We start from the raw sequence: 144179 nt of genomic DNA, 5'->3' as shown, positions 1-144179 counted from the left end.
TCGTGTGAGCAGAGGGTCAGAGGGAAAGGCAGAGATAGAATCTTTTTTTTAAATTAACATATAATGTATTATTTGTTTCAGGGATACAGGTATAGGTCTGTGATTCATCAGTCTTAACAATTCACAGTGCTCATCATAGCACATACCCTCCCCAATGTCTGTCACCCAGCCACCCTATCCCTCCCACCCTCTCCACTCCAGCAACCCTCAGTTTGTTTCCTGAGATTAAGAGCTTCTTATGGGTTGTCTCCCTCTCTGGTTTTGTCTTGTTTCATTTTTTCCTGTCTTCCCCTATGATCCTCTGTCTTGGTTCTTAAATTCCACATAGGAGTGAGATCATATGATAATTGTCTTTCTCGGACTTATTTTGCTTAGCATAACACCCTCTAGTTCCAACCATGTTGTTGCAAGTGGCAAAATTTTTTTGATGGCTGAGTAATATTCCATTGTGTATATGTGTGTACATCTGTATCCATATATATCTATACCTGTATCTATAGCTATATCTATATACATCTATATCTCACATCTTCTTTATCCATTCATCTGTCAATGAACATCTGGGCTCTTTCCACACTTCGGCTATTGTGGACATTGCTGCTATAAACATTGGGATGCAGGTGCCCCTTTGGATCACTACGTTTGTACCCGTAGGGTAAGTACCCAGTAGTGCGATTGTTGGGTCGTAGGGTAGCTCTATTTTCAACTTTTTTGAGGAACCTCCATGCTGTTTTCCAGGGTGGCTACACCAACTTGCATTCCCACCAACAGTGTAGGAGGGCTCCCCTTTCTCCGCATCCTCGCCAACACCTGTTGTTTCCTGACTTGTTAATTTTAGCCATTCTGACTGGTATGAGGTGGCATCTCATTGTGGTTTTGATTTGTATTTCCCTGATGCCAAGAGATATTGAGCACTTTTTCATGTGTCTGTTGACTATTTGGATGTGTTCTTTGCAGAAATGTCTGTTCATGTCTTCTGCCCATTTCTCAATGGATTATTTGTTCTTTGGGTGCTGTGTTTGATAAGTTCTTTATAGATTTTGGATAGTAGCCCTTTATCTGATATGTCATTTGGCATATATCTTGGGAAAGAGAGAATCTTAAGCAGGCTCCAATCCCAGCGCAGAGCCGCCATAGGGCTGGATCTCCTGACTCTGAGATCATGACCTGGGTTGAAGTCAAGACCCGGATGCTTAACTGACGGAGCCACTCACGTGCATGAAAAGTGGATTGTTTCTATTTCTGCATTATATAGTTTTTTATATGTATATGTGTGTATATATATATACACACACACACATACACACAGATAATCAGGATACAAGTCCTTTATTATATATACATTTTGCCACACCTTCAGGCTATTGATTGCTTATTTATTTCCTTAATAGTGTTTTTGATAAAAAACATTTAATTTTGAAGAAATATAATTTGTAAATTTTTCTTTTGTGGCGATTGCTTTCTGAATCCAAACTAAAAAATAGTTGCCTATCCCTACTTCATGAATGTACTCTCTTACGTTCTCTTTCTAAAACTTTATAATTTTAACTTTTACGTTTAGATCCAGGCTCTATCTTAAATGAAGTTTTTTTTTTTAATTTTTTTATTTTAATAAACATATAATGTATTTTTATCCCCAGGGGTACAGGTCTGTGAATCGTCTGGTTTACACATTTCACAGCACTCATCATAGCCCATACCCTCCCCAATGTCCATTTCCCCACCACCCTCTCCCCTCCCCCTTCCCCCCCGCAACCCTCAGTCTGTTTAATGTGAGGTATTGGTCTAAGTTCATTTTTTAAAGGTGGTAATCCAGTTATTCCTGCACCATTTGTTGAAAACATTATTGTTTCCTCATTGAATTACCTTGCCCATTTCACAAAAATCAATTGCCCAATAAGTGAGGATCTATTTCTATCCTTATACCACACTTTTCTCTCTTCTGACATTACCACCCTGTTCAGATTGTTGTAGCTTTGTACTGTAAATCTTGAGTCAGATAACTTACATCCTCTACTTTTATTCTTCTTAAAAAACTGTTTTGACAAGTCTAGATCCTTTGCATTTCTATATAGAGTTTAGAAACATCTTGTCAATTTCTACATTAAAAAGCCTGCTGGAATTAAGACTGTGATTGTATTCAGTCTCTACACTACCTGGGGAACACTGACATTTTAACAATATTGAGTCTTCCAATCCATGAATATGGTATCTTTTTCCATTTACTAGAATCTTTTTTTCGGAGAGGGGGAGCAAGACTGAGCCTATGTTTACTTGACAGAAACAAAATTATTATTATTATTATTAAAATTTATTTATTTATTTGAGAGAGAGAGCACAGGGTGGGAGGGGCAGAGGAAGAAGCAGAGAGTTTTAAGCAGAATCCCTGCTGAGCAGGCAGCCTGACACAGGGCTCAATCTCACAACCCTGAGATCATGACCCGAGACGAAACCAAGAGTCAGACACTTAACCAACTGTGCCATCCAGGGGCCCCCAGAGTTATTATTTTTTTAAATAAACAATTATGCTTAGACATAATTGATACCAAAAAAACTCCACATACTTAATGTATACAATTTTATAAGTTTGGACATACCCATATTCCGATACTACCAAACTGGAATCATTAAAAGGAAAATGTTGCCTGAGATATCTTATCCCAAAGTTAAAGATGTTTTCTAATCCATTCTACCCTACTAAAAAACTTATTAGCTATTGTATTATTTTAGTCAGAGATTACCTCAAATAATAGTAATAATTCCAAACAGGAAAAAATGCATTTTTCAAAATGTAAATAAAGGAACTATATAAGCTAATCAAGCAGACGACCACTACTGTGTTAACGCATATTTTTTGTTGTATACTTTTTTAAAAAGTAGCATGTTAAGAGGATGGTCTTATAGGCTATCTAAGAGTATGGGAAATTAGTCACAAGATTTGGGGTCCTGGAGTTGGACAATGTAAGTTAAAAAAAAAAAAAAGAAAGTAGATGCTGGCTAAAAGATAATCAAAAATGGAAACCCCCACTTCCTCATGATAACACAAGACAGCCTCTTTCATTAACTTCTGAAACAGAGTGAAGTGTGATTTGTTAGACAAAAAGCATTGGCTAGAGTGATATGTGGTATCTTATACTCTAGTGTCACAAGTCAACTCTCTTACAACAAAGACCAAGAAGTGACAGTAGAAGTAGTTCTGTAATAGAAGAGGGAAAAGTCTTAGCAGAGAACTAAGAAAGGATGGCTTTGACCTCAGTGGTACTTTTTCTGAGACAAACATCCAGCAATGGTCAAGTCTTCTGAGGCCACATTAATGAGACTACTAAGGTATTAATGACATACAAACTTTGTGATCTAGGCAAATCTTTTTCTTTGTGAATAAAAAGTGCTTCAGAGATAACTGAAGCAAGTTTTAAAACTCCTTTTTCTACTGTGTCGTAGAGAAGATTTTGACTAGACACAGAAGCTTATAGGACAGAATGTCAGTCTTTAATAATTTAAAAAACACCCTAATTCTTGAAATGTATCAGTGTAACTATTAAAAATATCCAGTGCTCATCAGAGGTATCCCAGCTTCAATGGTATAGTGTACATTTTAAATGTATCTGCTATTTAATGCATAATCACCTCAAATTACAATAATTACAAAACCATGACAAATCCTAAAGAGAGATGTGTGTGTGTGTGTGTTGGAGGTAGAGGTGAGGTGAGGGTCACAGAGAGAAAATCCTCTGTTAGGTGTTTTTTAGCACTGTAGTCTTCTCATGTTTTCCCTAAAAGAAGGACTGTGAGAAAATAACTAAAAGAAGTACTTCCAAGTCTAGAGAAACATATGCTGTTGCTTTAAAATGAATATGAAAGAGATGGGTCTGGGTCATGCACTCACATCTATGGATTACTCATGCTCACTTCCAGAGCCTATCCCTGACACAGCTGTGAAGTAGGCAAAATTTATCTTTAGATTCTCCTACTTCCCCTTCTGGGCCACAGTTTTCTCTTCTGCTCAGTGCTTCATGCAGTCCACAGTAGCACCAAACCTAGGCCTGCCCTCCTTGGAATGTGGCCTTTTCCTTAAAGCAGTGTTCTTCCTTTCTCCTCTTGCTCTACTTCTTTCCAGTTTTCCAATAAAGTTGAAGTTAAAATTCCCTTCTTCTCAGTTAATCAGCTGTAAGGAATGTAATGTTGTAAATGAATCCACACTGGCATGTAAATGACTAGTGTTTTTTACTCCTCCCATGTGTACTAGCGTTTTAAAGGTTCATTAAACTAAAGGAATATATTCCTTAGGAGGAAAGCTCAATCTCTAGGCTACCTAAAGAAGAAAATTTGGAAAGGTCTGGGTTTCCTCAAACTTTACAAGTATCATCAGACTGGCAGAATCTTTCATACGCCCAGCCCTTGGCACCCCTAGTAGAGGTAAAGTCACTACACCCATTGACTAGCAGAGGGCTGGTGAAAAACTTTGGTGGATGCATAGATTTTGAAAAATTATTTAAAAGTGAAATGCACATCTAAAAGTAATGCAATTATAACAGTTTCCTCTTCTTTTTTTTTTTTTTTAAAGATTTTATTTATTTATTTGACAGAGAGAGAGAGAGAGATCACAAGTAGGCAGAGAGGCAGGCAGAGAGAGAGGGGGAAGCAGGTTCCTTGCTGAACAGAGAGCCCGATGCGGGGCTCAATCCCAGGACCCTGAGATCATGATCTGAGCTGAAGGCAGAGGCTTAACCCCCTGAGCCACCTAGGCACCCTCAGTTTCCTCTTCTTAACATAAGATAAAACTGAATGATCAACAAAGATGCCAAGACTATCCAATAGGGAAAAGACAGCCTTCAACAAATGGTGCTGGGAAAACTGAAAATCCATATGCAAATGAATGAAACTGCTCCCATACCTTATACCATATACAAAATTAACTCAAAATGCATCAAAGACCTAAAACTCTTAGAAAAAAAAACAGAGCAAAAGCTTCATGGCAATGAATTATTTGATATGACACCAAAACACAGACAACAACAACAAATAAATTGTACTTCATCAAAATTGAAAACTTTTATGTATCAAAGGATACTACCAATAGAGTGAAAAGGCAATCAACAGAATGGGAGAAAAATCTGCAAATCATGTGTCTGATAAGAGATTAATATCCAGAATATATAAGAATTCCTACACTCAACAACAAAAACCCCCAAACAACTCAATTTAAAAATAGGCAAAGGATTAGAGCAGACATTTCTCCAAAGGAGATATACAAATGGTATGTATAACTACATGAAAAGATGCTCAACATCATTAATCATCAGGAAAATACAAATCAAAACCATAATGAGATATCACTTCACACCCATCAGGATGGCTAGAAAGAAAGAAAGGGAGGGAGAAAGGAAGGGGAGAAAGGGGAGGAGGAAGGGAAGGGGGAGGGGAAGGAAGAAGAGAAGGAGGAAAGAGGGAAGGAAGGTGGAAGAAGGAAGGTAGGAAGGAAGGAAGGAAGGAAAAAAGAGGAAAAAGACGAAAGAAGGAAAGAAGGAAGGAAGGGAGAGAGAGAGAAAGAAAGAAAGAAGGAAGGAAAGAAAGGTAGATTGATAAGGTTATAGAGAAACTGGAACTCCTGTGTACTGCTGGTCTGACTGTAAAATGGTACAGACACTGTAGAATACAGTATGATGGTTTCTCAAGAAACTGAAAATATAATTACCAAATGACCCAGCAATTCCACTTCTAGTAGATACCCCAAAGAAGTGAAAGCAGGGACTCAAACAGATACTTTTACATCCATATTCATAGTAGCATTATTCACAAAAGCCAAAAGCTAAAAGTAACTCAAGTGTCCTTTGACAAATGAATGTATAAACAAAATACAATATATACATACAATGGGATATTACTCAGCCTTAAAAAAAGGAAGGAAATTTTGACACATATGAATCTTGAAGACATTATGTTAAGTGAAATAAGCCTGTCATAAAAGGACAAATGTATGGTTCCACTTCTATGAGATGCCTAGAGTAAGTCAAATTCATAGAGACAGAGGGTAGAACAATAGTTGCCACAGACTAAAGGGAGGGGGCAATTGGGAGTTAGTATTTAATCTGGGGATGATGGAAAAGTTCTAGAAATGGATAGTGGTGAATGTGAATGTGCTTTCATGGCACTGAACGGTATACTCAAAAAAAGTTGAAATGAAAAAAAACTTTTTTTAAGTTAAAATGATAAATTTTATGCTTACCACACACACAAAATTGAACAAGCATTTGAGGTGATTACCACACAAGATCGTTTATAATTTAAATATAGTTCCAATTTTTAAAAAAATACATAATAGTAATAAAATGTGATCTGACTTTTCGATTTTGACTCTGAGACATGCAATAATAAGGACTTCCCAGTCTCCCAGGATCTAGTTTTTGTTGTTGTTGTTGTTGTTGTTTTTTAAGTATAACTAACATACAGTGTGATAATAGTTACAGATGTACAATATAATCATTCAAAACGTCTACACATTGGGGCAGCTGGATGGCTCAGTCAGTGGAGCATCAGACTCTTGATCATGGGGTTTTAAGTTTGAGCCCCATTTTGGATGGAGAGTTTACTTAAAAAAACAAAATCTAAAAACAATAACAACATCAACAACAATACTTCTACACATTACTCAGTGCTCATCTTGATTATGCTGTCTATTTCACCCGTCTCCCCCACCCACCTCCCCTCTGGTAACCATCAGTTTCTTCTCTGTATTTAAAAGTCTGGGTTTTTTCTGTCTTTTTCTTTGTTTTGTTTCTTAAATTCCACCTATGAGTGAAAGCATATGGTATTTGTCTTTCTCTGACTTATTTCACCTAACACTATAACTTCCAGGCCCATCTATGTTATTACAAATGGCGAGATCTCATTCTTTTTTATGTTTGAGTAATACTTCACTGTGTGTGTGTGTGTGTGTGTGTGTGTGTGTGTGTGTGTACCTGTGTGTATACACGTATACAAAGTCTTTATCCATTCATCTATCAATGGATAGAGGTTGCTTCTGTATCTTGGCTATTGTAAATAATACTACAATGAACATATGAGTGCATATATCTTTTCAAATTAGTGTTTTTGTTTCTTAGGGGGCAAATAGCCTGGGATGGAATTAGTGGATCATATGCTAATTCTATTTTTAATTTTTTGAGAAACCTTCATACTGTTTTCCACAGTGGCTGCATTAATTTACATTCCCACCAACAGTGCATGAGGGTTCCTTTTTCTCTACATCTTTGCCAACATTTGTTATTTCTTGTCTTTTTTGTTCTAGCTGTTCTGACAGTTGTAAGATGATATCTCACTGTGATTTTGATTTGCATTTCCCTGGTGATTAGTGATGTTGAGGATCTTTTCATGTGTCTGTTAGCCTTCTATCTACATGTCTTTCTCTGAAAAATATCTATTCAGGTCCTCTGCCCATTTATAATCGTATTATTTGTTTTTTTTGGTGTTGAGTTGTACATTATATATTTTAACCCCTTATTGGATATATCATTTGCAAAAATCTTCTCCCCTTCAGTACATTGCCTTTTTGTTGACGGTTTCCTTTGCTGTGGAAAAAGCTTTTTTTTGTTGTAATCTCAATAGTTTACTTTTGCTTTTGTTTCCCTTGCTTGAAGAGACATATCTAGAAAAATGTGTCCATGGCATGGCCAATGCCAAAGATATTACTTCCCATGTTTTCTTCTAGGAGTTTTATGGTTTCAGGTCTCACATTTAGGTCTTCAATCCATTTTGAGTTTATTTTGTGTATGGTGTAAGAAAGTGGTCCAGCTGCTGGACAGGTACATGCAAAAGAATCAAACCGTATTACTTTCTTACACCATATACAACAAATAATCCTTGGATCTAGTTTAACAGCAATTTGTTTGGCTGGACTAGCTGGGGTGGGCCACAGTGAGAAGGTCTGTAAGCTCTGGCTGGCCCAACTGCTGACACTGCTGGCCCTCTGGCAGCATTTGAGGCCACCCTTCAGAAAAGACACACTGGACCCTTACATAGCAACTCTATAAGAATTACTTCCTAAACACAAGTCTGAGAAAGGCTTTGCCCCATCTCTGATTAATTGTACCACAGTATCCACTGCCCCCAACTTTTTAAAGATTTTATTTATTTGAGAGAGAGAGAGAGAGAGTGAGTGAGTGAGCAAGCAAGAGAGAGAGAGCATAAGCAGGGCGAGAGGAAGAAGCAGACTCCCCATGGAGCAGGGAGCCCGACCTGGGACCCTGGGATCATGACCCACGCCAAAGGCAGAAGTTTAACCAACTGAGCCACCTAGGTGCCCCACCCCACTCTCCTTTCTGCAGTGGAAAACAAGATTTAGTACATATGACAAGAATTCTCCTTGACCAAACTTCAGTCAGGTTCCTCGGAAACCTTTTCTCGACTAGGCCTCAGCCATGGCCTTCATCCTTGCTGGCATAGAGTTCCTCATGCCCCACCTTTGATGTGTATGTGTTTGTCCTGCCTTTGGCAAGAATCCTGTTAAGGTGGTTTGGCAAGTTCCCCCATCTTTGATGTCTCCTCTTAGTAATTTTCCATCCACTGACACCTTCTCTCTGTTAAGATACCAGCTGTCTTTATTGTATTTGGAGTTGAGCACCATCTCTCTCCCCTACTGCAATGCTCTTACTACAAGGGTCCTGAATAGAGTATTCTTTACTGTTTTAACAAAAATAAATCTTGGGGCACCTGGGTGACTTAGTTGAACACCTGGCTCTTGATTTCAGCTCAGGTCATGATCTTGGGGTCCTGGGATTGAGTCCTGCATCAGGCTCCCTGCTCAGTGGAGAGTCTGACTCTCTCTCACTCTCTATCTCAAATAAATAAATCTTTAAAATAAATAAAATCTCAAAATAATTTTAAAATTATTTTATAATATATAATTTTACATATTATATACATTTTATTATATTAGTAATATATTAATATACATTAAATATATAATATACTTATATATTTAAATATAGTTTTAAAATTATAATTTATTTTAAGTAAGCTAAAATTTTAAAATTTAGAATAATTCCTCAGAGTAATTTTTAACACATATCAGCAGTAATCTTGGAAGTTTAAAAAAATTAGCATTTCAAAAGTAATAATCCCACAGGAGTCACAGTTACTGGCAAAGTCACCAATAATTTATCTAATCATTTCATTGCATTCGGGTAAATAAAATCTAACAGTGGTTGAGCCCTAGGTTCATAATCTTCTAAAAGAAAATTTAATGATCATACTTGGCTCTCTTGGGAGAATGGAAAAGAAATCATAGGTGGTGATTTAAAAAGCAATACCCAAGGCCTGAAATGCTGTTGTAGGCGATCCAAAATCCTAGACCCATTTACCATCTCCATCAGTCCGCTTCACCCCAGACCCAACACACTTCTACCCACCCTATACCCTCAGCCTCAGCAAAACACACACACCTGCTCTCTTGTTTTGAAATAAGCATCTATTACCCGCTTTTCCCTCCCACTCTGTAGGATCCTCAGACACATGCATGGTTTCTCAGGGCTGTGGTACTAGGCCGTGGCACTCAGAGAAAGTGGAGGAGGCTGCTGAAGTGTAGGCGACGTGGGACGTTGGTGCAATGTAATGTTGCCTGTGCTTAGCAGAGAAAACGCCCTAGATATCAGAGTGTGTCTGCATGCCTCACTGGAGGAGCTGTCTCTTTGGGAGGATGTCGGGAGCAGCCTCTCTGAATTCCATTTGGTGCATTAAGGGATGGACAACCACTTGGAAGAAGCAGGAAGCCAAGGGCCAGAACTTATTCCTGGCACATGACTGCTTTTTGCATTCAGTGGTACAGACTCATTCAGAAGGAAGCAATTCATCCTCTTTACCCGGTGAGAAAGAAGTATGTCTTTGTCCTTTGTCAAGATGTCCCAGGGAAGCCTGTGTGGCTCTCACTAACAGAGAGCAAGTGCCTTTCTAGCCTCCCATATGGTCAATAACAGAAAATACTGTAGAAATATTTCTGGAAACATCTGTTTCATCAGAGATGCTTTACACTTAGTATTAGGAGATCTTCCTTGGACCCAAGGTCATTTGTATTTCCCAAGCAAGTGAGTCATTTGTCTTAATAAACTTTATTATTAACTTCCTGACCTTGGTTATACACCCCACAATTAGTTGGTTTCTAAATGAGAATGGTATTCATTTTTTTTAAATGGCAATGATTTGATTCATCAAGTTTTCTAAGTAAAACAAAACAAAAAAATCTTTCTCGGGGTGCCTGAGTGGCTCAGCGGGTTAAGCCTCTGCCTTCGGCTCAGGTTCTGATCTCAGGGTTCTGGGATCGAGCCCCATATCGGGCTCTCTGCTCAGCAGGGAGCCTGCCTCCCCCACCCTCTCTGCCTGCCTCTCTGCCTACTTGTGATCTCTTTCTGTCGAATAAATAAGTAAATAATCTTAAAAAAAAAAAAAAAGATTGCCCTCTTTATAAAAAAAAAATCTTTCTCACAAAAGTACTATCTACTACTTGGGGATTCTGACTGGTAATTAGCTAACTGTTAATCACCTAAACACATACACCCTCCCCACCCCCATCAAATTCTAATTTAGTATTTTTCCTGTTTAAAAAAAACGAAGTTATTTGCATTGCTCACAGAATATGCCTTTAAATAAATTGTATTTCAAAAAATCTAATAATTCAAAAGTCTCCTGAACCGTGTTCTTTCTGTTTTATTGTCCAAAGAGTTTTCTAAAGTATGACATGAACCATCTCTATATATATCTGCAGCAAAAACAATGCCAAAATCGTGAGTCAGCCAAAGTGAAGATGTTACATGACACCCTATATGACTTCTGTTTTTGGATGAAAAGGTACCATGACAATGATTTTAACTAAACCATATGACATTGCATAAAAATGTATTTCAAAATGAAGAATTTTTTCTTAGCTAACTGTACTACATCATGCAATTTTTTTGTTCCTGGTTAACTAATGTTATCTGTCTTTATATATCTACTGGGTTATTCCCATTGACTAGTATTTTTTGATGAATAGTAATTAATCAAATGTTGCCCTCTGTTTAAAAAAAAAAAAAAAGGAAGAAAAGAGAAGAAAAGATAAAAGAAAAAGCCAAGGTTGCTGTGGGCTAAACCTAGCTCAATTAGTTGTTTTGGTTTTTGATTTTTTAAGATTTATTTATTTATTTATTTATTTGAGGAGGGGACAGAGGGAGAAAGAGAATCTTTTTTTTTTTTTTTTTAAGATTTTATTTATTAGAGAGAGAGAGAGCGAGAGCGAGCACAGGCAGACAGAGTGGCAGGCAGAGGCAGAGGGCGAAGCAGGCTCCCTGCTGAGCAAGGGGCCCGATGTGGGACTCGATCCCAGGACGCTGGGATTATGACCTGAGCTGAAGGCAGCCGCTTAACCAACTGAGCCACCCAGGCATCCCGAGAAATAGAATCTTAAGCCGACTCCCGCTGAGCATGGAGCCCAATGCAGGGCTCCACACAGGGCTTGATCTCACCACCCTGAGATCATGACCTGAGCTGAAATCAAGAGTCAGATGCTGACCTGACTAAGCCATCCAAGTGCCCCTAGCTTAATTAATTTTTTAGAAAATACATTAAGCTGAAGGAAACATATTTTAGAAAAGCCTATTCCCAGTGACCTTAATGTCTTCTCATTAACTTTTCAAAAAACTCAAGCTCTTCGTGTTCTTTTATGTTATGAACTAATTAACTGAAAAGCATATCTGGTTTTAATTGCCAGGCCCAGCTCAATTCAGAAAACCTCTTGGTCACAGAACTTCAGATGCAGGGTCTGTCTTGCCCACTGACTGTGCCCACGGCAAAGATTAGGAAAGCGTATTACAGAAGACAGAACCATAAACTGATTTAGTCAGACATTATTAGTGTATGTGTTTCCTATCTAGAATTTTGTGTGATCCTAATTAAGTCCCAGGAGGAAAATTACATCTTGCATTGATTTATCTCTGACTCTAAGTTTTGTTAAAGCCAACATTAGCTGGACAATTTTCCTAGAAATTTTGCATTAAATTAGTGGCACCTATCTCATACAAGACAAAGAAAGGCTGTGGAAACGTTCCAGAATAGAGAAACATGATAACTTGATCCTCTACTAAAGAAAAAAAATGTTTTATAGGACAATATTAGACCAATGACCACAACTGGAATACAGACTATGGAATAGATGCAAATATTATATCAATATTAAATTTATTTTAGTTGATAATTAGATTATTAAGAGACTCTACCTAGTCTTACAAAATACATACTGATGTATTTCGAAGAGTTATGGTACATACAAGTTACTCTCAGATGGTTCAGAAAAAGAAATGGGGGGTGTGTGTGTGTGTGTGTGTGTGTGTGTGTATGTATATAGGAAGAGAGACAATGTGTGCACAATGACGAAGTTAAATGGGTAAAACAGATGAAGCCCAGTAGAGGGTATATGGGTTTTCTCTGTACTATTCTTTTTTTGAAGATTTAATTTATTTATTTGAGAAAGAAAGTAAGCAAGAGAGAGAGAGAACACAAGCAGGGAGAGGCAGAGGGAGAGAGAAAAAGCAGACTCCCCACTGAGCAGGAAGCCTGAGATGGGTCTCGACATGGGTCTTGATATGGGCTCTATCCTAGGACACCAGGATCATGACCTGAGCCAAAGGCAGACAGATGCTTAAAAGACTGAACCACCCAGGTGCCCCTTCTCTGTACTATTCTTTTTTTTTTTTTTTTGTACTATTCTTTTTCTTGCAACATTTCTGTAAGTTTGAAATTACTTCCAAGTAAAATGTTTTTAAAAATCAATGAATCATGAGTTTAATATGGTTTGGAGAGAGGGTCAATGGCTGACTGATTAATTCTTTAAGGCTCCTCTAAGGAGTTATCACTTGCAGATTGGTAGCCAGATACTTTCTTCAAAGGATTACTATAAGAATGACATAGCCCACTAAAATCTCTTACAATCATATCTATCCTTTAATGCAGATTTTTCATACTCATACTAGAGTTTTCCAGAATAACAGAACCAGTAGGAGAGAATGCGATTTTAAGGGATTGGCTCATGTGATAGTGGGAGGTGACAAGTCCAAAATCTGCAGTGTGGGGGGTTGGGCAGGCAGAAAGGCTAGAAATCTGGGGGAGTTGCTACTGTATCCTTAAGTCTGATGCACAGGGCAGCAAGCTGGAAATCCTGGCAGGGCTTCTAAGCTGCAGTTGGGGAACTTCAGTCTGTCTCCTGGGCCTTCAACTAATTGGATGAGGTTCTCCCACATAATCTGTTTTATTCCATATATCTACTGATTTAAGTGTTGATTACATCTAAAAAATAGTTTCACAGAAACATCCTAACGGTCGTTTGACCGAACAACTGGATGCCATAGCCTAACTACATACTGACACATAAATTAACCATCACAGTACTGGAAACAGGATGTCCAATGATCATCATTGTTTACACCACTGTGGGAAAATGGAGCTAAAACCTGGAAGAAAGGCAAACTGTAGAGACCAACCAGTTCTAAGAACCCATGAAATGACTATAAAATAACATCAAATGACAGAATGAAAGCCTCAGTGCCTAGCTTCAGAGCCTAGGATTCAAGGCAGGTGAGAAGGACCTGGGAAAGGGTTGGGAACAGAGACAAAGGAGTATGGCAGGATTTAAGGGTAAGAAGGGTGAGGGTGGGGGATGAGATGGGAGGTCCAACCAGATGAACTCAATTAACTCTTTTCTCTTCCTGGTCTTTTTTACGTTTGGGGAGTTTTAAAACGAAGAAAACAAGCCCTCAGTAAGTCGCATTATGTTATGTTTAATGCCCTACTAAATGAGCATCCGCAGTTAATAAACCCAGAAGATTTATAGCAGAACTTTCATACTATAAAGAGCTACAGTACTGAAAGCTTGGTTTAAAGTTTTCTAACTGTCTTAATTATTTAAATATGTGGGAAATTTTGTTTGCCTTTCATATGAAAGCCACAGAATTTAATTTTTTAAATTCAGTATTTTTTAGTCTGTTAAAGTTTTTGGACTTTTGGAACTATAATATGGATTTACTATTTTATGACTTTGCATGGTTTTCTTGATTGAAAATCCAAGCATAATTTTAAAAGAGAAAACTAATCACTATATCTAATTACAAAAAAAGGTTTAAGCACTGACATTATTTCATTTAACTGAAATACAACTTTTAAAAATAATGACTCCCAGATGGACAGGAAGTTAGCATTAGAACAGCTGGAGGTGAAAGAAGCTCATGCTTTTAAAGAAGCCCTTTTAAAGATCTCAGCTTAATCCATGTTAACTTTCCAAACTGCATCTATAAACTCAATCTTAAAATATCAGGAAAAATCTTGGAATCCCAGGCCTTTGACTTCTCTCTCTCTCTCTCTTTTTTTTTATTGTTGTTAACACTAAAGAGAGAGAAATAAAGAGAAATAAAATTTTGTGTCTCTGTAGCAAACATCAAACCCTCATTAGCATCTGCATGTGACTGCTTACATGAGTCCATGGGACTCCTCAAGAGGTCCTCTTCTATTACTTCTGCATTTGCAAACAGAGTAAAACCTCGCTCTGCCCAGGGCCTTGCATGTATTAATAAGCATTTACTCATCTAACAGTCATTTAGTACATGCCTACTGGATGCTAAACTCTGCATAAATGTGGAACCTGAATGAGACCGGTAAGCACATGAGCGCAGACCAGGTGCACACATGAAGTTCACTGGAGGCTTGTGAGGTGCCCGAGGGCTCCGTGCAGAAGCTTCTCCGCAGGGTGCTCTTTCAAGTGGCAGGCCTAGCAGTCACTGGCCACATTTCACAGACTCATAAAGTGGCATTTGTCATAAAACAAGGCTGTATTTGACACCTTAATAGTATTGCCTCTACCCTGGGGTCTTCAGATGCCCTGGTTCTTCCTCCTCTGGCTTCTCTCTCCCTGGAGAGCGCTCTCCTCCCCTCATTGCACATACTCTCTCAGGGTGCAGTCATCCATGCTGTCCCTTCAGCATCCTTTGAAGGCAGGCTGGTGACCCCCAAGTCCCCACTTCAACTCAGACCTCTCCTCTGCAGTGTCAGTCCAGGGCAGACACCTCGCAAGTGTCTGTTAAATGTCTCAAAGACCTCTCAAAGGCACCATGTCCAAGGCAGAACTCATTAGGATCCTCTCTGACCCTCCCACCGGCTGCCAACATCCCCTCCCTCCCTCACCCACTGGAGCACCAGGAATGACTCAGTTCTGAAAGTCCCTCTACCACCCCCTCCTGCCCTCTCACAGGCCAGCGGCAAAGACATTTTGTCAGCCACCTAGAAGTGCCTCAAGTCCACTTCCTAGACACTTCTTGAACCTGTCTAACCCTTCCCTCCCCTTTTTAAAAGATTTTATCTATTTGTCAGAGAGAGAAAGAGAGGGAGAGAGAGCACAAGCAAGGGAAACAGCAGGCAGAGGGAGAAACAGGCTCCCAGCCAGCAGGGAGCCTGATGTGGGAGTCTAACCCAGGACCCTGGGATCATGACCTGAGCCGAATGCTTAACCAACTGAGCCACCCAGGCGTTCCTATCTAACCTTTCTATCTTGTGCCTTAGTCCAAGACCTCACCATTCTCTGTCTGGATTATTTCCATTACCTGACACTGTTCTAACTCCAGCTGTGGCCCCTTATGATCACACCTCAACACCAAAGGTCTTTCTAAAACTTACTAAAACTCAGTTGCTTTCAGTGGTTCACTCCTACTATCAAGATAAAGTCTGAAAGAAAGAAAGAAAGAAAGAAGAAAAGAAAGAAACAGGGAGGAAAAAAGTGTGTACGTGCATACGTGTGTGTGTGTGTGTGTGTGTGTGTGTGTGTTAATACTGGATCTCTAAAGACGGGCCCCCACCTACTTTTCAAGGCAGGAATTTATAGGTAGGTCAACTCTGGAGTTGAAATGTCTGGGTTCAAATTTCAAATTTGTAATTTATGAGTAATGTGACCTTGAATATGTTGCTGTCTCTTAGTCTACAAAAGGTATCTCCTACTGCATAACAAATCACCTCAAAGTTTAATAGCTTAAAAACAATGGACACTTATTGAGCTAGAGGTTGTATGGGGTCAGGAATTTGGGAGGGATTTAGCTAGGCAGTTTTGCCTCAGGATTTCTCATGAGTTTGCAGAGAAGGCTGAGGCTACAGTCATTTGAAGGCTTGACTGGGGCTAGAAGATCTTTCCAAATGGCTCCTGCACATAGCCAATGGCAGGAGGCTACAGTTCTTTAATGGCTATTGGCAGGAAGGCTCACTTTCTTGCCATATGGGCCTCTCCATACGGTTGCTTAAGAGTCCTCATCATATGGCAGCTGGCTTCCTCCAGGGTGAAGGATCTGAGAGAGAGCAAGGAGGCCATAATGCTTTTTATGACCTAGTCTCAGAAGTCACAAATCATCACTTCTGCCATATTTTATTAGGTGGAAGCAAGTGATTAACTAACCTACAATCAGGGGGAGAGGAATTAGCATCTACATCTTAAAGGGAAGAGTATCAAAAACTCTGAGGACATGTCCTCCTCCATAAACGTCCTCCTCTATAAAATGGAGATAATGTTAACTATTTCATGGAGTTAGATGAGGATTAAATGAGCTAATACATGCCAAATGTTCAGCAAGGTGCATCATGGCATTCCTGAATTTATTTTCCCTCACTCTTCCCTTATCAACTCCCTCACAAATCCTATTTCCTGACCTTTCTGAATACTTGCCATTCCCTGAACAAGTTAAGCCCACACCTCTGCTCTGTCTTTCTGGAAGACTCTCCGACTCCGTATCTTTTCTCCAACCCTCAGTGGGTCCATCTCCAAGCAGCTTTTTAGAATCTCTCAGGCTGGCTAAGTACCCTGCACTCCGCCAGCACTTCTACCTACACCTGCCTTCTCTCTCACTCGATTATGATCATTATGGCAGGTGTATATTTCTCCAGGAATCATTCCCACTACAGGCAGGTCTTCCTTGACATTCCCAGGCAGAACCAGGAGCTCCCTCCCATGAGACTTCTTGAAACTTCAAGCATATATTTGTTTGGGCATCTTTTGTTGCAACTGTCTTTGTCTTCCACTGAGTTTTGTCTTACTCAAGCTCTGGTCAAAGTCATGCTATACTATATATCTGGGATGCTCAGAATTCTGTTTTCTTAGAATCTACTTTTGTCTTCATAACTAATTAATATAAGCTGTTTAAAATGATAAATTTATGTTATAAGCTAAAACCATCACTATGTTTATAAACTATGAATAGGTCTAAGAACTCTGAGATAAAATAAAGCCTGTTCATTGTTTATAGTTTACAATGCCAAGGCATAGAAATATCCCCTATACTTAATACATTTTCATAATCTCTTATTTAAAAACTTAATTATTACCTTTATATGTAGTTGTTTAACAAGGCACCAAGAGATAAATATAAGTTTCCCTATAAACACACTTATGGCCAAAAATGGAATATGATTCAGATAAAAAAATAATTTTATTTTTTAAAAGATTTTATTTATTTGACAGCAAGAGAGAGATCACAAGCAGTCAGAGAGGCAGGCAGAGAGACGGGGAGGGTGGGGAAGCAGGCTCCCCGCTGAGCAGAGAGCCCAATGCGGGTCTCGATCCCAGGACCCTGAGATCATGACCTGAGCCAAAGGCAGGGTTTAACCCACTGAGCCACCCAGGTGCCCTCAAAAAATCATTTTAAAAACAGGCACAAAGTAAAGCTTAACCTGAAGTCTATTTTTCAACAGCAACTCAAACATGAACAAATTGAGAGAGGACTTATTAGAGAGACAGAGAGGGAGAGAAAGCGCATGCAAGTGGAGGAGGAGAAGCAAAGGGAGAAAGAGAATCTAACACAGGCCCCACAGTCAGCACAGAGTCCTATGAAGGGTTCAATCTCACAACTCTGAGATCACGACCTGAGCCAAAATCAAGAGTCAAACATTTAAACAACGGAGCCACCCAGGCACCCCTGTGACTTACATTAAAGCATGGTACACTTGATAACATAGGAATGACTAAAGAGAATGTGAAATGGGAAGATGCAAATGTGTCATTCATGGTGTTTTCATTTGAACTTGACCTATTATAACCCTATGAGTGCTCCTTGTCCTCCTAAGGTTAGATTTCTTTCCATTTTTTGAGAGGTGTGTTTTTAAAGCATTTGTGGCAGCTTTCAAGAGACAAAAGTCAGCTCAATAAAACTGGACTAGAAGCAGTGGAGTAGGTGTTTTTGGATGAAGCACACTGGCTGGCATGCCCTCAAATCATAATTTGTGCAGGTAGCCAGCTATTTATTCCATCGACGTTAAAGCAGGCCCTGGATGAAGAGGATTAGGGGATTGTTACACACTAGAGTTTCTACTAATATTTCCCTGCGCAAAACAAAAATGTACAAACATCTGTGCATGTGGTTGCTATACTCTCCCAGATGTGTTCATGGCTGTGGCTGACACACAGCATTATTTTAGGAGTTTGGTAGCAGCTTCTACGCCTCTGGCTCCAATGATTAAGCACTGCCTTATCCGAGTAACTAAGAAAACAGAAGCCAGCAGTGCCTCTAAAGTATGGGATCTGGGATCAAGCTTGAGAGGCAAGAGTCCAGAATGTTCCTTGCTAAAGATGCTGTTATGAAAGTACACTGTGAGCAGAAAAGCATTTCAAAATCGGAAGGGATCTTAAATGGGTGGGAGTCATATGCCCCAGATTTTCCAATGTAAGCACAATTTCAAATATTCTGCTCCTATGTCAGGTCACGAGTCATAGGTCATCAAGCCATTACCTTAATTTTATAGGTAAAGAAACTGAGGATAAAAAATTTGCCAAAAATCACACACATAATTAGTGCCAAATGGAAATGCTAAACCATTCATTCTTCACTGTCCCGATAACCAATCCCCAGGACAAAAGTCAAGGTCTCTTGCAGTTTAATTCTAGACTTTTTTCACTACCTAATACCGAATATGCATTTCATGAGTTGCATCATTATAAGACAATTTGAATTACAAAATGAAGTTTCAGATGAGCCAACATTTTTTCCTAGAACAAGAAAGAATAATTTTTAAGTTGGGGATTGGGAGCTAGCAAGCAGCTCTTTGAATTAAACTGAGCACTTTTCAGTAACCGATTCAAGAAAGAACTAAGGAGCATCTAGCAAGACATCTGAATGTGTGAATTTTGTATTAGTTAGAAAACTTAATATGAATTATAATGCACAAAGACAGATTTTAAAAATTGAGTCATAGAATAAAATAAAGTAGGGAGAAGGAAAATCTTGAAGAAGATAATAGACAGAATATATTCAGGGAGGTATGTTCAGTCCTGTCTAAAATAAATTTTAGACTTTGAGGTTTAGAGATTTTCTCAGAGAGATAAAAGGGAAAGCAAATCAGACATAGTTTTTCTGCCTCTGGGAAATAATACTATAGGGTTTCCTCATTCTGACTACCAGTACAAGGGAGCAAACCAGGAAGACAGAGAATCTCCCAGCCTCAGATGATTCACAGACTGACAGGTTTCAAAATCATTTAAAATGCTACTTACTGGAGTGCCTGACTGCCTCAGTTGGAAGAGCATGTGACTTTTGATCTTGGGGTTGTGAGTTCAAGCTCCATGTTGGGCACAGAGATTACTTTAAATAAATGAATGAATGAATGAATGCTAACTATTTCTTCTTTTTTTTTTTTAAAGATTTTATTTATTTATTTGACAGACAGAGATCACATGTAGGCAGAGAGGCAAGCAGAGAGAGAGAGAGAGGAGGAAGCAGGCTCCCTGCCGAGCAGAGAGCCCGATGAGGGACTCGATCCCAGGACCCTGAGATCATGACCTGAGCGGAAGGCAGAGGCTTAACCCACTGAGCCACCCAGACGCCCTCTTCTTCTTCTTTTTTTTTTTTTCCTAACTATTTCTTCTAAAAAAAAAAGTCTGTCTATAATTCTTAGTATAAAAGTATACTTTGTAGGAAACTTGAAAAGTAGGGAGAAAATAGAAAGAATTATTCATTCTTCTTATATCTAGATAACCTCTGATTAATGTTTTTCATTCTTTTTCTCCCAAGTACGGTAATGTTTTTATAGAACTGAGATAGTAGCAGGTTTGTAGATTTTAACCTCTTCTTTAATTCAATAAAACATTATGAACATTTTCTTACATCATTTAAAATTATTTGCAAGCAGTCTGTAAAAGGCTGCCTGATATCATAACCATACTCTAATTTATAAAATGATTTTCTTATTTAAAAGTATTATAAATTATGCTGTGATCAGTATCTTTGTATATAAATCACTATCCACATTTCTGATCATTCCTACAGAGAAGAGCCTAGAGGCTGAAATATTATGTCAGAGTTTGAACAATTTAAAGTTCCTCATAACATCTGTCAAATTAGCTTTCAGAGAAGTTGTACCAATTTATGCTCCCACTGACAGGAGGCGAGGTGCCTATTTTATCATTATCCTCAGTATCCCTGAGGATAATCATAGAATTTTGCTGATCTGGAAGGAATAAGGAGCACCACACTGCTGTTTTAGTTTTGATTTGATTGTTATTGAGTTTTAATATATTTTTATATAACTATTGACAGTTTGTGTTTCCTTTTTAATGAATCATCTCTTTAAACATGTTCTTTCATGACTGGGAGTTCCTCTTTGGTAAAGTAATTTAGATGTATGCATAACGATATCCTATCATTTTTCTTTACAATCTATTTTTTTTAAGATTTTATTTATTTATCTGACAGAGAGATACCATGAGAGAGGGAACACAAGTAGGAGGAGTGGGAGAGGGAAAAGCAGACTCCCCACTGAGCAGAGAACCCGATGCGGGACTCCATTCCAGGACCCTGGGATCATGACGTGAGCCAAAGGCAGACATCTAAACACTGAGTCACCCAGGCACCCCTATATTTTCATATAAGTTAGGCAAATGTCCTTTTAGAACTTTCTAAAGAAAACTTTATGAATCAGTAAAAGTAAAATAAACTCTTAAACCTGTCATGACAGTATAATATTGTTTGAAATAATTATGGAATGACTAATTTTTTCTTGAATAAATCATACAGTAAACATTTTACAAAAAGAGGCCCTAGTCCTGGCTCTGCCTCTAACCAGATTTCTTATCTTAAACAGGACAAAATTTCAATGAATGTCAGTTTGTTCATCTGTAAAATAAGATGCATGATCTTTAGGAATCTTTCCAATTTCAAAACTAGGGAGTGTTGTGCTTGCATAAAATACATAGCACCGCCTAGAGGCCAAAAGAAGCACTTTTCTACATTTTCCTTTAAAAATGAATCTTCAGTCTTCAGCAAATTATCAAGTTGATAAATTTTATATTAGCAGAAGTTGCCTGAGAAAATATATCAGAATTTTAATATTCTCTGTCAGACAGGATAAACATTTTTAATGAATCTGTCACAGAACCTGCATAAGTTCTTAGTACCCATTATAAATTGAGCTCATTTTTTTCTACCATCACTTTTTTAGGGGATCCATCATTTCCTCTGGCACTGCCTGAGAAAATCAATGACATCCTCTTAAGTCCGACTCTAAGGACCATCAATGTCATGATTACTTAATAATGTGCTATATTGCAGTAAACAACATATATTCGGCATGCTACACATGTTCTTTACTCTTTGGGGCTCTGTGGACTTGATGAAAACCATGGTCAAAAACAACTTCTCTATGATTAGATATATAATGTCACCCCCTGGCTTCAACTTCAGGGAAAATAATGTCTGAGTTGGAACTGTGAGCAGTGTTAGAAAATCCCAGTTGTGGTGCCCTGAATTTACTTGAACTTGAAGAAAAATTTAACCTATAGGAGGGTCTGAAGTCCATGGATGTCCAGTTGCTGTTAACATCTAGATTATTGTGACAGCTTCATTTCCAAGCTGATGTTAGCAACGGCTTCCTCTTTATAACCCCCTTTGGAACTGCACTATTTTAATTTGTGCTTTCTAAATAGTTCTGAGGGTATTCTTCAGCTTTATCATGTTAAACCTTGCAATAAAACTGTAAACTCACCAAGAGAAACTGCATCTTCTGATCATCTTGATTCCACACTCCCCTAACTCCCGGTGTGCTATAATGTAAAAGTTTGTGTGGACTAAGTGAAAGTACCTTGCTAATGACTGTGAAGACATAATTCCTCTGGCAAAGGTGAATGTACAAGGTAAAACAGAGTTCAGGCAAATAAAAGTTAAAACATTGGGACAAAGTTTGTGAAGAGTGTTGCCTCAGATCCGAGTTTACCCTTGACTGATGTAACTTAGATTTAAAAGAAAAACAACAAAACCCATTCTGAAAGGGTCTTAAATTTGTATGGTCTCCAATTTCTAATTCATATTTTGGGGAAGAGATTCCCTTTGAGGGAACTGTACAATCGTAAATTATTCTTAACAGGGAAGAGAAAAAGGAACTAAAAGTTTTTTCAAACTTTTTATGCTGGAAGTTTCCAAACTTGATTTTAGAAGTTGAAAGAACAGTACGATGGGCACCCATAAACCACCAATAACATTTAACCATTTAACATTTCTTCTTTATATAACTATATTTCTGAAACACTAAAACTAAGATGCAGATATTATGACGCTTCACCCCAAATACTTCCTCAAGTATCATTCAAGATTAAGAATATTCCTCTTCATAATCTCACTGTCATTGTCACACTGAAGAAAATAAACAATAATGTTCTAATACTTCTTATCAAGCTGAACCCCAAATGTCCATAAAGGTTCCAGTAATATCCTTTATAGCTGTTTGTTTTTAATTCAGATCTAATCAAGATTTATAGACTGCATATAGTTTATGTTGTCTTTGAGGCACTCAACTTTTGGGCAATTACTATGTCCTAGATGACACAGGCCTTCCTATTTAATTTTCACAAGAAAATGTGAGATAAATTCTGGTTATATAAAATGGTGATAAATTCTTACCTCTGAACACTCTGATGTGTTTTAGTTTTTTGCCATTATATTCACAGAATCTAGCACAGAGCCTTGAAGATCTTAGGTACTAATATATAGATGGTTGTGGAATAAATGAAACATGGTGTGTGCTTATTTATTCTGATGGAAAAACTAAAGTAGAAACATGATGGTAATTTGTTGTGATAATACACTGAGGCAGGGGTAACTCTTATTCACACTCCTGGGCTTTTCTGGGCTCTTTGGTGGAAACATTTAAATAGTCTACCATTAGCTGCCTGAAGCAACCAGGATAATAATTAAAATTCATGCCAATTTGAATCTATCCAATATACCTATTAGTTGTTTTAATATTTAAAATCGTTCTTAATTTAACATCAAAGAAGAGGAGTTTCCCATTTGTTTTAATCAGGCTACAGGTTTTATCAGATTTGGATACAAGTGATTCAAACGAAGCCAACAGCATATGTCAGGTTTAGAATAATCCAGGCCATTTTTTTTAAATTTAATTTTTACCTAATCTCTACATCCAACATGGGGCTCGAATCTACAACCCCAAGATTAAGAGTCTACTGACAGAACCAGCCAGACACCCCTAATCTAGGCCATTTCTTTTCTCTCTCTTGCACCATAGGATTTTGAGAACCCATATCCATGTAAAAATACAGAAAAAAATGGCAATAATATTTTAAATTCTGTGACTTACGGCAGGCCAATCCCTTACAAGATATACACAGAATATTGCAACGGAGCTGATGGAGGACAATGACTGCAGCCTCAATGGGTAAATATTCTGATAAGTATTACCTGGCAAGAAGGTAAGTCATTTATGTCATTATTGGGTTAAAATGTTCTCTAATTTTTTTACTGTGTCTTTTAGAATCTCAGAGACATATTTATCAAGAACTGTTTTAGAAAAGAAAGATGATTAATGATGACTTTTTTTTACCATGAATACTGTAATTTCTATGACACATAAGTAAAGAATTTGAAATAAGTCATAGTTTCCATGATAAATATTAATTATACCAATCTTGTACAGAAATGTATAGTTCTGCCTTTTAGTTGTTAAGTCAACTTTGTAAGTCACCCACCAGCATTTAAGATGAACAATGGAATCATTCAGTTTGTTGTGATATCTTTTTGGTCCTCTAGGAAGGGAAATAATTTTTAAAATTAATTTATTTAATTAGAGAATGATTGGGGGAGGCAGAAGAAGAGGGAGAAAAATAATCTCAAGCAGACTCTGTGCTGAGCACAGACCCAACACACGTCTTTATCCCACAGCCCTGAGACCGTGACCTGAGCTGAAATCGAGAGTTGGACACTTAACCAACTGAGCTGCCCAGTGCCCCAATGAAGGCGGAAAACTTAAGCTTGAATTCAAAGAAATTCCTACCAGTCCCTTCCCCCTAAGCCAGCGTGCAACTATCCAAAAGATCAATTTTCAGTTATTTGTCTGACTAGTTTTCATAAAAGTTTAGTATTAATAATACTGCTTGCAAAATTTACCTTTTTTTTTCTTTTTTAATTATTCTGTTTTACAGACTGAGAAAGCAAAGAGGTACATTCTCTGGAGTGAGGTATTTTCAGGAAGGACTCAGGGTGGCAGGCACATTCAGAGTGTAAAGTTTTGGTGGCAGCCTTTTTCACTCCTGCGGGTTTTGTTGCCTGCCATAAATTTGGCTTCAATTACACATCTGTGTAATCTGTGTAATCCATAAGTTTTAATCCAGTGAATGCTGTGCACATTAAAACATGGACCTCTGTCAAAAATTTCATCACCAGCAATCAAGCATTTTTCAAATTAACATGTCTTCAGAACTATTTGAAATGTAAGAACAAAGACCAATAAAGGACAAAACTTCATTAATAATCACATAGAAGGCCCTTAGCATTTTTTAGTAAAGCACTGTACTTGACAAAAAGTAACTACTTCCCTTTCAATAAACTAGAATATAAATGTCATGAGAACAGAGACTGTTTGGATTGTCATTATTCCCACAATGCTAGCATACAGTAGGCATTCAATAAAAACTTACTAAATGGATATGTCAAATGTTTCAACTCTTGAGGCAGCTGTTAGGCTCCATGGAGGTCAATGGACCACAGCTGATGACTCGGTCTTGGAAGTGCATGAAGTGGGTGTTTTCTGATCCATATAGCTATAGCCTGTGACGTTTCTAGCAAACAAGTAGAAACAACACATCAGAACTGAACCCAACAGGACCTGACCATGCAAACAAAGTGAAAAGGCAGGTGGCTTACATTTTTGGCCTGCATCCTCTCTCAACCCTCACCTAGAAAGCTAGCTCCCTAGGACCAGAGCTGAAGCTAGGAAAACTCAGACCTCCTGGGTGAAGGATCTGTCTTAACAGATATTAAGAATTATTTTCAAGGGGACCTGGGTGGTTTGGTTGTTAAGCATCTGCCTTCGGCTCAGGTCATGATCCCAGTGCCCTGGGATAGAGCCCCACATTTGGCCCTCTGCTTGGGGGAAGCCTGCTTCTCCCTCTCCCACTCCCCCTGCTATGTTCCCTCTCTTGCTGTGTCTCTGTTAAATAAATACATAAAATCTTAAAAAAAAAAAAAAGAATTATTTTCAAGTTGTAGTAAATAATACTGTTTCCCAGTATAAGAATAGAAAAATAGACCAACTGGAGAAAACAGATATCTTAGAAAGAAGCTTATATTTACATGGATATTTGATATATGACAGCAGTGACATTACAAATCAATGTGAAAAGGATGGAATAATCAGCAATGGTATTGGGACAACTGGACACCCATATTGTAATAAATTTAGCTATACACTCCATACCTAGACAGAAAATAATTCTAGATGAATTAAGGATCTAACTATGAAAAGAAAATCACTTTAAAACTTTTAGAAGGACACAAGCTACAACACAGATGAAATCTGAAGGCATTATGCTAAATAAAAAAGCCAATCCCAAAAGGTGCATAGTGTATGATTCCACTCATATGAGGTAATCTAGAGTACAAAAAAATCATGGGGACAGAAAGTAGAATGGTAATCATTAGGGGCTGGGGAGATGAAATGGGGAGTTTGTCTTTAACAGGGACAGAGTTTCAATTTTGCAAAATGAAAAAAGTTCTAGAGATGGATGATGCTGATGTTTGCACAACACTGTAAACATATGTAAAGTCACTTAATGGTGAAAATGGTAAATTTTATGTTATGTACATTTTGTGAAAACAGTAAATTCTATGTTATGTATATTTTACCACAAATAATAAAAAAACCCTTGGAAATGGAAGGAAATGTAAACAATGTCTTCCATTTCAGTAATAGGGTACACACAGTTGTATAGTCTCTCCTACTAATAACTAAAAATCCTTAAACATTTAAAGTTTTTTAAATACCTTAAATTCTTTAAAAAATTCTTAAAATTTCTTAAACGTTTCTTAAAATACCAAGTGATGATTTCCAACACCTCAAGCTACAATTTGAAAGTGGTCCTGGATTGGTAGAGCAAGGGAAGAAAGAAACAGAGAACATCTACAAAAACAAACACAAAACAATGTCAGTAAATGACAAAATGGCAATAAATACATATCAGTAATTACTTTGACTATAAATGGACTAAATGCTCCAATCAAAAGACATACGGTGATGGAGTGGATAAAAAAAACAAGACTCAGACCTAAAGACACATGCAGGTTGACTTTTTGTCAAGTACATTTATCATATAAATGTATCAAAAGAAAACCACTATAGGGGCACCTGGGTGGCTCAGTCAGTTAAGCATCTGCCTTCTGCTCAGGTCATGATCCCAGGGTTCTGGGGTCAAGCCCCATGTCAGGCTCCCTGCTCAGTGGGGAGCCTACTTCTCCCTCTCCTACTCCCCCTGCTTGTGCTCTCTCTGTGTCAAATAAATAAATAAAACCTTTTTTTAAAAAAGGATATTTTTCTACAAAAAAAAAAAAAGGAAGAAGAAGAAGAAAGCCAGTGTAGCAATACTTACAACAGACAAACTAGACTTTCAAACAAATACTGTAACAAGATGTAAAGAAGGACACTATATAATAATAAAGACAACAATTCAACAAGAGGATATACCAATTGTAAAGATTTATATACCCAATATGGGAGTACCTAAATATATAAAATTGTTGATAACAAATATAAAGGAAATAACTGATAGCAATACAATAATAGTAGGGGACTTTAACAGCCCCACTTACATCAATGGACAGATCATCCAAACAGAAAATCAAGGAAACAGTGGCTTTGAATGACACATTAAACCAGATAGATTTAACAGACATATTCAGAATATTCCATCCTAAAACAGCAGAATACACATTCAAGTGCACACAGAACATTCTCCAGAAGAGATCACATAATAAGCCACAAAAGAAGCCTCAACAAATTTAAAAAAATTGAAGTCATATGATGCATCTTTTCTGGCCATACTATAAAACTAGAAACCAACCATAAGAAAAAAATCTGGAAAGAACACAAATATACATGTAGGTTAAATAACAAGCTACTAGCCAATGAATGGATCAAACAAGAAATCAAAGAAGAAATAAAAAATTACATGGAAACAAAAGAAAATGAAAACACAACAGTCCAAAACCTTTAGGATGCAGCAAAAATGATTTTAAGGGGAAGTTTATAGCAATATAGGCTTACCTCAAGAAGCAAGAAAAATCTCAAATAAATAACCTAAAATTACAACTAAAGGAGCTAGAAAAAGAAGAACAAACAAAACCCAAATCCAGGAAGGAAACAATAAAGATTAGAAGAGGGGCACCTGGATGGCTCAGTCACTTGGGTGGCTGCTTTCCGCTCTGGTCATGATCCCAGGGTGCTGGGACTGAGCCCTGCATCGAGCTCCTTGCTCAGCAAGGAACCTGCTTCTCCCTCTCCCTCTGCCTGCTTTTCCTCCTGCTTGTGCTCTTTCTCTGTCAAATAAATAAATAAACTCTTAAAAAAAGATTAGAGCAGAAATAAATGATATAGAAAATAAAAAATAACAGATCAATGAAATCAGGAGCTGGTTCTTTGAAAAGATCACCAAAATTGATAAACCTCTGACTCACCAGTAAAAGAGAGAAACTGGGGCACCTTGGTAGCTCAGTCAGTTAAGCATCTTATTCTTGGTCATGATCTTGGGGTCATGAGATCGAGCCCCACATTTGGGCTCTGGGCTCAGCGTGGAATCTGCTTGTCCCTTTCCCTCCCCCTCCCCCCATTCATGTGCAGAAAAGAACAGAGAAAACACTCAAATAAACAAAATTTTTAAAAAATTAGCAATGAATGAGAAAAAAATAACAACCAACACTAGAGAAATACAAACAATTAGAATATTACCAAAAAAATTATATGGCAACAAGCTGGACAACCTAGAAAAAATGAATAAATTCCTAGAAACATATAACCTTCCAAAAACAGAATCAGGAAGAAATAGAAAATTTGAACAGACTGATTACCACCAATGAAATTGAATCAGTCATCAAAAAACTCCCAACAAGCTATACAGATGAATTCTATCAAACATTTAAATTTTTTTTTAAAGATTTTATTTATTTATTTGACAGACAGAGATAACAAGTAGGCAGAGAGGCAGGCGGCGGGCGGGGGTGGGGGGGTGGGGAAGCAGGCTCTCTGCTGCGCAGAGAGCCCAATGCAGGGCTCAATCCCAGGACCCTGAGATCATGACCTGAGCGGAAGGCAGAGGCTTTAACCTACTGAGCCACCCAGGCGCCCCTCTATCAAACATTTAAAGAAAAATTAATACTTATTCTTCTCTAAATTTTCCAAAAAAAGGAACAGGAAGGAAAACTTCCAAATTCATTGTATGAGGCCAGCATTACCCTGATACCAAAACCAGATAAAGACACACACAAAAGAGAGAGAGAGAGAGGGAGAACTATAGGCCAATATTGCTGATTGTACAAAGATGCAAAAATCCTCAATAAAATACTGGCAAATTGAATCCAACAATACATTTAAAAAATCATTCACCATGATCAAGTAGGATTGTGTATGGTGTAAGAAAGGGTGCAAGGGTGCTTCAATATTTACAACTCAATCAATATAATAAATAACATTACTAAGAGAAAGGATGGGGCATCTGTGTGGCTCAGATAGTTAAGCATCTGCCTTCGGTTCAGGTCATAATCCCAGGGTCCTGGAATCAAGCCCCGAGTCAGGTTTCTTGGTCGGCGGGAAGACTATTTCTCCCTCTGCCCCTCCCCCCTGCTCATGGTCTCTTTCTCAAATAATAAAATCTTTTACAAAATGAAAACTATAAAACACTGATGAAAGAAACTGAAGATGACACAAAGAAATGGAAAGATATTCCATGCTTGCGGAACTCAAGAACAAATACTGTTAAAATGTCCACAGTACCCAAAGTAATCTACACATTTAATGCAATCTCTGTCAAAACACTAACAACATTTTTCACAGAACTAGAACAATCCTAAAATTTGTATGGAACCACATAAGACCCTGAATAGCAAAACAATCTTGAGAAAGAAAAATGAAACTGGAGGTATTACATTCCAGACATCAAGTTATATCACAAAGATGTAGTAATCAAAACAGGATGGCACTGTACAAAAACAGACACAAAAATCAATAGAACAAAACAGAAAGCCCAGAAATAAACCCATATTTATGTGGTTAATTAATCTTCAAGAAAGTAGGCAGGAATATGCAATGGGAAAGTCTCTTCAACAAATGGTGCTGGGAAATCTGGACAGTAACATGCAAAAGAAAAAAACTGGATCACTTTCTTATACCATACACAAAAATAAACTCAAAATGGACTAAAGACTTAAATGTGAGACCTGAAACCATAAACATCTTAGAAGAGAGCACAGGTAGTAATTTTTCTGACATCAACTATAGTAACAATTTTTTAGATATGTCTCCTGAGGTAAGGGAAATAAAAGCAAAAATAAACCACTGGAACTACATCAAAATAAAAAGCTTCTGCACAGCAAAGAAAACAACCAACAAAACTAAAAGGCAACCTACTGAATGGGAGAAGATATCTGCAAATGACATATCTGATAAAGGGTTAGTATTCAAAATATATAAAGAACTGGTACAAGTCAATACAGAAAAAAAAATCCGATTAAAAATGGGTAGAAGATACAAATAGACATTTTTCCAAAGAAGATATACAGATGGCCAACAGGCAATTGAAAAGATGTTCAACATCACTCAACCTCAGGAAAAATGCAAATCAAAACTAAAATCAGATATCACCTCACACCTGTCAGAATGGCAGGAAACTCAGGAAACAACAAGTGTTGGCAAAGATGTGGAGAAAAAGAAACCCTTGTGCACTGTTGCTGAGAATATAAACTGGTACAGCCACTCTGGAAAACAGTATGGAGATTCCTTAAAAAATTAAAAATAGGACTATCTCACAATCCAGCAATCACACTTTGGGTATTTACCCAAAGCATATAAAAATACTAATTCAAGGGCATACATGCCCTGTATGTTTACTACACTGGAATTAAATTTTTTAAAAAATCCTAGCTAACTAGAAATAGAAAGGGACATCTATTCCATAGTGAATTAGACCTCTTAAAAAGTGAAGTAGGGCAAGAAAAAAAAATATATATATAAGGATTGGAGTTAAAGAAACAGCCTAGGGGTGGCTGGCTAGCTCAGCTGGAAGAACATGAAGCTCTGGATCTCAGGATCACGAGTCCAAGCTCCATGTTGGGTGTAGAGATTACTTAAGTAAGTAAATAAATGCAAAAAAAAAAAAAAAGAAACTATCATCATTCCTTATTTGAAAATTATTTTTAGGTAATTCAAAAATAATTAATACTCTAATTACCAGATAGAAAAATCAGTATACAAAGTTGCTTAGAAAAAACAATACACAGTATTTTTTTTCTTTTGTACTAGCAATTAGCAGGTAGAAAATAAAAATCTTAAAAGGATACCATTTGCAATGGAATAAAAGTATGAAGACTGGGGAATAATGCTAACCCTAAATATAAGGCTATATGGAGAGAATTTTAATAGTTTATTTTAAATCTCAAAGAAGACCTCAATATACAGGAATTGGAGGACTGGAAGAAGTAAATGGTACAGAACTTGTTCTTCAACAGGAAACAACTGGAAACCTGTACAAAAGATACGAGACAACTGTTTTCAGACGACTACCAGAGGCTGTAAGCTGCACAATTCTCAGTGCACAGAAAGGGCCAGGAGATGTTCAAATTCCACCCAGCCAGAGGTAAGAGATGCCACTGAGCAACAGGGCAATCAACAGAAATCCCAGAGGGACAAATGTTTAATATTAAAGCTAAACTTGCCCGTGAATAAAGGCTAGTCTAGGTACACTCTAATAAAACTAAAAATAATCCTTGAAAATATCAAGTTGAGGGGCACCTGGGTGGCTCAGTCGGTTGACTACCCGGCTCTTGATTTTGGCTCAGGTCGTGATTTCAGGGTTCTGGGATCCAATTGGGCTCCAGGCTCAGTGGAGAGTCTGCTGTCCCTCTCCTCAGTCCCTCCCCTTGCTTGTGATCACTCTTTCAAATAAATAAAATCCTTTAAAAAATTTAGAGAAAAGAAAATATCAAGTTGATTCACAACTAACCTAATAACCTGTGTGCCAAAACAAACTTCAAAACTGAAAAAAGAGAACAAAATGCAAAATTTAACAACATAACATTTGAAACATCTGATATCAAATAAAAAATCACTAGACCACAGAAAAAAGCAACAAATTATAAACAAGATGTCAAAATGATATGTAATAGAAAATATGTGCATTCCAAATATATAAATTATATATAATATTCATATATACCTAATATGTATACATATATAACACGAACACACATATGTTTTACACATGCACACATCTTTTAGTTCCTGCTCTTTTCACTTCACACTGAACTTCAGTGCCAATGTCACTAGATTTCCTGATGATACAAAAGTGATCTTTGTCTACATAAAATTTTCTTCTCTCCATGTTTTATAATTAAACAACATAAATGCTAGTGAGTATGGAAAGGTACATTCTACAATCTTTGTTTATTCACGTGTCTCAAACCCTTTAAGAGTAAAAAAAAAAAAAGTGAAACTTTTTTCTCCCTTTATTTTCTTTAGCTTTAGCTATTCCTAGTATACTCATTATCCTATATCTCCAGGTTTTGCAAGCAGTAGTGTGCTGTAACTGTCTCTCATCAGATCATGAGAACCAATTCTTAATATTTAGAAATTTTGCAATCTTATTTCTAAACTGTTAGTAGATTGATCTCACTCATTTTATTGGAAGTATTAACACTACAGAGACTGACAAATAATACAAATCAGGAGTTTATTTCATCATGCTGGTGTGTCCAAATAAGGCCAGTATGCTATACACTTTTATAGTACGTAAAAATATACTATACTTCTTAAAAATTATCTCAGGCACCTGGGTGGCTCAGTCAGTTGAGCGTCTGCCTTCAGCTCAGGTCATGTCTGCCTTCAGCTCAGGTCATGATCCCAGGATCCTGGCATCCAGTCCCACATCGGGCTCACTGCTCAGTGGAGAGCCTGGTTTTCCCTCTCCCTCTGCCTGCCTCTCTGCCTACTTGTGCTCTCTCTCTCTCTCAAATAAATAAAATCAATCTTTAAAAAAAAATATCTCCTAGAGAGTCAGAAAACTATGACCTACAGGTCGAATCTGGTCTGCTGCATGTTTTTGTGAAAAAGTTTTATTAGAACCCACTCATTTGTCCCTCTGTTTACACATTGTTGATGGCTAATTTTATGTTATAACAGCACAATTGAATAGTCATGACAGAGAGCCTGAAATATTTACTATCTGGCTCTTTACTGAAAAAGATATGGTAAACAAAAACTATACTGCGCAGAGGTAACAGACTTGCCAAATAATAATGAATTATAATTTGAATAGAATTCATCAGAAACTTCCATCTTGGAAAAGTGCTTTCTATATATTCTTATACACATGAAGCCTAAAATATTATGGCCATTTTTAAAAAATATTCAGATGTCTAAAAACAGCATATATTGGGTAGAATAACCCCTTTCTGTTAAAAGGGGGAAAATTATATTTATGCACAAATATTTTGGAGAAGATACACAAGAAACTGGTAACATTAGTTGCCCCTGAAAAGAACTCATGGACAGGGCGAAAAGGAGAGTTTTCACTGAATATCCTTTTGTATTTCTTGAATTTTAAACCATGTGTTTGTATGACCTATTTAAAAAATAAATAACAGGTCTAAAGATTACTGGCTAAGAGGAGATTTAGGAATCTTAATCCTTTCTTCTCAAAGGCTTCCTGGTATAATAGAAAGAATATTGTTTCAGGAGTTAAAAAAGAAGAAGAAGAAGAAGACATAGTTCCAAAACCTGATCTGCTACTTACTAGCTTTGTGACATTGGCCGAGTTCCTTAAGTTAGCTGAATCTCAGCTTGGGCATTAATAAAATCAGTATAACAAAAGCTACTTTGTGAGGATTGGACATTATATAAAATTGCCTTGTACTTACTAAATGGTAGCTATTATTCTGTGGATTTCAATTATCCCAGCTATCCATTACCACCAATTATGTATTGGATGTTGATTAAAGGGAACCTGCAGTATGAATGAGGTCTAAGAGAGTCTTAATTTACAGATATATCAACTAACTACTTGTGGGGGAAAAACCAGTCAGTCTTTTAAAAATTGTATTCAGGTGCTTTTTTGGGTCTTCAAGTCCAAAAGTCCGGGTTTCTTTTTAAGGCTTCTTAAGGATTATTCCAAGAGATCAAGCAATTGTTGACATTTAATAATGGCCCCAAGGCCACAAAGCAATTTCATATTGGTTCTCTCTCCTTCTCCACTTCACTTCTCTTTTCCTAACCCTGTTTCTTGGAACTGCTTGCCCTAATAAAGTAATAGCACATGAGTCTTTTGCCTTATGTTATGTATACTTTTGGGGAAAACTCAAGCTAAGACTGGGGCCTGCCTAATTCTACTGCAGAGAGTCTGGGACTGTGTAGCAGTTACTGTTAGTGCCCCACCCATATGCCTTCATCCTCTAATATTAACAGGGCTTGACTTCTTGACTGCCAGCATTTGCATCTCTTGCTCTGTTGGAGGGCTTTCTTTATAATCCTCAACCAGTATCTTCTCCCATTGTATGAGATGTCTTTCATTTTCTTGATGGTATAGTTTTCCCCTCAAAAGTTTTTAATTTTGATGAAGTCCAACTTTTCAAAAAAATTTTTTTTCACTTGTTTTTTTGGGGTTGTATGTCAGAGATCATTGCCTAACCCAAGTTCACGAAGATTTACTACTATGTGTTCTTCTAGTGGTGTTACAGCTTTTTTACATTTAAGTCTATGATCCATTTTTAGTTAATTTTTGTGTAGGGTTCAGGTAGGGGTCTTTCACATGTGGGTATTCAGTTATCCCAGCACCACTTATGGAAAACATTTCTTCTCCATTGCATTAACTTGGCACCCTTGTGGAAAATCAATTGACTATAAATGGAAGGGTTTATATCTGGATTCTCCATTTTACTCCATTGTTCTATAGGTCTACCCTCATGCCATTACCACAGTGTCTTGATTAGTATAGTTTTGCAGTAAGGTTTGAAATTGGGAATTGTAAGTCCTCCAACTTTGGACTTCTTTCTCAAGATTGTTTTGGCTATACCTTTGCCTTCTGATTTACACATTTTTGGATCTTCTTTAAGAAATCCTTTTGGATTTAAGACATTATTTAAGATTCTATAATCTATATAATTATATAATTATATATTAAGATTTAAGACATTGGATTTAAGATCATGTCGTGATTCCAGGGGCCTGGGATCTAGCCACGCATTGGGCTCCCTGCTCAGTGGGGAGTCTGCTTCTACCTCTGCCTGCTGTTCTCCCTGCTTGTATTCTCAGTCCCTCTCTCTGTGTCAAATAAATAAATAAATCTTTAAAAAAAGGAAAGAAAGAATGAAATCCTTTTGGACACCAAAACCAGAAAATATTTTTCTATACAGTTTTCAAGACATTTTATCATTTGTCCTTCTCATTCTAACTACTGATCTATTTGGAATTTATTCTAGTGCTTGGCAGAGTGTAGGGATTTAATGTCATGCTTTTAAATTGTATTAACACTTTTTTTTTAAGTCCATTTTTTCTTTCACTTATCCATGAAGAAAGCCTGTCACAAATCAAGTTTCCATATAGGTGTAGTTCTGTTTAGGTATCCTGTTCTATTCTATTGTCATTTTTTCTATCCCTGAACCAGCACCACACTGCCTTATTATAACTTTTTTTTTTTTTTAGATATCACAAGTAAGATTTTTTGTTACCATTGAATATCTGAATTTTAAACAGATTCTTGGACTGGTGGCTCATATCCATAAGCTTATTCAACTTTAGCACCAATCTCATCTCCAGTAGCTTTTCCAAAACTACCTTCACCATGAAGCTCCATGAGCTTTCCCAATTCAAACTTGGGCTTCTTCAGCATTTTTACTTTTCTAACAAAGACATCATAGAGTGGATAATAGATTGACAAGTCTTTTCTATGTCTTTTCCCAATGATGTCTGAAATCAACTTATTAACTACTTCTTTCAAGTCATTTGTCTGTACTTTTTGGGTCATGGTTTCCATCTTTTTTCCAAATTTGGTGGACTGGTTGTTGCTAAGCATGAGAGGTCTTTTAAATCTGACTGTTGTTTCTTAATAAAACCAACACAAAATAGATAAAACAAATAACCAACAGTATTCTTGACATCAATATGAGCTTCAATCAGGGTCTGCCATTTTTTTGACCATGGAACACATTTTGTCACAAATAAGACCCATGCCATGAAATTAGGCAGTTTTTTTTTTTTTTTTTTTTTTTAAAGATTTTATTTATTTATTTGACAGAGAGAGATCACAAGTAGGCAGAGAGGCAGGCAGAGAGAGTGAGAGTGAAGCAGGCTCCCTGCTGAGCAGAGAGCCCAATGCGGGGCTCGATCCCAGGACCCTGAGATCATGACCTGAGCCGAAGGCAGCGGCTTAAACCACTGAGCCACCCAGGTGCCCCGAAATTAGGCAGTTTTTATCCTGAACATCTTCAGTAATTAGCTTGAATTTTTGAAATGCAATTTCATCATTCTGCAGGGTCTGGAAGGTTCACTTCAAAAACACATTATGTTTTTGTGTTCTCATGGCCGTTAAATGTGATTTTGGTTCCTTGAGTTCTTATGACTAGTGTTTTTCCAATATTTCTTATATTGAACATAGCTGGTGCTTTCACATCATACCAAACGTTCTTAGAAAATGGATCAACCACTTTCTTCTTGCCACCTTTTGTAAGGCATGTGTTCTTGCCAACTGCCATGACACTGCTCAGGGAACCAAAAGGTTTATGATAGTTTTTTAATAATATTTTTAAAATAAAATCTGTAGAGCAAATCTCCCCACCTTGTTCTTCTTCATAAGTATATTTATGGCTCTTAAATTATAGATATAGTTTAACAGGTTACACACAAAAACACATTTGATTTCATTTGGATTTTGACTGGAATTGCACTGAATTTATAGATTATTTTGGGAAGAAATTATTTAAAAAAATATTGAGTCTTTTAATCAATAAACATGATTCATTTACTTAGATTGGGCCAGAGCGTTGCAGAGTTCCAGGATGTCTTTCTCACCCCAAGATCCACTAGATCTTTTCTCCTTTATGCTACCTGTCTTGTTCCTGAGCTTAATGAGAATGTGTTCAATATATACAGTTAGCTGCTGTATTTGTCAGGTAACCTTTATCTGGTTAGAATGGTCCTTTTTATTTGTTTGTTAAGAAGCTTTTTCAGTGCTCCACTTCACTCGGCATCAGGGAAATACAAATCAAAACCACAATGAGATACCACCTCACACTAGTCAGAATGGCTAAAATTAACAAGTCAGGAAATGACAGATGCTGGCGAGGATGCGGAGAAAAGGGAACTCTCCAACACTGTTGATGGGAATGCAAGCTGGTGCAACCACTCTGGAAAACAGCATGGAGGTTCCTCAAAAAGTTGAAAATAGAGCTACCCTACGACCCAGCAGTTGCACTACTGGGTATTTACCCTAAAGATACAAATGTAGTGATTCGAAGGGGCACGTGCACCTGAATGTTTATAGCAGTACTGTCCACAATAGCCAAACTATGGAAAGAACCTAGATGTCCATCAACAGATGAATGGATAAAGAAGATGTGGTATATATATACAATGGAATACTATGCAGCCATCAAAAGACATGAAATCTTGCCATTTGCGACGACTTGGATGGAACTAGAGGGTATTATGCTTAGCGAAATAAGTCAATCAGAGAAAGACAATTATCATATGATCTCCATGATATGAAGAAGTTGAGAGGCAACGTGGGGGGTTTGGGGGTTAGGAAAAAAATAAATGAAACAAGATGGGATTGGGAGGGAGACAAACCATAAGAGACTCTTAATCTCACAAAACAAACTGAGGGTTCCCGGGGGTAGGGGGGTAGGGAGAGGGTGGTGGGGTTATGGACATTGGGGAAGGTATGTGATATGAAGTGTGTAAACCTGGCGATTCACAGACCTGTGCCCCTGGGGCTAATAATACATTATATGTTAATAAAATAAAAAAATTTTTTAAAAGAACCTAAAAAAATAAAAACTTTTTCAAAAAATTGTGTGTTGAATTTTATCAAACATTTTGTTTTTAAAGTTAAACTAATCCTGGATTTGAGATATACCCATCCTGGTAATAATCTTCTTTCTCTATTGACTTATATAATTTGCATACTACTGGAACTGTAAGATCCTTGACTGATGGAACTCTGGGTCTGAAGTTTGCTTTGCATGGGGATTTTAATTCACTGATAATTTATATTGTGGCTACAGAACTACTATTCAGAGATTCCATTTCTTCTTGAGGTAGGAAGAACTTCTGTAGAAAGTCGTATTTTTAAAACTGTCAATTTTAATCTAATTTTCAAAATTTTTAGCTTAAATTTATCTTTTTAATGTTGGAAGAATTTCTAAGCCCCCCTTTCATTTCTATTATTGTTTATTTGTTCATTCTCTTTTTTTTCTTGACCAACCTTTCTAGAAGTTTGATGCTTTTAGTATTCTTTTACATTGGCCTTGTACAATTTTGTTTACTATGTCATTTTCTTCTTACTCTTTCCTTCCTTCTGTTTTGTTTATTCTACTGTTTCTTTTCTAACTTCTTAAGTTTTATGCCTTCAGCATTAATTTCTAGCCTTTCTTCACTTCTAATAGAAGCATTTAAGATAATATGTTTCCCTCTAAGCTCTGTTTAGCAGTAGTTTTTCAGTTACAGAATTCCCATTTAGTTCCATTTCTAGTTTCTATTTTTCTGCTGAGATTTCCCATCTGGCCACTCACACTTTTAATGGAATACTCCATGTTTTTCTTTAAATCCTTGACACATTTATAATAACTGCTTTAAAGTCCACATCTGTTTATTCCAACATCTATGATCATCTTTGTTTCTACTAATTTGTCTCTTGACTAATGGTCACGTTTCCCTGCTTCTTGAGTTGCTTGTCTAGTAATTTCTGCCTTGAGTAGAACAATTTTGGCTGCTACACTATGAGACTCTGTATTACATTGTCTTTATTTAAGTCGTCTTGAGTTTTGTTCTGGCAGGCTGTAGATTACAGTGATTCACCTTGATCCTATGCTGGTTTTGTCTGTAAGTCCAGGGCCAATGCCCAAAACACTTGATAAGATCTCTCCAGTGTGAATGGATTGAAATTCCACAATCTTCCAGCACTGGCATTTTTTTTTAACTTTTTTTTTTTTTTTAAGGATTTTATTTATTTATTTGACAGACAGAGTTCACAAGTAGGCAGAGAGGCAGGCAGAAAGAGAGGGGGAAGCAGGCTCCCTGCTGAGCAGAGAGCCCGATGTGGGGCTCGATCCCAGGACTCTGGGATCATGACCTGAGCCAAAGGCAGAGGCTTTAACCCATTGAGCCACCCAGGTGCCCCCAGCACTGGCATTTGTGTTAAGTTTTCAGTTACTACTGGTAGGCCTCACATGGTCTCACTTCGTGTATGTGCAGGCAAACACTTAATCATACTCCTGAAGATAACCTTTCCACAGACCTTTGAGATTCCCTCCGTCACAGCTCAACCATCTGGGGTATACTGACCCACAAATTACAGCCATCTCAGCAGCTCAAACTCTGATCTCTGCCTCTTTTACCTAGCAATATTGCTGCTCTGCACTTGGGCTCACTTCCCACACCACAAACCAGAAAGTGCCCTCATTCAGAGGAGCAAGGTAAACATAAAGGTCACCTTACACAATTTCCTTTATCTTAAGGATCATTTCCCCATACTGTCTATCATCAACTGCCTGAAAACAACTGTTTCATATATTTTGTTACTTTTATGGTTGTTGATGGCATGAGGTCAAGCCCAGTATCAGCTACTCCATCATGTCTAAAAGCAGCAATCTGCATTTTTTAATATTTTTTATTTTTTCTTTCCTTCTGTTTTGTTTATTCTGCTGTTCTTTTTTAACTTCTTAAGTTTTATGCTTTCAGCATTAATTTCTAGCCTCTCTAGAGTTTAAAGCCTTTCAGTTTAAAGATCTTCAAATTCCATTATTTTCTGATTCATCAGTATGTTTCTTAGTCTTCAAACATACGAAATTTTTGTAATTATTTTTTCAGTATGGATTTTTAATTTTATCCCATTGTGATCAAAGAATGCGATATGTATGATACCATTCTTTGAAATTTGTTCAGACTTCCTTTACAGCTCAATATATGGTCACAAATATATATATATATATATATTTTTTTTTAAGATTTTATTTATTTATTTGACAGACAGAGATCACAAGTAGGCAGAGAGGCAGGCAGAGAGAGAGGAAGAAGCAGGCTCCCCGATGAGCAGAGAGCCCAATGTGGGGCTCGATCCCAGGACCCTGGGATCATGACCTAAGCTGAAGGAAGAGGCTTTAACCCACTGAGCCACCCAGGTGCCCCACAAATATATTTTTTTAACCAGAGAACATTGTTGTTTTGGTTTTATTTTTTTAAAGATTTTATTTATTTATCTGAGAGAAAATGTATGCACAGGAGAGGATAGGGGCAGAGGGAGAGGGAAAAGAAACAGACCCAATGCAGGGTTTGATCCAGCTGAAGGCAGCTGCTTAACCAACTAAGTCACCCAGGTACCACTATATGGTCACAAATGTAATCAAAATTAATCCACTTGAAAGAATATATATTCTACAGTTTTTGGGTGGAATGTTCTATATGTGTCCATGAAACAAACATATTAATTTGTTTTGTTCAAATTTTCTATAATCATGTCAGTTTTGCTTTCTTGTGTGCTTGATGTATCACTGGGAAATAGGTGTTGAAATCTCTCATTATGATTGTGGGATTTGTCTAACTCCTTATCATTCCTGGTGATTTGATCCTTTTATCATATCTAGTGACCCTCTTTAGTAATGCTTTTTGCTTTAAAATCTTACATTTCCTGGTATTAATAGATTTATACTAGCTTCATTTTGCTTAGTATTTACCTGATGTATATTTCCCACTCCTTTATTTTTCAATTTTTCTATATTCTTATTTTTAGCTATTTCTCTTGTGAAGATTGAAAAACATTTGTAGACATTCAGTTCAAACCTGTTTCACCACTGTGAAACAGGAGTACCCCAGCAACATCTGGCAAAAATAGCTTGTAATAAAATATGCTGTTTCCTCACAATAGTTTTCTCCTTTTTTCTTCCATTTTGGAAAATGATATAACACAAGGAAGATTGGTAGCCGGAGGAAAGGAAGTTATTCAGTTATTAGAACTCAATGAAGAAAAATAACGTTTAAGAAATGAAGGAACTTCAAGCTATGGGAATGATCTTCAGATGAAATCAGATCTTACATGAGAGATCAAAGGATAAAATAAAAGAACTTATGGTTTTACAATCTACAAGAAGAGGAAAGAAGAAAAAGGAAAAAACAAAAAATAAAAACAAAGAGGAGGCTTCAAACTGTGCAATTTAAAGGTAGAACCAGGATAACACTCAAGACCTGGCCTAAAAGGATCTGAAATGCTCAAGAATAGGAAAGTAAAAGACCACTGAAAGGGTATAAATATTATTCAGAATTTAAAAAACAAGACTTAGGGATTAAGTTATTAGCATGATTTTGATGAGAACCTGTATTTGCATATTATAGATGATGTATAATCTATACCCTGAGATTTCTGTATTCTAAATGGCTTATTGTGTATGCTATGTCCTGGTCAACTATGATTCATAATTCTCCTTCCCAAACCTTCTCTTTCTCTAGCATTCCTTATTTAAATAAATGGCACCCACCCACTTCCTTAAGTCAGAAATCTGGACGTCATCCTTGATTCATCTTTTCCTCACAATCAAATCCTATTGATTCTGCCTCTTAAATATCTGTTGAGTCAGTTCACTTTTTCCTCCTCTTCTTTGCCAACCCCATAATTCATTTCCTCCAATTGTCTCCAGTTTCCCCACATATATTACTTGTGTACCATCTTATCCTCTATTCTGTACCTAGAATGATCATTCTGTGCCTAGAATGATCTTTTAAAAATGCAAGTGATTATGTCACTTCCCTGCTTAAATAAAACAAGAAACAAACAAAAAATTTCAATGGCTTTCCATTACTCTCAGAATAAAGACCAAGCTTTTAATAAGGCCAAGATCTAGATTTTGTCTTTCTACAGTGTAGTCATGTTGGCTTTCCTTTCAGTACCTCAAAATCAACCAGCACTATTCCTTCTGCCTAAATCAGTTTCCCTTGTACTCTTGGCTTAGCCAATTCCTCCTTATTTTTCTTGTTTTAGCTTTGATGTCTCCACAACCCATCATGACCCCCAAAATGCATTATCTAGTCCCCTGCTGAAAGCTTCCATAGTATCCTGTACTACCTTTCCATAAACTCAGTGCATTTGTAAATCATTGTATAATGTTGGTCTCCATCTCTCTATTATCAGCTCGATTCAGACTGGAACTGTCTTATCCCTTCTTTGTATCTTCAGTGCCTAGCTGGACTGCCCCTAGCTGGTGAACGACCAACTCACTAAAAGACTGAGTGAATAAATGATGATTGAACAAAGAATTTGTGATAGGACAGAGTAAAAGTACCTTCAGTCCCCAGGTCAAAATCTAAGGAAATTCTCCCTACAGGGGAGGGTTAGCAATTAAAACAGGGACATTAGGGGCGCCTGGGTGGCTCAGGGGGTTAAAGCCTCTGCCTTCGGCTCAGGTCATGATCTCAGGGTCTAGGGATCGAGCCCCGCATCGGGCTCTCTGCTCAGCAGGGAGCCAGCTTCCTCCTCTCTCTCTGTCTGCCTCTGCCTACTTGTGATCTCTGTCTGTCAAATAAACAAATAAAATCTTTAAAAAAATATATTTAAAAAAAAACAAACAAACAAACAAAAAAAACAGGGACATTATATTCTAGGGCACCATGAATGGTTCTATTACTATTCTTTATTTTTCCTTTTGCTCAAGTTTTTGCTGAGAACTAGGCTCATAAATTTGGTATACCCAAAACATACCAGTAAAATGGAGAAGGAAGATAATCTGTGTCTCCATTTTTTTAAGATGAGGAAATTGAGGTTCAGAGATCAAAATTACTGTTTATGGTCTCGAAGTAGTTTGGTGACCTGTGAGTTATGGTGATGCCACATTTACTGTGTTTGACACTGAGGTTTGGCCACTATTCCGAAACTGTTTTTATGATTAGATAAGGCCTATGATTAGATAGTCTGATACTGAAAAATTAATCATTCTGAATACTAAAAATATTTCTAACTTAATGTCAGCATCCTGCAGTAATTCTTCCTTTCTGAGGTAATGATATTCTCAAAATAGGGATTTTACCTCATATAAAATAGATCATAACTAGGGTGAACTAAATTATGAAAACAAAACTTTTTAATCATATTTCCAAGTTACCTTTGTCACAGAAATGCAATTTGTAATTCTCTTTTCTTTGGCCACAGTTCTTCCAACATAGCTTCCCAACAGTGTCATATATTTTCTTCTAAACATTATGTCCTAGTTGTGTGACTAACACTGACAAATTTGTCTGTAACAAGAGTCTCCCTTGACCAGCCTGTCACCACTTCCCCTAAATGCAGGGTGGTTCCAAGTGAGTGATCTTTCAGAGACACTCCTCTTTGGTGTCTGGGTGTTACCCCACAATCTAGCCAAGTAACTTTTCGAGTTCAGTAAACATTTTGGGCAAACAAGACTGATTTCATTTTTTGCTTTAATCAAAATCATCTAATTGTTGAGACTCTCCGTCATCTTAAGGAAAAACTGACAGAATTTACTCATAATGTTTGTGCAATGTAGCCTGGTTGTATGGCAACAGAAAGTAAATCACTGAAAAAACAAAATTTTTAGTGGAAAAATCATGATAAGTATGTGACTAAGAAAGGTCAGTATTATACTTCAGATCTAGGCAACTACTTGAAAAAAATACTTGAAGTATTTTTAAACCAGTTCTTTAATACTCAAAACTTTTAAATTACTTGTGGATATATTTTGTGCTGCTTATTTATTTATTTTTTCCATTCTCAACACAGGAAAATGCTATGATAATTATTAGCAATTAAAGTTATATTTAAATTAAAGAGATCACTAAGTTTTATCTCTCAATCAGTAATTTTTACAGGGAATTTATATGTCTAATCACTTTAAAGGGGATAAACAGTAAGATTCAATTAAAAGTTTAATAAATAATTGGAAAGATAAGACTGACACAGTGGAATTATGTAGTGATAAATAAAACTATCTGTAATGAAGTGCTAGATTGTATAGGAGCTAGTCAGTGACGATGAAGAGAAACAAGTTGAAACGGTGTTTCTGAGGAGGTAAATTGGTAAAACCTTTTTTTTTTTTAAGAAATTGAGAATACTTATTAAATTCCTTATCTTATTTTTCTTTTCCAAAATACTGATGTAAAATCTGGATGTCAGTTTACAACCAGTTTCAGTTTTCATTTTTAATTATTTTCATGGAAACTTTTAAACATATACAAAAATAGGAAAACATATCTTCATGTTCACATCACCAAGCCACACTAATAGCTTTATTTTGGGGATGCTCTCCCTGTAAAAACATTTACAAGATATTTCTCATACATTTCAGACTTTAGCTCCAATCCCTCACAAAGGCATTCCATGACCATTCTATTTAAAGCTGTACTCCCTCTGTCTCTTTCTTTTTTCTTTCTTTATCGCCTTCTAACATATTACATTCTAAAAACATATTTTATTTCTTATTGTTTGCAATCTAATAAATTACATGAAGGCAGGGATTATCAAATGTTTTCTTCATTGGTATATCCTAGTATGCACAATAAGGCCTAATGCATAGAAGGACTTAATAAATGATCAGTGAGGGGTACCTTGGTAGTTTAGTTGGTGGGTGTCTGCCTTCAGCTCAAGTCGTGATCTTGGGGTCCTGGGATCGAGCCCCACAATGGGCTCCCTGCTCAGTGAGGAGTCTGCCTCTCCCTCTGCCCCTCCCTGCAACTCATGCTTACTGGTTCTCTCTCTCAAATAAATATACAAAATCTTTAACAAAAATAGTCAATAAATGAATTAATATGTAATGATATGGGGAGATGTCCATGATGCAATAAGCTTAAAATAAATAAATAAATAAAAATTACAACCCAGTGAAGCACCTGGGTGGCTCAGTCATTAAGCTCTGCCTTCAGCTCAGATCATGGACCCAGGGTCCTGAGTTTGAGCCCTGCATTGGGCTTCCTGCTTAGTGGGAAGCCTGCTGTTCCCTCTCCCCCTCCCACTGCTTGTGTTCCCTCTCTTGCAGTCTCTGTCAAATGAATGGATCAAATCTTAAAAAAAAGAGAAAAAGATATTCAGCACATTTAAGAAAAAATGGGTGGGGGCGGAGGAGCAAGATGTCAGAGGAGTAGGAGACCTCAATTTCATCTGGTCAGAATTCAGCTAGAGATTTATTAAACTCAACAGGAGATCAAAGAAAAGAACAGCAGCAATTCTATGAACAGAAAAGTGACCACTTTTTGGAAGGTAGGACGTGTGGAGAAGTGAATCCAAGGTGATATACAGGAAGATAGACTGCGGGGAGGTGGAGGGCGGGAGCCTTTGTCAGTCAGCTACCAATAAGTGATAGAGCAGCAGAGAACAAAATCAGAACTTATAGAAATCTGCTCTGTGGAGGGATGTTGTTCCAGTGGCTAAGAAGGGGGAGGAACTCTCGCTGGGACAGTGTGGTCTCAGGACCCTCAGGGTCACAGAAAGACCGAGGGTGCCTGAGTGTAGCAGGGCTCCCAGGTATAGGAGTGGGGAAGCCAGGTACAAAGCCAGAGCGGAGGAGTGGACTCTCAGCTCGGGGTTATCATAAACTGTGATCTGCAGCACAGCTGGGCCACTACTCTTCGAGCAAGGACCACAAAAGTGGCAGATAAAGGGAACCTCCCCCTTCCTCCATGGGGAGGAGCGGCACAGGAGCACGCTGCAGGAATCTGCTGGGTTTGAAACCCAAATGGGGTCATGTGCAGGAGACAGAAATGCTCGGTCACAGGCTGGGTGATCAGAGTTCCGCTGAAGACCCGGGAGATAGGCATGATTGACTGCTTTTCTCTTAGGGCTCACTGAAGAGGAGGGTCCCAAGCTCTTAGCTCCTCCAGGGCCAGAGATTGGGAGGCTGCTATTTTCATTCTCATCCTCCAAAGCTGTTTGGAAAGCTTTCAGGGAACAAAAGCTACCGAGACCAAAACCTAGCAGATTAGCCTGGCCCCTGGCAAGGATGGTGCAATTCCACCTTGGGCAAAGCCATTTGAGAATCACTCCAACAGGCCCCTCCCCCAGAAGATCAGCAAGAACATCCAACCAAGACCAAGTTTACCCATCAGTGAGAACTGCAAAACTCCAGTGTTAAGGGAATATAGCACATAGAATTCATGGCTTTTTTTCCTATGATTCTTTAGTCTTTCAAAGTTAAATTTTTAAAATTTTCCTTTTTTTTTTTAAATTTTTCCTCCTTCCTATTTTAAGCAACATCTTATCAATACCTTTTTAAAAATCTTTTTTGATTTTCCTTTTTTAGTCATATTCTATCCAATCATTTTATTTAAACATATATATATATATTTTCTTTCTTTCTTTCTTTAAAATTTTGGGATACAGTTTCTTCTAACATACCAAAATATATCCTAAATCTAGTGTATGGCTTTGTTCTAGTCTACCACCTGATCATATTCTCTGCCTTTTTTTTTTTTAAATTTTTTCTTTCTTTTTTCAAACAACTTCTTATCAATTCCTTTTCAAAAATCTTTTTTAAAATCTTCACAGTCATATTCCATCCCTTCACTAAATTTACACACATACACACACATATATGTGTGTATATATATGTGTGTGTGTGTGTATATATATATGTATACACATATATATTATATATATATATTTTATTTCTTTAAGAATTTATAAGAATATATATGTAAGAATATATATGTATACATACATATATATATAATATATATATTTTTTTTATTTCTTTAAGAATTTGGGAGGCAGTTCCTTCTAACAGACCAAAATACACCCAAAATCTAGTGTGTGGCTCTGTTCTATTCACCAGCCTGATCATATTCTTTTTCTCTTTTTCCTTTCTCCACCACCCCGCAACCCCCGCAGTTGCAGGTCTCTCCTGGTTTGTTTAGTGTATATTTTGGGGGGATATTGTTACCCTTTTAGCATTTTGTTCTCTCATTCATCTATTCTTCTCTGGATAAAATGATAAAACAGAAAAACTCACCTCAAAAAAAAGAACAAGTACCAATTGCCAGGGATTTATCAATATGGACATTAGTAAGATGTCAAAACTAAAGTTCAGAATGAGATTATAAAGGGCTTGAAAAAAGCATAAAAGATACTAGAGAATCCTTTTCTGGAGAAATAAAAGAACTAAAATCTAACCAAGTTGAAATTTAAAAAGCTATTAATGAGGTGCTATCAAAAATGGAGGCTCTTACTGCTAGGATAAATGAGACAGAAGAGAGAATTAATGATATAGAAGACCAACTGATGTAGAATAAAGAAGCTGAGAAAAAGAAAGATAAACAACTACTGGATCACGAGGGGAGAATTCAAGAGATAAGTGATACCATAAGATGAAACAGTATTAGAATAATTGGGATCCCAGCCAGATGGTGGGTATTACAGAGGGCACGTATTGCATGGAGCACTGGGTGTGGTGCATAAACAATGAATTCTGTTACACTGAAAAGAAATAAAAAAAAAATTGGGATCCCAGAAGAAGAAGAAAGAGAGAAGTGCAGAAGGTATATTGGATCAAATTATAGTGGAGAACTTCCTTAATTTGTAGAAGGAAACAGGCATCAAAATCCAAGAGGCACAGAGAACCCCCCTCAAAATCAATAAAAATAGGTCAACACCCATCATCTAATAGTAAAACTTACAAGTCTCAGAGACAAAGGGAAAATCCTGAAAGCAGCTCAGGACAAGAGGTCTGTAACCTACAACAGTAGAAATATTAGATTGGGAGCAGACCCATCTGCAGAGACCAGGCAGGACAGAAAGGACTGGCATGATATTTTCAGAGTACTAAATGAGAAAAACATGCAGCCAGGAATACTATATCCAGCTAGGCTGTCACTGAAAATATAAAGAGAGATAAAAAGCTTTCAGGACAAACAGAAACTAAAAGAATTTGCAAACACCAAACCAGCCCTATAGGAAATATTGAAAGGGGTCCTCTAAGCAAAAAGAAAGCCTGAAAGTAACATATAGAGGAATAGAGGTAATATACAGTAATAGTCACCTTACAGGCAATGTAATGACACTAAATTCATATCTTTCAATAGTTACCCTTAATATAAATGGGCTAAATCCCTCAATCGAAAGAACCAGGGTATCAGAATGGATTTAAAAAAACAAGACCCACTGATATGCTGTCTGCAAGAGACTCATTTTTAGACCAAAAGACACCTCCAGATTTAAAATGAGGGGGTGGAAAACCAATTACCATGCTAATGGACATCAAAAGAAAGTTGGGGTGGCAATCCTTATGTCTGACAAATTAGATTTTAAACCAACGATTATAATAAGAGATGAGGAAGGACACTATATCATACTTAAAGAGTCTGCCCAACAAGAAGATCTAACAATTTCATCTATGCCCTTAACATAGGAGCAGCCAATTACATAAACCAATTAATAAGAGAATTGAAGAAACACACTAACAATAATGCAATAATAGTAGGGGACTTTAACACCCCCCTCACTGAAATGGACAGATCATCTAAGCAAAAGATCAACAAGGAAATAAAAGCTTTAAATGACACACTGGACCAGATGGACATCATGGATATATTCAGAACATTCCATCCCAAAGCAACAGAATACACATTCTTCTCTAGTATACATGGAATATTCTCCAGAATAGATCTCATCCTGGGTCACAAATCAGGTCTCAACCTGATTGAGAATGATCCCAAAAGATTGGGATCATTCCCTGCATATTTTCAGACCACAATGCTTTAAAATTCAAACTGAATTACAGAGGAAAGTTGGAAAGAACTCAAATACATGGAGGCTAAAGAGCATCCTACTAAAGAATGAATGGGTCAACCAGGAAATTAAAGACGAATTTTAAAAATTCATGGAAACAAATGAAAATGTACACACAACTGTTCAAAATCTTTGGGATGCAGCAAAGGTGATCCTGAGAGGAAAGTATATAGCAATATAAGGCTTTCTCAAGAAACAGGAAAGGTCTCAAATACATAACCTAACCCCACACCTAAAGTTGCTGGAAAAAGAGCAGCAAAGAAAGCCTAAACCCAGCAGGAGAAGAGAAATAATAAAGATCAGACCAGAAATCAATGAAGAACAATGAAGAAACCAAAAGAACAGTAGAACAGATTGACAAAACAAAGAGCTTGTTCTTTGAAAGAATTAATTAATTGATAAGCCCCTGGCCAGACTTACCAAAAAGAAAAGAGAAAGGACAAAAATTAATAAAATTATGAATGAAAGAGAGATCACAACCAACACCAAAGAAATAAAAACAATCATAAGAACATACTATGAGCAACTAGATGCCAGCAAATTAGACAATCTGGAAGAAATGGATGCATTCCTAGAGACGTATAAACTACCAAAACTGAACCAGGAAGAAATAGAAAACCTGAACAGACCCATAACCAGTCAGGAAATTGAAGCAGTAACCAAAAATCTCCCAACAAAGAAGAACCCAGGGCCAGATGGCTTCCCAGGGGAATTCTACCAACATTTAAGGAAGAATTAAAACCTATTCTCCTGAAACTGTTCCCAAAAATAGAAATGGAAGGAAAACTTCCTAACTCATTTTATGAGGCAAGCATTACCTTGATCCCAAAACCACACAAAGACCCCATCAAAAAAGAGAATTGCAGACCAATATCCCTGATGAAATTGATGCAAAAATTCTCACCAAAATACTAGCCAATAGGATCCAACAGTATATTAAAAGGATTATTCACCATGACCAAGTGGGATTTATTCCTGACTGCAAGGTTGGTTCAAAATCTGCAAATCAATCAATGTGATACAATATGTTAATAAAAGAAAGAACAAGAACCATATGATACTCTCAATAGATGACAGATGCAGAAAAAGCATTTGACAAATTACAGCATCCTTTCTTGATCAAAACTCTTCAAAGTGTAGGGATAGAGGGTACATACCTCAATATCATAAAAGCCATCTACGAAAAACACACAGCAAATATCATTTTCAATGGGAAAAAACTGAGAGCTTTTCCCCTAAGGTCAGGAACATGGCAGGGATGTCCACTATGACCACTGCTATTCAACATATACTAGAAGTCCTAGCCTCAGCAATCAGACAACAAAAAGAAATAAAAGGCATCCAAATCAGCAAAGAAGTCAAACTCTCACTCTTTGCAGATGATATGATACTTTATGTGGAAAACCCAAAAGACTCCACCCCAAAACTGCTAGAACTCATACAGGAATTCAGTAAAGTGTCAGGATATAAAGTCAATGCACAGAAATCAGTCGCATTTCTTTACACTAACAGCAAGACAGAAGAAAGAGAAATTGAGGAGTCAGTTCCATTTACAATCGCACCCAAAACCATAAGATACCTAGGAATAAATCTAACCAAAGAGGCAAAGAATCTATACTCAGAAAACTATAAAGTGCTCATGAAAGAAATTGAGGAAGACACAAAGAAATGGAAAAATATTCCATGCTCATGGATTGGAAGAACAAATATTGTGAAAATGTCTATTCTACCTAAAGCAATCTACGCATTTAATGCAATCCCTATCAAAATCCCATCCATTTTTTTTAAAGAAATAGAACAAATAATCCTAAAATTTATATGGAACCAGAAAAGACCTTGAATAGCGAAAGGAATATTGAAAAAGAAAGCCAAAGTCGGTGGCATCACAATTCCAGACTTCAAGCTCTATTACAAAGCTGTCATCATCAAGACAGTATAGTACTGGCACAAAAACAGGCACATAGATCAAGGAAACAGAATAGAGAGCCCAGAAATGGACCCTCAACTCTATGGTCAACTAATCTTCGACAAAGCAGGAAAGAATATCCAATGGAAAAAAGACAGCCTCTTCAACAAATGGTGCTGGGAAAATTGGACAGCCACATGCAGAAAAATGAAATTGGACTATTTCCTTACACCACACACGAAAATAGACTCAAAATGGATGAAGGACCTCAATGTGAGAAAGGAATCTATCAAAATCCTTGAGGAGAATGCAGGCAGCAACCTCTTTGACCTCAACCACAGCAACTTCTTCCTAGGAACATTGTCAAAGGCAACAGAAGCAAGGGCAAAAATGAACTATTGGGATTTCATCAACATCAAAAGCTTTTGCATAGCAAAGGAAACAGTTAACAAAACCAAAAGACAACTGACAGAATGGGAGAAGCTATTTGCAAACGACATATCAGATAAAGGGCTAGAATCCAAAATCTATAAAGTCCTTATCAAACTCAATACCCAAAGAACAAATAATCCAGTCAAGAAATGGGCAGAGGACATGAACAGACATTTCTGCAAAGAAGACATCCAGATGGCCAACAGACACATGAAAAAATGCTCCACATCACTCGGCATCAGGGAAATACAAATCAAAACCACAATGAGATACCACCTCACACCAGTCAGAATGGCTAAAATTAACAAGTCAAGAAATGACAGATGCTGGCGAGGATGCGGAGAGAGGGGAACCCTCCTACACTGCTGGTGGGAATGCAAGCTGGTGCAACCACTCTGGAAAACAGTGTGGAGGTTCCTCAAAAAACTGAAAATAGAGCTACCCTACGACCCAGCAATTGCACTACTGGGTATATATCCTAAAGATACAAACGTGGTGCTCCGAAGGGGCACGTGCACCCGAATGTTTATAGCAGCAATGTCCACAATAGCCAAACTGTGGAAAGAGCCTAGATGTCCATCAACAGATGAATGGATAAAGAAGAGGTGGTATATATACACAATGGAATACTATGCAGCCATCAAAAGACATGAAATCTTGCCATTTGCGACGACGTGGATGGAACTAGAGGGTATCATGCTTAGCGAAATAAGTCAATCGGAGAAAGACAACTATCATATGATCTCTTTGATATGAGGAAGTGGAGATGCAAGGCGGGGGGGTTGGGGGGAGGTAGGAAAAGAAAAAATGAAAAGATGGGATTGGGAGGGAGACAAACCATAAAAGACTCAATCTCAAAAACAGACTGAGGGTTGCTGGGGGGAGGGGGGACGGGAGAGAGTGGTGGGGAAATGGACATTGGGGAGGGTATGTGCTATGATGAGTGCTGTGAAATGTGTAAACCTGGCGATTCACAGACCTGTACCCCTGGGGATAAAAATATATTATATGTTTATTAAAATAAAAAAATTTTTTAAAAAAAGATACATAGATCAATGGAACAGCACAAAGAGCCCAGAAATATACCCATGCATACACAGCCAACTTATGAGAAAGGAGCCAAGAATATATAATGAGAAAAAGATAGTCTCTTCAACAAATGGTGCTGGAAAACTTAGGCAACACTAAGGCAAAAGAATGAAACTCAACCACTATTTTTACCATTCACAAAAATCCACTCACAATGAATTAAAAACTTGAATGTAAGACCTGAAACCATAAAAGTCCTATAATAAAATATAAAGGGTAAGCTCCTTGACATCAGTCTTTGCAATGATTTTTTTTCCTTTTGACACCAGAAGCAAAGGCAACAAAAGCAAAAATAAACAACTGGGACTACATCAAACTAAGATTTTGCACAGAAAAAAAAAAAAAAAACTATCAACAAAATAAAAGGGCAACCTCCTGAATGGAAGGAGATATTTGCAAATCATATGTTTAGTCAAGGGCTAATACCCAAGATAAATAAACTTAGGTGCCTGGGTGGCTCAATTGGTTAAGCATCTGCCTTCAGCTCAGGTCATGATCCCAGGGTCCTGGGATCAAGTCCTACATTGGCCTCCCTTATCAGCAGAGAGGCTGTTTCTTCCTCTACCCTCCCCCCCTGCTCATGATCTCTCCCTCTCTCACTCTCTCTCAAATAAAATCTTAAAAAAAAAAAAAGAATTCAAACAATTGATAGCAAAAAACAATCTGATCAAAAAATGATCAGAAAGGGGCACCTGGGTGGCTCAGTTGGTTAGACCACTGCCTTTGGCTCAGGTCATGATTCTGGAGGCCTGTGATTGAGTCCTATATTGGGCTTCCCCTGCTCTGCAGGGAGCCTGCTTCTCCCTCTCCCTCTGCCTGCCACTTCCCCTGCTTGTGTGTGCTGTCTCTGTGTGTCAAATAAATAAATAAATAAAATCTTAAAAAAAAAATTATCAGAAGAATAGACATTTTGCTAAAAAAGACATTCAGATGGCCAATATACACACAAAAAGGTACTCAACATCACTAAACATCAGGGAAATACAAATCAAAATCATAATGAGTTACCCTCTCAACCTGTTAGAATGGTTATTATAAAAAAAAAGATAACAAGTATTGGTGAGGATGTGGAGAAATGGGGACCCTTGTGTACTGTCGGTCAGCAATAGCGGGTTGAGGAAAGATGGCAGTAGAGTAGGAAGACCCTAGGCTTACCTTGTCTCACAAATACAACTGGATAACTACCAAATCATCCTAAACACCCCAGAAATCAACCTGAAGACTGGCACAGCAAACCTCACAAGTAAAGGTAGAGAAGAGGTAGGAAGTACGGAGATAGTCTGGGGTGAAATGGGTCATGGCTGCTGTGATGGGGAGGGAGCCACTCTTGTGGAGAAGGGGGAGAGACAGATTAGTACACAGGGGCGTGCACTGGGAAGATGGTTCCCCATAGCAATTGGTTTGGAAAGTGAGAGGGGCTGAATTTTGTGCAACCAGTGGTGGTTAAAGCCTAGAGTTGTCAAGGTCAGCATGCTTGGCGCTGGGAGAGACTCAAGGCATTGGGCTGCTCTTGGAGAGAAGGCAGGGAAAACAGCCTGTGACATACAGCAGGGAAACAGCAATCTGAAGAGTGCCTAAGGCACATAATGAGGAGGTTATTTGCTCTTTTTGGTGTGCCATAGAGGCAGCAGTCATGGAGAGACCCCTCTGGGAACAAAGGACAAGGCAGGTGCCATTTCCCTCCCTCACCCCTCAGCATAAGCACGGGGCCATCTGTGGGAACCAGTAGAGCGTCAACACTTACTACCTAACTTGCTAACAGCAAGCCCAGTCCCCCAAAGCTCTGGTGTAACTGCCCTTCCCAATCATGCTTACCTCAGTCACAGCAAGGTGGGCCCCCTTGTCCAGAAGACTGGCCCAAACTCCATCTTCCAACCTTGGTTTTCCAGGGCCTCAGTTCTAGCAGCTGGTCTCAGCTCACAAGCAGACAAAAGCTCACCCAGTTAAAACTTGCCACTTTGAGGCCAGGGACCAAACACTGCCCCCAATAGGCAGAGAGCCTCTCCCAGTGACTAGCCTTAAGGGAAAAAAATGGCCAGGAACAATAGTAGAGCACACACTGGAGACGCTCAGAAGCACCAGGCCCTGGGGAACAGGGTACACCGCATGGCAGGGCACTACAGGGCCAGTTTATCATAAGGTTGTTGCTCCTTTTTTTTTTTTTTTTAAGATTTTATTTATTTATTTACAGACAGAGATCACAAGTAGGCAGAGAGGCAGGCAGAGAGAGAAGGGGGAAGCAGGCTCCCCGGTGAGCAGAGAGCCTGATATGGGGCTCAATCCCAGGACCCTGAGATCATGACCTGAGCCAAAGGCAGAGGCTTTAACCCACTGAGCCACCCAGGCGCCCCAAGGTTGTTACTCTTAAGAACAGGAGAAGTATTGGGGCACCTGTGTGGCTCAGGCAGTTGGGTATCTACCTTCAGTTCAGGTCATGATCTCAGGGTTCTGGGATTGAGCCCTGTGTCAGACTCCCTGCTCAGCAGGTAATTTGCTTCTACTTCTGACCCTCCTCCAACTCATATGAATGCACATGTGTGCATGCTCTCATTCTCTCTCTCTCTCTCTCTCAATAAATAAAATCCTTTAAAAAAAATTTGGAGAAGTACCTGACTTTCCTAACACAGAGATGCAGGCACAGAGACTTAGACAAAATGAAAAAACAGAGGAATTTATCCCAAATGAAAGAAGAGAAAAAGGCCACAGCCGGAGATCTAAGTGGAACAAATATAAGTAATGTGCCTGATGGAGAATTTAAAGCAACAATCATAACATAGTCACTGGACTTGAGAAAAGGATGGAAGATATGACAGAGACCCTTAACACAGAATAAGGAATAACAAAGCAGCAATAAGGGCTCAATAAAAGAAATGAGAAACATGTTGATAGGATGAACAGCAGGATGAAAGAAGCAGAAGGAGGAATTAATGAACTAGAAAACAGAGTAATGGACAGTAATCACGGTGAATAAAAGAAAGAAAAAAGAATTATGCAAAATGAGAATAGACTTAGGGGGGTGCCTGGGTGGTTCAGTAGGTTAAGCCTCTGCCTTTGGCTCAGGCAATGATCTCAGGGTCCTGGGATCGAGCCCTGCATTGGGCTTTCTGCTCAGTGGGGAGCCTGCTTCCCCCCTCACTCTGCCTGCTGCTCTTCCTATTTGTGATCTCTTGGTCCAATAAATAAAATCTTTAAAAAAAGAGAGAGAGAGAAAGAACAGACTTAGGGAACTCAGTGACTCTATCAAACATAATAACATTCACATTACAGGAGTCCCAGAAGAAGGAGAGAGAGAGAAAAGGGGGAAGAAAATTTATTTGAATAAATAACAGCTGAAAACTATCCTAATATGGGGAAGGAAATAAATATCCAGATCCAAGAGGCACATAGAACCCTCAACGAAATCAACAAAAGCAGATCTACCCCAAGACATATTATAATTAGAATGGAAAACACAGTGATAAAGAAAAAAAAAATATTAAAGCAGATAGACAAAAGAAGATAGTTACATATAGGGGAACCCCCATAAAGCTATCAGGAGATTTTAAAGCAGACACTTTCCAAGTCACAAGAGAGTGGCATGATATACTCAAAGTGCTGAAAAAAAAAAATCTGCAGCCAAGAATACTATATCCAGCGAGGCTATAATTCAGAATAGAAGGAGAGATAAAGAGCTTTCTAGACAAACAAAAAGTGAAAGTATTCATGACCATTAAACCAGCCCAGCAAGAAATATTAAAGAGGACTCTTCAAGTGGAAAGGATACACCAAAAGTAACAGAATGAAGGTAAAACAAAAGCAGTAAAAATGAATATTTTTGTACAATATCAATCAAGGAACTCATAAAATAGAAGGATGTAAAATATGATACCATATACCTAAATGTGGGGAGGAATAAAGAATGGGTTCAAACTTAAATGACCTTCAACTTAATAAAGACTGCTACATTGAGAAGAGGTTATATACAAACTTAGTGGTAACCATATGTCAAAAGCCAGTAATACGTATGCAAAGAATAAAGCGAAAGAAATCCAAATATATCACTAAAAAAACCCAGCAAACCATGAAAGAGAGAATGATAAAAAAGGATCAGAGAAAATCTTCAGAAACAACCAAAAAACGAGTAATAAAATGGCAATAAATATGTATCTATCAATAATTATTTTGAATATAAATGGACTAAATGTTCCAATCAAAAGACATAGGGTAACAAATGGATAAAACAAGAGGATAAAACAAGGCAGCATATGCTGCCTACAAAAGAGTTATTTTAGACCTAAAGACACAGGCAGATTGAAATTGACAGAATGGAGAAATATCTATCATGCAAATGGATATCAACAGAAAGCCAGTGTACCAATACTTATACTGAATAAACTAGACTTTAAAACAAAGACTGTAACAAGAGACAAAAGACACTATATAATAATAAAGATGACAATCCAAAAGGAAGATATAACAATTATAAATATTTTACACCCAACATAGGAATACCCAAATACATAAAACAGTTAATAACTAACATAAAGGAACTAATCAAGAATAATACAATAATAGCAGGGGACTTTAACAACCCGTTCACGTCAATGGACAGATCATCTAAGTAGAAAATCAACAAGGAAACAATGGCTTTGAATGACACACTGGACCAGATAGACTTAACAGATGTATTCAGAACACTCTATCCTAAATCAGAAGAATACATATTCTTTTCAAGTCCACAAGTCCTCCAGAAAAGATCACATATTAGCTTACAAAACAAGCCTCAACAAATTAAAAAAGACTGAAGTCATATCATGCATCTTTTCTGACCACAATGGCTAGAAGTCAATCCAAGAAAGTATCTGGAAGACCACAAATACATGGAAGCTAAGTAACATGCTACTAAACAATAAATCAGTCAACTAGAAATAAAAAAAGAAATTAAAAAGTACATGGCAACAAATAAAAATGAAAATACAATGGGTCAAAAACCTTGGGATGCAGTTCTAAGAGGAAAGCTTATAGCAATACCATCCTACCTCAAGAAGCAGAAAAAATCCAAATAAACAACTAACTTTACACATAAAGAGCTAAAAAGAACAACAAAGAAAACCCAGAACCAGGAGAAGGAAGGAAACAATAAGGATTAAAGCAGAAATAAATGATATAGAAACTAAAAAAACAATAGGACAGATCAATGAAACCAGAAACTGTTTCTTTAAAAAAAATAAAATCAATAAAGGAGCTCCTGGGTGATGCAGCTGCTCAGAAGTCTGACTCTTAGTTTCTGCTCAGGTAGTGATCTTGGGGTTGTGGGATCAAGCCCTGTGTCAGGCTCCACACTCAGCACAGAGTCTGCTTGAACTTATCTCTCTATCTCCCTCTCTCCCTCCCACTCATGCTCTCTCTCTCTCTCTCTCTCTTAAATAAATAAAATATTTTTCTAAAAAATCAATAAAATGGATAAACCTCTACCCAGACCTATCAAGAAAAAAAGACAAAGGACTGAAATAAATAAAATCACAAATGAGAGAGGAGAAAGAACTACACCACAGAACTAAAAGTAATTATATGAAAATGTTACAGAAAACTATATGCCAACAAATTGGACAACCCAGAAGAAATCAATAAATTCCTAGAAACATATAATCTCCCAAAACAGAATCAGGAAGAAATAGAAAATTTGAACAGACCAATTACCAGCAAAGAAATTGAATCAGTAATCAAAAAACTCCAAACAAAAGTCCAGGAATGGATGGCTTCCCAGGTGAATTCTGCCAGACCTTTAAAGAAGAGTTATTACCTATTCTTCTTAAACATTCCAAAAAATAGAAAAGGAAGGAAAGGTTCCAAATTCCATCCATGAGGCCAGCATTACTCTGATTCCAAAACCAGAAAAAGACACCACCAAAAAAAGAGAGAGAGAGAGAACTACAGGACAGTATCTCTGATGAACATAGATGCAAAAATGCTCAAAATGCTATCAAACCAAATCCAACAACACATTAAAAAAAATCTTTCACCACAATCAAGTGAGATTTACTCCTGGGATGCAAGGATAGTTCAATATTTGCACATTAATCAATGTGATACATTATTACATCAGTAAGAGAAAGGATAAAAACCATATGATCATTTCAATAGATGCAGAAAAAGCTTCTGACAAACTACAACAACCATTCATGATTAAAAAAATCCTTAACAAAGGAGGTTTAGAGAGAACATACTTCCAATATAATAAAAGCCATTTTAAAAAAGATTTTATTTATTTATTTATGTATTTGACACAGAGAGAGAGTGAGAGAGCACACACAGCAGAGGGAGAGGCAGAGGGAAAGGGAGAAGCAGGCTCCCCACGGAGCAGGAAGCCTGACGTGGGGCTTGACCCCACGGAGCAGGAAGCCTGACGTGGGGCTTGATCCCAGGACCCGGGATTGTGACCCGCTCGGAGGCAGCCGCTTAACCAACTGAGCCACCCAACTGCCCGCATGAAAAACCCACAGCTAACATCATCCATAATGGGGAAGAACTGAGAGTTTTTCCCCTACAATCAGGAGCAAGACAGGGATGTCCACTCTCACCACTTTTATTCAATATAGTACTAGAAATCCTAGCCACAGCAACAACACAACAAAAATAGAAATAAGACAATAGAAATAAAAAAAAAACCAAATAGAAATAAAACAAAAAGAAATAAAAGGCATCCAAATTGGTAAGGAAGAAGTAAAACTTTCACTGTTTGCAGATGACATGATACTATATATAGAAAACCCAAACTACTCCACCAAAAAACTGCTAGAACTAATAAATGAATTCAGCAAAGTGACAAGGTACAAAATTAGTGTACAGAAATCTGTTTTCCTATATATCAATAATGAACCAGCAGAGAGTGAAATTATGAAAACAATCCCATTTATAACTGTACCAAAAATAATAAGATATAAAGGTATAAACTTAACCAAAGCAGTGAAAGATCTGTATTCTGAAAACTATAAAACACTGATGAAAGAAATGGAAAATACAAACCAATGGAAAGTCATTCCAAGCTTACGGAAGAACAAATATTGTTAAAATGTCCATAATACCCCAAACAATATATACACTTAATGCAATCTCCATCAAAATACTAATAGCATTTGTCACAGAACTGTAACAATCCTAAAATTTGTATGGAAAACAAAAGACCCCGAATAGCCAAAGCAATCGTGAAAAAGAAAAACAAAGCTGGAGTCATCCCAATTCCAGACTTCAAGTTATATTACAAAGATATAGTAATCAAAACAGTATGGTACTAGTACAAAAATAGACATATAGATCAATGGACCAGAACAGAAAACCCAGAAATAAACCCACAATTTTTTTTAATTGTGTGCTTTTCTTTTTCTTTTTTTTTTTTTTTAAAGATTTTATTTATTTATTTGAGAGAGCATGAAAGTAAGTACAAGTGCAGAAACAGACAGAGGGAGAAGGAGAATTAGGCCCCCTGCTGAGCAGGGATCCTGATGTGGGGCTCAATCAGAAAACCCCAGGATCATGATCTGAGCTGAAGGCAGCCACTTAACCGACTGAGCCACCCAGGTGCCCCAATAAACCCACAATTATATGGCCAATTAATCTCTGACAAAGCAGGAAAGAATATCCAATGGGAAAGACAGTCTCTTCAACAAATGATGTTGGGAAAACTGGACAGCAATATACAGAAGAAAGAAACTAAACCACTTTCTTATGCCATACGCAGAAATAAATTCCAAATGGATTAAAGACCTAAATGTGAGACCTGAAACCATAAAAATTCTGGAAGAGAACACAGGCAGTAATAATTTTGACACTGGCCTTACCAGCTTTTTTCTAGATAGGTTCCCAAAGGCAAGGGAAACAAAAGCAAAAATAAACCACTGGGAATACATTAAAATAAAAAACCTCTGCACTGTGGAGGAAGCAATCAACAAAACTAACAGGCAACCTACTGAATGGGAGAAGATATGTGTAAATGACATATCTGATAAAGGGCTAGAATCCAAGATATATAAAGAACGTACACAATTCAACACCCCCCCCCCAAAAATCCAGTTAAAAAATGGGCTGCAGACATGAAGACATTTTTCCAAAAAAGACATATAGGTGACCAACCTTCACATGAAAAGATGCTCATCATTACTTAACCATTAGGTAAATGCAAATCAAAACTACAAAGGATATCACCTCACATGTCAGAATGGCTAAAATAAGTAAAACAAAACAATAGGTGCTGGCAAGGATGTGGAGAAGAAGGAACGCTTTTGTACTGTTAGTAGGAATGCAAACTGGTACAGCCACTGTGGAAAATAGTATGGAGGTTCCTCAAAGAATTAAAAATACAACTACCCTACTATCCAGCAATCACACTACTGGGTATTTACCCAAGAATGCAAAAACACTAATTCGAAAAGATACATGTACCCACATGTTCATTACAACATTGTTTACAATAGCTAAGATATGGAAGAGACAAACCAAAAAAACAGACTCTTAACTATAGAGAACAAACTTATGGTTATCAGAGGGGAGGTGGGTGGGGAGATGGATGAAATAGGTGATGGGGATTAAGAGTATACTTATGATGTTCCCTGAGCAATGTATAGAATTACTGAATCACTATATTGTGCACCTTACATTAATATAACACTGTATGTTAACTGGAATTAAAATTAAAACGTAAAAAAACTGTTCTAAGCAACATAAAAACAAAAACATGGTCCTCAAAAATTTTGAAATAGAAACTATCATATGGTCTGCAATTCCACGTCTGCATATTTGTAAAAAAAAAAAAATTTAACCACTATCCAGAAAAGATATACACACCCACATGTTCATAGCAGCATTACTAACAATAGCTAAGACATGGAAACAACTTAAGTGTCCACTGTTAAATGAGTGGATAAAGAAGTTTGTGTATATGCACACACACAAACCCACAAATAGTGGAATGTTATTCAGCCATTAAAAAGGAAATCCTGTCATTTACAACTTGGATGGAGCCTTAATACATTACAGTAAGTGAAATAAGCAGAGAAAGACAGATACTGTATGATCTCACTTTTATGCTGAATCTAAAAAAAAAATCATAGGTAAAGACAGCAAATTAGTGATTACAGAGTTGGTGGGTGGGGAGCAAAATCAGTGAAGGGGTCAAAAGGCACAAACTTCCAGTTATAAGCTAAGTTAGTCCTGGGGTTGTGATGTAGGCATGGTGAGTACAGGTAACAAAACTGTATTGTATACTTGAAAGTTATGAAGAGAGTAAATGTTAAAAGTTCTCATCACAAGAAAGCAAATTTGTAACTATGTGTGCTGAGGGATGTTAATTAAGCTTACTGAAATAATCATCTTGCAAAATAAGTATATCAAATCATGTTATACATCTAAAACTAACACAATGTTATATGTGATTTATATCTCAATAAAAAAATAAGTAAAAATGACTAGAAAACACATCAATGATTCCATTAACTAGACATTGAGATTGTGACCTGGCTACCTTGGATCCTTGGATCCTCACTGCATGCAAAAAAGGAGGGCGCTGTTCTGGCTAGAGTGACTATTAAGGAGAAATTGCGTTCCTTTGGTCCAAAAGGAAAAGGAGGGATACGTCTGAAATGCAGGAGATCTTTTGGGTATCTCAGAACTGTGCTCTATGATAAATTTTATAATTGATTGCTTCAGTTTTTGCTAAATTATAAAATTTACAGGATTCTGTTGCTCAGAAGAAACTCATTGAAAACATAGGGCCAGATTGTGGTAAGGAAACAAAGCTGTATGTTTCTTAACATTTGTGTTTATTTCTTTTTATATCTTATACATTCTTTCCTATGCAAAGGGGTAAAAGGAAGGATGGATACAGAAATGTGGATGCCATCAGCCTCACTAATTTGTTTGATGGTGTGAGTGCATCAACCAGTAAAAGTGTTAACTGAAATTTAAATCTCACAAATAAGAAGAAAATATAATTCCTGGCAGACAATACATATGGTGTTCTTCGAACGGTATTAAGAATAAAATACTTTGCAATTTCAGTAAGTTGAAAACTTACGGTCTAAGACAAGGAACGGGAGCTACTAAGCTATGCGACTTTGGTAATTACTTAACATCTCTGGATCTCGGTTTCCTCATCTGTAAAATGAGGACACGTGTTTTGGAAATGGAAGTGAAATTTTGGAAATGAAAAGTCATTTTTTTCTTGTCCTAACACAGGTTTTCTCCACCTCAGCAGAACTGACATTTCAGACCAGGCTGAAACCTTGTTGTTTCAAGATGTGTCCTGTGTATTTCAAGATGTTTCACAGCGTCCCTGGTCTCTCCCCACCTCTCCCCTCTCATCTGGAGAGACGCCAGGGGCACCCCTCCCAAAGACATTGCCAATTGTCCCCTGAGAGGCAAACCCGCCACAGCTGAGAACCAGTGTCTCAACCCTATGGTTCATCCAAAAAGGATTTGAAAGGAGTGAGTGGCCCCGTTTCATGGAGGTGACTCAGAAAACTGGGGATTGGGAACTTCCAGCTGCGGGTGAGTCGCTGAAGTCCTAATTAAACGGACTATTAAAAGAAGGGGCCACAAGGGTCCTAATTAAACGGACTATTAAAAGAAGAGGGCAAGAGGCCGAACCTCCGGCTTCCGAAAATGAAAGAGGCGCACACTATCAGCACTTACACTGCTTCGCTGACTCGTCCGCTGAGTTATTTCCAGAGAAGCGGAGAGCCGGACGCCGCGGGAAGGCGGAGAGCCGGACGCCGCGGGAAGGCGGAGAAGCGCCAGCCGGTGTCCGACCCTGCGCCGCCGGGAGGCGGAGTCCCCGCGGGGGCCGCCCTCGCCGCGCCCCACGTGCGAGAGCCCGCCTCAGGCCCCGCCCCGGCCCGCCCCTCGCCCCCGGAGCGCCCCCGCCCGCCTGCGCGCGGCAGTACGTCAGCGGCCCGGGGTGGGGCGGAGGCGTTGGCGCTGCCACGTCCTGGTCGCGGCTCTCGCAGCTGCGGCCGCGACGGCAACCGTGGCTCGGGAGGTGACGGAGGAGGTGGGGCTGGCGCTGAAGCCGGATCCGGATCCGGTACTGTGTACCCGGGTGGGTGAGAGTCCGACGGGCCTGGAGAGGAGCGCCGACCGCGAGGCCTCCACGGGTGAGGGAGGCTGGGGGTCGGGGAGCGAGAGCGGGGCCGCGCCGGGTGTCCTGGGGGCCGTCGTGGGCCTGCCTGCACATTTATCAAACAGGTGTGACTGTGCCTGCTGCGCGCGGGGGGAGGCGAGGTAGGCCCGGATGAGAGGTGTTTTTTCCGGGAGCCGCGCATTTGGCTTGGCCAGGTGGGTGCACATGTGGTTGTAGAGCGCGGTTCCGAGCAAGTTGAGCGGACACGCGCCTGGAGCAGAGAGAGGTTAGGGATGAGGGCCAGTGGTCCAGGCGTCCAGCTGTACAGGGGTACGGGAGCAGGGACTGGGGTCGAAACTAACTCTTGCTCAGCAGGCTTCAGCCTTCAGCGTGGAGGATCGAGACAGTTGCTTAGTCTCTGCCGCCATCGGTTTTGAACGGGCACAAATGCCCCGAAACCCCCCTTTATCCGTTCCTTCCCGAGGTGCACCCCACGAAGGTCGGGAGCCGCTTGAAGACATGCTCCTGCTCCGAAGATCACATCCTGCACTGACTAATAGGGGCTTTCACTGCGGGAAGGAGGAACATCCTTTGTCTCTTTTCCCGGGGCTTGTACCCCTAGACACACTGAGCACTATGATTTCCCTTGTAAGAGGAGCTGATGTCTATGTAAACCCAACTTTTAAAATTCATACAAAATGGAAACGGGCGATTATGGAATTAGTTTTGTTAGGTTATACACTAATGAACAAATCTTAGAATGGGTCTCAAGAAATCATTTAGATCAGTTCTGTTTAGGCAGAATTCGCTGACATTTCTTCAAATTAGAGCTACCTATCTGGTACGATGATGTAAAGATTGGTGTCTATTGAGTATTGTATTTTAGAGTTCAAGATGGGAAAACAAGATAGGATTCTAGTCCCAGTTCACTTGTTTGCTGTTGTACCTTGGGGCTCCACATGCTCCAGTTTCCTAATCTGTAGTCTGGGAATAATGCCAGATTATAGGGATCAAAACGATCAGAAAATAGTTTTTAAAATTTTCAAGTGAAGTATAATTGCATAACTTAATAATATGGCCAGGCCTGTTAATCATCAGCGAATAAAATATTCTTTAGATTAAAATTTTAATCAAATTATTATTGAAATTGTTATGAAATTTATATAGACAAACACTAAAGCCTCAAACAGCAAACTTTCCCCTATTCATGTACTGAAGTAATGTTGTGATGGCCCCGTGGCTCTTGAAATATGCTAAGCAGCTTACACTTGGCCTTGGATCATGCTTTTAATTAAAAAAATTTTTTTTTTAAAGATTTTATTTATTTATTTGACAGAGATTACAAGTAGGCAGAGAGAGAGGAAGGGAAGCAGGCTCCCTGCTGAGCAGAGAGCCCAATATGATGCGATATGATGCATGATATGATGCGGGGCTGGATCCCAGGACCCTGAGATCATGACCTGAGCTACCCAGGTGCCCCATGCTTTTAAATTTTTTATATCAACTTTAAAGATCTTCATTCCCAGTGTCTGTTATTACTTGTTGCTCTCAGTTGCTTGTTTCTAGCAGCACCTCCTCGCAAATACACTTTGTATTTTAGTGTGCTGTAGAAGCCAGGAAACCAAATTGTTGAAATTGTGTTCAAAGAATAGTCAACTGAATGAAAACCTGATGATCCTAGTAAAAATGAGTTTGGTGTATGGTTTTTGTGATCTCACTTGTGGCAATTTGGGAATCTTTCTTCTTTCGTATTTTCTGAAATGTGGCCTTTAAGTAAGTCTTATACCATTTGTTATTGATTCACTAGGAATTTACTGGGCTGTTAGGCATATATGGACCTTGTAAATGCATGCTAACTTGGCAATTAAATTGGAAAAGTTCTGAAAACTTTTGTTTTAAGATTTTATTTATTTATTTGACAGCACGAGCAGGAGAACTGGGAGAGGGAGAAGCAGACTCCCTGCTGATCAGGGAGCACCAAGGTCACGGGCTCTGGGATCATGACCCGAACCTAAGGCAGATGCTTAACCAACTGAGCCATCCAGGCGCCCTTAGGGTTTACTTTTGAAAATCAGTCACCCCAGTGATAATGACGAGATTCAGCCTCAGACAGCTGCAATTCTATTTACTGAAATTTCCAAGTTTTGCAGTACTGTGGGCACCCTAAGATGCTAAAATATTTCTTTTGTAAACCAGATTTATCTATTTCATTCCTTTCTAAAATCTTTCGAAATTCGGTATCAAATCACATCCTAGTTTAACTTTCCCAGCATATTTTATTGGGCACCAGCAGAATTTTACTAAATGGGGATGGAGTAAGATAAAGGAAAGTAACTTTAAGTATGGCTTTGTTTTGTAAATTAGGTCATAAAAACATTTTAATTTCTGGTTGCCTGGTTAATGGATTCTTATTTCTATTCAGAATGCTTTGTTTATTGTATTTTGATATGGAGGAAATGGAGGGCTCTTTGTTGAAAAATTAAGAATTTCAAGGCAGTGGCAGCAGAGAGTAAAACCAACTGTGGGGCCCTGGGTAACTGCAGGGTTCCAGTGCCCTTGAAGCTGGCTCTGTTGCCTGGTTTTGAATCCTAACTCTGTAAAATGGGGATAATAATGGTAAAGCTTTCATTGTATTTTTATAAGTTAACAAATACAAAGCACTCCATAAATTTTAGCTACTATTATTTATTTTTATGATCATTCATGGAATAGGACCATCTTGTTAAAGAAAAGCATAGGAAAATATTAGTATTTACTGTTTAAAATTCACTAGTTAAAGGCTTCATAATCCTAATTCTCCTAATTAGAATCCTAATTCTTTCTCTCTTGGAAATTAACTGCATTTTGTTTGTTTTCTAGGCTGTATTTTATTGTAAAGCTGGGCAGCTTTATAGGAAAAAGTAATCTAGTTAACTTGAAATTATTCTAATGTTCACCTAAATTCCCTTTCGAGCTTTCCTTAAATTTCATGGTTACAACTGTATGTTAAATAAAATGATCATCAAACTGTTTAAATAGTGCTTTGCCCTGAAGAAGTAAATTTTTAACACTCTCTGTTTTCTGTATTTAATATATACGCTTTACTTTGTTAATAAATATTTAGCCTGTTTATCTGCATACCCAAAAAACAATGTTGTTACAATGATGTTATTCATCTCATCTTTGAGATGAGAGTAAACCCAAAAGCCTCGGGATCTAATTATCAGGGACAAACAGTAAAGTGCATGCATTAAAGTTTACCTGTAAAAAATGTTTCAAGTGGACTGTAAGCTTGTTAACTTTGATATGAATGATTGTTAATCATCAGAATTTATTTCCTTTCCTTATTAGCCTTAGAACCAGGGATGGTGTTTGTGGCATAACACATTTAAGTCCTTTTTGAGGTGGGGAAAAAGCCCCTTGGTATTCTACATAATAACTATGATTACTTTTTTTTCTTTCCTATTCAAGAATGTTTCAGTTTAACATAAACATATAGATAACTTGTCGTCCTTTTTGCAGCCCCTGTACCCAGCACAGTACCTGACTCATGAATTAAAGATGAAAAATATTAACAAAAATATATAAACATGAATTTTTAATTAGTTGCTAACTAAAATATATCTCATTGAGCACTTGCAGTGTGCTAGGCACTATTAAGTGCTATATATAATAAATCATTTCATCCTTCTAATAATTTTATCTCCATTTTACAAATGAGGAAACAGATTGTCAGAACTGACATTAGCCATAATCGCATTTGACATTTGAACACCAGCTTTACTCCAGAGCTTATGCTTTTTTACGTCTTAGGTTTAAAGCCTGGCTCTACTAATTTTGTGATCTTGGGCAGGTTACTTATCATGTGTTGCCTGCATTTCCTCATCTGTTAAAATGGAGATAATAATCATCCCTATCCTGTAAGATTGTTGAAGTAAATGAATTAGTAGTGGGTAAAAGTTCTTTGAACAATGCCTGATTCATCGGAAGAGCTGAACAAATGTTAACTTCTATTATTACACCATGTTACCTTCCCAAAGCCTCTACTACAGTGGAGCATTACCTATAGGGTTGTGTCGGGTTCCACAGGCAGGAGTTGAATCAAGCTTTAAGGAAAAGTTAAGAGAAGAATTTCCTTTAAGCATATTGTGACTTAGGAAATAGGGAACATAACGGGAGTGGGGTTATTGGGAAAATCGTCATTAAGTGGACTTTAATTTTTTCCCGTTTCTTTCTTTATTTTATGGTAATGTTATGGATATATATCTTTAAAGTCTTTGTTTCAAAGCTCTAGAAGCAAGTATCAAATAGAATAGTTTCTTTAACTGGGTAAAGGAATAGAAATGGAAGTTAGGGGTTGCTTTACAGTCTCTTAATGGTTAGGGAGACCCTGTTCTAACAACACTGTGTTCCACAGACATGCCGCTGCTGCCATTTTTATGCTTTAGTCTATCCTTATATTTGTTATTTAGTCTATTTTTTATTAGACTCCACCTAGTAAGAATCTGCCCATTTCTGAATGTTCAAATTGATCCTTTTATAACAGCATGAAAAACACTGGCTATTCTTAAGCTGCAGATGATAAACTTACATTATAGATTTTTAGAAAATCTGGTGTGAAAACAAAATCTAACAGATACCTTTAATATGAATCTGTCATAGCTAAGACCAAACATTACAATGAATGTAGAGTTAAGTAATTTAAGCCAGTCCATCAATTACCTTCTGTTCATGGTTTGTACAAAAAAAAGACAAGTAACATACCCAGTAAGTCTTAGTGGTAAGACCACCAACAAATAATTTCTTAGCCCAATAATAAAACCCAATAATGAAAAGAAAGTAAAAGCTCATGGAAAGTCAGCTATCCACAGTGCTATGCTAACACCAACCCACAGGAAATATGTATTTTTAAGATTTTATTCATTTATTTTAGAGCACGCATGTCAGCGTGAGGAGGGTCAGATGAAGGGAGAGAATCTCCAGCAGACTCAGCCCAGTGCAGAGCCCAACAGTAGCTCCGTCTCACAACCCTTGAGATCATGACCCAAGCAGAAACCAAGAGCTGTTTGCTCAAGCACTGAGCTACCCATGTGCCCCAGGAAAAAAGTTTTAAAATACTTGCTAGAAAATGCGGTTTTAAAGTTTAAAACTTATAGTCACTTGTTTACTACCTGATGTTTACCATGAGTTTTCTATTTGTGGTTGTGGCATTTATGTTAGATTCAGGATAGAATAAAATAGCTTGCATGTGTTAATTTTTATTAAGTAATAGAATTTCTCACTGATCCTAATTCCATATTAAAATGCCTTACCATTTAAAATTGTTATTTTAGACCTTACTACAAAGATGAAACCTGATGAAACTCCTATGTTTGACCCAAGTCTACTCAAAGAAGTGGACTGGAGCCAGAATACAGCTACATTTTCTCCAGCCATTTCCCCAACACATCCTGGAGAAGGTTTGGTCTTGAGGCCCCTTTGTACTGCTGACTTAAATAGAGGTAGGGACTCCATTTACATATCCTGGTTAGAATTACACAGTTGGTCCTTAACAACATGGGGGTTAGGGCACTGACTCGTGTGCATTTGAAAAATCTGTATAAATTTTGATTGGCTAAACACTTAACTAATTGCTTACTTTTGACTGGAAGTCTTGGCAGTAATAGAAATAGTTGATGTTATATGTGTTATATAATGTTATATGTGTTATATATGTCATGTTATATGTGTTATATAATGTATTCTTAAAGTAAGCTAGAGAAGAGAATGTTAGTAAAATCATAAGAAAAACTTATTTACAGTACTATAAGGTTTTTATTGAAAAAAATCTGTGTATAAGTGGACCCATACAGTTGAAACCTGTGTTATTCAAGGGTCAACTGTAATTGGCATTCTATTTTCTCCAGAAACATGATGGTGCTAATTTTAAAAAATAATGTTTGACTTTTGAATTATTTATTTGTACTTAATTTTTTTTTTAAGATTTTATTTAGAAGTAGGCTCTACACCTAGTGTAGGGCTCGAACTCATGACCCCAAGATCAAGTTGCATCCTCCACCAACTGAGCTAGCCAGGTGCCCCATTTTTATTTAATTTTTAAAGTCACTGAGACAATTCTAATATGTATATATCAGGGCTAAGACCAGGTATTACTGTGACATATTTCAAATGACTTAACTACAACAACACTCCTTCCTAATTAAGAATCTGAAAAGACTTTTCAAAAAGGTAAAATTATCATCTATAATGGCACATAAGGAAAAATCTTCTCTAAGAAGCTGGATGGGGAATGAGGGTGGAGATATATGCCTTGGATAAGTTGCAAAGGTTTTGTTTACATATATTTTATATTTCTTTTTTTAATGTCTAAATTCTCCAAATGATTTCTTTAAATTTAATGAATTTAATAAAAAATCAACTTTTTTCATTTTTGTAATAAAATCAACATTTTAGTTTTCTTTTTGGTAGGAAATTTAAAGAAACTAATTTTGGTCAAGCTAATTATCGAGTGTGTAGAAATCTAGATTATCAAAGTTCTAAAATGTTCACATTTAATTTAACATTAATGAAATTAATCAGGAATCTTTAAAAATTAGTCTCAGTATTATTTATATTTTATCTTAAAAATATTATCATATTTGGTCATAATGATAATCTTGCACCAAAGCATGTATTTGGGAAAGTTTGGCATTCCCTGCATCAAATTTAATGCAAATTACATTGAAAAATATACCTGCTAGTTTTATAAATATTGAATCATTAAGGTCTGCACTATTCCAAAAATCTTAGGCAGGCAAAAACATTGGTAGAACCTATTATTGTTTTATGTAGTGATTATAGAAAGAACAGGTCTCAGTTTAATCTTTTTAAATAATAAAAATTAATTTTAAAATGATCACAGAAAGTTTTGAAAACACAAGTGCCCATAATCCCACCAGCTTCACACACTGCTTCTTTTGATAGGTCTTTTATTTGGTCTTCTAATGATCTGAAATCTGTTTTTCAAAACTAGGTTTTTTTAAGGTACTAGGTCAACTGACAGAGACTGGTGTTGTCAACCCTGAACAATTTATGAGTAAGTACTACACCCTCTTTGCCTGAATGAAAAATAAAGGGAAACACATTTTTCATTTGGAGCTATGCTCAGTGTCTGCTTGTGTTTTTTGTTCAAATAGCTGGAAATTATTCCTATAACAATTAGCTATTATTTAAATGTTTAATGTGGCTAACCTGTTCTAGAATCCAATTGTAGTAATTATCCTGTTTTACAAAATACCTTTTTTTTTTTAAAGGTTTTATTTATTTATTTGACAGAGAGAGAGAGATCATGAGTAGGCAGAGAGGCAGGCAGAGAGAGAGAGAGGAGGAGGAAGCAGGCTCCCTGCTGAGCAGACAGCCTGATGAGGGGCTCGATCCCAGAACCCTGAGACCATGACCCGAGCTGAAGGCAGAGGCTTAACCCACTGAGCCACCCAGGTGCCCCCAAAACACCTGACTTTTCGATAATTTCTGTAGCTAGGTGGCAGCTCTAGAGATTGTTTTATATTGTAGTATTTTTTTATGTGGTTAGGTTATTCATGGAAATTTCATCACCAAATAAAAAAGGGTAAGAAATTATGTTCTAAATTTAATTTGTCTATATTGAATTTTAAGATTAACAGGTATCTTCAAATTTATAGTTTAGCCCCCTTTTTTTATACATGAGAAAGTGGAAATCCAGAGAGGTCAAATAACTTAAGATCACAGGTAGTAATTGGTAAGGAAAAGACTAGAACCTTCCTGACTCTATCCATTGCTCTAACACTATCCTCCTGTTTTCTATAATTTCATTTCCTTTACTAGGTAAATTTCTTCATTTCCTTCACTAGGTAATTTTGTTTTGTACTCTATCTGACCCTCCCAAGATGAAAATCACCATTTTCTGATTCTCACTGTTTTCCTTCATTTTTATATCTTCTTTCCCCCTCCAGAATCCTATCTAGAACAAGACTATGGAAATAAACAGTATGTGAGAATATTAGGCTGTTTTTATTCCTGAATTCCTCTTTGAATGCATATCAGATTAGATGAGAAACCCATTATTTTGGCAATATGAGTACTAAAAGTCAATTTGAGAGGAAAGTATTCCGTCTTTGCTCCTATTTGCCATATGACTTTGAGAAGATTACTTAGAAATGGAGACTTTTTCACCTAGTTCACAGGTGCTTTCAAAACAAGCAAAACTGAGAACTGTTTCTAAAAAAGAAGTCATGTAGTCATTAAACACTTCAGGACACAAAGGGAAAGCTGAAAACTACTTTGTCAAAATATTTTGAAGGCAGAAACTGAAAAATTACAGAATGGAGCCATGTAAACATTCTTACTAAAATTTGCAGTTTTGTTCTATTCAAATATCGAGTGTAAAGGTTAAAGAAATTGACTTAAAGTAAGTTATGAAGATATTAAAAGTCTTCATTAGTCACAGAAGTGGCAACATCTACAATTTATTTGTATTATAAGTGCTGTTCATCTTAAATAGCTGTTAATAGTTGTACTTTGCTGGCAGATTTTTAAAATGTATAGACCATATTCCCATTGATGATTTACTGATGTTTTAACCACTTGGTCATTTCTAATAATACTTTCTTTAGAAACAAAGTATAAATCACCATGATGAAATAGCTTCAAATATTCAATAATGAAATAAGCTAATCATAGTATTTTTATGGTACCTAGTAAAGTTTAATGTCTACCACATAACACTTTTCCAATTTCCACAGAATCTTTTGAGCACATGAAGAAATCGGGAGATTATTATGTTACAGTTGTGGAAGATGTGACTTTAGGACAAATTGTTGCTACAGCAACTCTGATAATAGAACATAAATTCATCCATTCCTGTGCTAAGGTATGTGTTCACGTTAACACTTATGAATAAAATGAACAGGTGTTTTCTAGCAAAACCAACTTCGAGTTTCCATTAAACGAATCTTATTTTCTCACTGCATTTCATTGTAAAATGAGAGTTGTATTGCCCTGAAAAAAGCTCTACTTATAGAAATCACTTAGTAACATTTTCCCATTGTGTTCTGAAGTTAAGAGGAAGAAAATGTATTAATTATCTGAATTGTTTGCAAAAAATTGTTCTGCAGTGTCAGATGGTATAGTCCTAGAGAAACCAAGTCAGCATCATAAAATTTGGCAGTAATGATTAGAATACGTATGCTATTAAAAAAAAAACAAACAATACTTTGTATATAGATTAACACAAATTTTTAGCAGTCTCCAAGCAGTTAAAGGGTTCAGAATATTATATAATTGACCCTTGAACATGGGAGTTAAGGACGCTGACACCCCCCCCAACTTCTTGAAGTAAAAAAGCTGCATGTAACTTGACTCCCAAAACTACTAATAGCCTGTTGACTGGAAGTGTTACCAACAACATAAACAGTTGATTAACATGTATTTTGTATGTTATGTATATTATATATGGTATTTTTATAATAAAGCTAGAGAAAAGAAAATGTTATAAAACAAAATACTTCTGTGAAGTATGAATTTTGGTGGGGTTTCTTTACTAGAAATTAATAAATTGTATTTGGATGTTTGAAAGAAACTGCTATTACGCAAGGAATATGATGATGTAGTATGAACATGACAAGATTACATTTTGGTGATGTGGATTCTGAAATCTGCTTTAAAACAGTGGGGTGGACTAAAAAAAAAAAACAAAAAACAGTGGGGTGGGAAGATTTAGAATATAGACAAAAAAAGATTAGGCTATAAATTGATTCATTGTATTTCCTCTATAGTAAATTAAAAAAGGCTTGCATTTTGGTTTTTGAAGTTTGTTTACAAAACATCAGTGAATTATGTCACTTGCTGAATTAGCTAAAAATGCCTAGTCCTTTCAAACATTTTATTTTCAGAGAGGAAGAGTAGAAGATGTTGTTGTTAGTGATGAATGCAGAGGAAAGCAGCTTGGCAAACTGTAAGTAGGCAGAAACAAGGTATCCCTGGTTAGATCCTTTTTCTGTTACCTTAATAGTGTCTTGCTCAGGTATTTGTTAAAAAATGTTCTCCTATTTGAAGTCCTTTTTAGATGTCATTAATTAGGCTCATTCTGTAGCTTAAACTAAATTTAATGAAGAAACAAAGTATTTTTATGTTTTATCATGAATTTTAGAAATTCGAAGTATACCATTTTATTGACTAACATTTTTATTAACTTTTTTTTTTAACATATAATGTATTATTAGCTTCAGGGGTACAGGTCTGTGAATCATCAGTCTTACGCAATTCATAGCACTCACCATAGCACATACCCTCCCCAGTGTTCATAACCCAGCCACCCTATCCTTCCCTCCCCACCCCCCAGCAACCCTCCATTTGTTTCCTGAGATTAACAGTCTCTTATGGTTTGTCTCCCTCCCCAGTCTCATCTTGTTTCATTTTTTTCCCCTCCCTACCCTCCAAGACCCCCTGCCCTGCCTCTCAAATTCCTCATATCAGAGAGGTCATATGATAATTGTCTTTCTCTGATTGACTTATTTAGCTAAGCATAATACCCATTCTCCTACTAGTAGGAAACAAGTGATTCATCCCAGTTTCCCAGTCATATTTAGAAACAGGAAATGTTCTCAGTCTTGTGAGTTTTAGAAACATATACTAATAGAGCCTTTCCTGTATAATCCCTTATGCATTTATCTAAATTCCTTAAAATAAATGTTTCATAGGTTTATTGCCTATTTTATAAGCTAGAACTTACTTCTTAATACCATCTCTTCTGAGTTTTAAAGAACTCACTCAATAAATATTAAGTCCTGCTATGTGCCAGATATTATTCAAGATATTTGGGATATATCATTGAACAAAACAGACCAGCTTCTAGAAGTCCACTTACTTCTGTCATATCTTTTATAATTTCATAACTTCAGCCAAGATGTGCTTTCTTCAAAATGATTACTACTTTTCAGTGTATGCAAACATGAGAGAACTCTCCAAGCAAATTTCGTAGCTTTCTAGTTTTTTTTTCTAAGGCAGTTAAAATCATATATATATATATATTTTTTTTTTAAAGATTTAATTTATTTGAGAGAGAGAAAGAGGGAGAGAGCAGGCGGTGGGAGGGGGAAGAGGAGAAGACTCCCCGCTGAGCAGGGAACCCAAAGTAGGGCTCTATCCCAGAACCCTGAGATCATAACCTGTGCTAAGACAGATGGTTACCACACTGAGCCATCCAGGTGTCCCTAGAATCACATTCTTATACTGGGTTTGGATTTTTTAAGGATTTGAAAAATGTATCTTTTTGCTTTGTTTCTATTTAATACTAATTTATGTGATAATTCTTTTACAAATACTAGCTTTAAAATGATAAAGAACAATGCTATTTACTCATTACATGTGGGAATTTTGACTGTTCCTAAGTAGTTTGAACAGATTTAGGAAAAAAATTTTAAACTTTGGCCATATTTTCTTAAAAAGATTGACAGTCTTCAGTGTTAACATTAATCTTAAACCTATTTTTAAAGATGGTTTAGGGTGACTTTAGTATTGTCCTATTTATTAATGGGCTAGAGATTACTGGATAAAGTATATTTGAAACAGTAAAATGCTTTGGGTAAATTAAATGCTTTCTCCCTTATAATTTGAATATTTAAATGAATATAGTGAGAAAGGTCATGTTCTAAACCTGTTTCTAATATAAACTTGTTTTATTTATATAATTTTATTCATTCATATTGAGTTACTCAAATGCATTTTTATTAACAAATGCTCTATGCTTCCCCCCACCTTTTGAATTTCAGGTTATTATCGACCCTTACTTTGCTAAGCAAGAAACTGAACTGTTATAAGATTACCCTTGAATGTCTACCACAAAATGTTGGTTTCTATAAAAAGTTCGGATATACAGTATCTGAAGAAAACTACATGTGTCGGAGGTTTCTAAAGTAAAAAAGACATTTGTAAAGTAAGAAAGACATTTTGTCAAAGGAGCTAATGCAACAAGGCAATACTCTTCCTAGAGTTAAAACACTTTGTTGCTGCAACCCAGTGACCTCCATAAATTCTGGATTGAAAAAAAAACATGGTAATACAACAAATATAATGACATTTAGAAGATTACTTTGGGCTGGTGGGATATGCTGTGAGTTTAGATTACAAATGAATATTATAAAGGGGATGATTTTTAACCAAAGGAATATATTTTTAACTTGAATCTTTTCTTGCATTGTATTTTTCTAAAGTTTGGCTTCATTTCTTTGTAGTTAGAGTATAGGTAGTAAGGAGTTATGTGTCTGCTATCTGTACTGCTCATTAAAAAAAAAAAAAAGCATACCATGAATAAGGCTGTTATCACATTCATAAAATGAATACTTTTTTCCCATATATCATGTGAAATTGGATAAGATATAACTAAATATAGTGCAGTCCAACAGTTGTTAATCCTGTTACTATACTGGTAAACAACCTGGTCAGCCTTTTAAAGTAGAAATGAAAATTATAAAATGTGACGATTCCAAGTAAACCGTGCACATCTAAAAGTTTATATAATTCTTGTGCAGATAAGTTACCACCTGTCATATGTGAAGTATAATTATTCATTGTTTAAAATACCTAAGAGCAAATATAAGGTACTTTTTAACAGTAAATTAAAAAATCTTGGTATATTAAGTATTTCTAACCTGATTTCTCACCTTTTCATCGATGTCTGAAGCCTTTCTTCTTAGTAACATTTTTATGAAAAATAAATAACAAAACTGAGTGGAATATTTAAATATGTATCATACTGCAATTGTTATATCCTTAAAATGCTGATGGAAGCTTTTCTGTTTACTGTGATTTTCATGGTACTATTCTGGTCACTATCTTGTTTTGATTTTATTTATTTTAATTATTTTTTTTAAGTTGAAGAATTCGATATTTTGTTAATGGTTCTAATCTTTTGCATTCCATGTTACATTAAACCTGTTCATACAATGAAGTTTTTGTTAGAATTCTAATGTCTTTTTCTTGAGTCTTCTATTGAACTATTAGGTCACATCCTGGTTCGTAAGATTTCAGTTTTGTGTACTCTTTGTAAAATTAACTGAGAAGGTAAAGACCAACCACTTTTTATCCCTCTGATTGACACCTACCTCAACTGGATTTAGGATTTCTCTCCTTGGAGTAAGAAGCTAAAGTAGGCTTTCTAAAACAACAAAAACCCTTCACCAGTAGAGGGTGCACGACCTCCCTGCTTATGATCTATGCATATGAAGTGATCTGTCCTAGTGAAAGCAACAAACCTGCTTTTCAGCCAGTTTTGCCTTTGCAGGAGTCCTACAACCTTAGCATGATAGTAGCTTTATTAGGTATATTCTGGTAATTAAAACCCATGTTAAAAAAAAATAAGCCTAGTAGAAGGCAAAATTAAATGCTTTATCTTTCTTATTTCTGAACAATTTTAAGTAAAAAACAAGGCTGGTATTTAAATAAATCCCTTCAGTGCCCTTAAGGTCTTCTCTTAAATCTTTCCTACAGGAAATAGTCATAAAGTATAGTAATAAAAGTTGTTTCACTGAGCAAAATGGTGATCTATATTTAGCTTTAGTTATTAGCCAGAGTATGTTTAAAATTTTCTAAACCATACTGAGTAAACTTGAGTACAGAGAAAAAGCATAAAACATTTCATAATACATAAACTATATATTCTATTTTAAAGCATTATTTGCTTTTGAAAAGGTTGAATGAAGTGACAGTTGTGATTTTAATCATGCCTCACATGTTTTGTATATTTATATTTCCCTGACTCTTAAGATGCACATTTTTTTACACTAACATTTTAGAAATCAGGATGCATTTTATGATCCATGGCTCGCCAGTTTATTCAACAATATTTTGCCTTTTAGTGGTATGTAAAATAATAGTGTAGTGATAGCATCTTGGATTTGATGAAAAATAGTATGTAGGTAGGCTGACAGGGAAGATAGTACTGTAAAAGCAAGAAGTATTTTTTTTTAATGGGCTAGAAGCTGCTCTGTGGATGACCTATATACCCTTTGCTTCAGACATGAATTCCCTCACTTCCAAATCCAGATCTGTTCAGCTAATCCTTAGAAATATTCTTGAGCTAAAATGCAGACCTTGCCCGAACTACTGACCATTACTTGGGTGTGTGTTTGCGTGACCACAGCATATTGGAAGATACCCAAGTCCCATGTTCATTCATCCTTCTTTATCTGAGGTAGTAAAACTGGGTTACTTTTACTTAAAAAGACAACAATCTAAAGAAATTCTGAGGCATAAGTAGTATAAATGAGCATTTCAATCTTTTTGAGGTATAATGGCACAACAGTTTTAATACAACCACCAGTCTTCACAAAATAATTTTAATACTTTGTGCCTGGGCTAGCAGCATCTTGCACTGTGACATTCCTATACATACATAAGCATTTTATCCAAGTACAAATGTTAAAAGCAGGGTAACTTAAGCAATTGCCTATACAAAGGTAAATAGACACTGTAGGTTATTTTTCTTGAATCATTTTTGCTGCATAGTAAATTGCAATTACATGTCAGTATAATGTTACTGATCTATAGAATACACTTTGAACTGTGAGGTATGGCAACTCCCTATGAGAGAGCTAACATGTAAACCTGAATATTTTGATTTTTTTTTTTTTTTAGCTGCCATGGATGGGTAAGACAAAAAAATCCAGCATTCAAAGATTCTAGAAACTTTCTAATCAATAAAAATAAAATAAAATCTTTTAGTAATTCTCAGCTATTTCCTATCATTTCCATATTGGAGCATTGTTGAATGGACAAAGATAAAGTAAATACTGAAGTGAAGCTAAGTTTGTTATGGAAATATGGGTTAAACCAGTTACTAAAAAAAAAAATCCGCCAGGTAACTGCTCATTTACTTTACATCAAGTTGAGATCCTGATATATATATATATATATATATATCATATATCAAGATATATATATATCAAGATATATATATATACACACACACACATATATGCATCCCAACTTTATAATTCAAGATTGCAGTTAAATACTTCTAATTCACTTGAATTACCATGGTAATAAGACAATTAGAACCTTATATTTTCTTTAAAAGGACATGCTTAACATTTTCTGACATTACTTCTAAACTCAGATGAAGCACAAATTCCGCCCCCCAAAACAAATATTCTGCTTTAAAAGTTAAACACTTGAGAATTGGTAGCAGAAGCTATCCCAGTTTAACATTTCCACCACAGAGACAAATAAAGGTAACTGCTGTATAAACACCCAATGGATAAGAAATTAACATTAATTAACTAAAATTAGAAAGTAAGAATTCTGTCGTTCTAGTTTGAATATTTTCAATATTTGTTTCATACTTTTAAAGTGGGACAGTAAAGAAGTTTTCCTGTTTTGCTGCAATTTCAGCTTAAATTCTTGCCCAGATTACATATTTAAAATTGGGTGCTATATCACTCATACATTATTCAAATGTTTTAGAAAATAAATCATGATTGGTTAAATGTATTATATGTAACTATCACAAAACATTCGTAGAAATAAAAGGATTTCAGAAATGGAACCAAATAGAAGAAAGAAGAGCTACCAGAACTGGCTGAATATTAGGTGGAAGAATGGATCCAAGGTAAAACAAACTTGGGGTGTTCTCACATGAAAAAAAAAAAAAACTTCATGTTTTGTCCCCATTAGTACTGTACTCAAGAAGATGATAGTCTCTTTTCCTAGTGTTCAAGAGACAGTCTTTAATATACAGTGCTGGGCAGGCACTTTAGTGACAACATAAAAATTACAGTGGTTAGAAAAAGTGGAAGATTACCAGCTTTAAATTAATAAATGACCAAATCTGTATTTTTGGCCCAACTACTAGAGAGGATATGTGTATTTAAGAAACTAATTTTAAAAATCTTAACTCCCTCATTTTAAAACCTAAGTGTACTATAACAAAGATTCTCTTAAGCCGAGTTTCTGTCAAATGAAGAAGCATCATAGATACTAGATTCCATCTGGCACTTTGCCACGTGGATTTTCTGAACACAATGCAAATCTTGACTCTAGGACTACCACACCAAATGACCTAATTACACAACAGAATACAAGACTACAATGGGATTAATAATAGGCTGTTTTCAGGGTAGTAAAACAGGGGAAGGGAATCAGAAGAGGAATACCATCTGGGTCAACAGGAATTAACTCAATAAAGCAATTTTAATTTCCAATCTCCTGTTACGCTGGATTAAAAAAAAAAGCTCCTAACTGTATTATATTACATTGCAGGGAAAAAAGCAAAGAAGTAACTTCGTGTAATGGGTTACCTTGCATAGTACCTATTGGTACCAAGGGAACGTATGGAAACCATTCCCATCAGTAAAGCACCTCAAGAGAGGACTGAGAAAAGTGAGATATAAACGAGTTTTGTTTGTGCTACCCTAAATCAACTATAAAAAGTTAAAAACACTCCTCTCCTTCTTCATGGCATACTTAAAATAGCAAAAATGTTTTCTTAGAACAATCTTTATACGTATAAATAAAAATATGGAGAATTAAGGATCCATAAAGTGACTTTGCTAATGCAAATTATGGGGGAAATTTGGATTAACTCAACGTGAAGAATTAAAACACTAATTTTAAATACAGTGAAGTTTCCCACAAACCACTTTCTCCAATAAATGCATCTTCAAAGAAAAGCTGCTGAGCCAGAACAACCTCACAGAATCATTAAGACAACATAAAATGAAGAAGTAAATCTTCCATATTCCAAATAATTTACTGAGGTTTCCTTAAACCTCTGTTTTAACTTAGAGTTAAAGAGAAAAAGAAATTACAGAAAAATGTTAAAAATGTTGTACTGTTCTACATACTAATTTAAAGGTTGTGTAGATTTATTTTTTTATTGATGCAAGGCACTTTTCTTTTTTGGGCTTCATTTAGAAACAAAGAATGCTACATTGGTTACTCAGAACTATTTTGGACAAAGAAAAAATGGGCTAAACAACTCTAGAAAGAGCAAACACAACATTTGGCTTTTAAAGAAAAAAGGAAAGTGACTCAAAAGTCTAAAACTCCTAGTTTTTTAGTATTACCAAGCAAAATGTCTTCCGTTGTTCATTAAACTTTTTTTTTCTACAGAATAAACAAATTAGGAAGAGAAATGGAAGCAATACTTGGATCATGTTAAAGGAAGAGTTAGCTAATGTCATGATTCAAAGATTATTAATAAGGTATTAAGTTTAAAAAAAATAAAAGGGTAATGAAGCTACTAAATTACACTAAAACAGAAATGTGGCAGATTCCTGCATTTGTTAATGTTTCCATAAGAGGTTCCATCATAAAAGTGAACTGTAAAATTATTTTTAAAATGTAATATATAGAACACAAAGTGAATTAGCAAACTTTAGGAAATTCTCTTGTTATAAATTACCCAGATTTTATAAACAAATCCCCCCTAACTTGCATTTTGTTTAAAGTAATAACTTTATATTCTACAAATAAATTTCAAGTATGAAAAGTGCATTATTGCAATAACACCTCTTTGCAAGTCCAAAATTCTTGGTTTATAATAAAACTGTAAAGTGTTAAAAAAAAAAAAAGAAAAAAAAGAAGAAAGGAGTAAAACCATCAGTGCCATCTATTGCAGAAGTCCAACATCTTCTTAAAATGTCGCTCAACAAGTTGCAGAGAAACACGCCTGAAAGCAACATACAATTAAAAAAAAAAAGACTTGTGTTTTTACCATTTTACATTATTATTGTCTCTAGTATTTCCTCCTTCCCAAACAGAAATTCACATCCTCTCTAATGTTGCTCGAGTCAGCCATTCTGTGCAGTCGCCACTTGCATGGTTCCAAAATCATCTTCTTCTTCATGTGTTCTCTTCAAACTGCCTAAAAATTATTGCACAAATATAACATATAATGGGAACTTAAACTCATTTGTTAGAATGTTATAGCTAGTAAAACTTCATTTTCATAAAGCGTTGCTATGTATATGCACTATGAGAATTCCATGACTGAATTTTTAGTAAAATATTAATAAAATCTTTTGTTATAAATTACTAAACAGCTTTTATCTTCATTATGGGATATATTTCCCCTCTTGAGAATTAACTATGTTTTAGGTATTATAAATAACAATCATTCTTAAAACAGTTTGAAAACAGAATTGTTAGAGAGATAATGGTACCCATATGTTTGGTTACCAAGTTTTTTAGCTACCATAAACCTATGACAAAATTTAAGAGATTAATTTTGTATTTGTACAATTTTATTTTGTAGATATAATTATTTTTGCTTTCATAGACACTGCTGAAAATATTTCTCCACTGAAGCTGTGGTTTTATGACAAAGAAGTCTAGAGCTGGGAGAAAAGATGGCATGCAGCAGATAAAGAAGAGACTTTATCTACTTGTGACATCACAGTCTGCTAGTACAGAAATTTCTCACATAGAATCAAAGGTATCACTATATGACCAATAGTTAAAACAAAAAAATTTGAGTCTCAGTGGAGGAAAACTTGAGGGAACAACTAAACTGGCAAAGGATCTGCCATATTATCTCCCTAACAATGGCACAGGCTTAAAGTTATGCCCGAAAGGTTGTGCTAAATCATGGTAATAATGTTAATTCAGAGACTGCATTCTAACATGAAACTAACATTTCACTGTTAGATTAATTTTTTAAAAAAGGGGGGGTATATGGTATCAAGACAATGGAATAAAGCAGAAAATATGCTAGCCATAAAGCTAAATACAGCTGCTACGCTGAATTTCAGATGAAATGCTGTACTTGCAATCTAGAAGAGCTATGAGACATAAGTAACTAATGCAAAGCAGAAAGTGAGGAGGTACAAGTAAAGCTCTCTAGGAGTTTCAAATAACTAGGGATTGGAGGAAGATTGTTAATCATCATTTCTGTTGAAGGCATAACATGTAAACTAAGTTTTTAAGGATAGAGACACTGAATGCTATGCATTGTTGGAGAAAAGACACAAATGAAACCATTAGTTCAGTTTTCTGGAGTGCCTATATAAAGAGGAACACTGAGAGATACCAAGATCAGAAACACCTTACTTACACTATGATGCTCTGTGTTTTCTTTTGTAGGAATTAAACCAATGAAGGATTTTGTACAGGAAAAATACATCAGAACTATCTTTTATGAAAATAAATCTGGCTACAATGTATAGAACAGACCAAGTAAGAGTTTGGATAGGAGGTCAATATGGACCTGAAATAGAATGAGATTCCGTAAAAAAGAAAAGAGACAAACAAGGGTAGCAAGGTCTTAGAAAAGGAAGATAGAAGATTTTGAGACCATACCTGGATCATTAACTTTGAAAATACTCTTTTTGGGGGGAGGGGAAGGGAGTACTCTGACATAAGGAAGAAAGGGAGAAGGGATTCAAATACGATGAGAAAAATGGGTAGTTCACATTAGTCACCCAACTTAACCTGAAACACACTTTTATTTATTAAACAGCTTTTATTTTTATTTTATTTTTAATTTTTTTTAGAGATTTTTATTTATTTGACAGACAGAGATCACAAGCAGGCAGAGAGGCAGGCAGAGAGAGAGGAAGGGAAGCAGGCTCCCCGCTGAGCAGAGAGCCCGACGAGGGTCTCCATCCCAGGACCCTGGGACCATGACCTGAGCCGAAGGCAGAGGCTTTAACCCACTGAGCCACCCAGGTGCCCCAACAGCTTTTATTTTTATTAAGATCACCTGAGTGTATTTAGAGGCCCTTCTCCAGATCCTTATTATTTTAATCTTTACAGCAGTTATACTACTTAAAGACTTAAACTAAACCAAGTAGAAGTTTGATCTTCCAACTAACATATTCTATTAGCCACCTACAGTGCTGTACACACAGCAGAAGCTCAATATAATATACACATATTCTTTATAAAATTAATTTGCAGTTATCTTGTGTGAAATTCAATTATCTACCCAAAGCTTTCTAAACAATTTAAACTGTTCAGTATAACTTGTAAAGAGCAAAAGGTGCTTTCTACTTCATATCATCATCTTTCTGTCCAACCTTCTCCAAAATGACAAATATCCTTACCTGTGGGTCCAGAATGAACAGATAATGACCTTTCTATCTGGAGTGGTGACATCATCTGTATTGTTAATTTTGCTAGGTAGATGGCTTCATATTCCTGAAAAAGATTTAGTTAACTTGAATGTACATTTAAATTCTGGGGTACCCAAAAGAGTGATTAATGTGTACACTATTGGTATTAGTTTATACTGAAATATCTGTTGCCATATTGTTGTAAGAGAAATGCAAGTTTAGGGGTACTTGGGTGGCTCATTCCATTAAGCAGTGGACTCTTGGTTTCACCTCAGGTCATGATCTCAGGTTTGTGGGATGGAGCCCCCCATCAGTACAGTCTGCTTGTCCCTCTCCTTCCCCCTCTGCCATTCTTCCCATTCCTCTCAAATATTTTTATAAAGAAGAAATGGAAGTTTAAAATTCCTATCTCTTAAAAAAATAAAATTCCTATCTCATACTTTCACATGTACTGAAGAAACTATAAATCAAGTCAGGTTATCAGCTTGAACTAGGGTATCATATACTAAACTGCTAGTCAGGCAGTATCTGTTCTCTGCCACTGGGGTGTTAGCTATATGATCTCTAATTTCCTCTGTTAAAACACACACACACCAATAACTCAAACAGGCAATCTCTTAAAATAATTGTAAAAATAAAATGAAATAAAATTCAGTAAAGATGTTATATAGTTGTAAAATACTTTTAAAATGAGAATACTATAAAGCATCTAATGGATTTAAATATCTATTTGGTTTCCTAATTCTTTAAAATTAATAGTCCTCTACTTCCAAAGATGGAAGAATAAAGGGATTTCTGTCCCTCTCCCCTTTCTGAGAAGAAAAAACAGAGAACTCCTTATCTGATGAAAGAAGGAAATATCCATTACCCTGAATATGAGAAGAATGAAAATTAGTGATTACAAATTGGTCAGAATAGTAGTTACCTTTACAAAAGGAGAAAGAGTGTTGGTGGTTAGGAAGGGGTAACACAAGGGCTTTTGGGACCCTGGCATATGTTCAATTTCTTGACCTGATTGATGGTGGTTACATGAATGTTTATTTACATTTCATGAATTTTCTGTGTATTATATTTCACAATAAAAAAAATTATCTTTAAATGGAACCAGACCAAGGTAGGCACACAAGATGCCTGACTGCAGAAATTAGGCAGAATGGGTACACTTCAAAGTACTCCAAAATAAGATGGTGGATCTAAGATAAAACTAACAAGCCCTTGCACAGTATTATAGGAACTACAAGTGGGCAGTGTGGGGATGAGCAGGGGCATATTAAGGGAAATGTGAATGCCCACACATGCCATTTTTACTAGCAGGGTGCATGTATAGTAAGATGGACGAGAAACTGGGTTGTATGTAGCCAAGTATCTGATCTTAGCTAAAAATAAAAACTAAACCAGTAATTCTCAAGCCTGGCCATACCTGAGGATCGCCTGAGGAATTTTAAAATACACATATGTTCAAGTCCCACCCCTAGTGATTGTCATTTAATTGGTTTAGGTTAGGTTCCCCTGGGCATTTTTTTTTTTCTTTTAAAGACTTTATTTATTTGAGAGAGAGAATGAGCTTGAGAAGTGGGAGGGTCAGAGGGAGAAGCGGGCTCCCTGCTGAGCAGGATCCCGGAACCCGATCCCAGAACTCCAGGATCATGACCTGAGCTGAAGGCAGTCACTTAACCAACTGAGCCACCCAGGCGTCCCGTCCCCTGGGCAGTTTTAATGTGCATGCTGTTTATCAATACCAACAAGAAAAACGTGTGACCTAAGAGGCTCTGCTTCTTACTCATTGAGTTAAACCACCAGAGAAAAGTGTTGGTGAGAAAGACTTCCAAAACAAGTGGGAAATTAAAGCTATTTGCCTTTCCCAACCACTATCCAGGTTGTCTCCCACCATTCTATTGTTAGGCAAATAGCTGTTCTAAAAAGAATACTTCCAGTTCAAAGATGACCAATAATCAAAAAGGAACCATTGTAGGTTTTAGCGTAAAGATGTCACAAGGGGAAAAAAGCAACTTTACAACCAAAAGTCACATTAAGGACAGTGTCAAAACTGTACCAAGAAGCAGATAAAAATGATTAATTCTTCATGAAATCAATGAATAGGGCATTTCTTTCTTTCTTCTTCTTTTTTTTTTTTTTTTTTAAGATTTATTGAGAGTAAGAGAGAGAGAGTGAGCATGCAGGAGCAGGGGGGAGGGGTAGAGAGAGAAGCTGACTCCCTGCTGAGCTGGGAGCCCCATGTAGGACTCAATCCCAGGACCCTGGGATCATGACCTGAGCCAAAGGCAGATTATTTAACTGACTGAACCACCCAGATGCCCAATGAGCATGGCATTTCTGAAATGAGTTGAAAGAAATAAAAAGGACTCATGGAAGAAATGTAACATAACAATGAAAGAGATGACATACTAACCATCAGCTCAATGGGAGAGAAAAAAAATAAAAGCACAGAAATAATGAATATAACAGAATCAACAAAGAATAGACCAACTATCCAATCCAGGAATAATATCAATTTTCCCTTTTCTCCTTGAAAAGGTCCAAACAGCAAGTATGCTATACTTCCTATCATTTTAGAAAACAAACAAAAATCCTAATAACCCTAGTTTCCTCTCTAGCTATGGTCACTTCTGTTTCCCCCTTTGAAGTGTAATTCCTAGAATTATCTATTCTTCCTGTTTACATTCCTCTCTTCCCATTTTCTCTTGAACTCTGAGCAATTATGTTTATCCTCCCCCTTCCATAAAATGTTTGTCAAGGACACCAACGACCTCATGTTCCTAACCTAATGTCAATTCTCAGCCCTTATCTTCTTTAACCTATTATCAGCTTTTGATATAGTGAAACACTCCCCATTCTTTTTAAGATTTATGTATTTATTTTGAAAGAGAGAGTGGGGGGGAGGGAAGTAGAGGGAGAGAAACTCAAGCAGACTCCCCACTGAATGCTGAGCCTGACGTAGGGCTCGACCTTATGACCCATGAGATCATGACCTGAGCCAAAATCAAAAGCCAGGTGTTTAACCAAATGAGTCACCCAGGTGTCCCCATTCCCTCCTTCTTCAAACACTTTCTTCACTTGACTTCCCAAACAAGCCACCCTGATTTTTTTTCCTATCTCACTGGCCATTCTTTTCAATCTATTCTACTAATTTCTCATCTCCCCACCCTCTACATGTTGGAGTGCATTAGGATCTGTTTTGAAAATCTCTTCGTGCACTCCCCTAGTGATCTTACCTAGTCTCAGGGCTTTCGACAGCATCTATATGCTGATACTCCTTAGATACATGGTTCTTTTCCATAACTCTGGTCCAACAGCCCTCTCAGCCTTAAGATGACCAAAACTGAACTCAATTTTACTCCCTTCAAACCTCTTCATGCAGTTTCTTCCATATCTTCCAGAAAGGCTTAAATCCATCCTAATCTCTTCTCTTCACATCCAATCCATCAGCAAATCCTGTCAGCTATACAGTCAAATAAATCCAAAATGTGATCTCTTCTCACCTCTTCCCCTTCTACCATTTTGGTCCAAACTAACATTTTGACTTGTAGGGATTTGGGGTTAAGAGCAGAAGCAAGTTTCCTGTTAGAAAGCAACTGCAACAATGTAAGTCAAAAGAAAATTAAGGAAACAGGCCATGCAGATATTTGGGGAAAAGCATTCTAGGGGTAGGGAGATATGAGCAAGTGCCATGACATGAGAACATGCAAGTATTTTCAAGGAATTATAAGAAGGTCAGTGTGACTAGAACATACATAGTAAGCAAATGGGACAGTAGGAGATTAGAACTGAGAGGTAAAGAACTACTTTATGTAGAGATTAATAAGCCATTATAAATAAGGCCTCTGGCTTTTAAGTGGAGGAGGAGTAACTCCTTGTAATAAGATTCTGCCTATGGTGCCGAGTATACTGTGTTGAATACAGGATACTGTAAATTTCATAAGAAATACAGACTTTAAAACACAAATTGATTTGAATAAATGGAATATATTCTTAGGAAGACTAAAAATGTAAAGGTGTCAATTATTTTGAACTTTGAACATAATAAGAACTTAAAAACTATGGGGCTCTTTCCAGCAAAGTTCACACCTAAAAGTAAATGTTAAGAACTTGCCAGGAAAATTCTAGCAAGAATATTAATGAAGGAATCTTGAGTTTGCCATAAATTATTTATATAACACAGCATTTTAAATTGTTTGATACAGTTACAGTATTAAGCAGAGCAATGGAACAGAATACAAAGCCCAGAAACAGACCCAACTATAGATCAGAATTTGGTATATAATAAACATGGCACTTTAAATCAGTTGGCTAAAGGCAGATTACTTAATATACAAAAAGCTCTTATAAAACAAAGAGAAAAAAGACCAACAATCTTATAGAAGAATGGGCAAACCACAGGAGTCGCCACTTTTATCACCATGATGGCAATGATCAGAAAATCTGATAAAATACTTTTGGCTATTGATACCGAACAGGAACTATTAGGAAACAGGTACTCCTTGTTTCCTGGTGGTTTACTTATTTCAGCCTTTTTAAAAGATTTTATTTATTTATTTGACAAAGAGAGAGAGAGAAGCAGGGAGCAGGGAGCCTGATGTGGAGCTTGATCCCAGGACTCTGGGATCATGAGCTGAGCCGAAGGTAGACACTTAATCAACTGAGCCACCCAGGCGCCCCTATTTCAGCCTTTTTAAAGACTGTTTGGTAACATTAAATTTCAAATGCCTCTGACCTGGCAATTCCACATTATACATATAATCATACAGGTACATTTGCAGATATAAACAAAGATGTACCTACCAGTATACTTCTCCCAATATTATTTATAATCATGAAAGGCTAGAAATAACCTAAAAGGTTTATGTATATGGAATCATATGAAGTTGTGATGTATACATATTTGTACATAGGCATATGAAAAGATTATGCAGTTAGACTTGTATATATATTGCTGAACTTTTTAACATGCATTTTTTTATTACTTTCTCAAATACAAAAATAAATGTAAAAAGACAATTTTTACATTTGAGCCAGAAGGCAGACACTTAACCAACTGAACCACCCAGAGGCCCCTGAGACAATCCATTTTGTAATGCTCTTCATGTCTCAATGTGAGACATAAAGGACATTCTTCAATTTTTGATTTTCCTTCTTGGAAAAAAATAAACTAGTTTAATCAGATATTTCACAGGTTTATCTTACTGTCTTTTGAGTATATCTTCTGCACCACAAAAGTTGAAACATGGATGGATGGATGGGGTGCCTAGATGGCTCAGTTGGTTAAGCATCTGCTTTTGGTTCAGGTCATAATCTTGGAGTCCTGGGATTGAGCCCCGCATTAGGCTCCCTGCTCAGCGGGGAGTCTGCCTCTCCCACTACCCCTCCCCACTGCTTGTGCTCTCTCTCACTCTTGCTGTATCTCAAATAAAAATCTTAAAATCTGAAACACAGTACATATAAAACATATAAAATAGCATATAATTATATGTGTGTAATCATAAAAGAAAAAATTGAAGAAATTTCTATCATTTATTCTTTCATTTTTTTCATTGTTCAATTAACATACAATGTATTACTGGTTTAAGAGGCAGAGGTTAGTCATTCATCAATCTTATATAAAATACCCAGTGTTCATTACATCACATGCCCTCTTTAATGTCCACCACCCATTTACCCCATCGCCTCCACCCCATCCCCCGCAAACCTCAATTTGTTTCCTATGATTAAGAATCTCTTATGGTTTGTCTCCCTCTAATTTCATCTTGTTTTATTTTTCCCCTTCTTCCCCTATGATCCTCTGTTTTGTTTCTTAAATTCCACATATCAGTGAGATCAAGATAACTGTCTTTCTCTGACTGACTTCGCTTAGCATACCATCTAGTTCCAACCACATTGTTGTAAATGGCAAGATTTCAATTTTGATGGCTGCATAATATTCCATTTGTGTATGTGTGTGTGCATACACATCTTCTTTATCCATTTATCTGTTGATGTGCATCTGGGCTTTTTCCACAGTCTGACTACTGTGGGCACTGCTGCTAAACGCTGGGGTACAGGCACCCCTTTGGATCCCTATATTTGTATCTTTAGGGTAAATACCCAGTAGTGCAATTGCTGGGTCATAGGGTAGCTCTATTTTCAACTTTTGAGGAACCTCCATACTGTTTTCCAGAGAGGCTGCACCAGCTTACATTCCCACCAACAGTTTAGGAGGGTTCCCCTTTCTCCGCATCCTCACCAACATCTGTCATTTCCTGACTTGTTGATTTTACCCATTCTGACTGGTGTGCGGTAATATCTCATTGTGGTTTTGGTTTGTATTTCCCTGATGCTGAGTGATATTCAGCATTTTTTCATATGTCTGTTGGCCATATGGATATCTTTGGAGAAATGTCTGTTCACGTCTTCTGGCCATTTCTTAATTGGATTATTTGTTCTTTGGCTTATTATTTGAGTCTGAGTTCTTTAAAAAAAAAAAAAAAGGATCATTTATTTATTTGACAGAGAGAGACACAGAGAGAGAAGGAACACAAGCATGGGGGAGTAGGAGAGGGAGAAGCAGGCTTCCCACTGACAAGGGAGCCTGATGTGGGCCTCAATCCCAGGACCCTGGGGATCACAACCCTAGCTAAAGGCAGACGCTTAATGGCTGAGCTTAACAGCTGAGCCACCCAGGTGCCCAAGTTTGATAAGTTCTTTACAGATTTGGATACTAGCCCTTTATCTGGTATGTTATTTGCAAATATCTTCTCCCATTCTGTCGGCTGTCTTTGGTTTTGTCAACTCTTTCCTTTGCCATGCAAAAGCTTTTCATCTTGATGAAGTCCCAATAGTTCATTTTTGCTTTTGTTTCCCTTGCCTTTGGAGAGTGTCTAGTAAGAAGTTGCTGTGGCCAAGGTCAGAGGTTGCTCTCTGTGTTCTCCTCTAGGACTCTGATGAATTCCTGTCTCACACTGAGGTCTTTCATCCATTTTGAGTCTATTTTTGTGTGGGGTGTAAGAAATGGTCCAGTTTCATTCTTCAGCATATGGCTGCCCAATTTTCCCAACACCATTTTGTTGAACAGACTTTTTTTCCATTGGATATTCTTTCCTGCTTTGTTGAAGATTAGCTGACCATAGAGCTGAGGGGCTATTTCTGGATTCTCTATACTGTTCCACCGATCTAGGTGTCTGTTTTTGTGCCAGTACCATACTGTCTTGATGACTACAGCTTTGTAGCAGAGCTTGAATTGTGGATGGGATTGTGATGTCACAACATTTGGTTTTCTTTTTCAACATTCTTTTGGCTATTTGGGGTCTTTTCTGGTTCCAAAGAAATTTTAGGATTATATGTTCCAGGTCTGTGAAAAAAGTTGCTGGTATTTTGAATAGGGATTACACTGAATGTGCAGATTGCTCTAGGTAGCACAGACATTTTAACAGTATTTGTTCTTCCAATCCATGAGCATGGAACCTTTTTCCATTTCTTTGTGTCTTCCTCAATTTTTTTCATGAGTATTCTACAGTTTTCTGAGTACAGATTCTTTGCCTCTTAGGTTAGATTTATTCCTAGGTATCTCATAGTTTTGGGTGCAATTGCAAGCAGGACTGGACTGACTCCTTAATTTCTTTCTTCTGTCTCATTGTTAAGTGTATAGAAATGCAGCTGATTTCAGTGCATTGATTTTATATCCTGCCATATTGGTGAATTCCTATATGAGTTCTAGCAACTTTGGGGTGGAGTTTTTTGGGTTCCTTCCAACTTCTGGCCCCAGAGCCAAAAGCTCAGGGCCCCACTCAATGAGCCCTCAGAGAAAAGCATAAATCATTCCTGTCTCCCTGGTCTCCATCTGTATTCTGTGTTCACCCAGCAAGTGACTGAGTGTTTCTATCTCAGACCATGACCTGTTTCCAGCATCCAAACCCTGCAGACTTCTGTGGTGGGCTATCGTGCCACTCCTCCCAGGAGAGGAGTGTCTTGCTGGTTCTGCAGCTTGCTGGGCCCCTGCTCAAAAAGCAGTCACCTAACTGAGCCATGGTTTGTGGCTCACTCGCCCTGACTCTGCCCACCTCGAGGTTTATTTTCCCATATATCCTATCGGATTCACTTCTCCACACTTCCTACCTTGCAGAAAGTGGTCGCTTTTCTATTTATAGAGTTGTAGCTTTTCTTTTCTTAGATCTCCTGTTGAGTTCGCAGGTGTTCAGAATGATTTGATAGCTATTTAGCTAGATGAAACTAGGGTCTCCTACTCCTCCGCCATCCTGGACTCCTCTAACATCAAATTATTTTATCTTACATTTAACAATGTGCCTTTAACCCCTTTTTCACAGTAATGGCAGCTTTTAAGAAAATACTTAAAAAACAAAAAAGAAAATACCTTTAACTAGAAATGTAAACTTGAATTAAAAAAATCCAATTAGGAGGTGCTTTAGCTGGCTCAGTTGGAGGATCGTGCAAGACTGTTGATCTCGGGGCATCTGGGTGGCTCAGTGGGTTAGGCCACTGCCTTTGGCTCAGGTCATGATCTCAGGGTCCTGGGATCGAGCCCCGCATCGGGCTCTCTGCTCAGCGGGGAGCCTGCTAACCCCCTCTCTCTCTGCCTGCCTCTCTGCCTACTTGTGATCTCTGTCAAATAAATAAATAAAATCTTAAAAAAAAAAAGACTCTTGATCTCAGGATTATGAATTTGAGCCCCATGTCAGGTATAGAGATTACTTAAAATAAACAAACTTAAAAGCTTTCTCTTGCTCTCTCTCTCAAATAAATAATATCTTTAAAAAAAATAAATAAAATTTAAAAAATTAAATTCTACTTAAATTACGTAGACAAAAGATTTTAATTATCCTCCTTTCTGACTACTTTAAAGAGGAGGAACAAAGAAGTTACCTGAAGTTGATGGACAAATCCAGCATTAGGATTAATGCAAAATCTTCTTTCTTGAACATAAGCAAATGCATCTCTGAAAACAAAAAAAGAAAAGTAAGGTGACGGTATTATTTCATGAATTAATCTCAATTTTTTCAGTATTTACCTAAAATAGGAACTTATCCAAAAATTTACCTAAACAGGAAATCATAATCATAAAACTTGTGCTACAGAGAGGTAGTAAGCTGTAGTGGAAAAATCAACAGGATGGACAGATGAAAGATCACCATCCCTCTATTTACCAGCTTGTGTTCTAAGGGAGTCTGCTCAACTTTCTAAGCTTTATTTTTCCTGTCCGTAAACTGGGGTTTATAATAATTCCTATTTTGGAGGGCTATTACGAAGATGGGTGATTTTAAGTATAAAGCACCTTATATACCATCTATTACATAGTACGTGCTCAAAATTTTATCATTGTTTAAACAAGAAGTGTATCTACTTTCTTGTGTTGTTATGAGGCTTAAATGAGATAAAGAGCCTGGAAAAGCACCTAGCACATAGCAAAGACCCAATATATGGAAGCTATTTTCACTATTATTACTGTCGAGACACCAAATAATAAAGAGAATATATAAAACAGTCTACCAAGCATTAAATAAACAAAGCATTTGTATTCAAATAATATTAACAACTGATATTTTAAAGCAAAATTTCCATCAAAATTTAAACTTAAAGGATACCAAACAAACTAAACAAGCATTTGAAGATCTAGTCTGTGTCAAGAATGTGGATCCAATGCTGAACGCAGCTCAGATGAAGAGAGTTAACAGGGAACATGGTATAATGATGGACAGGTTGACACAGGCATATCATGCAAAGTTTCATGGCCATGATAAGAATTATTAAGGATCAGGAACCTTTGAGAGCTTTTTGGGGTAAGGTAATTATTTAATCAGATTTATCTTTTGAAAAGATCATTCTAAAAGTAGTGTGAGGAAAAAAAAGACTGGAAAAGGAAAGAGTACCTGAAACCACTAACCATGTTAGAGTCCAAGAGAGACATGACTGGAGGTGGGATTAAATGATGATGAAGAGAAAGAGACAGATTCAAGGTATATTTGAAGACATAAAGGAGACAAGATTAATGGGTAAGTTTGGGAGAAGAGCGTGAAAGACAAGGAGCTGTCAACGATTACAAGACTTCTAACTTGTACAAGATACACTAAAAAAGGAAACTGTACACTGGCCAGGTTTTTGTTTTGAGGCTCTTTTTTATCTAGGCAGTATGCTTGGAAAAGTTGATTCTGGTTAAGAAAGACTACAATGAATTGTGAATAGAAGCTGAAACAATTTGTAGGTAATTTTTGATCCAACTACTGTTAAAGGAAAATATAATAAATTAGCCTTTTAAGCAAGGGAAGCAATAACATCTGTGTCTTAAAAAAGAGTTTTTAAACTTGGGCTAAACAATTCTCTAGCAGTAAATAATCAGTTTTCCATAATTATTCCCAACTATAACTCCCTTGGCTTCTTAATAACATTTAGCACTACCTCTGTAAAACCACAAAATATTAGCCTAAGTAGATCTATTCAAGGTAGATGAGCTATAAAGGTTAAGAGACTAATGGAATATAAGAGCCTGCCTAATCAACATGAATAGATGACAAAATCAGGATATCAACTTCAAACTCCCAAATTTCCATTAAGCTTCATTTTACTGAGAATTTAAACTGTGGCTAGGTTTCAGAGTACTTTCTTACCTGTACTTCATTCCAAATGTTTCCATAATGTATGCAATAACAAAGGCAGCACTGAAGAGGGGGAAAAAATTTTAGAAAAAATATAGAAAACACAGCTCATTAATTAAATGCTAAAGAAAGAAAGATAATCTCTAACTTCATACCTCCTGGAGATCCCTGCATTTCCATGGACAAGAACTTTTCCTGAAAAACAAGAAATAGTTATTCTGACAAACAAAAACCATCTAATTCAGCAACTAAAATATACTGAAATCATGTACTATACCATAGTAAGATAAATCTTTTCTTAAACATTTTATATTTTATAGATACCACACCTGGATATTTATTAGACTTTAAAGCTGACTTGAAAATAAGTTATATAGAGATATTTAAGAAAGCCTATCCAAATGAAACAAGAAGTTGGGAAAATATAAATTTGGGAATAGTCTATTATATGCAATTGCAACTTCCATATCCTGCATTTAGGACAAATGTTATCTAAAACATTAACTGTAACACATAATCCCCTAAAAATAAATACTGAGTAAGAAAATATTTACCTCCAGTCTGTAAGCTTCCATCAATAAATTCTTTAGTCTGAAGGCAAAAGACAGTGTGTTTTAATAAAACATGTGGACTAATACAAGCATAAAACAGATACACAATATACATATGGTAAAACAAAATATATTGAAAACATTTCTTGGTATATATATAAAGATTTTATTTATTTATTTGGCAGACAGAGATCACAAGCAGGCAGAGAGGTAGGTGGGGTTGGGGGGGTTGGGAAACAGACTCCCTGCTGAGCAGAGAGCCTGATGCGGGTCTTGATCCCAGGACCCTGAGATCATAACCTGAGCAAAGGCAGAGGCTTAACTCACTGAGCTACCCAGGCGCCCCTCTTGGTTTATATTAATGAAAATTGCTTTCATTCAAGAATTTCCAAAATGCTACAAATGCACACATTACAAATTTTAAAAATTATACAGGAGCTAAAATTTAATTTAATAAATTCAAAGTGTGATTTCTCAGATATTTGGAGATTATGAAAAGGTTAAAAATAATAAATATATTTATGCTCCCACCCTTCCAGGCTGCCCCATTTGGGCAGGGGGATCAGCTTTATTTCCTGGGGCAGGTAGGAAGCAATCGCCTAATTAAAACCTCATTGGGATCCTTGAGTGAGGGTGGAAGCCATGCAAAAGAACCCATGAGATACTGGGGGTGGGACGTGTGCCTGAGCACTAGGGACCTGGGTGAGACCCCTGCAGTGGAGAGTAGGCCATTAGAGAAGTGTTTCTTACAGAACCTAAGTTGTTAGGAAACATTAAAAATGTGGCCAAGACAGCTAACAAGGACCATCTGGTCACAGCCTACAACCACCTTTTTGAAAGAAAGCGTTTCAAGGGTACCGAAAGTATAAGTAAAGGATCTGAGCAGGTAAAAAATGTGAAGCTTAATGAAGATAAACCCAAAGAAACCAAGTCTGAAGAGACTCTGGATGAGGGTCCACCAAAATATATAAAATCTGTTCTCAAAAAACGAGATAAAACCCACTTTAAAATGGTTTTAAAAAGGAGATATAACTCCTTAAAAAAGGAGATAAAACCCTTTCCCAAAAAGGGAGATGTTGTTCACTGCTGGTATATGGGAACACTACAGGATGGGACTGTTTTTGATACTAATCTTCAAACAAGTTCAAAGAAGAAGAAAAATGCCAAGCCTTTAAAAGTGTTAAGGTTGGAATAGGAAAAGTTATCAGAGGATGGGATGAAGCACTCTTATCTATGAGTAAAGGAGAAAAGGCTCGACTAGATTGAGCCAGAATGGGTTTATGGAAAAAAGGACAGCCTGATGCCAGAATTCCACCAAATGCAAAACTCATTTTTGAAGCAGAATTAGTAGATACTGACTGAAATAGCAATGCTTCAAATATGAAGACATCAGCAACAATAAAACACAGCCTTGAAGAAACTTAGGTAACTAATTAGAGCTGGTTACTATTATAAGGGAAGAGTCAAATGGAAAATCCAAGAACTCAGATATTGTTTACCCAATCCCCAACTCTTAATGTAGATAATCCATTATAATTCCCTAAAGTTTGAAATATTTTACTACAGCTATGTAAAATATTGGTTAAGGTGAAATGACTTTCCTTATACCTCATGTTATAAACTAAAAGCCTCAATAAAAACATTCAGTGTCTTGCATTAAAAAAAATAATAATAAATATTCTTTAAAATATAATCCCACAATTTTCAATCATAACAAAGTAAAAGTAGCATAAGAAGGAATTAGTTTCATTATTAAGTTTTAGAACCATAATTAAGTCAAATCATAAAATTTAAGTGATATTAAAGCATTTGATACTACTTACCATGGGAAAATAACGTATTATATTTTCAACTGGATTATCTGCAATATCCAAGACTAAATACCTGAAAACAGAATATTTTGTGATAAGCACACCTTCAGATAAAACTCTGTATAAAAAACTTGAAAATTTCTCGACAACTATGAAAATAATGGAAAACAACTTTCAAAGTATCATATTCCCAAGAACTGGGTCACAGATTTTATATTGTTTAAATACACAGCATTTAAAGCCTTAAATAATAAATTAATATTTCTGATATATTTGTATTTTAAAAAAATCTATCTCATTAAAACTGAAAAAAATCACATGAATGAAGAAAACTTTCCTCTAACTCATAATGGACCTAGCATATGGAGAAAAAGTGTCTGTTTCTTTATTGTTATCCTATTTCTACTAACTTCCCCATGGACTAGAAGATTCTTCTTTGAGTGGCCCTCTGACCCCTCCTCACAATGCTACAGAGGACAATTCAGAGGAAGCCCAAAGTCTGAAAGAGAAGAAGGTAATCAAAATAGAAGTTTAATGGAGCAATGAGTCAAACATTCATTGCCTGAACTAACCTTCAGTAGAGCAAAATCAACCAAGAGACCACCTGTCCTATAATTTTACACTCTGGAAAACACAGGTAAGACATTATTAATATGCTAGGCTTATTTTATTTTGTGAAAACCTTCCCTTTCTAACCTATCCTAGACCACCTATTAATACAACTATAGTAATGAAGTCACAAAATTTTTAAAGTCAATATTGCCTTAAAAATACAGTTCTTTAGTGATCACTTAAGTAGTGAAGTGATCATTTAGGTGGTAACAACTTCAATAAATTCAGAGTTTATCACAGAGAAGCTAAAAATCAGTATCCAAGGATAATCCAATGTAAAAACCAAAAGGAATCAGACAATGACTGTATCCAAAAGTGATTGTGTAGACTGAACTATTACATAAAACACTGCTTCAGGAAAAAAAAAAAAAAAGGTAATTCAGAGTTAATCTAAAATATTATACTGCATGTCATTTTGAATGTTAAAAACTATTAGCAGTCAGGGTGCCTGAGTGGCTCAGTTGGTTCAGCACATGACTCTTGATCTAGCTCAGATCTTGATCTCAGGTTGAGTTTGAGCCCCGAGTTGGGCTCCATGCTGGGTGTGGAGCGTACTTTTAAAAACAAAACAAAACAAAACAAAAGGGAACCCCCCCACCAAAAACAAAAACTATTAGCATAGGGGCACCTGGTTGGCTCAATCCACAGAGACGCCCCTCTTGATCTCAGGGTTGTGAGTCTGAGCCCCACACTGGGTATAGAGATTACTTAAAAATAAAATCTTTAAAAAACAAAACCAAAACTATTAGCAGAACTATCAATCTATAAACCAATATTCCAAATCTAAGGAGAAAGGGTTCTTCCATTAGGATAAAGAAGCTGTACCCAGGACAGTTTGGTACTAAAAACAAAATCTCTAGACAAATTAGAAATGTATAATACGGCATTTTAAAATATCATGGCATTTTAATATAGGTAAATCTATTTGTGTGTAGACATAATACATATACATATAATAGAGTTAAGATTTAGAATGAATATGCCAAAATGTTAACTAAAGTGTTTCCTCTGGGTTGTGGTATTATGGATGATTTTATATTCTTTTTGGCATTATTCTGTATTTTCCAAAGTATCTATAAAGAACAAGGATTTTTTTTCTAAGATTTTATTTATTTGAGAGAATAGAAGCAGCAGTGGGGAAAGGAAAAGGGAGAGGAAGAAGCAGAATCCCTGCTGAGCAGAGAGCCCAATGCGGGGCTTGATCATGGGACCCTGGGATCATGACATGAACCAAAGGCAGATGCTTAACTGACTGAGCCAGGCACCCCAAGACCAATGATTTCTTTTCCAATTAGAAAAACATTCAATCTATTTTATTTTAGAATACAGACATTCCTTTTTTAAAACAAGTTTTTATTAACTGAAAAATGTGTACACAGGTAAAAAATTCAAACAGTATAAAAATATCTGCAATAAAAAATAGGTCCCACTAGCATTCCAGACCCTGAATTTCCCTTTTCAGAAGCAACCACAATCAGATTTCTGGTCTTTTAGCTTAGAAACTTTCTATGCATGTACAAGAATATATGCCTAATATACCGTATATATTTTTAAACACAAATGAGAGTATACACTTGGCTATATACCTTGCTTTTTTAATTCAATAAATCTTAGTGATTATTCCAAATCAACACACTTAGAAATATTTCATTCTTTTTCATGATTACAGTATTCTATTATACATTTACACAATATACTTTAGAGTGTCATACTGATGGACACTCAGGCTGCTTTCACTTTTACAAACAATAAGGCAGTGCATTAAAATAGTTTTAACATACATGCATTTATATACATACAGAATATCTCTAGAATGATATTTAAGGGTTAATAGTAGCTGCCTCCCAGGAGAGAAGCTAGATGGCTGGGTTTAGAAGAGGAAAGAGACTTACTTTATTTATATAGCTTTTTTTTACTCTTTTCTTGTACCACGTGTAATACATATTCTTTATTTTTAAAATAACATTAAAAACCATTAAGTGCTCAACCACACTCATGATAATGAGAAAGGCAAATTAGAACCATGCAAGACATCATTTTTACTCTAGGAAATTGGGAAAAATTAAAAACGTTTTATAATTCTGTCTTGGAGAGATAAGAAGAAAAGAGTCTCATTCACTTCAGAGTAGGAACATAAAATAATACATCTCACTAGAGGGCGATCTGCAACATCCATTAAAATTTTAAATGCTCACGTTCTTTGATCCAACAATTCCACTTGTACAAATTTATCCGACTGATATATTCACACACGGATTAAACAATATATATAGGAATAGCCACTATATTAGCAAAAGACGAAACACTCTAAATGTCCAATAGGTGACAGGTTGAATAAATTTTAGCACAGTCATACAATGGATTACTATACAAGTTTAAAAAACCAATGCACCTAAGTAATGATATGAAGCAATCTTTAAAATATATTAACAATTTTAAAGCCACTGTAAAAAATAAAAGTTTATCTATAGGAATATGCTTGTATATATAACATAACCCAAGGAGGATACTCAAAAAGAGTAGATGCCTCTAGAGAAGGGAATTGAGTATCTAAGGCACAGAAATAGGGGAAGTCTTCAGTTATACTGTATATGCTTTAGAATCTTTAAAATTTTGCATTATATGCATTATTTATTTGCAATTTAAAGGAAACTTATTTGTTAGATAATATACTATATGACCATCCTTATAAAACAGATATGTACGTGGGGCGTCTGGGTGGCTCAGTGGGTTAAAGCCTCTGCCTTCGGCTCAGGTCATGATCCCAGGGTCCTGGGATTGAGCCCCGTATCGGGCTCTCTACTCAGCGGGGAGCCTGCTTCCTCCTCTCTCTCTCTCTCTGCCTGCCTCTCTGCTTACCTGTGATCTCTGTCAAATAAATTAAAAAAAAAAAAACAAAAAAACCCAGATATGTACAGGACAAACTTCTTGGGTCTCTCCCTACTATCACTTTACTTATCACATAAACTTTGCTTTGCACCCCACTGCAAAACAAAAACAAAAACGAAAACCACAAACACCCACACACAAAAACAGATTATGTACAGAAGTCTGCTATAATAAAATCAATCAAAATAAAAACTACATTTCATTTGCTGCCCGTAACATTTTAATTAATCACAGCAATAATTCTTACCTAAATAATTGTTGAAAGTTTGGTTTAACAAAGTTTGCTTCAATATTTTGTCTTATGCATATTATATGGGTTATTCCATATTTCTGTAGTATAGGTAGCTATAAAAAATGAGAGACAGGGAGAGAAAAAGTTTAAAATACAAAACATCATCTTATTGTAACACAGATGTTTGAAAATATATAAGGACTGAACATTAGAATTAGTATAACCACATCTAAACTTTAAGTACAGGGAATTAAAGCTAATTTTATAATAATATCCCTGAAATGATCAGCAAGATATTTCAGTGATTCAAGATTAATATATACTACATAACCTCAAAAGGCTAATAGGATTATTTAATATAATTTTAGAGCTTGCTGAGACCTTAAAGATAATTTATTTCGGAAACAATACTAGATAGTGGTTTAAAGGCATGAGCTTTGGAGTCATGAGAGCCCAAGCTCTATATTCCAGCTCTGCTAATGATGTGAGCTCCGTGGCTCAGTTTTACCAAGTGAAAACGGGGAAAATACTAACCTTTTCATTGAGTGGTGTGACAAATATGTATGTCAGGTGTTTGGCGCAATGCCTGGCGCACATGGCAAGTGTTCTGTAAGTGGCAGTTACTGTATGTATATTGACAATCTTTATTTTTTAGAAGGGACTACTATAAGGCATAAGCAATTATTGAACATCACTGACATGAGTAAAAGCAGTACCACGGCCCAAATCTCTAGACTACACCATGCCTCTCCCAATATATTTTTTCTACTACAAGCCAGAATTAATTTATACAGTTCACAGACTAATAACATTTCAGTTTAAAAATTCTTCTGAAGTTAAAACTGGCAACTCCAAATGATATTATATTCTGTGGGGCTTTTTTGGCTCTACATTTAAAGCAATTTAATACGACAATCTTAGATAAATCAAGTTTTTATTTGCAAGTGATTATAGGTTTCAGTGAATATAATGTGCTTGATAATGTACACAGCATGTTATATACATATACAACATATGACATATATATATAACATAACATACTAATTTAATAGAATGTAAATTGCATGAGAACAAGGACTTTGTTCACTGATTCATATACATATGTTAACAGTACCTTGAACATATTAACTGCTCAATAATTATCTGTTCAATAAATGAAAGAACAAAATCATCCTGTCAAGAGGAGTCAGAATTCATAATCTTGGGTTTTCTATACTTTCAGCTTATACTCCTATATATTTAATTCCCACTTTCTGCATTAAATAGTCCATAACAATAATACTAATAATTCATAAGAGAAATCAAAGAGTAATTTGTATTTGTTATGGACTGAATAATTGTACTTCTCTAAAATTCGTATGTTGAAACCCTAACCCCCAAGGTGATGGATGTAGTAGGAGATGGGGCCTTTAGGAGTTAGACAGATTTAGATGAAGTCATGAAGGTGAAGCCCCATGATGGAATTAGTGCCCTGATAAAAGGAAGAAATATCAGAGCTTCATCCTTCTGCCATGGGAAGATACAACAGGAACACAGCCATCTCCAAGCCAGGAAGAGGGACCTCACCAAAATCTAACCAAGCTGCACCCTGATCTCAGATTTCCCAGCCTGTACAACTGTGAGAAATAAAGTTGTCGAAACTACTGGTCTATGATGTTTTATTATAGCAGTCTGAGCTAAAAATGTGGATTTCAAGTTTTAAATGTTAATTTTTGCAGCAACTTTTCCTATGTCTGGCAGAGATTAGATAGAGTTTAATTATCTTATTTCCTGAGTGCATCCTGAGTTAGAAGAAGGGAGGTAAGCATTTGGTAGGATTAATATTTAATCAATGTTCCATTTATTAAACCTCCAAAACGTATTCATCTATTCTTGTTTATACTTGATCTGTGATACATAAAGTTTTCATATCTACTTTATTAGTGTGAGAAACCATATCCATAACTATGGATAAAAACCTGCTTTAGCAAGCTTTAAAGGCCTATTAGACTATTACTGAGTAAAAAAACAAACCTTAACAAAATAGGACTCAAATGTAATAGCACACAATATCTTTTACTTTCAACGGATTTTCATTTACATAAACCAAATTATGACCTAATCTCATACCTACAAACTACAGAAAAACTGCACACAAAGTAACAGTTCAAATGTATTTGAATGCAATAAAAGGTAGACTTAACTAAATGAGTATTAGAAAACGAGTTTATTCCCTAAGGTTTATCTTTATTATTATTTGTTATTGTTATATATTTTTAGATGATGGTATGAAAAGGAATATGAGCTGTACTATGATAATTTAGATTTGGAAATAATCAAATTTTGCCATAGAAACTTTTCCTCAGTCTAATTTTAGACCATAGTAAAATTGAGGGGGAAGAACTTTTTGTTATTTTGGGTTTTTCTTAAGATTTTATTTATTTATTTGACAGAGAGAGATCATAAGTAGGCAGAGAGGCAGGCAGAGAGCGGGGGAAGCAGGCTCCCCGCTAAGCAGAGAGCCCAATGCCGGGCTCAATCCCAGGACCCTGAGATCACGACCTGAGTCGAAGGCAGAGGTTTAACTCATTGAGCCACCCAGGCGCCCCAAGGGGGAAGAGGTTTTGAGGAGATCTGTAAACAAATACTTGTAGTTTAATGTGACAAATACTATAATAGGTAAATTTCTAAAATGCTATAGGAATACAAAAAGCAAATAATCTAAAACCATCTTGAAGGCCAGTATTTTGTGAATACTACATTATTTGATTTTTGTTTAAGTAAGTTACAGTTAAGTCTATAGTTCTCTGTATTTTCCTTAGTACTTTTTATTTTCACCAACACCCCCTTTCCAACCTAGCTGTAGGCCATCAAAAGTAGGTTTACTCTTATATATGCCTCAACAGTCAAAAGGGCTTCCAGTTTCAAAGAAATTAATTTTAAAAAAAAACCTCCCTATTCATCTAAAACTCATAAATACATTAAATTAAATCATTAAAGTTAAAAATTCTACAGTTTTGTTTTTTTTTTTAACGAATCTTACTGTAAGTAGATATCATACACAAGAATACTGACTTCTAAATAGGGTATTGGGGAAAGCATGTGATATGTTACACATTATAATTCAAAGTCAATTAGCAGCACTGTCCTAATTCACAGGACTGAATCCTCTAGGAAGTGGCAACAGAATTGCTTCATATATTAAAATGAGATTTACCCTGTTAACTGTGTTAACTAAAGAAATCCATTTCAGTTTGACTACATAGGAGACAGATATACATGGTATAACACTTTACAGCCTGGAGCATCCAGGTCTCTGGTTTGGAAAAACAGAAATAGGATTTTACCAATTAAAACAAATGTGCAGGGGCACCTGGGTGGCTCAGTGGGTTGAAACCTCTGCTTTCGGCTCAGGTCGTGATCTCAGGGTCCTGAGATGGAGCCCCACATTGGGCTCTCTGCTCAGCAGGGAGTCTGCTTCCCCCTCTCTCTCTGCCTGCCTCTCTGCCTACTTGTGCTCTCTGTCTGTCAAATAAATAAAATCTTTAAAAACAAAACAAAAAAACCGTGCATACACATGCACACACACACACATTTACCCTTGATAAAGAAAGATTAACTAAAATGTCAAATATACTTATTCGTGATTTGTGGTGACACACTTGACAATCATTGGTCCAGTAATATTTAAAAAGAGTTAGGTACTCCAGAGTAACATGCAATATTTATAGACCTTCCCTCAAAACTCTTACTACTAAAAAAAATGTATTCCAAAAAAGCTGGTTATTTAATAGTCTCCTGATGAATCAAACCTGAAGTTCATACCTTGCTTTTCATAGCAGAAGAATATGGACCTAAAAACAATCCAGGTAAAATTTCCTAGGGGAAAAAAAAAAAGTTGAGATATTTCCCATTAACAACGTAAATCTACACAAACTATGTACCATATAAGTAGATTTGTGGAGTATTTTCATAATTGTTATAGTAATTTGCTTTAAGAGTCTCATGCTCTACTGACTGAGCTAGCTGGGCGCTGAGTAATTTGCTTGAAAAGCTTGTAATTTAGGGAACATTTCCTAGCCACACGGAGCAAATGATTGGGGAGAGAAATGGATATGTGCTTTATATATCAAATGAGACATTTAAAATTTAAATATAGTTCTGAAAAGTCAGATATCTGGGGGCACCTGGATGGCTCAGTGGCTTAAGCCTCTGCCTTCGGCTCAGGTCATGATCCCAGGGTCCTGGGACGGAGCCCCGCATTGGGCTCTCTGCTCAGCAAGGAGCTTGCTTCCTCCTCTCTCTCTCTGCCTGCCTCTCTGCCTACTTGTAATCTCTCTCTCTGTCAAATAAATAAATAAAATCTTAAAAAAAAAAAAAAAAGTCAGATATCTGAAGTTCTACAGTGCTTTTTAGAAGCAGTTTGGGTAAAATTATCATATTATATGACTATCTTTTTTTTGAAAAAAGAGAAGAGTAGAGAGACAGAGGTGAGAAGGAGAGAGAATCTTAAGCAGGTTCCCTGCCCAGCACAGAACCTGAGGAGAGGCTCAGTCTCATGATGCTGAGAATATGACCTGACCCAAAATCAAGAGTCCCAGTGCTTAACCGACTGAGTCATATAGGTGCCCCTATATGACTGTCCTTCATATTAATAAAAATCTCTAATTTTACTTATATTCTCTGCGATAATTTAGAAATAAAATAGGCATAAAGAAAACTACCCCTTTGGAATTACACAAAACCTTATTCAGCCAAATCAAAAGTAGCACAGGACACAAGATTAGAACTGTTGTTACTTATTGTTAATAAAAGTATTATTGCAAAGTTTAAAAAAGACCAGTATCAAATGTTTGCCTACTGACAAGAGTTTCAACAATTTTAAATAATACCTTCCAAACACTGGATTAAAATTTATTCTATGTAAGTTCAGTATAGAAAGATTTTAGTTGGACTATATCATATCCTAGATATTAATACAGTGCAATTTTTCAGTTCAGTTCTATGAAAATTGTTATTTGTGTAGAGGTCTGATTTCTCCTACCAGCTTCTTGTGGGCAGAAATTACATTTACTCATCTTTGCATTCCCTACAGCACCAAGTAAAATGCTTCATAAGTACTCAGATACTTTTAAAAAGAGAATTTTCACTAATAGAGAAAAGAAACAGATTTTTATAATTCAAGGTATTCCGGGGAACAGGAGACACTGACTGATTCTGGGGTTAGCAGAGTGACTGTAAATGGTAAGAAATGCAAAAGAAAAACAAACTGCTATGAGGGTTAACTATCATTTTATCATTCCATTTTGGGAATATTCCACTCAGTCTTCTGGAGGACTTCATTATGGAAGTTGACTGGAAATCAGACATAAAAAGGAACGATTATTCAAGAGTGATCTGCTTTATAGTCAACTCTTTTCGACTTATCTAAACTAGACATTCACAGAAAACAGCTTTCAAAAGGAATAAAATATTGTACCCAATTCTTCAGATAAGGAAAAACAAAGTGATTCTTTAAGCATATACATATATTACTATGTCCATGATTCTAATCTAAGGAAGAAAGGCAACAACTCATTTCCCATCTTTTTAAGATCCATGATTAACCTTAAATATGTTGATTTTTAAAATACTTAATGATGAACCTATAGATCATGAGCCAACAGGTCTCAAATCCTTTGTGAAATTAGGTTATTTAATAATGATAATAGTAATACAGGTGGTTTGAATATTATCTTACCTGCATCTCTCGTCGCATAGGGTAGGTCCATTCCTTAAAGACGGAAAGAAAACACAAGAATAAAAGTGAATGACAGATAAAAAAAGGTTACCCAATTAAAAGTTAAAGATGTGACATACAAGTGTATGGATTGTTTGAAAAAATACATTGTACTTTAAGAATATTCTACAGATTATTGGCTTTGCAAACACTTGAAAATTTGAGTTACAAGAAACAATGATTAAGGGGTGCCTGGGTGGCTCAATCGGTTAAGCATCTGCCTTCAGCTCAGGTCATGATCTCAGGATCCTGAGATAGAGCTCCACCTCATGCTCCCTGCTCAGTGGGGAGTCTGCTTCTCCCTCTCCATCAGCCTCTCTCCCCTGGCTTGTGTACTCTCTCTCTCTCTCTGAAATAAATAAAATCTTGGAAAAAACAACAACAACAAAACAAACAAACAATGATTAAAGTATTCTTTAAGTAACTATGCTTCCAAAATTACGATTATGTTACTTCGTACAGTGGATGGAATAGCTCATCAATTAAAGAAATTTCTCCCCAAAACTGATCCTCCAAATCAGAAATGCCAAATAGCCATCTTGTGATTCAGGTCAACTTTAACCAACTGGCAGCAGATAGCTAAAACACTGTGTGAGGAAAGACTTAAGAAGAGTACTGTGATCAATGAACAGTTTATATAATGGATGAAAGAATGTTGAATCATAGGTATTTGCCATCCCTGATCTAAACCACTAAATGGTTATCAAACAGCCTTTTTCATATCTCACTTGGGCTTGATCTGTCTTTTAGCAGTTTGATTCCTTTTAAAGATACACTTTATGAAAGTATAGAATTCATTCTCTCTTTGGAATGCAGACCAAAGTAAACAAGTTGGAAAATAAAGCACATGTCAATGGCAAAGGACAGAAAACATTTTAAAAGCTGGGTAAAGGGGTGCCTAGATGACACAATCGGTTAAGCACCTGATTCTTGGTTTCAGCCCCAGCACCTCTGCACTCAGCAGAAATCTGCTTGAAATTTTCTCTCCCGGGACACCTGGGTGGCTCAGTTGGTTAAGCAGCTGCCTTCGGCTCAGGTCATGATCCCAGCGTCCTGGGATCGAGTCCCACATCGGGCTCCTTGCCCCGCAGGGAGCCTGCTTCTCCCTCTGCCACTCTGTCTGCCTATGCTCACTCGCGCGCTCTCTCTCTCTGACAAATAAATAAATAAAATCTTTAAAAAAAAAAAAAAAAAAAAAGAAATTTTCTCTCCCTCTCCCTCTGCCCCTCCCACTTGTGTGTGTGTATACCCTCTCTCTTGCTCTCCTCTCTCTCTCTAACATTAATAAATGTTAAAAAAAAAAAAAAAGTTGGGAAAAGAGGAGCACCTTGGTGGCTCAGTCGGTTGAGCACCTCACTCTTGATTTTGGCTTATTTTGGCCCAGGTCATGGTCTCAGGGTCCTGGGATCAAGCCCTACATTAGGCTCCTTGAGAGGCAGGGAGTCTGCTGGAGATTCTCCTCCTCTTCTTCTGCGCCTCCCTCCACAAAATAAATAAATAAATCTTTTTTAAAAAATAATGAAAAACTTGGAAAAGAAAAAAGCAGTTACAGTGAATTGATAAGAAGAATCAAATATAGTACAGATAGTCCTCATTCATAAACAGACTGCATCCCAAAAGTTTCTAACTTGGTTGCTTACAACTTAGAATTATAAATAGAAATGAGGTTTCTAAAGTTAAAACTGGAAAAGCTTTTTTAAAAATCTTTCATTTTCTGGGGAAAGGAATTAAGGGGTACAAACTTCCAGTTATAAAATAAGTCACGTGGGGTGCCTGGGTGGCTCAGTTAGTTGGGCAACTGCCTTCGGCTCGGGCCATGGTCCTGGAGTCCCAGGATTGATTGAGTCCCGCATAGGCTCCCAGCTCTGTGGAGCGTCTGCTTCTCCCTCTGATCTTCTCCCCTCTCGTGCTCTCTCTCACTGTCTTTCTCTCAAATAAATAAATACAATCTTTAAAAAATAAAAATAAGGGGCGCCTGGGTGGCTCAGTGGGTTAAGCCGCTGCCTTCGGCTCAGGTCATGATCTCAGGGTCCTGGGATCGAGTCCCGCATCGGGCTCTCTGCTCAGCAGGGAGCCTGCTTCCCTCTCTCTCTCTCTGCCTGCCTCTGTCTACTGTGATCTCTCTCTGTCAAACAAATAAATAAATAAATCTTTAAAAAAAATAAAAAATAAAAAATAAAAATAAAAAAATAAAAATAAAATAAGTCATGTGGATGAAAAGTATAGTATCAGGAATATAGCCAATAATTTGGAATAACTTTGTATGGTGACAGAAGTTAAATACACTTATGGTGAGCAATGGGCAGTGTACAGAACTGTCCAATCACTATGTAATATACCTGAAACTAATATAACATTATATGTCAATTAGAACTACCCTACAACCCAGCAATTACACTACCATGTATTTATCCAAAGGATACAAAAATAGTGATTGGAAGGGCACATGCACCCCAATGTTTATAGCAGAAATGTCCACAATAGCCAAAATATGGAAAGAGCCCAGATGTCCTCGACAGATGAATGGATAAAGAAATGGTATGTATACATAAGGGAATATTACTCAGTCATCAAAAAGAATAAAATCTTACTATTTGCAGTGATATGGATGGAACTAGAAAGTATTGTGCTAAGCAAAATAAGTCAGTCAAAGAAAGAGAACTACCAAATGACTTCACTCATATGTGGAATTTAAGAAACAAAACAGATGAACATAGGGGAAGGGAAGGAAAAATAAAATAAGAAAAACAGAGAGGGAGGCAAACCCTAAGAGGCTCTTAACTACATGCAACGAACTGAGGGTGGAGGAATATGGTAACTGGATGACGGGCATTAAGGAGGGCACTTGATGTAATGTGCACTGGGTGTTATATGCAACTGATGAATCAACTAAATTCTACCCCTGAAACTAGTAATATACTATACATTAACTAAATTTATTTTAACTCAAAATGTTATTTTTTTTTAAGATTTTATTTATTTATTTGACAGAGAGAGATCACAGTAGACAGGCAGGCAGAGAGAGAGAGAGAGAGAGAGAGAGAGGGAAGCAGGCTCCCTGCTGAGCAGAGAGCCTGATACGGGACTCGATCCCAGGACCCTGAGATCATGACCTGAGCTGAAGGCAGCGGCTTAACCCACTGAGCCACCCAGGTGCCCTCAAAATGTTATTTTAAATGTTTTGTGACCGAAATAATTCACAGAAAATATGTGCCTTGTCAAGCCAATTTCCAGTGAATGCTGGATGCAGACAATTTCTACAACCATATATAGTGACATGCTTAGAAGTACATTTGTGGGGGCACCTGGGTGGCTCAGCTGGTTAAGGGTCTACCTTCAGCTCAGGTCATGATTCCAGGGTCCCAGGATCCCTTCTCAGCAGGGAGTCTGCTTCTCCCTCCCCCTCCTCAGGTACACTTGCTCTCTCACTCACTCTCTCTCTCCCTCTCAAATAAATAAAATCTTAAAAAAAAAAAAAAAAAGTACATCTGAATATCTATTCTTCTAATCTAAACTGAATTTAAGTAAAATTAACAAACAACAAAGGGGTGCTTGCCTCAGTCAGTTAAGTATCAAACTCTTGTTTGTCTCAGATCATGATCTTGGCGTGGTAAGATCAAGCCCTGTATCAGGTTCTGCGCTCAGTGGAGTCTGCTTTTCTCCCTCTCCCTCTGCCCCTCCTACCTATCAAAAAAAAAAAAAAAATCAAACAAACCCCTTTTCACTTTTTAGGATTACAGAAAAGTTTAAAATAGTACAAGGAATTCCCTTTACCTTCACCTAGATTTTCCAAGTCAGAAAAGTATTTTTAACACATAAGGTAGAAATGTTATACATCTGTAACAGAAATCTTAGCTAGGATGCAATGGGGAATTATTCATATCAGAGGGCTGCAAACTATCAGAAGGGAGGAGGGGAAAGGGGGAAACGCAGAAAAGGGGGGGGGGAGAATGTGTCTGTTTTGTAGAACAAGAAGCTATGGCTAGGTGTTCCACCAGATACTCTCTTCTGTGAGCCAGTTTGGAGGTGACACCCTGCAAAGAAGCCCCCCCCCCCCCGAGTTGCCCTAAAGTTACCTCTGGCTCATTAGAATACTAAGATCTCCTCCCAAGGGTGAGGTTTTCCAACCATTTTTTGAACATACAATGTACACACTAGCATGGTGACATACTAAGCATGAGCAGTTGAAACCAAGTACCTAGGTAACAAAATGTGTTAATTTATTAATGTATCAAGCTCCCTGCCCCTGCTCCCTAGCACACAGAATAAATGTTTCATGGATGAATCCCAAGAGGAGACAGACAGTACTTTGAGAGCCATTTCCCTGTTTCCTTGTGACAAGTAATAAAAACTCTTTGCTTTCTTTTCTTTTCTTTTTTTAGAGAGAGGAGAGATAGAGCAGAGGGAGAGGGAGAGAGAAAAAATCTTAAGCAGTCTCCAAACCCCTGAGATCACAACCAAAGCCGAAATCAAGAGTCAGACACTTAAGTAACTGTACCACCCAGGTGTCCCAAACTCTATGCTTCCTTGGGTTGTGTTCAATTTAATGCACCCTGAGCAGCAAACCTCTTGAATTTGGCTACAGAAAAGACAGAATAGTACTCCTGCAATATAGTCAGCAATTTTTCTTTTTAATAAAGAAGAGAAACAAAGTATTTTTTTGTCTTTAACAGATCTTGGCAATGTGATATTAGTAGGCTATAAACCCCAATAAGCCGTATCAGGAGACCTGCTGATCTTTCATGGCCTTGTACATCTGTTCTTTTAAAACAGACGTATAAAAGAACACACAATGGAGTGTTAAAATGCCCAAATCTGAATGTAGAGCTCAATGAACTTTCAGAGGCAACAGAACCATGTAATCACGACCCAGATCAAGATTTTCCGTCATCTCAGGGGCGCCTGGGTGGCTCAGTTGTTAAGCGTTTGCCTTCGGCTCAGGTCATGATTTCAGGGTCCTGGGATAGAGCCCCACATTGGGCTCCTTGCTCAGTGAGGAGCCTGCTTCTCACTCTCCCACTCCCCCAGCTTGTGTTCCCTCTCTCACTGTGTCTCTCTCTGTCAAATAAATAAAAAAAAAATCTTAAAAAATTTTTTTCATCATCTCAGAAAGTTCCCTCCTCTTCTAAGTCAATATCCTCTCTTCAGAGGTGACCACTGACTGCTGTCACTATAGATTAGTTTTGCCTGTTCTTGAACTTAGTATAAATGGAATCACAACAGTACTATTTTGTCTGGCTTCTTTCACTCAACCTAATGTCTGTGACATTCATCCATGTTGTCTGTCACATGGCTGGCTCAGTTGGAAGAGCATGTGACTCTTGATCTTGGGGGTGTGAGTTTGGACTCCACAATGGGTGTAGAGATTACTCAAAAAAATAAAATCTTAAAAAAAAAAAAGTAAGGGGGGGTGAGGGGAAGGGGTAACAGGGTCATGGACACTGGGGAGGGTGTGTTGTAATGAGCACTGGGCATTATATAAGATTGATGAATCACAGACCTGCACCCCTGAAACAAATAATACATTATATGTTGCTGGTGTTTTTTTAAATTTGAGACACAGAGAGAGAGAACACATAAGCAGGGAGGAGGATCAGAGAGAAGGAGAAGCAGCCAGATGTGGGTCTTGATTCTGAGATCATGACCAGAGCTGAAGGATGAGGCTCAGCCGACTGAGCCACCCAGGTGCCCCTATAATACATTACATATTAATTTTTAAAATATCAATGGAATTCCTAAGTCACAGAGTAGGCCTATATAGTAGGCCTATATTATTAGACACTGCCAAAAGTTTTCCAAAACCAATTCACACTCCCATCAGCCATGTATGGAAGTTCTAGCTGTTCCACATCCTTACGATGGCCTTATTTAAAATGATACTATATATGTAAGACATAAGACAAAGCACAGGACCTGATCATAGATGGAAGTAAGATCAATACCAAAAAGCTGAGTTCCCAAAAGGCAACATTCTCATTGAATGATAAACTGGGGAAGTTAGGGAGGGAGGAGAATTTACCTCATTCCCATAGAAATGAGTACTCTTGCCTTTCTTAGCTTTGAGTCTGAGCAAAATGTGGTGGTAACAGTGGGTTGGAATCTTCCTAACCACAATCTGGCCTTTGCTCAACTTTGGCATTAAAATTCAATTATTTTTGTGAGGCCAAGTGAAAATTCAATGTCAGGTGGTCCTAGGTAGATAGTGTCCATTCTTGGGAGAAGCAAATGCATCTTCTTTCTGGAGAAGCATGCCCTAAACCTAGATCAGAAATAATTCACAGAGGTAAGTTTATAGGAGTTCACAATTTAAAAAAAAAAAAAGAGGAAATGAACCACCATAAAAAACAGATACAACTGAATCACATTCACAAAGGCTGCAGATATCAGGACAATGAAAAATACAATACATTTAGAATATCAAAGGTATGAGAGCATCAAAAGTATGAGCAAGGATTAAGAAATTTATTTTTTAAGAGAACCAAAAGGAATATGTAGAAATGAAAACACACAAATGAAATTAAAAATTGGTGGGACAGGTTAAATAGAAGAAAGGTTGTAGTTAAAGAGAATTTGTGGGGCAGCTGAGTGGCTCAGTGGGTTGGGCCTCTGCCTTCGGCTCACGTCATGATCTCAGGGTCCTGGGATCGAGGCCACTCGGTGGCAGGCTCACGGCTCAGCAGGGAGCCCACTTCCGGCCCCCCCCCCGCCACCCCCCACCCACCAGCCTTTCTGCCTGCTTGTGATCTCTGTCAAATAAATAAATAAAATCTTAAAAAATAAAGACAATTTGTGAACTAGAAAACAGAACTGAAGAAATGACCTAAATTCAGAGTTGGAAAATATGAAGAGTTAATATACATATAGATAGAATTTAAAAGTCCAACAACATCCATAAAATCTAAGTTCCAGAAGGAGGATAGAGAAAATAGAGATACTACTGAAAATTTTCCAAAACTGGTTAAAGACACCACACTTCAGAAATAAGCAACCCACTAAATCCCAAGCAAGATAAGGGGAAAGAAATACACAGGTAAATAGCAGTATACCAAACACAAAGCAGAATTTCTTTTTCTAGACTAAAAGCAAACACAGGAGTGGAAAAGAAGAGTCCAAAAGACCTTCACATATGCAGCCAATTAATTTCCTGAAAGACAACAAGGCAATTCAATTGAGGGGGAAAAAAGTCTTTCAACAACCAGTGCTGGAACAAGTAGATATTTATCTAGAAAATATTTGTCTAGTAAATAAAATGAATTCTGATCCTGACTTCTATCACCACCCCCATCCCAAACCCTCCGCACACATAAACATCTTGCCTGTCTTCACTGTTTCATCTATTTCCAACACTTGATGACAGGTGCCTGGCACATAATAGGTATTCAGTACATACTCGATGAATAAATGGGAAAAAAAAAAGTGTGTATGTATAAACACAAATGCAAAAATGACAAAACTTCTAGAAGAAAACACAGAAACCTTGGAAAAAGCAAAGATATCTTTAAAAGGGCAAAAAAGATTTTTTTAATTAAAAAAAAAAATTATTGGGGCGCCTGGTTGGTTCAGTGGGTTAAAGCCTCTGCCTTAGGCTCAGGTCATGACCCCAGGGTCCTGGGATCGAGCCCCGAGTCAGGCTCTCTGCTCAGCGTGGAGCCTGCTTCCTCCTCTCTCTCTGCCTGCCTCTCTGCCTAGTTGTGATCTCTGTCTGTCAAATAAATAAATATAATCTTTAAAAAAAAAAACCTATTAAGGGCTGCCTTGGTAGCTCTGTGGGTTAAGCGTGACCTTCCACTCCAGTCATGATCCCAGCATCCTGGGATGGAGCCCTGCATCAGGCTTCCTGCTCAGCAGGGAGTCTGTTTCTCCCTCCCCCTGTTCTTGTGCTCTTGCTCTCTCCCTTTCTCTCTCTCTCTCAAATAAATAAAATCTTTAAAAAAAATTTATTTAAGGGAGAGACAGCATGCAAGCCCATAAGCAGAGGGAAGAGTAGCGGGAGAGAGGGAAAGAATCCCCAAGCACACACACTTCCTGCTGAGCGAGTAACCCTACAAGGGGCTCCATCTCAGGATCCTGAGATCATGACAATTATCACACAATGAAATAGTATTCAGTAACAAGAAAGAATCTACTACTACTCCTAAGCACAACACAGGTGATTTCATAGATATTCTGTTCCATGAAAAAAGCCATAAACAGGAGCGCCTGGGTGGTTCAGCCATGACATTAAGCATCTGACTCTTGGTTTCAGCTCAAGTTGTGGTCTCACCAGTAGTTAAGATTGCACCCTGAGCCAATGCCCTGGGCTACATACTCAGCGGGAAGTCGGCTTGTAGATTTTCTCCCTCTGCCCCATCCCCCATTCACACACACATTCTAAAAAATAAATTTTTAAAAAGTCATAAACAAAAGAGTCCATTTTACAGGATTCCATTTATATGAAGTTCAAGAAGAGATAAAACTAAACTGCAGTTACAGAAATAATATTCATTGCCTATTTGGAGCCTGCTTAATACTGTCCCTCTTTCTCTGCTTCCCCCCAAAGAAAAGGTACTGTTTTCTCTATTTTGCATTTCTACTTTAAGTACAGAGAGCCTAAGTAACTTAACTTTGAGTCTAAACAGCTGACTCCAGAAACACTGACACTATACAGCCTTTCAATGTAAGAAGGAACTATGCAGCAGACAGAGTTGTACTAAACAAATATTGACTGGGGCAACCCCTTCGGTCCGCTCCCTCCTTGGGAGCTGTATACTATCACTTTACTATCACTCAATAAACCTTGCTCTGCTGCCCATCAAAAAAAACCCCAAAACCAAAAAATAAATAAATAAAAATAAACAAATACTGACTGCATAAAATGATGATTAGCCTATAGGGATTAAAAGAAATAAAGTATATCGTTTCCAAGCCAGTAGAGGGGAAAATGTAATCAATTTGTACAAAATGAATGAATGTGCATTTAATTTACCAATTATGTTATAACCGTTTTACATTAAAAAGTTTTAAAAAGAACTTAAGCCAAAGATTCTGTCATTTTCATCATGGTACCCCTAACATTGAGCACAGTGTCTGTTACAGAATAAGCACATGATAGGTGTACATTATGGATATATATGGTGCTTCCCCCCCCCCCTTTTTTTTTTAAAGATTCTTGATTAGTCTAATAGACAGTCTTATCTTCATGAAGAAACTTGCCAGAGTTGCAGGAAAGAAGAAAAGCAATTAAAGAAATGTGTACTTTTGGGGCGCCTGGGTGGCTCAGTGGGTTAAAGCCTCTGCCTTCAGCTCGGGTCATGATCCCAGGGTCCTGGGATCGAGCCCCGAGTCAGGCTCTCTGTTCAGTGGGGAGCCTGCTTTCTCCTCTCTCTCTGCCTGCCTCTCTGTCTACTTGTCATCTCTATCTGTCAAATAAATAAATAAAATCTTTTTAAAAATTTTTAAAAAATTAAAAAAAAAAGAAATGTGTACTTTTGAGTTTACCTAAAATAAAATTTCTAAACTGTGCAAGAAAAAACAAAAACAGGGGGCACCTGGGTGGCTCAGTTGGTTAAGCAACTGCCTTCGGCTCAGGTCGTGATCCCGCAGTCCCAGGATCCAGTCCCACATCAGGCTCCCTGCTCGGCAGGGAGTCTGCTTCTCTCCCTGACCCTCCCCTCTCATGCTCTCTCTCACTCTCCCAAATAAATAAATAAAATCTTTAAAAAAAAAAAAAAAAGAAAAGAAAAAACAAAAACAGGAGGACGTATATAGTGAAATGATGTACATATATTCCAGGGAATATCTGGCCCTGTATATGCTAGAAGGCACTCAAAGACACAGCATAAATGAGCTTCCTTCTGGAATATCAATTTTACCAGAAGATTTTTTTTTGAGAAAAAAAGTGTTTTGGGGGCACCTGGGTGAGTCAGTTGTTAAGCATCTGCCTTCGGCTCGGGTCATGATCCCAGAGTCCTGGGATGGAGGCCCGCAATCAGTCTCCCTGCACAGCAGTAAGCCTGCCCCCCACAACCCCCCCACCCCGTGTTCCTGCTCTCTCTGTCACATAAATAAACAAAAACTTTTTAAAAAGAAAAAAAAGAAAGAAAGAAAAAGTGTTTTCATTGGTTGGCCACTAATTTTTATTTTTATTCATTTTAAAAACAAACATGACCATATGGATAGAATGCAAAGCTTACTTGAAGTTTTAAGTGAAATAAGAGGTTTCAAAGAAATTTTGAGCTCCCAAAAGACTGTATACAGTAGAACATGTATGTGGTATTTCTATAAGGAAGATATTATAGGAGAAAAAGGCAAGATGTATTGCAGAAGAGAACGGAAAATTACTCCTATTCACCAGACAAAAAAGCACATAGTCTACTTTTGTGAGCATCAGACTTGCTGTAATAGGCATGGATCCTCTGAAATCTAAAAGGCTTTCTCTCACAGAAGATTTCATTAAACTATTCCTAGTGCTAGAATTAAATTTTGCTCTCAAGCTTCTACCCTCTTTGTTTACCTAGCCCTGATACCTACCCTACAAATCTTAATCCTGTCTTGTCTATCAGTTCTGGTAATGCCTTTAGCATATTAAATCAAGATATTAAGTCATTCATGCTCACTGTCTTGCTCTACCAAATGTCCATCTGTCTGAACGTGTCTCTACCAACCACGTCTTGCCTGTATCACAATCTTAATCTCAGCCTGCCCACACTGCTGCTAAAATCCATCACTTTAGAGATGGTAGTGGTAATGGGGCAGATTCCCAATGATCTACTGAGAATTACTACTGTACTTAATTAGTAGAATCAGTTTCCCAAACTCCCGATGACTAGCCAAACAGTCCCAACTATATTTTTCAAAGCAAAGCAAGCTAGCTAACCAACATAAACCTAATTGTGAAACACACTCTGCTTCTGATGAAAATTAATTCATAAGTGAATATCATTCAATCATCAATATGTGCTAAAAGGTATGGCATATTAAAACATCTTTCATGTTCTCTCCTCCTTCTCAGACAAATGTAATTACATGAGTATAAAACTGTACTTAGGGGATAGAAAAATGTTCAAAGATCAGTAAATAAGTAAATAAACACAGCAAAGAATATAGGCTGTAACCATTAGATAAAATAAAAACTTAATTCTTATTTTCAGATGGATCAGGCTGGATGAAACATAACAACCTTTAGAAATACCAAGACAGATTATGAATTTTAGCTGATGGGAGGAGCAGTTCAGAGAAAAAAAAAAATCATCAGAATACTATACTAGAGCTGGGACATTTCACAAAACAGAAAAATTAGTACTGGGTTTTCTCTTCTCCAAAAAAAATTAGCCCTCTTCATAGTAAGCCCTTTCCTTTAATTTTCATCCCTATTTTGCCTCAACCAAAACACAAAGGAGTTTTTCACTCTAAAAACAAGAGACAGAAGGGCATTCAAGTAAGATCCTTTTAAGTCAGTTACTCATAAATCTGGCTGCCACTAGAATTATCTGACTCCATCACAGACCAGTTAAATCAGAATAGGTGCTGGTAGGGTCCAGGAATGGTTATTTTTTAAAAAGCCCCCTGGGTGATTCTACTCTACAGTCAGGTTTAAAAAGCACCATTCTAAATTTAAGGGATCCTCAATCAAAAATATTAAGCAATTCCCATTTTTTATTCTGTCCTGTGGGAATCAAAAAAGAAAATAAAGTGACATTTAAGTTGCCAAATTGCAACTGAAATAAATTATATTTCACTATCTAAAAACATTAATTTCTGAATTATAAAATCAATAGCCCTAACTATGCAACTAATTTATTTAAAAATTGACAGTGTAAGCTGCTCTTCACTTCTAAAAAGAAAGTACTGTAATCTTGTCACCAGACTCCACTACTAAAACCAATCAAGATTCTTCCATTAATTCAACAAACATTTGTTAAGCTTAGGGTATATACCAGACAGTGTGTCAAGTGCAAGAAACAGTGAGAATAAGACAGGAACACATTGGTGAATAAACTCACTTATGAAAATTTCAGTCTATCATGGAAAAGAGACATTGACCAAAACCATCAGTATGATGTCTATTACAAGTTAGGTATAAAGCACCAAGTGCTACAGAGACTTATAAACCTGGAGGATTAAACTATTCTGTGCAGTGAGAGTGGGAGAGGGAACAGGAGGAGTTAGCAAAATCAGGGAACTCCTTTCTCAGGAAATGATACCTAAAGTTAGATCTAACCCAAGAGCAAATAGTCAATTAGGGGAAGGCAAGCGTAGTGCTGACAGCCACAGAAGGGAAAATGGCAAACACAAAGGTTCTGGGTGGAGGTGGGAGTGTGGAGGGAACCAAAACATTCCAGGAACTGAGAGAAGATGAACATGGTTAGGGAAAACAGAGAAGAGGAAGAGTAGTAGCACAGAATAAGGTCAGAAAGGCAGGCAGAAGCCAGACCACACACCACCTTGCAGATAATGTTAAGGGTTTGAACTTCATCCTTAAAACAGTGGGAAATCACAGCAAAGTTTTAAACAAAGGAGTGACAACCTTTTTGCAAACTGATCTGAACACAACTAAATTTTTGCTGGGACTATCCTAAAAGAATGTCCCGACTAGTATTTCAAGAAATGTAGAAGTAATATTCTTACAGAGGTGACAGATTCATCAAGCCGTCACAGACTGATCATATCAATCATTAAGAGCATGCATTAAAATTTCTCTACTTGAATTCTATTTTTGCTAAAACAAGATTTGGATTGTAATAGGTTTCCATGAAATGCTTCCTAGGTGGAAGAACACTATTACCGGCTAGTCACTATAACTACGTAAGACCATTTGACACTTTACCTATCTCATGGGATATTAGAAAATTAAGGTTCTGTTTTATTAGTTTATCATGAGTAACTATATGCCCTATTTAATGGTTATTTATAGTTCTGTCTGCCCAGAAAGCACCCTCCATCCCCTGTGGAAATGCTCTTACGGTTTTGGCGGGAGGGCTACCGATGATGAACTTCACATCCCTGGCCACAGAAGTGAGTATATGACCTAGACTGCGCTCCTCATTGTATTCCCCCCCATTATGGCTATAAGGATTGATCCAAAGGATGGCACATGACCTAGGTGAAGCCAATCCTCCAGATTTTAAATACTGAAGCTCAAAGAGATATTATTCCTCAATGTGTAAGCTCTGTAAGGGTGTGACCTTGAAGGAGCTGACAGTCAATCTCGTATCTGTGGAGAAACCACAATAAAAACAGAAACCCTGAGAGAAAATAGAGACAAGCACTGACAAGAGGCAGTTCTGATGCATTATGATACAGTCTAGTCAAGTCTCCGAGACCAACTGCACCACTACCTTTCTGGATTTAATTACTTCTTCCCCTTTTCCTTAAGATATTCTGAGTTGGTTTTTGTCACTTGAAACCAAAAGAAAACTAACATCCAATGCTATGAAAAAAGGAATGAAGTTGCTTTCAGTAAATAATATTTGCTTCATTATCTCTAGGCTCTAAGCATTACTTCTGTCCTTGCAGAGGAAAGCTATATAAAATATGTTATAAAATATTTATAAAATTACTTTATAATAATTTTAAAGAAATAAGACATATACACAATAAAAGATTAAATCCAAGTCTATAAACATTTTGAACTAGAAATCAAGAGACCAAGGCCCTCCACTGTGTCTTACACTACTGTTACCTTGGCATATCACTTATTCTCAGGAAGCTACAATTTCTGCACCTCAAAAGAGAGAATGCTCTACACTACTTTTTAAGGTTGCTTCCAGACTGAAATCACTGAATCATTTTAAGGACAAAAAGCATATTCCTCATTCACATTATTCCGTATTAAACAAAGAAAAAAGTGTAAATTTATTTTTAAAATAATCTAAATTCAACTCTTTTTCCTATTTAAGAGTCCAATCTTAACATATGAAATTGTGAAAGACTACTACCACAAGCAAAGGATCCCTCCAAATAAAAAAATAAGACCCCCAAAAGATATTCAAAAGAATATTTGGTATAAACGAATGGTTTCTTAAAAATACAGCCTTATTTTCCAATTATTAAGATATTTAGAACTAGAAAATTTTACTCTTTCTTGATCCTACTAGAGCATAACTGAGTATTCTTGTCTTGTTACTAATTTAGTCTTCAGAAAACTCTAATTTAGTAGAGTGTAACACCATTTTATTTTAAACTAGCAATGTGGGGGGACGACTCAATACAAACTTTAGGCAAGGAAAAAATAAGGTGGAGTACAAAGAATCCCGAATTAGGTATCAGGGGAACAGGTTCAAAGAATTTCATTCTCAGTATCAACTGCCCTCCAAAGGGAAAGTTTCGTGGCTGAAGTTTTTAGATTCAAATGTGCTAGCTTTGTGACATTTTATTCTGCGGGTCAAGGCTTCGCCTCAAACAAACAAACAAAACAACTACTTTGGAAAACTTTTTGAAGGCAGACTTCGAAAGTTCAGGCCCCAGATCCATTTCACATATGGGGACATGTGTACCACAAGTGAATCGATGACACCAAAAAATCCCTCAAATTGAGATTTAAAACATTACCCTCGTATTGCCTTGTCAATAAAAAGGGGAACCTTACTCAAAGTAAGTCCTGGACGCCGAGTCTCGGGGAGAAAAGATTGCTTTTGCCCTTCCCATTTAATTAAGTAGACGAGACCCAGCTGCCCCTCCGCCCGGGTCTCAGAAGAGGAAAAGGTACTCAGTGAGTGAGGGTCGAAGCACACCGCCCCTGGGCGGGAGGCTCCTCCCCGAGGTCCCAGGACGGTCTCAGGAAGCAATAGGGCTCCGGGAGACCCGGAGACTTCGATGGTTGGGGCCTGGGGTCGCCCCGCGGCCGAGGAGCCACACGGGGAGGCCTGTGCGTGGCAGTCACCGGACAAACTCACCTCGGCGTCTTCTTTGCACTGCGGGAGCGAGGGGAACTCCAGCTTCACGTCCTCCATGGTCCCGGCCCGGGGCTTGTGGGTGGGGTGGGAGTGGGAGTTATCCGGCCCGCCCGACCCTCGGGCTGCCAGTGGCAGAAAAAGGAAGAAGGGCGGGTGGACCGGAGGACTGACGGGCGGGCAGCGGGCTTAAAACGAACACACGCAGACTAAAGGGTCCCAGCGATTCCGGCGGCGACGGCGGCGACAGCGGGGAAGAGGAGGGTTGGGCGGCTCATACCCGGCCGCCATGCTGCTGCCGTCTCCCTCCCCCTGAGTCTCCGCGCCCCTCAGGCCGCACAGGCTCGGGCACAAGCAAAAGCCCTACAACCGTCTCTCCTCCCCACACTGCCCCAGCCAATCCCAGCCCACGCTTGCCTTCGGCCCGCCCCCCGCGGCCGCCAGGTGTCAGCGCGCCACCGCCCCGCCCCTTCGCCAGAGCGCAGACGCGGAGGGGCGGGGCCTCGGAGGAGCAACTGCCGAAGCTCACCCGGTGTGGAGGAGGTGGGGCTGCGGCAGAAGGGAGGGAACGACTGAAGGTCCTGGGAAAGGCAGTGGGACAAATCAGACCAGCTCTGCCCTTTCCACAAAGGACGTAAATCCCTTCTGTAGTACACGAACGGGCAAGACATCTAGCCACCAGAGACTGGCATCCAAAAAGTAAACTGTAGTTTCTGCCCTCAGAATCCTACGCAATCTGTGGTGAGGTTATAACCAAAAAAGAGTAATAAATGAAGAGGTCATCTTAAAACTTTTGCTACGAAGAAAATGAAACACCCATCACCTTTAAGTAAACTGAAACGGTGGACTTTTAAGAATACTTGGGAACATGACTAGAAAACCTCAAGAAGAAAATCCTAAGAAAAAGAAACGGATAGTTCACTCGGTAAAATATACATCATACTGAAGGAAGGTCTCTCCCTTTCATCCTAAGTTTATGTTGAAATGTTAGTATTATATATAATTATATATATTAATAAACTACATGGCTTTCAGTGTCTTTTAAAAACAAGTTGAGTTTTTTAATACTATACTGTAAATAGAGGGGGGTACAGGATACTTTCTCTGGGCTGAGGGAGATACTGTTATCCTTTTTTAAACAGATGAGTAAAACAGAAGAATCCACACTTTCAAAATTTGTACATCAAACCGATCCTTTTAAAAAAAACCAAACCACCAAAGTAGAAAGGTGGGAAAGTCATTAACTAAATTGTTAATTACAATGAATAAAGTTAAAAGAATCACATGGATATTTGACCAAGACCCACTTGACAAACATCCTACTATTTTTATATTGTTATTTTTATAAAACACACTGCCAACATATATAGAAAAAGAACTGTTCAATAATTTGAGTATTAGATGGTTAGCTTGAGTGCTCCATTTTCTCTACCACTATGTAAACTGTTCTGTCTTTTAAAGTTATAAAAAGACACACAATACTCTGCTAGTTAAGTTTTTAATTTGAAGAATGTGTAATTATCGATGTCATATTATCACACATTCTTTAGTGTTTATTAAACTGAGGTCAAGTTGGTTTTTTTTAAACAGCACCTTTAATAAGATCTCAGTTGATGCCCAATGATGATTTCCTATTTTAATCTGTTAAGGCTTTAATTCCACATGATACAGAAAGAATTGTGTGTAGGTAACAGAACTTTTGCTTTGAACATTTCTGACATCAACATCCCCTACATCAGACACTCTTAGCTTGGTATCCATAGATACCTACAGAGTCAATGGGTGAACTTGGGAAATAATAAATCTCCTTTAATTTTAGTATATGCAAAATCGTGTGTATTTTTGTGTGACTTCTTCTTGGAAGAGGGTCCAGACCTTAATATTCTAAAAAGGAAACAATCATCTCACATAAATCAAGAAAACCAAGTCACATTTGTTAGCAGTTACTTTTAATCATAATCTAAAAAAAGGTTATGGATGTGCATGTACTTTTCCAATTTAACTATCACACAGCCTAATCATAGTAAGTAAAAAAGTACACAGAACCTTCCATTATTGATATAAACATACATGTCTATGCTTTGTATAACAAGATGTTATTAGGAACACTGAATGTGGGTACAGTTTTAAAATTCAAAACTCATCATCTAAATAAAATTCATTTTGGTTATTAAGTAGTTTATTTACTAAAGAACTTAAAGGACTATAATAAATGTACTTTTAAAAAAGACAAAAATTTGTGTAGGAGAACTGAATCAAACAGATTTTATTCAACTTTTCAGGATGAGGAAAACAAATGATATAAAATAAGTCATAAGAAATGCTTTCGTACTATTTCAAACTACTCTCAATGTTTTACAAAATGCTCACACAGCAAATACGAAAAGCTTTAACATAGTCTTATAACTTTTGCTGCAATAAATGCAACATTAACAAACATACAAATTTCTTCTGTACCAATCTTAAAAGTAGAATTACTGAATTACTAATTTTTACAATGTTATTCATACTTACTTTTATTCATGTTTTAAGTAGATCATTGCCAATACATACATTATTTTCCTTAACTTTATTTTTACATTAAGCCAGCATCTGTCATGCAGTCATCAAAAACCTTCCAGTAAATTACACAGGTTTGTAGTCCAATTTAGACTCTAGCTTCTTAGAATCAGCCACTTTTCTGACTGCTTTCATGAAGTCTTCCTGTACTACAAAATCATGATCAGCACGAATTGCAAACATACCTGTGGAGAATAAAACAACATGACTGCTATATATAATATGTGAATAATTTCAAAAGAAAACTAAGGGGGGGGGTGGGCAAAATGGGTGAAGGCAGTCAAAAGGCACAAACTTCCAATTATAAAATAAGTCCTAGAGATGCAATATACAGCATGATGACTAGATTTAATAATATTGTATTGTAGGGATGCCTGGGTGGCTCATCAGTTAAGCATCTGCCTTCAGCTCAGGTCATGATCCTAAGGTCCTGGGATTTGAGCAAGCAGCCTGCTTCTCCCTCTGCCTGCTGCTCCCCCCTGCTTGTGCCCTCTCTCTCTGACAAATATAAAATCATAAAAAAAAAACTGTACTGTATATTTGAAAATTGCTGGAAGTTGATCTTAAAAGTTCTCGGTACAAGAAAAAAATATCTTCTTAACTACATGTGGTGATGGATGTTAACTAGATTTATTGTAGTGGTCATTTCACAATAAAAACAAATATCAAATAATTGTGCTGTACACCTGAAATTAACATAATGCTATTTGTCCAATTATATCTCAAAAAAAAGTTTTTTTAATGAAAACTAAGTAATTCTGCAAAGTAAATGTGAAGAAGCCTGGATTTACTACTTCGGAGCCAGTAGCTCTAATTTGTTAAAAACAACCATCATTGTTCAATTAATTTCCTTAACTACAGAGAGCATTATTTTCCAAACCAAAAGCTAGACATCAATGAGACAACTATCTGGATATTAAAAATCTAGCTCACACAGTCCCTGTATTCAATGACATTCTGAAAAAGCAAAAGTAAAACTATCAACAAAACACATTTTTAAGGTGTAGCTTCTTAACAGGCAACAACTGCCTGGAAGGAGGGAACACAAGTATGGTTTGGAAAAACACAAAACACCTCCAGTAATTTTGATGGTCTTTCCTTGTTAATAATCAAAAGCTTAGAGAATAGGAATTATAGGAATTAAAGTCAACACTGGGCTTTGTATCAAAAACTAATGTCACTATTCACATATTAAAATTTACCTTATTTATGTACAAACTGATATTCTTATATGACTAATGTACAAACTGATATTTTGATATGACTTTGATATTCAAGTATCACAAACTTGGAAAACTCAAGTTATTGACAAGTTACTTGTCAAATACTACTTGACAAAGGACTGAAAGGGGTGTGTGGGTGTGGGGTATGTGTTTTGAAACATTAGGTATATCATGGATATGGGCTCAAGATTTTGTGACAATCCTAATTTCATGATAAGCTAAAGCTAGTAAGTTTTCATTATCTGCTAATTAAATGAATCCTACTAATATTTTCATTGAAGATCTGTTTATATTGACTTTCACTTACTATCAGTGGCATAGAAAATTTCAAAGGTTACTTTCTAACTTCTCTTAAGATTTCTACATAGTCTTTGAAATAGTCACTCTATGTTGTACTCAGAAATCAGGTAAATGGAAATTTCTAGTCTTTTAATAGTGAAGTTACAAAACCTGTTTGAAGGCCACAACTAAAGTAGGAAAGTTATTTTTCCAAACTTTGTGCATACGACTATTTCCAAATCATTGTTTAATGAATGACTGAATCTGAAATACATTCTAATCCAAAAAGAACAATAATGTCAGGATTTGAATGGAAAAGACAACTATAACTGAATCAAGTTTATTTTCACTTACAGAAAGATATGTCAGTAAAAAAGGCTTGAAGTCTAATAAAGTCTAATAAAAAGAAAACCAAAGAATTTCAGTGTCTACAAATATGAACGTCCTAGGCCATTTAGAAAGCTAAAATTATAGGGGCACCTGGATGGCTCAGTGGGTTAAAGCCTCTGCCTTCGGCTCAGGTGATGATCCCAGGGTCCTGGGATCGAGCCCCACATCGGGCTCTCTGCTCAGCAGGGAGCCTGCTTCCCTTCCTCTCTCTCTGCCTGCCTGTCTGTCTACTTGTGATCTCTGTCTGTCAAATAAATAAATAAAATCTTTAAAAAAAAAAAAAGAAAGCTAAAATTATAATCCACACAGAAGTTATAGCTCTTTACTGGAAATACCACATTCTTTTATTTATATATAATATATTTATTATATATACTTATTATATATATAATAATATATATATATTTGGGATTTTTTTTTTAAGTGTAAGCTCAACATGCAACATGGGACTTGAACTCACAACTTAGAGACAGAGTTGCATGCTCTACCTACTGAGCCAGCCAGGCGCCCCATAAAAATAACTTTTTAAAAAATATATGAGATATAAACTTCTAGTTATAAATAAGTACCAGGGATGTAATGTACAACATGTCTATTGCTAATATTGCTATATGATATATAGGAAAAAGTAAATCTTAAAGAGTTCTTATTATAAAGAGAAACTATTTTTCCTTTTTTCTAATTGTATCTCTATGAGAAGATAAATGTTAGCTGAGCTCTTGTGGTAATCATTACACAATATATGTAAATCAAAGCATCATGCTGTACACAGACTTATGTGGTCATATATGTTAATTACTTCTCAATAAAACTGAAAAAAGGGGGTGTCTGGCTCAGATGGTTAAGCATCTGCCTTAGGCTCAGATCACATCTTCAGGTCCTGGGAATCAAGCCCCATGTTGGGCTCCCAGCTCATTGGGGAGTGGGCTTCTCTGGGCATCTGCCCAGTGGGCATCTGCCTTTGCTTCCTCCCCTTCCTTGTGCTCTCTCTGTCTCTCTCCCTCTCGCTCTCTCTCTCAAATGAATGAAATCTTTAAAAAATAATGAAAATAAATAAATAAAACTGGAAAAAAAAAGTTAAAAAAGCAAGTATCATAATTTAATGATATCAACCTTTAGGATTATGACATTGCTTCTGTTTGGATTTTACCAAAACAGTACTCTAATAATAATCTGGTCCAGTATAGATTCTGGAAAGAGAATGTCCTAAGTTATTCCAAGTAGTTAAAGCCACATGCAAGTTTACCACACAACATTTTCTGTATACTAGTCTTTGTTCAAAGATTTTATTTATTTATTTGACAGACAGAGATCACAAGTAGGCAGAGAGGCAGGCAGAGAGAGAGGAAGGGAAGCAGGCTCCCTGCTGAGCAGAGAGCCCGATGCGGGGCTCGATCCCAGGACCCTGGGATCATCACCTGAGCTGAAGGCAAGAGGCTTTAACCCACTGAGCCACCCAGGTGCCCCTATACTAGTCTTTGTGGTCCTGATTTACTCTGATGTGTATGGAGGGAATTCTTAGACCTGCAGATTTTTGATCCAGATACTCAGTCACAGTATACCCATGAAGATACTCTTATGGAGAAGCCATGTCTGAGCAACACCTTTAAACAGTAATCTATTAGAGGGGAGCAGGGTGGGAGGATGGGTGAACCTGGTGGTGGGTATTAAGGAGGGCACGTATTACATGGAACACTGCGTGTGGTGCATAAACAATGAATCTTGGAACACTGAAAAAAATAAAATCAAATCAGTGTGTGATTAAAAAAATTTTTTTACATAAACACTAATTTATAAGAAATGTTAAAATAAGGCTATAAGTGATATAAAAACAAGAAGAAATCACATCTGTATACTTAAAAACTTCACCCACAACGTATGACAGTAACTATAAAAACTACTGCAAAAATTAATTTTTAATTATTACTATAGTAAATTCACAACCTTGAGATCAGGACCTGAGCTGAGATCAAGTCAGTCACTTAACCAAATGAGCCATGCAGGCACCCCTAATTTTTTTAATTTTAAGATTCTGTGTGGAAGACAAAGACTAAAGGAATCTATGGTTTTAAAGCCACCTGGTACCAGAAATAAAATAAAAACAGAATCACACAATCCACAGAGAAAATATATTAAAAAATAGTAACATCTGAGGTGCCTGGGTGGCTTAGTAGGTTAAATGTCTGTCTTTGGCTCAGGCCATGATCCCAGGGTCTTGGGATCAAACCCCAGGTCAGTCTCCTTTCTCAGCCTGCCTCTCCCTCTGCCCTTCCCCTGCCTGTTCTCTCTCTCTCTCTCTCTCTCTCTCAAATAAGTAAGTAAATAAAATCTTTAAAAAAAAAATTATATTTTATACAACTTGCATGATCAGAAAATTCTTAAGTCAATCTTGCAAAGCTTATTATTAACGGACTAGTATGAGAAAACATGTTATCCATTTTGCAGATTACTTCTGGTGCTGGTCCAGTCTGATTTCAGCCAGAGGTGTGACAGAATGTTCTGTACAGTCCCAGACTTACTTCAGGGGGCCAGCATGCTATCACATGCAGGTCTTTCCACATTCTGCCCTAAGGCATCCGTAAGTATAAAGGAGTTAACATCCCCAAGGGCAAATTCTCATGGGGGATGAGAGCTGGTAAATAAATGCTCCAGTCTCCATACTTCAGACAAGTAATCCTGGAAGGCATTCAGTATGTTTCTCTGAGGTCTCATCAAATCAAATCCCCCCGTCTACAGCATTTACCTCAGTAGCGCACCCTTATTATAGCTTTGCTTCTTTCCAACTCACTTGCCTGTTCTCTCCTGCTTCTTGGAATCAATTCTCAAAAATCCAAGCACCCATACCCTTGCAAGGCCCAGGCTTTGCTACTGAATAAACCCAAACACATTTTTAGCAAATTAAACAAATCAAAATCGCTGCACTTTAAACTCATACCTGCTTCAGTACAAACATTTCTCAGGTCTGCTCCATTAAAGCCATCTGAAAGCTTCACAATTGCTTCATAATCTGTTTAGGAAAAAATACTGGAAATTAGAAATAAATAAAATAAATAAATAAATAAATAAATAAATAAATTAGACCTTTTCTTGATTTATGCCCATATGGAAAACTTAACTGCAGAGCGTGCTCTGAATTTGATCAGCTAGGCATCTATCTGTTAACATTCCTCCATAATATTTAGCAAGTTCTCCACAATATTAACAACCAAAACTATGCTTTTGTTAAGCCAGTACTAAACAGAAATACTTACTTCTAAAACTTTAAAACCAAGAAATACCATCAATACCTGAAAGCATCTTAACCTGTTTCTACGCATTGAAACAGTTATGGATATGTGAACGTGAGTTATCTGTGAAGCCATGACTCATAAAAACTGTAACCAAATCTTTGATTTGAATAAATCTAGAATATTCAGAACCAGCTATTAACCACAATGGAATTTAGTGCATTAATATAAAATACACCAAAACTGATCATCAGAAATATTTTTCATATTTTAATCACATCTTTTAAACAACTATTTTTCTTAATTTAATTTTTTTAGTGTTTCAAGATTCATTGTTTATGTAAACAACTATTTTAAATGGCTAGCTTTTCTGGTTCCTATGCAAGCTCCAAGTGGTGAGGTACCAGATCTATGGTAACAGTAATGGTTATATGACTTTTTTATCCACATGACAGACTTGAAATAAAGAGCTATTGGTTTGGAATAGCAGTTATGGACTTGATATAGAATAAGGAGAGAAATAAGAGACAGCATGGGCTACTACAGTGTAATTCTGATGAGACACCTTTGTCAAACCATCTGTAGTATGTCAATCTGTATTTGAAATTAGACAGATACTCATTAATTAATTTTCATTCAAGTTCATGAAAGCATCCTGACAGCAGGGATTCCCAAGGTTAGCAGTTATTTGGTATCTAGCAAGAACTCAGTATTGGAAAAAATCTACAAATTGGCATCCCTAGCTTAGCCTAGTCTTTCCAGCTCAAAACTATTTTCATATAAGCAATGAGGAAATTAGTGAGAGGCAATAACCAACAATTTTAATCATTTTTGGACCATTAGCTTCTAAGGGTTTGTAAAGCTGCCTGGCAATTATACTAGAACAGTATAATGACCCCTAGTCAAGGAGTCAGCAAATTTTCTGTAATGGGCTGAACAGTAAATATTTTAAGCAGGCCATGTGGTCTATGTCAAAACTATTAATTTCTGCTATTGTAGTGGGAAACCAGTCACAGATAATATATAAACAAATTGCAGTGGCTGTTAAAATAAAACATTACTTACAAAAAGAGAAAGCAGACAGAATTTGGCCCACAGCAATGGTTTGCTGACCTCTACCCTAGACTGCACTCTCTCACTTCTGGAGATAATGATTTTATCATTTCTCCCCTGTCCTCAAATGTCTAACAATAATTCCCCATCTTCACTCTGAACTTGTTTTCTACTTCACTGAGAAAATAAACGTATTCAGAAGAAAAATTCTACAAGTTTTTGCCATACATGAGATACTGTCATCATTAGCAACTATTTATTCTGCCTTTCCTCCTATTCTCATAAATGCAAAGTCCATGCTCATATACAGGGTCAACCTTTCTTCAAGGAAAGTGCATCACCAATTTCTCTCTCTCTTCCAGATCCCTCACATTAGCATTAAAAAAATGTTGTAAATTCTAACTTCTAACCTAGGGTTAGAAGTTTGTTATACTCTTATCTGTTTGTATGCATTTCTAATTTTCAACACTACAAAGTTAAAAATAACAAAAGGTAAGACTTTATCATTGCTCTGCTCACAATCCTTCAATGACAAAAATAAAAAAATAAAAGCAGAAGTTCCTACATAATGACCTCAATATGGCTATATACAATCTGATTCCCATCACTTCTATGATTTCTCTTGCTACCACTGTCCCATTTACTCTGCCATAGACACCTTGGCATCTTTGCTACTCCTGGAATGTTCCAGCCATACACATACTTCAAAGTCTTTCTCTGGCTGTTCCCTCTGTATCATTTTCCCCCAAATTATCTACACCTAGTTCCTTCACCTTTTCAGATCATTGCTTAAAAATCATCTTTTTGGTAAGTCTTCCTTCTGCTCGCCCGTGCCTCACCTCCATTTAAAAATGTATCCATCCATTCTGGCTCCTGGCATTATCTATTTCTCTTTTCTTGCTTTATTTTTCTCCATAGCACATATCACCACCTAATATACTAAACATTTTACTGACCTTGTCTGTCTTTTCTGACAAGAATGTAAGTTCTATAAGGCAGGCATCTGTCTGTTTTGTTCATTGCTATATCCCCAGCACTTGAAACAATTCCTAATGTACAAAAGATGCTCAATAAATTATATTAGCTGAATTTAAGATCTCCATGTTTGCTGAATTTGAAACCAGATTTGGTAGACTATCAGTGATATCTATTAGCATTCTGCTTCATTTACAAAATGTAAATATACATAAAATGGTTATTTCCTTACCTATTTCACCATGCTTTGTAATGGGACCTGCATGGATTTTCAATATGTCTAATCTTGCTTGTTCGTTTGGTAAGTCAATATCTGAAAATAAAAAATTATAAGAAATTCTTTTGCAGTTAGGTTTTGTTTTGTTTTTTTTAAGATTTTATTTATTTGACAGACAGAGATCACAAGTAGACAGAGAGGCAGGCAGAGAGAGAGGGGGAAGCAGGCTCCCTGCTGAGCAGAGAGCCCGATGTGGGGCTCCATCCCAGGACCCTGGAATCATGACCTGAGCCAAAGGCAGAGGCTTTAACCCACTGAGCCACCCAGGCGCCCAGGTGTTTTGATTTTAAACAAAGTAAGGGGTGAGGAAGAGATACGGAAAGAGAAATGGACACAGACTAAGAGAACACACAGCAGGTGAAGAACTTTAACTCACGTATTTTTCTGTCTAATCTTCCAGGACGAAGCAAAGCAGGATCCAGTGTATCTGGTCTGTTTGTAGCCATGATCATTTTAACTCTATGTAGAGTATCAAATCCATCCATTTGATTCAGTAACTAATATATTTATAAATAAAAATCATTAACAGATTTTTACAAAACATCCCATTAAAAAACAGAGAGTACACAACTTCTATATTTCTAATACTATGAAATACATTGTCTACAGAGAGCATGCCATCTCCAGAATGACCACTTGATGGACTATCTCTTCCTTCTCTAATATAAAGGTAGAGGTTTTCCAGCCTTGGAAGTTCCAAGATACATTACTGAACTATGTACCTTGTTATAGCTATCAAAAAGTTTTAATAAACTGGAAGGTTTCCATCTAGTCAAGTATTATAAAATTAAACTATCTGGATCTGATTTCCAATGTTCAAATTTTTTTTCATAGCTACTTTTAAAAACATTACTAATAAAATCTAATATATACAGTACTATGGTATGCCAAACATAAAATTTACGTTCAGAAAACCAGATACAATGACATTTCCACAAATCTGATAATAAATCTATCACATATCTTTTCAAATAATTCCACTACACATAGAAATACTGAGACACTAAGCATATTTCCTTCAATTACTAAAGTTTTCTTGAATACTTAAAAACCTAATTGTTTTCAACAAACTCTTTAAAACATACCTAGCTTAACAATATGTCCATCTCTTTTCCAAAATATCTGAGAGCTGACAACATATCAGTTACGTGTATAAAACTATCATCAGTGTGGGCTGCCTGGGTGGCTCAGCCAGTTAAGCATGGCCCTTTGGCTCAGGTCATGATCTCAGGGTCCTGGGATCAAGTTCCGCATTGGACTCCTTGCTCAGTGGGAAGCCTGCTTCTCTGCCTGCTGCTCCCCCTGCTTGTACTCTTTCCCTCTCTTTCTCTGACAAATAAACAATAAAATCTTTAAAAACAATAACAACAACACAACAAAACTAGCATCCGTGTTGTTTCAAAATACCTCAATTTAAGGTTTCCAGGAGTATAGAATTTGAAAATGCTGTATATACTCTCAGCAGATCATTATATTTTATGAAAAGTCCTTTTCAACTACCCCTACTGCATGGAATTTGACACTATTACTTACACTACCTAGCTTTGTAGAAACTGAAAAATACGTTTGGGATCTTGCCATCACTTTCACAGAATTTGAAGTGGGGAAACGCTTTATGTACATTCTAATATTACAACATCCATCTTCTTCAATTATCAAAACTAATTTAGTTTCTTCTTATTCTCAGGAAAAGTGTTAGCAATTTTTAGAGCAGCCTCATTCATAATTATAACCCACTGCCACTAGTTTTAGTATGTCGATTACTTATAAAATGTCTTAATGAAACAAGTGCAAGACCACGTTCACAGAATGTGAACATCAGAATATACAATTTAAATATCTGAATGGCTGGTGTGCTCAAAATACATGGAGTAGTATACCTATATATCATATAGAAATTTGTAACTACTCCTATTACTTTCCAACAGACATTTTCTTACTAGAGATTGTGGTACAGAAATGTGTTTATTCCTGACAATATTTTCAAATTTTATACTTAAGTATGTTTTTTTTTTTTTTTAGACTTATTCATTTATTTGAGAGAAAGCATGTGAGCACAGGGAAGGGCAGAGAGAAAGAATCTCAAGCAGACTCCCCGCTGAGCAGAGCCCAACTTATGCCTTGATCCCATAATCCTGAGATCATGACCTGAGCTGAAATCAAGAGTCAGATGCTCACCCAACTGAGCCACCCAGCACCCCTTAAGTGTGTTCTTCATTTACACCACTGTCCACATCTTGACCTTCAAACATCCCGTGTTTTCATTTAATACACAGTGGCTTCTTTTTAAACCCTCTTTACCAAACATTACCTCCATCAAAGTTCTCTGAATCTCTCTATCAGCTGAAGTACCCTCAGAAAACCGACGACCACCTAAAATAATGATATGGAAACTCAAATGTGTTACTCTTTTCCTCTACAACCACCATTTAAGATAAAAGAATAACAGTATCTGGAGTTAAAAACATTAAGATAAAAATTAAATAGTAAGAATTATACTGATGAAGTTAGAGTTGATTTTGATATGACGTTTCTCATTTTGTCAATGTCAAATTAAAACTGGTTAAACTTCCTTTAAGAATTTTTTTTAAAGTAACATTCAACTCATTTTACTATTTCACACAATTTGCAGTTAGAGATGAAGGGGGGTTCCTTTAGATTTTTAAGAAATTTCTTAACACTTTCAAAAAGAGTTCAAAATAAACTTTAAAAGGTGTTATTCTTACCAATGGCATCTATTTCATCCATAAAAATAATGCATGGTTGATGATCCCTGGCATAATTAAACATTTCTCTGATCAAACGTGCACTTTCACCAATGTACTTGTCTACAATAGAACTAGATACAACCTGATTAAAGGAAAAACATTAAGGTAAACATAAGACAACTCAAATAAAATTTAATTTCAACAGCTACAAAAAGAATCTTCCCTTTACCTTTAAGAAATTGCAGTCCAGCTGGCTAGCAACAGCTCGTGCCAAGAGTGTTTTTCCTGTGCCTAAAATGACAAAAGAAGTCCTAATTAGATGGAAAGCAAAACAAATTTTCAAAAGCCTTTTATGTTATCCTCCAGACAGTAAATTTTATAAAATGAAAGCTAAATCCTAAAGAGAATTTCCATTTAAAATTCTTTTTTTCCCATTTAAAATTCTAAAGCATTTCAACTTTCAATATTAAAATTTTAAATTTTATTCAAAATATCCCTTGTAATTCTAAACATGCTGAATACATATCTTCAAAAATATATCAACCCCAATTTACAGACACTACAGAAGTCTGTACATTATAATCCACTGGTCTCTCCTGTGTAATGAATGCATCTTTTACCTATGCATGATATTATAACATCAACTACTGGTTATTTGGAAAACTACTGGTTCAGTGAGTTATGAAAAATCTTCCAAATGTTGGCATTTTTCATTATAAAATATTTAAAAGCCACATTTATTAATATCACCAATCTCATCTCATCTTTAAAGTATTAAAATCAGAAAGTTCTCAGATGGCGGTGCCTGGCTCAGTTGGTTAAGGTCCAACTCTTGATTTCAGCTCAGGTCATGATCTAAGGGTTGTGAGCTGAGCCCAGTTTCAGGTTCCCTGCTGAGTGTGGAGCCTACTTAAGAGTCTCTTTCTCCCTCCCTTCTGCCCTTCCTCCCACTCACTACACATGTGCACTTTCTCTCTAAAAAAATTTTTAAAAGCTGTCAGATGTTAAGTTTTGAAAACCTAATTTTCACTTGAAAGCTCAAATTTTATCACTGGCTACAGATGGTGTCAGCTGTTTTTAACATAACAGGCTAACTACATTCATTATTGAAAAAATGTTTGCCGGATAAGCAATAATCAATCTGAATAATCAAAAACCGGTCTGACAATGACAGAATGTCTATAAATTATGTTTTCAAGTAAAAATGATATCCTATGAAAAGCAGCTAATTTCAGCTGACAACTCAAGGCACAAGTGCTTCTCCTAGCGATAACTATTCTATTCAGGATGAAAGAGAAGTACTTTACATGTATTTCCCATCTCATCACATAGAATATAAAACATTATTCAAAAATCAGGACTTAATAAAAATAATTTTTACACCTTCAACAAGAACATCTAAAAGTGAAACTCACATTTTTTTAAAAATACTGCAAGTATGAAGAGTCAGTAACACGATGACTACTTGTACCATTTCATGCCACTGATGTAACAGACTTATGCTATGGCATGAGCAGTTTTACCCACACTGCTTTTGTACCATCAGCACAGAAGTCAGAAGTCATTTTCACAGAGTGAAAATGGTAACTAACGTCCTAAGTATTATCAAAGTAAGGTCTGACCTTGCAGACTCCCTGAAAGTGTCTCAGGAACAGCCAGAGGTCTGTGAACCACACAGGACCAATGCACCAGAATCATACGGCATGTTAAGATGCACATCCTATGAAGCAAAGAGGACTAAGCATACCTGAGAGAATAGCAGACAGACATCACGTATTCCTTTCTTACTCTGAAGAGAGTGGAGGCTGGAATAGCCTACATTAAATTTTCACCTTACTTTTTCATTCCTTCATTCATTTATTAGTAGGTCAGACATAATTCAACACTAACCTGGTGGTCCATATAGCAAACAGCCTTTTGGAGGTATTATTCCTACACGCTGGAATAATTCTGGGTTTGTAAGAGGCAATTCTATCACCTAGAAAAGAAGTTGACTGTTTCTTAAAAAGTCGGTAAAGATTTTGATAAACTTTAAAATACTTTAAGTGTAATATCGGCACAGTTAGATATACACGTTATAATTCGTAACAGATCTAGAATTCCATGCTATATATATAATATATATAATATAAAGCCATTTATATTAGAGGTTATTCTTCAGGTAGATTTAAGATATGTTTTTAGTTAGGTAAAAACTAATTTTCAAGTCTGTAGCTATTTTAACTAACTATACACTTGAATGAAGTGATGGTTACACAAGCGTATCATTTGTCAAGACATATGTGAATTATATATTTATTATCTGTGCATTTTACTGAATGTAAATTACGCGTCAATGAAAAATCACACTACAAACAAAAAAGAAAAAAGAAAAAACAAAAATGGTCTATATTATATTGCATTTGGGACTACAACACAAAATAATTATAAAATGGGGGAACTGAGTAAGTTAGAACTGCCATTAGGAGAAAAGGCATATAAAATTTTCATATTGTCATTTTGTTGGAGCAGCCTTAAAAGAATCATATTTCAGGGCACCTGGCTGGCTCAGTTGGTACAGCAGGTGACGCTTAATCTTGGAGTTGTGAGTTCAAGCCCACAGTAGATTATGGAAGAAAAATAAACTTAAAAAAAAAAAAAAGAACCACATATTCTGCTCTCAATCTCCTACTAAGATTGATTCAAGCAAAGACAGCTGGAGAATAGAAAAATTGAGGGTTTGACTACCCAAATTTAACTCTTTTTTTTTTTTTTTTTTTTTTTTTTGCCAGTGGGTAGGTTCAAGAGAGCTGAATTTTCTTTTTTCTTTCCTTTTTTTTTTTTTTTTTTAAATTTTTTATTTTAATAAACATATAATGTATTTTTATCCCAAATTTAACTCTTTATAGTACCAGTAAATTTGAGAAATAAGCTTCTATTGAATGGTTGTGTCGTTAAAATAAAATAAACAAAAAGTATAAGGTGTGATTAAAATAAACAAAAAGTATAAGAAGTCAATATTCTTAGTGTCTGCAGATAGAAAGGAGTATTGCATGTGCATGTTTTGTGGGTTGTGTAGGAGTGTGTGTGTGTGAGATAGAGACAGAGACTTTCTGCTCCTATGGCTGATGCAGCAAATCACTGTAGACAAGATCTCACAGTTTCATGAAGCACTCGTTCTCCTCTGCTGCCCTTTCATTAACTACAAAGTAAGAATAGACTTTTTATTTGTAATGATGCTAGTGCTTCCTTAACTATGGTCAAAAACGATTTGGGGGCGCCTGGGTGGCTCAGTGGGTTGGGCCTCTGCCTTCGGCTTGGGTCATGATGTCGGGGTCCTGGGATCGAGCCCCGCATCAGGCTCTCTGCAGAGAGCCTGCTTCCCCCCTCTCTCCGCCTGCCTCTCTGCCTACTTGTGGTCTCTGTCAAATAAATAAATAAAATCTTTAAAAAAAAAAAACAAAACAAAACACAACTTGGTTCCATAATCACCTGGAATGCTTGTTTAAATGCTAACTCCTATGCCCTGACCCCCAATCTGCTGCATCAAAATCATGCAGAGGGCCTAGGAATCTGTGTCTTTAATAAGAGTTCCGGAAAACTTAATACGCTAATGTCTGAAAATTACTGGCTTGGTGCTTAAATCAGATGATATAAGCCATAATAACTGTTCTCATCCATTCCTAAATATTTCCATCCTAAATTAGGATGAAACTATTGGAAAATGCTTTAAATCTGCTTTAAAGAGAATGGTTGGGACATCTGGGTGGCTCAGATGGTTAACTGTCTGCCTCTGGCTCAGGTTATAATCTCCAGCTCCTGGGATCAAGCCCGGCATCAGGCTCCCTGCTCAGTGGGGAGTCTGCTTCTCCCTCTCTCTCTCTGCCTCTTCCCTCTGCTTGTGCGCGCTCTCTCTCTCTCTCAAATGAACTTTAAAAAAAAAAAAAAAAGAATTGTTAAAAAGCCATCTGTGTTATGAACCAAGGAAAGCAAAGAAATCCTCATTTGATTCTTCACCTAAGAGTTTAAAAGGTCTAAGCTACCCTAAAGCCAATATTTTTCTTAAATGGCAGCAAATATTATTTTATTTATCAAATAAAATTAAGTTTCAGGTGCACCTGGCTGGCTCAGTCCATGGAGCATGTGACTCTTAGTCTTGGGGTTGTGAATTTGAGCCCCACACTGGATGTGGAGATTACTTTAAAAAAAATTTTTTTTAAATCTTAAAAAAATTTTAAGGTACAGGTGACTTACTTTAAGGACGGGAAGCTAACATTAATAAGGTTATGGGAAAAACTGTATTACACATGACCCAAAAGAGCTCTGACCCCAGTAACCTATGATAACCAAAACCACAAATAGCATGGGCATTAGATTTTTATCAATTATTAGCTTTTTCTTTTCTTTTTTGTCACAAAAAGAGCAGGGTTTTTCCAACACCAAGTTATCTCCAAATTAACAATACCTATAATTTTCATAGCTAGAAATTCAGTGCTATTTATCTCTCAACAAGAATATTAAATGTATAATATTTAGTAACCACTACTTGGACAAAGTAATCTTGCATTCTCTTTCTCCCTTTGGGTATCTTAAAACCAGTACTCTTTATTATTAAGTTCAGAGAACAAAGCATATACTACCAACCTCTCTTAATTCCCGAATCTGTTCTGATAGTCCTCCAATTTCAGAATAAGAAACATTCCCAGGGTCCTCATGAGACATGTTGTAGACCAATGGATCCACCTCTCTTGGCAAATATCTATAATGACAAGATATGTATTTTTCTTTTATAAGATGTATTTTCTCTCAGCCTACAGAGTATAAACGACTTGCTTATATAAACATCTGTAGATGATCTCATAAAAATGTATTTACATTAATTAGAAATTAGTAAAAGGGAAAAAGTGGCAAGATACTCATTGATTTCAAGAAGCATATATTTGGTGGGGGACACATGGGTGCCTCAGTTAAGCACCTGCCTCTGGCTCAGGTCACATCTCAGAGTCCTGAGATCAAGTCCTACTTCGGGCTCCCTGCTCAGCAGGGAGTCTGCTTCTCCCTCTCTCTGGGCCCTCACCATCCCCCCCATTCTCTCTCTCTCAAATAAATAAAATCTTTTTAAAAAAGCAACATATATTTTGTTTTTTTTTTAATTATTATGTTTAATTAGCCAGCATACAGTACATCATTAGTTTTTGCGAAGTGTTCAACAAATCATTCGTTGCATATACCACCCAGTGCTCATGACCACACATGTCCTCCTTAATACCCATCACTCAGTTACCCCATCCCCCTAACCCCCCAAGAAGCATGTATTTTGGCTAAAATCTTCCCTCTATGAAAATAAAAGTAAAATAAATAGAGTAAGAAACCTACCTCATGATTGTTAGTGTAGTCATATCCAAAGCAACTCTTGTTCCTGGCTTCAGCTTACTTTTGTCAAGCTAATTTTACAAAAAAAAGTGTTACATAACACTTAAAAGGGGAAATACTTTAACAAGAGCATAATATTTAGAAGCCAAATAATCATTTTCATTCTTCAGAGAGAACACTAATATCAGATTATAAACACATGCCAACAGAAGGGCTTATAAAGGTAATTAATTCAAAGTTATTTCCCTTAAAAGAATGCCCTCTATGCAACTCAGTGTGAAATGTAAAATCACCAATATATGAAGTTTGTGGTGGAAAAGGCCTTATTTTTAAAGAAAGAAATGAGTATTAGTATTTTACTTTCAAAGACTCACTATTTGATACAGTTTTGCTCATTATTTTGATTTAGGCACTATAATATAATGACTCTGGCAATTGGTACCAAAGTATTTATACAGAAATCTCTAAGTGAACATTTTGGGGGAAGGAAAGGGAAGCATTTTAAAGGTATGCCTTTTATTTATTTTTCTTTTAAAGTCTTTTTATTTATTTTTTATTAAATAAATTTGGCACATAACATCATGTTAAGTTTCAGGTGCACAGTGTTACTTTGGTAATATGCCCTTTAGATTTACTTTAAAAACTATAGCTTTGGGGAAGAACATGTTACTTGACTATAGGAAATTAGGGAGAAAGGCACTCATTCTGTATCCCCTTAGAGGTTTTTATTAAAATGCTAAAACTGGGGTGCCTGGGTGGCTCAGTGGGTTAAGCCTCTGCCTTCAGCTCAGGTCATTATCTCAGGGTCCTGGGATCGAGCCCCGCATCGGGCTCTCTGTTCAGCAGACAGCCTGCTTCCCCCTGTCTCTCTGCCTGCCTCTCTGCCTATTTGTGATCTCTCTGTCAAATAAATAAATAAAATCCTAAAAAAATAAAATATAAAATAAAATGCTAAAACCAAAACTAAAAAACCCCCCAGCAATCATCATTCATGCTTTTTGCTACATATCAGATATTATGCCAAATACATTATATATTAGACTGAATCATATTGAACAACTTTCTGGCAAATTTAGGCAGGGTAACTTACTTGGATAGAGTAAGAATCTAACCAAGAGATTCACCTCATACTCAGGATGTTACTTTTTTAAAATTAAGTTATTTTTGAGAGTTTAAAAAACTACTTGCCAATACAATTTCAGAATCATACAAATTACTAGTTTTCACAGGATTTTGTAAAGAACTCTAAATTTAGGATTTAGTGCCAATGAAAATGAAGTGAAGATAAGCAAAAATACTAGCTTTAATATAACGGATTAAACTTTAAAAAGTTGCTAATATGTGAAGTACTTGAAAAAAGCTACACAAAAATCAATGAAAAGCTATTTCAACATTTTCATGTATAGAAAATATATACCCTAGCTTTTCTTATCTTTTCCATCTTTCAAATACTCTCTTGCCCTCATACAATTATGAAATATCTTAGAAATACCAACTTTTGGAATCCAGAAGGCCCTGTAAAGGACACAGAACTCCTTTGTCAGGCTAGACATTTAATATTTTGATTTAGAAAATGTCTTCCCACTTATATGCTAGGCAAAATACTAGGATAAGATTTAGTCCCTGGGTTAAATTCCACTCTACGGCCATGTTGTATCAGTGTTTTCAAACATGAACCCACGACATGACAAACACTCAGAAAAAGTTCTTCCAATGAATCTATAAGAAAGTTCTAAGGATACTTCCTGAAGAATAGGATAGTCCTTGAACTGGCTTCTGAGCCTCCTAAAATTACTTAAAGCCATTTGTTGACATTTTTTATGACAGCAAAATGAAATCTGCAGTTATTTCAATTTGCCTATCCTAATCTAAATGAACTCATACAAAATCAACTTAGGCTACAGAAAAGTCTTTGAGTAACATTTCTGAATGTTTAAATATAAAACATAATTGACAAGGTCTAAGTCTCTTCAAAAAAGACAATAAAATAAGATGATCAGAGATATTTTCCAGTTCTAAAATCTTAGATTTCTAAATATGTAGAGCTTACTGAAGCAATGTGATAAGAGTACAGAAAATAGAGAATACCAGGCCAATGCCCATGGTTTGAGTTCAAGTTTTGTGTTATATCTGAACAAATCACCTTCAGGAGTTATGAGTATAATGCCTGACCTGCTTACCTCAAGAATGAAATAACATATATGAAAGCACTTTTACCAATTATAAAGCACTGTACAGAGGTAGAGTGTTACCTGTCGACGACAACCCACAACATATCTTGGTCCATTTGTAGCTTTAACAATGACTAGAGGAAGAAAATGAAAGGACAAATTGAAAAAAATAGAAAGTGGAAAAATATATATATCCACATTGATGGTTTATTTCTGTCCTCCAAGAAGATAATAATTGAAAGAAAACTCAAGTCTATGCAAGAATATCATCTACCTTCATTATTATCATTAAACTAATAAGAATTCCAAAAGTTCATGGTGGAAGGAAGGGGAATCCACTCTTTTTTTCCTTTACTAGTTAACAGTCCATCCACTTACATTTTTCCTCAGTTAGTTGCTTAAGTACTTCACCCACAATCTGGGAAATGAAAAAAAAAAAAGCATTATGTTTTGCCAATAACTAAAAAACAAATTGTCATCACTCCCTATACCCCAAACTCCATTACCTACCTGCCCAACACTTTGTAAGGCCTTCAGATCATTTTCAGATTTTTCATACTGCTTGGTAAGTTCTTTTAATTGTTCCCTTACTGAAATAATATAATTTGAACATTTTTAATTAAACAATAATCTTAGTGAGTTTAAGTCACTAAGTATCATTTTACTTAAGTTTATTTCCATCTCTTTTACTTTACATATATTTTATATCCACTGTATGAAACTACAAAAAGAAATAATCCGCTTGTAGGGGACATGTTTAAAAATGAACTGTTACAGGAAGAGCACCTAATTTTTATTTTCTTGATTGGCAATACTTGTTCAAGCACATTCATAACAGATATTGACACTCTGAGACTACAAATCCGAATGATAAAAGAGACCCTTCCTCACCTCTTCAGCTACCCGCATGTGTTATTACTCTATGGCTTTCCACCCTAAATAAGGTCAACAAGAGCAATGATCTACAGAATTAGGTGGTTCTTTCTCCATTTAATCAAACCACTCAGGCGTTTCAGTGAAGGTGCACTACGAAAAAATGTAAGCGCCCTTTTAGTTCAGGAGGTGAGAGAAACTTGTATGCCTGGTGGAGTACAACTCAAAATACAAGGAAAGACGACGAAGGTTATTATGATCCACCGATGGACTCCTCTCTCAAGCTCCGCTCTGGCTCTCCACCGCAATAACAAGCCAGCACCACGAGTCTCATCTCTTGCTTGAGCTTCCTTGACCCAAGTCTCCTCTCCTCTTTGGGTCCCGGGACTCACTATGCCGCCCTCTTTGCACCCCAGTCTGGCAAACATCCCCGGCCCACTTCTTCCTCACTCCTCCTCTAGTCCTCTTCCACTTCCATCTCGGATCTGGGGATGTTCTCTCTGTCACCTGGACCAGACTGGGCCATTTCTACGCCCGAAGAGGCTGTGTTTCCCAAGCTCAGGGCCGGATGACAAAGCGCCTTGTCCCTGGACCGAGGCCTCCCTATCCCTGGGGCTCGGTTGCCGGGCTCGGCCAAGGGCCTCTGCTTTGTTAGAGACAGAAGCATGTCCAGGCATAGGACTGTGTGGAAAGAAAGGTGCACTCACACTCCTTGAGACGGCCGTCGATCTCCTTGTGCTCCAGTAGCTTCTTGCGGTAGTCCTGAAGCGCCTTATCTCTAGGGTCCGCCATGATGAGAAGCCGTCGCTCATAGGGGATGCCGGGAATGGCCATGGCCGCCCGGGCGGGGGAAGGGGCGGGGCGAGGGAGGAAAGCCTCCCGAGGGGCGCGGATTCGTGGACGGCCACGCCCCTTCCGGTTGGCTCCGCCTCTGTACTCCACTCCTCCCCGTCTGCGTCTCCTTTCATCTACGGCGCCGTCGTGCACGGAAGGAGGCCTCCACCTACACCGTCCCCTGCAGGTCGTACTTGGTAGAGCAGAGAGCTGTTGTTCTGGTCGTCCCCAGAGAGGTCTCGATATTGTTAAACCACCGCTGTCCCGAGAAACTACTTTGTGAAACTGACTTTGTGATAAACTGAAATGGCAGTGAAGTAGGCATTGCGCAGTCTCTCTAAATAGTTCCAGTGGACTATGGGGATAACACAGCCTTTTGGTATAACATAGTGTTATCAAGGACCTTCAGGAACGGGAGTAGGCTATTTTATTCAGTTACTCATTCAGTGAATGAGGTACTAAGGATATGATCTGGTGGAGCGATTAAAAAATAATTTCAGGGGCCCCTGGGTGGCTCAGAGGGTTAAAGCCTCTGCCTTCGGCTTAGGTCATGATCCCAGGATCATGGGATTGAGCCCCACATCGGGCTCTCTCCTTGGCGGGGAGCCTGCTTCCTCCTCTCTCTCTCTCTGTCTGCCTCTCTGCCTTCTTGTGATCTCTCTCTGTCGAAAAAATAAATAAAATATTAAAAAAATATTTTCAGAGTGTAATACTGTAATGGAAATAAAATATGGTGATGTTATAGAGTAAGGTGAGGAGAACTAATTTAGAAGGGCATCTGACACAGGAGCCAGCCAAGCAACAAAGTGAAGAAAAACCTTCCAGACAGAGGAAACAGCAAGTGCGAAGATGTTGAGGTAAAAAAGAGCTTGGCTCATTTCTAGGAAGAGAAGGAGGCCAATGAGACCGGAAGAGGATGGGTTCTAGAGATATAGGGTACAAGATAAAGGCGATCAGGTAGGTTGAGTCAGGAACTTGAAGTCTGACAGAACTTTTAGATTTCTGTGCTTCATACAAATTATTTAATCTCTCAAAATCTCTGTAAAATGCATAATAATTGTACCTATCTGATAGGGACATCATAGTATTAAATACGATATGTGCCTATAGCTATTAACACAATGTCTGGCACATAGTAAGCACTCAATAGTGGTTTTTTTTTTTTTTAAGATTTTATTTATTTATTTGACAGACAGAGATCACAGTAGGCGGAGAGATGGGAGGAAGCAGGCTCCCCGCTGAGCAGAGAGCCCGATGCGTGGCTCGATCCCAGGACTCTGGGATCATGACCTGAGCCGAAGGCAGAGGCTTTAACCCACTGAGCCACCCAGGCGCCCCTCAATAGTGTTATAAATATTGATTTTAAATTATTTATTTTAAGGGTAGTAAAAACCTCGATTTTTGCAGAACAGATCTCCATTGCTATACCTCTTAACCAGCATTGTTCCTGGGTATAATTTATTATTGTTCCAATAGACTAAGTCAAAGGCTCCAAACAGACTCCATTTGATCTGATCTTATACAGTGGCCCTGGATAATTGAGGTTTTTTTTTTTAAGATTTTATTTATTTATTTGACAGACAGAGATCACAGGTAGGCAGAGAGGCAGCCAGAGAGAGAGGAAGGGAAGCAGGCTCCCTGCTGAGCAGAGAGCCCCATGTGGGGCTCGATCCCAGGACCCTGGGATCATGACCTGAGCCAAAGGCAGAGGCTTTAACCCACTGAGCCACCCAGGTGCCCCGATAATTGAGTTTAAATAGGTATTTCTACATATACAGATAAAGTGCAAATTTATGTGAATTAAGTTCCCTAAAGTCACATAAAAGAGGTCTTCAAATTTCTTTGGAAAAAATCTTATG

At 36.9% G+C, this 144179-nt stretch overlaps 3 protein-coding genes and 1 pseudogene across 11 annotated transcripts; 1 reads left to right on the top strand and 3 right to left on the bottom strand.

Moving 5' to 3' along the window:
- Positions 1–35266: 35266 nt before the first annotated feature.
- On the bottom strand, positions 35267–36272 carry LOC308345893 (small ribosomal subunit protein eS1-like; annotated as a pseudogene). The gene is made up of 2 exons: positions 35965–36272; positions 35267–35760 (listed from the first exon to the last, which is right to left on the bottom strand). The product of its transcript is annotated as a small ribosomal subunit protein eS1-like (transcript).
- A 26571-nt stretch (positions 36273–62843) lies between these two features.
- GNPNAT1 (glucosamine-phosphate N-acetyltransferase 1) lies at positions 62844–75976 on the top strand. 4 transcript variants are annotated; one of them, XM_080807731.1, is made up of 6 exons: positions 62844–63248; positions 68346–68513; positions 70025–70087; positions 71772–71899; positions 72921–72982; positions 74799–75976. In XM_080807731.1, the coding sequence occupies exons 2-6, from the start codon at positions 68360–68362 to the stop codon at positions 74944–74946; spliced, it is 555 nt and encodes a 184-aa protein (XP_080663857.1). In that variant the 5' UTR covers positions 62844–63248; positions 68346–68359; the 3' UTR covers positions 74947–75976. The 4 variants fall into 4 exon arrangements, with proteins under 4 accessions (XP_080663857.1, XP_080663856.1, XP_080663855.1 ...); XM_080807730.1 differs by having other exon boundaries at positions 62850–63012; XM_080807729.1 differs by having other exon boundaries at positions 62852–63067.
- Positions 75977–77999: 2023 nt separating this feature from the next.
- STYX (serine/threonine/tyrosine interacting protein) lies at positions 78000–120785 on the bottom strand. Of its 3 annotated transcripts, none has more exons than XM_080807726.1 (11): positions 120403–120785; positions 105491–105523; positions 103576–103629; positions 99787–99884; positions 96051–96111; positions 94231–94267; positions 93832–93871; positions 93689–93739; positions 91950–92022; positions 83070–83163; positions 78000–80890 (listed from the first exon to the last, which is right to left on the bottom strand). In XM_080807726.1, the coding sequence occupies exons 1-11, from the start codon at positions 120457–120459 to the stop codon at positions 80817–80819; spliced, it is 672 nt and encodes a 223-aa protein (XP_080663852.1). In that variant the 5' UTR covers positions 120460–120785; the 3' UTR covers positions 78000–80816. The 3 variants fall into 3 exon arrangements, with proteins under 3 accessions (XP_080663852.1, XP_080663853.1, XP_080663854.1); XM_080807728.1 differs by having other exon boundaries at positions 80875–80886; positions 120403–120730; XM_080807727.1 differs by lacking the exon at positions 93689–93739 and having other exon boundaries at positions 79903–80890; positions 120403–120730.
- Positions 120786–122327: 1542 nt separating this feature from the next.
- PSMC6 (proteasome 26S subunit, ATPase 6) lies at positions 122328–142329 on the bottom strand. Of its 3 annotated transcripts, none has more exons than XM_080807327.1 (14): positions 142194–142329; positions 141124–141203; positions 140992–141031; positions 140695–140747; positions 138446–138513; positions 137714–137828; positions 134981–135068; positions 133320–133381; positions 133109–133232; positions 132694–132755; positions 130759–130879; positions 130338–130418; positions 127786–127857; positions 122328–123143 (listed from the first exon to the last, which is right to left on the bottom strand). In XM_080807327.1, exons 1-14 carry the CDS (start codon positions 142318–142320, stop codon positions 123025–123027), a joined length of 1212 nt encoding a protein of 403 aa, XP_080663453.1. In that variant the 5' UTR covers positions 142321–142329; the 3' UTR covers positions 122328–123024. The 3 variants fall into 3 exon arrangements, 2 of the variants coding, with proteins under 2 accessions (XP_080663453.1, XP_080663452.1); XR_013967051.1 differs by having other exon boundaries at positions 122338–123143; positions 127786–127874; positions 142194–142297; XM_080807326.1 differs by lacking the exon at positions 141124–141203 and having other exon boundaries at positions 142194–142299.
- Between the last annotated feature and the right edge of the window lie 1850 nt (positions 142330–144179).

This window comes from Martes martes (assembly GCF_963455335.1).
Source record: "Martes martes genome assembly, chromosome: 7".
Lineage (NCBI taxonomy): Eukaryota > Metazoa > Chordata > Mammalia > Carnivora > Mustelidae > Martes > Martes martes.
This window is presented reverse-complemented; position numbering and strand designations above follow the sequence as displayed.

Coding starts and splice junctions, on each gene's coding strand:
- GNPNAT1 (XM_080807731.1), top strand. CDS start 68,360: ATGAAACCTGATGAAACTCCTATGTTTGACCCAAGTCTACTCAAAGAA. Junction 70,088..71,771: donor CAACCCTGAACAATTTATGA/GTAAGTACTACA, acceptor CAATTTCCACAG/AATCTTTTGAGCACATGAAG. Junction 71,900..72,920: donor TCATCCATTCCTGTGCTAAG/GTATGTGTTCAC, acceptor TTTTATTTTCAG/AGAGGAAGAGTAGAAGATGT.
- STYX (XM_080807726.1), bottom strand. CDS start 120,459: ATGGAGGACGTGAAGCTGGAGTTCCCCTCGCTCCCGCAGTGCAAAGAA. Junction 93,740..93,831: donor AATGCAGGGATCTCCAGGAG/GTATGAAGTTAG, acceptor CCCCCTCTTCAG/TGCTGCCTTTGTTATTGCAT. Junction 83,164..91,949: donor GATTTGTCCATCAACTTCAG/GTAACTTCTTTG, acceptor AATCTTTTTCAG/GAATATGAAGCCATCTACCT.
- PSMC6 (XM_080807327.1), bottom strand. CDS start 142,320: ATGGCCATTCCCGGCATCCCCTATGAGCGACGGCTTCTCATCATGGCG. Junction 140,748..140,991: donor GCAACTAACTGAGGAAAAAT/GTAAGTGGATGG, acceptor TTCTTCCTCTAG/TCATTGTTAAAGCTACAAAT. Junction 135,069..137,713: donor AGATTCGGGAATTAAGAGAG/GTTGGTAGTATA, acceptor CTTCTTTTCTAG/GTGATAGAATTGCCTCTTAC.